Genomic DNA, 118,512 nt, shown 5'->3' with positions numbered 1-118,512 from the left:
AAGTTACAAAATACGCTAGAACAAAACTACTTTAGTTCTCGATAAAACAGGGGTGATCAAGTCTCCCGGGATCAAGTCTACCCACCTTCCCTACCATTTCCAAACACCAAAACACCTATTTCACTTCACTGAAAAATCTTTATATTGAATATATTTGTCGCATTACATAAATTTTTGCATTGGCGACCCAAATATATACAATTTGTACCACACATAAATTCAATAACTGCATATTAGAGACCACACATACATTTTATTTGATTATAGATTATATTTGTACTTCGCGTGGAGAGTGGTTATGTGTGCATAATTAGAATCATGAATTAAATTAATGGATTTTTGCCAATAAAATGTGTGGAATTTTTGTAGTGTTGTAATCCAAATCCTCACTACTATTATAAAACAACTTTTTTGCTGGCGATCCACAGATGAAGAAACACATGAATGCGGGCGTCCCATCACGCAAAAATGTGAGCCTTCCGATCAATAATAACAACATCTTCTTGCGACGGCACGGCAAATGCTGGGTAAAGCGTACCATGGGTCATTCGCGTACCTGAAGGAATAAAATAGACCCCATCTCGCGGTCCTTAGCCTCTACCAGCAACTCCTATCCCTACCTCCCCACGGTGCTGGCGGATACGAGCAATCTAGGGAATATCGGTAACCAACCTCGGTGGGGTATGGTCGTATGCTGACAGGGAAGGGGTTGCCCTTCCGGAGGTGCAAATCTTATTGAGCGTCTGTTCTCCATGTCAGGATCGGCTCACAACAGCGTCTGTTCTCCATGTTAGGGCAGCTGATCATCGTCCGAGTGCCAGCGAGGGACTCTATGAAACTGTGCACATGGTCCACCGGAAATAAGGAGGAATGGTCCTCCGGAAATTTTGGGGTAGTGTCTCTTGCAAGCCAGCCAAAAAACTCACACAACGAACAATCAACAGAGAGTACGGACCGGAATCATCGGCGAAGACCACTGCGACGAAAAGGGACTAGCAATTGAAACTCGGTTCGTGGAACTACAAATCTCTCAACTTCATCGGGAGACACGCATACTCGCCGATGTGCTCAAGGACCGTAGATTCGGCATCGTAGCGCTACAGGAGATTTGTGGAAGGATCAGCACAATGGTTCGAGAGCAGCCAAAACCTCAAAATCGAAATTCGTGTTTCGTCGGAATTATATTTTTCTCATGTTATAGAATATCTACGTGATTCAAATTTAAAATTTGAAGTAGTTTTGTTGAGTTTTGATTTTGTTACTTCATTTTAATTCAACATGAATGCTGATTTTCGAATGAAAACGCTGTTTGACAACGCGTTTAGATCAGTATCGCACGCTTCAATTACATCGTTAACCCCAATATTATTTCAACTGCATTGTCAGGGTCTTAAATAATATGTCTATGTCAAATATAGGTGACAGAACTCAACTTAAGTTAACTTTAAATACAAAATTAATTAAAAACTCACATTTTTCAGATTGAAGTTCTCCAAAAGTATAGGCGCCGATGAGTGCCCGCAATGGTTCTATGATCATTACAAAGCTTAAAGCAATAGCTTCTATTAATGACTATTTTGTTTTGCGAAAAGTTGCGATAAGTTTTTTTTAACGGTTTAGTTCGAAATGTACATAGTATTTTTGGTCTTTTTCTAACTAAACCTTACAAATGCGCATTTTTGTTCACAAAACCTTAAAATGCCTATTTTTAATTATTTGATTGAAGTTGAAACGTTTGATATAATTATATAACATTTAAAACATGCGTAATGAAAGCGATAATTCAATGACGGAATCATTTGTATACTTTTATTTGAATATTTTTATTGCTGTAAATGAAATTATTGAGTAGTTTTCTTCTCAAACGCTAGATGATACAACAAACAAAATTTCTACTTCCAAAACTTTCTCCTCGACATCCGCGAATCTACGAATTTTAGATTTATTTCAAATGAATTTTATTGTCTGGATTTTGTTTATGTCTAATAATCCGGATTACGTAATCATGCTGAAAACTTTTCTAAAGCAGAAAATGAAATGAAAATTTTAGTATTTTTAGCAAGTTGGCATTGTTCACTTTGCCATTAAAGTGATTCTACATATCAAGAGTTTCAAGTTTAAATGTTTTGCTGTAACACACTCTTCTTGGCAGCAATAGAGAATGTTTACACTGAGCATAAGAGAATGTTGGTACTGAGAATTGAACTGAAAAGCTGAACTGTCTCATATTTGTGAATTAATCTGCTAGTGCTCATAATTATAGAAAAGACAGATACCTACCTTGAAATGAGCAAAAAAGGAAGCCTGCTTCGAATCAAGATTATAAAGAATACAAATGTAAGTATACAGTTGCAATAAAAGTTGTTCGTTTGTCGTTCAAATTAATTGATTCAATTCAAATCAACATTTTGTCAAAAATATTCCATAATTGAGGATGTTCCGAATAAAATTATTTGTGTCTTAGCACACATAAAATTTTTGTTTTGTCTTGTCTTAGCACAGTATATAACAAATAAGTCTTTTGATAAGAAAATTATTAATAGCTTTTTTGAATACCTTCACTTGTCATAAAACGAGTTAGTTTGCTTGTATTATCCCATTTAATTCCACCACTTGAGCAAGTTAGAGACACTGAAGACGGCCTTACTGTTAAAGTCGAAATACGGTTCTGTAAAGTAACAATCAAGTGGTGGAATTAAAAGAAATAGTACTAACTAGTTTTTAGCAAGTGAGATAGTCTTGTTGCGAAACGATCTGTTTTCAAAAGGCGAATTTAGTAGTAAATGAAAGTATTTACTACCCCAGGAATGCCAAAAACACGGCTATATATTGCCAAAGTAGAGTCTAATACCCATCTTTAAGTCTGTGATAAAGACCATCAAAAACCACAATACAAACATAAAACCTATTTTTAGGGACATTTTGAGGTTTTGGCCAACCTTTGTTCTGGAGCGAACCACTGTGCAATGGTGCGAACGTTTAAAGGTAATCATACCATCTACCGAGCTGCGGCACACACACGAGCTGGGAACAGCTTTCATAGTGATGGGCGACATGAAAGGCGCGTGATCGGGTGGTCGATCAACGAGAGAATGTGCAGGTTGAGGATCAAAGGCCGGTTCTTCAACTTCAGCATAATCAACGTCCATAGCCACACTCCGGAAGCACTGATGATAATAATGACGCATTCTACGCGCAGCTGGAACGAGAGTACGATAGTTGCCCAAGCCACGACGTCAAAATCATCATAGGAGATTTGAACGCTCAGGTTGGCCAAGACATTAAGTTCAGCTCACCGGCTGACGAACGAAAACGGCCTACGACTAATTGATTTCGCTCCGATATGGCCATTTGCAGCACCTACTTCCAACACAGCCTTCCGTATCGGTACACCTGAAGATCACCACTGCAGACAGAATCACAAATCGACCACGTTCTGATTGATGGACGGCACTTCTCCGACATTATCGACGTCAGGACATATCGGGCGCTAACATCGACTCTGAGGCAGCGTTGCGAAGAGGGTGAGCTCGATGGGGCCCTCTGAGGACCGCTGGAATACAGTTAAAGAGCCATTACGACGCAGCGGAGAACAACGTCGGGTATATGGGACGAAGTCGACGGAACGATTGGTTCGACAAAGAGTGCAGCAAGGTACCCGGCAGAGCGTGGAACATTATAGACGGAAGCGGATACAGCAGATCCGCCTTTTTCAGGAGAAGATACGCCGCCTGGAAGAAGCGGAGTGCGAGGAGATGGAACAGCTGTGCTGTTCTCAAGAAACACGCAAGTTCTACCAGAAGCTCAACGCATCCGCAAAGGCTTGTCCGAGCCGAAATGTGCCGGGATAAGGATGGGAGCATCTTGACGGACGAACTGTGGTGATCGAAAGGTGGAAGCAGCACTACGAGGAATATTTGAATGGCGCTGAGAGTACAGGCAGTGAAAGTCAAGGCAGCGGAGGAGATGACGGTCAGTTCAGCGGACGATGGAAGCCAACCAGCCCCCACCTTGAGGGAAGTTAAGGATGCCATCCAACAGCTAAACACCAATAAAGCAGCTGGTAAGGATGGTATCGGAGCTGAGCTCATCAAGATGGGCCCGGAAAAGCTAACCACTTGCCTGCACAAATTGATAGTCAGAATCTGGGAAACTGAACAGCTACGAGGAGTGGAAGGAAGGGTTATATGCCCCATCTACAAGAAAGGCGACAAGCTGGAGGTGAGAATTCCGAGCGATCACCATCCTAATGACGCCTACAAAGTGATATCCCAGATCATCTTCCGTCGTCTGTCACCATTAGTGAATGAGATCGTGGGAAGTTATCAAGCCGGCTTCGTTGACGGCCGCTCGACAACGGCCTACGGACCTACAACGGAGTAAAGATCTACTGTACGGCAAATCCTTCAAAAATGCCGAAGCAGTGTTACGATAGACGTGGATACCTTCGAGGTGGTCGAGGAATTCGTCTACCTCGGATCCTTGCTAACGGCTGTAACAATGAGTCGTGAATACGAAGGCCATTATCTGTGGAAGTCGGACTACGGGCCCAAAGAAACTGCGGTCAAAAAGATTCGCCACCTCACCAAATGTGTCGTACAAGAGCTATAAGACCGGTTGTCTTCTACGGACATGAAACATGGACAATGCTCGAGGAGGACTGCAAGCACTCGAGTATTCGAGAGAGCTGTTTAGGACCATCTTTGCGGTGTTCAAGAAGACGGTGTGTGGCGGCGAAGAATGAACCAGAGCTCGCCCGCCCGGCGAACCCAGTATCCAGAAGGTAGCTAAAGCCGGAAGGGTAGATGGGCAGGGCATGCAAGAATGCCGGACAGACCCTGCAAAGATTGTTCGCTTCCGATCCGGCAGGTACGAACGCGTGGGCGCAGCGCGAGATGGGCAGACCAGGTGCAGAACGACTTGGCGAGCGTGGGGCGTATGCGGCCTCGAATCGTGTATTGTGGCGTCAAATTGTTGATTCAGTGGGATCTGTTTAGATGTAGACTAAATAAATGAATGAATCTTCTTGCGAGCGGCCCACCAACGCAGAGGAAGAATCTATTGAATGCGGGCGTCCCACCACTATGAATTGTAATCATTCCGATGCACAATAACGCCATTCTTCTTGTGGGTGTCCTGTAGGCGACCCACCAACGCAGAGGAAGAATCTCTTGAATGTGGGCGTCCCACCATGTAGAATTATGACCATTCCTATCCAAAATAACTCCATCCATTTTGCGGGCGTCCCGCCAATGCAGAGGAAAAATCTATTGAGTGCGAGCGTCCCACCACGTAGATTTGTGATCATTCCGATTCACAATATCACCATTCTTCTTGCAGGCTGTTACATAGAAACCCTTTTTTTCAGACATTATGGAGCGTAACAGCCAAAATTTATTCCTTCTGATTTTTCGTCTACACATAAAGCTATACATGGTGTTCAATAAGTTCGAATACAAATGTTTGATCATTGTGTTTGTAAGCCCAATATACATATTCTGTATTAGTATTGGTGTCAGCGTTAGCGTATATATGCTATCGGATGTGTGTAGTGTTGGCATTCTGTCACTTGTTGTTTGTTTATTACGCGTTGAAAATGGATTGGGCATCATAAATAGCCATTTTTGAAGGTCAAAATCATTGCGGCGCACTTTAAAACTAAGGTTTTGGGGACGATTGATGCCCCAGTGGCCCGGTGATAATACGTTACAATAGGACGATAACCCTTTATACACGGAAAATGCGATTTAAGCCTTTGGGGACAATTTCATCGACTTTTTGGACAAAACTTTGCGACCTCCCAGCTTCCCGGATTTGAACCCTCTTAACTTACTTGTTTGGTCCTTTATTATATTAAAGCTGTACGAATACAAGGTCAGTAACTTGGACCAGTTCAAAAAGTAATTATCAAAATCTGGAACGAAATGCCATCCAGACGTGCGTGCCGCTTGCGATGGGTTTTAGAAACGTTTGAAGCTCGTGAAGAAGTATAAAATAGAGGTCATTCAAAAGAAATGTTACAAACATTCCTTATAAACTATACTTCCAATGAAATGCAACCGGGAAAGAAATAATTTAATCTTAATTTTAAACATTTTTGAAAGTGTATTCGAACTTATTGAACACCCTGTATATGTGGACAAATAATCAGAAGGAATCAATTTTGGCTGTTACGCCCTTTTCAAATGTTGGTCTAGAATTAATGCTATACGGTCACCGAGTTAAAAAAAACATGAGGCTCCAAGCGGTAATGTTTCCTTGATCCGTTATGTTAACCAAATCTTTTTATCATCTATCTTTTTCTTTTGGCTATCTTTTCTTTGAAGCAGAAACGGATAGGTCGATTTGCAAGATTTTATTCATAAATCGATTCATCTTGAAATAAATCGTGTTTGAATATACAGTTTGCAAATTTCATGAGAAAAGTTGAAGAACTGTCAATATACAATATCAGGACGAGTTGTGAAGGAACCCAATGCGATTGCACAAAAAATAATCTAGAGTGCGGCATAACAATCAACTCGGTAATCGACATTATGTTCGCAAAACGTAAATTCAACCCCGAGCAAGTACATTCTGCTAGTATCAGAGTAATAAAGATATTTATTACTAGAAAAGATTGTCGCTACTGTTCCTTTGTTCTGCTGTCCGAAACATGTGGTACCTACCCGTCAAATCGTATGGATTTTCCTTCTTTGACATTTAGCTCCCTATCCTCGCCAGCAAAAGATGTTCCGGACAGCGACGACAGCGACAATCTTTATCTAGTAACTAAAATATCTTTTGTAAAAATATCACTCTTTGGGCACAACAATTTAAAAAAAAAATCTATTCTAAGACAATGCACCCAACGGAAGGCCAAAATAGTTGAAAATAATGACTTTTCACGAAAATAGGTTACTTTAGTGATTTGACCTCGAAAAACCGGGCTTGGTAGTTATATCAACAGTTATATGGCTACAGCTTCTGCCCCATACGCAAGAGGTCGTGGTTTTAATCACAGGCTCGTTCAATTCCTTCTGCTTTGAATATTTCTCAGTATTTCTCATGTTCTAGCAATCGGTGGAACTGGAAATGGACTTTTCATACCGTTTACATTTCTATCCTATATGTACTATGGCTATTATAAGCACAGAATGGAAATGAATTAAAAGCTCGTTCCCTACGTGGTTCTGCAAATACGCACCAATGCGGCTTTGTGGCTGTCTTCTGTTCGTGAAGAGAAAACGAAATTAAAACATATCAATCCATAAGCACATTTGTTGTAGGAGTGCTTAGTGCTTGTCCCAAGGAAATATCTGTTCTGGTTATAATGGAGTAGCAACTTGGCGGCAATCAAGTTCAAGCTCAAGCTTTAGCAACTCGAAAAATCAGGGTTGTATACAAGACACAACCGCTCGACGTAAACTACGTAAAACCAAATATAGTTAGTACACTGAACCAATTATTCCGCTCTATATATGTAGAAGATAAGGAACTATCCCACCGACACAACTACCCAGCTTTAGCAGCATACCCTACTCTGTGAGGGAGTAGGAGGACCCCACTGACTGTCTGAGATGGGCCACCAAAAGACATTTTAGTTACTAGATAAAGATTATCACTGTATTGCTGTCTGGAACATCTTTTGCTGGCGAGGATAGGGATCTAAATGTCAATGAAGGAAAAATACATACGATTTGACAGTTAGGTACCACACATTTTCAGACAGCAGAACAAAGGGAACGAAGCGACAATCTTTATCTGCTAACTAAAATATGTTTTGGGCCACCCCATTCATACAGCTCAGTTCAACAATTGGGTTGTTGAGCAGAGAAAAATATAAGGTTTTTATTGTTTAACATAAAGAGCATGCTTTTCTGATCACCAATATATTTTATTTTGTTTGTGAACCTTTTATACATATTTTTGTATAGCAAACAATAAGCCATTTTAATCGATAGAATGACACTAAATTCATAGAATGACAGTTGGCCCATGCAGCATAAGAACAAATTTTAGTCCCATATAAATTTAAATGCAAATTAAAAATAGTCTGGGCTCCAAAAATTTTGAAAAATTGGGGTTAGGCTCAGTTTTTATGCAGATCTGAATATGTAAAACATGTATACACTAAACAACCCAATTGATAATAACCTAAAAGTAGGCAATTACCAAGGATTGAACGCGTTGCATAGGGGATGTATGATGTATGAAATAACTGAAATTTTCAATAGTTTAGCGACGATACTCAAAAGTTTCAATAGTACTGGCAATGGTGGAGAATTTTGAATCGATTGATATATAAATTTTTAGAATCCATTGAAAAATAAAGGCTCTATAAACGTTCAAATCTTACATGATTTCGTGACGGTCCCCAATTTTGAAATTTTTATTTTACACCCTGTCCCATCCGAGTCTTCCCTTAGACGTAGTTTACAAAAGAGACTTTAGCGACGAACCCGAAAAAGTGACAAGTCTCTAAAATGCGCGCTTCCACCAACAACGGAGCCAGATAGTGCACCAAGACGATGTTCTTACAAGTGGAGCTCCATAAATAACAATGATTGGAAAGGCCAGTGCCGCTCACGTCCTGAAAGTTGCGGTGCAAATGCTCGACGCATACTTTGCCTTACTAATGTCGAAAGCGTACGAAAGCCAGAAGTTTTGTCACATGATGCCGGATTAGAGCGAGCGACACTTTCATTACCTACTAGGCAAACCTACCCGATTTCACTCGGCTTTTATTTTCGATCTGTCAATCATTTAATTGTTTGCAGCGTCGCACTCTAGATCGATTTCAGTTCGAGCCCAATGTCTTTCTTCAGGACTGATGAAACCGCTGGATTTTGACAATTTTCCCACTTTTCCCGTCAAATTAATCATTCTTAGAATGTACAAACACAGCTGATCCCAAGACGAATCGATTAGTGAGGAATAATGCATCAAAGGAAAAGCAAATTTCTTTTTTTATTCGTAGAGATTCAACGAAGATATAAGTCTGCTGCGATTCTGGGTGATCATGACAACATGCTTGTAGACCAGGTGATTGATACCAAAAATACAACGTTAAAGTAAATTCTTGGAGAAAGTTTGAACGTTCGATCAGGCATTCGAACATTATTGCACATGTTTAACGTTTTACGTTTATTTGTAAAATAATCAAGAAATTCCCGGTGTACTCAGTTCTGCTACAGGTTGTAGGTTTTGAAAATAGTAAGAAAATCTAACATCCGCTGGTTGTGCAGTCTTCGATCAGTGGACTGTTGGACAAAGTTGTAGAAAAATATGGAGTTTCAAGTCCAGCATACACCAATTTTCATAACTGATACGAGCTTTTAACTAATGAGTCAAGTTACTCAAATTTTCCTCCGATGCTGCCTAGAGCAGATTGCGAATCGAACCCGACCTTCTTCTGCACCGTTTGCTTTATAATCGCATATGCTATAGTCGGTCCCAATTTGTAGAGTGCCTGTGTAAGTTGAAACTATTTTCCATGCATATAGTAATCTGGGCCAGACAAATAAAGCTGGGGAAGAGCACGTAACTAATTAGAAGTAGTCCACTTGTACGTTATTCAATCAAGGACCCCTACGAGAGCTCACTTTGGTGGTAAAGTGTGGCATCAGTTTGTTTTTGAATATTTGTTCCGAACCAACGATCTGCAAGCTGCTCGATCTGGAATAAAAGTGTGATTCAATGCTTGAATTTGATCACTCAACGAAGCGGCTAATGGTAAATGCACTGACACGCTGTGGCGAAATTCTGCGGAAGCCGTAAAGGAAAAACGAAACCACGAAATGGGCTAGTGTTTTAGTTGCTCATTGTGGGTAAGGTCTTTCCGGCATCTGGTTATGCGTATGGCATGTAGATAAAACAGCGACCGGTGTTGCACATCTAGTTATTGTGGAACTGGTAGTGGGAGTTTAATGGAAGCGTAATCCACCGGGTTCGTCGTTTGAACTTTAGTTGATGTCTTCTACTGGGAATGCGTTTGTCAAGGGTCATTAGGTTTACGTTGTATATATGAGATGGTACCTTCCCAACCATAAAAGTGTCGAATGGATTCAGACATTCGAATGGGATTGTATGTATTAATTTTGTTAGATGCGTAAAGTCAAAGGTTTATGTAAAACGTTAACATTATGAAATAGCTGCGTCGGTGACGAACGGTTGGTAACAAATTTGAGCGTGCCGTTAATTTATGTCAACAACGTCGTCCTCAACTGTAAGTGGAGATACGGCTAAACTCTCTCAGCTCCTATTCAACCTGATAATTATAGAAGACCTGTTTACAAATAAAACAACTTATCATGTAAATCATTAGCACTGGTGCCCTTGCATTTGTGGCATTTCCAGAGGTATTTTTCACTGGATATACTACTGCTATTTGCATACTTGTCCCGTGTGGGCCCTCGAACTGATTGTTCTTATATCATTTTCAATAGATGCCTCTGCTAGGCTTGCCAGATAATATCCTTTGAGGGACAAGTCCTCATTTTTTAACTCCCATACGAAATTCTCATACAAATCTTCATTTTAGTTTTTTTACGATTTACTCGACTTTACTCGTAATTTTTGCATGAGGAAATATCGTATAAACCCGTCGGAAACTATAACGAATATTTCTGCTGAAGGAATGATGAAAATCCATCCAGCCGTTTTCGTGTTATGCGGATACGAACACAGACCATTTCATTTTTATTATATAGAAGAAGATAGAAGAAGATAGATAGATAGATTACAAAAACAGCAACCAAAAAGGTAAAACATACTTATTTATATAAACAGTGTTATTGTTCCGTTAAACGCTACCATGAATCGAATCCATAGAATAGTTCGTGAACCCCCATAAAGAATTATTTTAAGTTCCATATTAAGCTGATATTTAGCAGTTATTTCGAGAATATGTTTCGGTAAAAATGATCAAGAAAAACATTATCATTCCTGATATTTTTCAATGAACGTAGGTATGACAAATTATCCATAATTCCTTGAGAAATCTTCTCTATATACATAAAATGAATTTATGTCTGTTTGACCCTTATAAACTCGGATACTACCCAGTGCCTTTCTCTGCTTTCAGATTCTTCTGAGGCAGCCAAGTTGGCTGCGACGAGACGGACGCAAATGAGAAAACAGAACTGCAATAAAATCCTATCTGGACTAAATGCTGATGTCATATTAGAAATTTCAGAGACAGTACTCACGATAGTAAAACTTTCCGCACGCGATGGCATATGAGCAAGTCAAACCACCTCTTCTTTGCCAGTGGAGATATATCTGCTTCCACACTGGATATTCTTCCCTCCCCTTCATATACGAGCTTGGCAGAAGGAAGGTCGTGCGATATATGCTATCAGCAAATATTGCCTTCCGCTCGCTTCTTCAAAATCACCCCCTATAAAAAACATTCTTCTTGCCTGCCATGTATCCTAACGGAACTATCACACCCCATACTTTCAGCCTTTAATGCTATCATGAACATACAGTACGTCCGTTGAATTTGGAAGATGATATTAGTATTTCCATATCATTGCATTTCAGTTATCTGTCTTTGTTTCACTTAGGGCTTAGTGTGTATCAGCAGTGAAAATGTCGCGTAACTGATTCATCCGAGTATGTGACAAGCGTGGAACCGAAGCGACAATCTCTATCTAGTAAATAAAATATCTTTTATCTAAACATATTACACTGAATCAACAATTTGACGCCACAATACATGGTTCGAGGCCGCATCTCTCCAGCCTTTTGAAATGCGCATTTCACGCCTGCCAAGTCGTTTTGGTAATTTGGTCTGTTCACCTCGCTCGCTGGTGCCCCACGCCGTTTCTTGTACCTGCTGGATCGGAAGCGAACATAATCTTTGCAGGGTTTCTCGTCTGGCATTCCCGGTAACATGCCCCGCCCATCATACCCTTCCGGCTTTAGCCATCTTCTGGATACTGGCTTCTCCGTCGCCGGGCGAGTTTGTAGTTCATTCTTTGCCGCCACACACCGTCTTCTTGAATACCGCCAAAGATGGGTCTCTAAATACCCGTCTCTCGAACACTCTGAGTGTTTGCAGGTCCTTCTCGAGCATTGTCCATGTTTCATGTCCGTAGAGAGGACCACCATTCTTATTTGCCCTAGTTACATGATACAGTTTGTAGAGGTGGCGAATCTTTTTGACCGCAGTTTCTTCCAAATTAGTAGGTCCGACTTTCACAGATGATGTGCCTTCGTATTTCACGATCAACATTGTTATCAGCCGTTAGCAAGGATCCAAGGTAGACGAATTCCTCGACACCTCGAAGGTATATAGTAATTGTATCGATGAATGGATCATAGATTGTCCAGTCAAGTCGCTAAAGGAACGGCGCACCAAATCTGAGCTATGGAGAGTTCAATGGTTGAGGAGATCTTTCGGGTTGATTTTTTTCTCTAGCTAGAATATTTTAGTTACATTACGCTAGATTTATGCACTTCTTCAACTAATAAACGCAATAAACTTTCGTGAAAAATCACTTTGATTCGGGTTTTTATCAGTCACTTAAGCAATCAGGCTGAGCAATAGTTTTTTTTCTTTTGCCCAATAAAATAGTTTTCTCTTTCAGCTTAACCATCATTTTTACATTAGTTGAACAATGAACGGACAATAAATCTCACAATTATTTTAGCACTCACATTAAATTCACAAATTGGTATTAGTATAATAGACACGATTAACCAATACTTGTTGGAACAATATTGTAGTAGATAAGATAAATATATAATGTTAAGATTTAGCAAGGAGTTTGAATTTTCATTTTGTTGAGAAATAGAAGTGTTCAAATTCAATTTTAGAGTGTGCATTATATTCCAATCGATTAGATTTTCGAGGTTTTTACGATTATGTGCATTGAGACAAAATATCAATTTTAATGAGTAAATTTATGTCTGCGTGGCCATTGGTTGAATGATGTTTGATGATGAGATTTTAATTCAATAAACGCTTGAAAACGAGAGAGGAGATATCTGAGCGTTTGAAAAGGAAGGAATCGAGATGCTGGCCTGATATCTATTTTCTTTATGAATGAACGTGGATTGATGAAATGAAGGTTATTCCGTGGTGATTGGTTACCATAAACATAGGGAGCACTCTGCTGCCAAATTACGATTTTCTTTATTTTAAGCAATATACTGCTTCCACCGCAGCTTTATACAAACAATTTCTAAGTGAACAATGCAATTAGTGAACCTTTTATGAGCTCCACCAGCAGATCTAAGATTAGGAAAATTTGACGAACATAAAATTCATTAAATTCGAGAATTTTGATGGCCTAAATAAGAGATTATGCACAATTATTGTTGTTTTTGACTACTTGGCGTAATAACCAAAAGTAAGCATGCCGTCTGGTGGCATAGCTTTGGTTAGAGCTTTAACATATGAAGATTTACAACGATAAATGTGCTCAACCACAGCCAATTAGGCTAAGGGTTATACCCTATATTATTATTATGATTGCTCTCAATTCATGACTGTGGTAACACATTCAAAACACTAAGTTTGAAATGCCTTAAGCAATAATCTTTCAAAATATTAAGGGTATTTACAGTTCTTGACAATCATTTTTAAAACTATTCTTTTTATAATAAATATAGTTTCCAACGTTAAAAGCACAACATTTGCTATTTCAAAAAGTCTTACTACAAACCCATTTGAAATCAGCAATCAACAACACAAGGTGTCCAAACCTTTAGCGTTAACACTTTTCAAAGCCTTTAAACGTCTATGCTATCCAATCTGTTAAATTCAGTAGTTGAACTTGCCGTCTGCATAAATCCCGTTTTCCATTCATTATCTGACGCATTCAGAGCGAAAGGGGTACATGTTTCGCTTCACAGTGCTTATCTTGTGACCATCAACATTGGAACAAGACACTGTCCATTAGGTTGGGACATGATGAGATTTCAATCCGTGTTAATATTTCAATTGTTGATGACGATCACATTTCATAGTAAGTAAACCCGACAGTAATTTTACAATGATACATTTATCATGTCTATATTTCGATTAAAGACGAAACGGCTCCATGCGAATCCTGGATATTATCCCATCTCACTGTTCAGATCTTGATCCAGTTTGCTGTGATACAGGCTAGCGTAGTATGGATAAAATGACCACAACAAACCGTAAATAGACGCGAGTGAAAACGGCTAGTGAAATGTGAGGCAATTCTAAATGTCTTCGCTCGATTCAAAGCTGCTAGAGCCGTAGACGATTGCGAATCACGATAAAACTATAATAAATCCTGACCGTCCGTCAAAAAGTGCTCTTTTGTCAGCAGTCTGCAACCAGTCCACATGATCTGCACAAGCGAAAAAAGGGTAACGTGAATGTAATATAAGCCTACCGAAATACGGAATTGCACCATTTGATGGCGATCGTCAATCTCAGCGCAGCGATTCAAAATCAATGGACCACCACGCACTGGCAGAAAACACGCGATCGAGTCAAGATCTGATGAGCTGTGACGAACAATTTGCGACTGTCAAATTGGAAAGCTAGGCACGTTAGAGATGCAACTTCATTTACACAACATTGTATAGTTTGTATCAAGATTCGGAGATCTTTGACACATCTTTTATCTTGGTTTATTGGCACTACATTACTGAGAAACTTAAATATTGCATAAAAATGATTTGTCACTTTCAAAGTCATTAACATAGAGTAGCTATCGATTGAGTACTGAACCACAGGAAAAAATTTCGGCTTCGCAGTCTCCGTCGTTTCGATGATATATTACATCTTCTTCCAGGATTTAGCTTCCAATTTCTAAATCTCTGCAGATGTGATATACATCGAAACTTCCGGTTACGGAAAATATGTAATTGTTTAATTTGTTTATAGCAGTTAAAACTTTCTCCTGTGAAAATAATATAAATTAGAAAGCCAGGAGCTGGGCTTCATTTTCTTTTGATCTTTTAGTCTAACAACCGCGCCTATACTCCAAGCTTTCAGCAACACTAAGCTTCGACGGAGAGAAAGAGACATTTGTTAAAACGCCTTAAACCTCCGCAAATAAGTTACTGTAAAGTGAGTATAAGCACTGCAATAAGCAAACGGATGAGTAAAAGATACTTTTCGACAGCCTATGCATAGTATGTTAGCTTACGCTGCGATCATTTTCTTCCAAGTCGAGTCAAGTATAGATAATTGGGAAGACGACCTTACTGTTGAGGTCGAAATATTTATCTGTTTCCGTCAAGGTACAACCAAGTGGTGGAATTAAATGGGATGGTACAAACTCATCTCATGACAAGGGAATCTTATATCGTGTAGCTAGTATTACAGAGAATGAAATGTTTACGAAAGGTTTCTAGTTGCCCGACAACACCTATTTGAACAATAATTTGAATCCCACCCATCGTTAGCTTGTTTTATATCCGCACGATACGAAAATTGTTGTTCCACGATATTACTAGAAAATGATTCATGATTTCAGAGACAGGACGTTTACACAACACCCAGTGGACAAGTGGAGAATTGTCCACTTTTCGAAATGTTTTCCCCTTGTGCTGCGTGGAATCTAACCCATCCAATCCGCAAATACGCCCAGATGAACGACACCGCAAACTGCAAAGGCATGACTAACCGAAGTATATATTAAAAAGATTGTTCACACAATTCATACAAAGTATTTTGCATATAAATGCTTGCATTTTACCATCTACGCAAGGCAAGCTCACAATAGGAGCAAATGTATCAACTATAGAAATAGGAAATATTTAGTTATTTTCTCCCGCTTGTGCTACCAAGGCAGCGACTTCTATAGATTACCCTCTTCTTTTAATCAAACATCCTCTTCTAGTGAAGCTTCATGAGATGCAGAAGACTCCTCATCTCTTGTAGCAACGAGTGTAGAACCAATTTTCTTGGTCGGCATCGTTATTGGTCTTATATTACGATAATTCAAAACATGTACAGTGAGAAAAGTTTTCTAATCCTGTAAGAAGGCATTTTAATTAAGAAATAGTGCATTTTTGTTGTTTCAATATCACGACGAAGTTACTACGAAGTGTACAGTCAATCAAGAAGCTAAGTTAAGCTTCCAGCTATTCAATTGAATATACAATGTAGATATATATTGACAATGGTATTTATGTACTCTTCGTAGCTAATCTAGAAATACATCATTTGATGTTTGTGACATCATAATCACCATATGATTGAAACATTTATAGGCCATACAATTTTTTGTTATCATTTTAGATATAAGCCTAAGCCAACTCCATTAGATAATAATAATAATAATCCAATTCGGTTACCAAACAAAGCTTTACAATCTACCGTTGTTGGGGGTATAATTAATTGACCGTTTCTCGCTACATTCCACTAATAAGTGTCGTTTCGAAAACATTATATCTTGCACAAACATCGAGAAACGCGGTGGAACCAGCTGTACCGGATTGCACTATTGTATATCACGATTCAAAAGTCAACGACTGCACGCGCGATGCAATCGGCAATGCGATGGTGCTGCGCTGATCCAGTCTCCGACGGAACGCCAAGAGTCAACTCCAATTCCAAAAGAAAGTGGTCAACTCTAGTTTTCGCTTTTATTCCGGTGCGTAAAAAGTGGTGTAGTTTGAAAAATTCCTTCCTTCCCTGGTTTTTAAGATTAACTTATAACCGGCGTGATTTTCGCAGCAGCACATGTTATATGTAGCAGGTATCATTAGTTAAGGGAAGCAGTCAACAGTGAGATACTTCATGTCTAATGATGTGTTTACGGGATATTTTGCTTTTGACCAGTGAAAATACGATTGATCTTGATAAACAATATCAGCATTTAGATCTGCTCCTACCAGTGGTGGAGACTCGTTTTGCATTTTTGCTTTACTCGTAAACCATGTGAACGTAAAGGCTACAGCATCACTCCAAAATAGATCTTTTAATAGAAAGCCGGAGACTGTGTTATATACCATTTACCAATAGACTCAGATCTCCGATGATGTAAACAAATGTGAACTGATGGAAGGAATAGGATAAAACTCCCTAAAGTAAGCGCTTTGATCATTCTCATGCTCTTGGATGTAGGACTTACCACTTTCATTGTACTGGGTATAATGTTATAAATACCTCGGACTCGAGAATGCTAAGAAAGAAAGGAAGAATAAGACAGATTTCTGCAGCTTCTTGAATGTAAGGCTTCTGAGTCTCTTGAAAGGAGGCTTCTGAGTTTCTTGAAAGTGAGGCTTCTGAGCTTCTCTTGAAAGGGAGGCTTCTTGTTTCTTGAAAGGAGGCTTCTGAGTTTCTTGCAGTGAGGCTTTTGAGCCTTTTGAAAGGAGGCTCTGTTTTCTTTGAAAGGAGGCTTCTGAGCCTCTTTAGTGAGGCTTCTGAGCCTCTTGAAAGGAGGCTTCTGAGCCTCTTGAAAGGAGGCTTCTGAGCCTTTTGAAAGGAGGCTTCTGAGTCTCCCTTTGAAAGGATGCTTGAGCCTCTTGCAGAAAGGAGGGTTCTGATTTCTTGAAAGGATGCTTCTGAGCTCTCTTGAAAGGAGGCTTCTGAGCTTCTTGAAAGGAGGCTTCTGAGCTTCTTGAAAGGGAGGCTTCTGAACCTCTCTGAAAGGAGGCTTCTGAGCCTCTTTAAAGGAGGCTTCCGGAGCTTCTTGAAAGGAGGCTCTTATACTATTTAAAGGAGTCTTCTGAGCCTCTTGAAAGGAGCCTTCTGGGCTTCTTGAAAGCAGGCTCTGAGCCTCTTTTGAGTGAGGGCTTCCGAGCCTCTTGAAAGGAGGTTTGGAGCCTCTTGAAAGGAGGCTGCTCTGAGCCTTCTTAGTGATATGGAAAAGGTGCTACCAATGGCGGAGCGAATATCTCTCCAGCTATCTTCAGTAGAGCATACTGCGCTCTAGCTGTTACCTTCCAGCGGGGAGTGCGTTACTTCCAGCTGTTGCGCGTATTTTTGGGCCAGTCTACCGTCTTGTAGCCTCCCAACGTTAAGTCATATGCGTCCGACTCCCCGACGCGTGTTGTACACCGTCGAGAGTTTTGAGCACAGGCACACTGCAACGAGGTAGTAGCCGGATTCCACAGTCGCACTGCAGTAAGTGCGAACGTTCGCGGGATGTCGGATAAGAATTTACCGTCGATTAGAATGTGATCAATTTACCTTCCGTTTCTTTGTTAGGTGATTTCATGCGGCCTGGTGGATATTTCTTTGTGGAAAGAAGGTATGGACTACCATTCCGCGGGAGGCTGCGAAGTTTATACATCGCTGGCTGCTGTCATTCGATACGCAGTGTAGACTATCCGGTCCTGATGACCGGTTCATAGCATTTCTCCATTCCTACCTTGTGCGTCTGCGTCACCGATGACGATTTTGACGTCCAGCAGTGCGCATCCATCGTGGGCGTCCGTTCGAAATAAAAGTAGAACGCCTCTTTCTTGTCGTCGGGTCTCCTTTCGTGTGCAGTGCACTGCTGATGTTAAGCAGAAGTTGAAGAAACGGCCTCTAACCTTCAGCTTGCGCCAACCTTGCGCTGCTTGACTGCCACCCAATCACACGATGGCGCTTTACCCAGCACTATGAAGCCGGTTCCCAGCTCGTTGGTGGTGCCAATAGCTTTGGTATTGGCAGCCGCTTCAATGCTCCAGTTTCCAATAATTTTCTTTCCTGTCCAGCAACCCCCTGCAGCGCCACGACGTCGAAGTTGTGTGGGGATGTAATTTATCGTAGATCGTCCACGCAAACTCAAGTAAACCTAGCGATTTGGTAGTTCCATGTTCCAAGCTTCCAATCGTGATCCTTTAGTCTGTCGCCTAGGTCTTCGCTGATTACACGGAGCCGCATTATCTCCTCATATTGCGCCTGTAATTATTATTTTCCAGGGCGACTTATTGGGCCTGCGCAAACCTCCTGTCCCGCAGGTGGTGGCGTGCCCAAAGCGTTGTTTAGCGTCCCACTCTGGGTCATCAGGACTTGGGCCTCATAAGGTTAGTTTATTTCGGAACAGCATCGAAAAAAATCTTCGCGCTTCCTGCGTTTTACCCATTTCCGAAGGTTTGTATCAGCAATATTAAAAGCGATGAAACTCTTTCTGATTGCATGCTGATGCACTTTCTTTTTACTATTCAGACTACATGAGGTGGCTTCCGCGATACAGGTCTTCTCCGTTTACTCGGTCCACGTCATGTTGATCGCCAACCACGCAGTTCATGCCGAGAGAGTCTCAAAGTCATCTTTCACCTGATCGATCCACCTTTGCTCGCTGCGCACCTCGTTTTTTTGTACCCTTCGGATCGTTAGTCGAGAACCATTTTTCACCGGATTGGCTGTTCGATATTCTGCTTACGTTCCCGGCCCACAGCAGTCGTCCGATTTTCGTAGTGAACGATGAATGGTTCTCCCACCATATTCTGTGATGCAGCACTCTTCTTTCTGAAAATTAGTCAATTAGTGATGCCCACAAGTACACAAAGACCATCACCTTTGTTGCAATCCTCTTCAGCATCGAACGGGACCCGAGAATGCCCGAGAAACTTGAACCATGCACACATCACCCATTCATCCTCATGTCGCCTTGATCAATCAAAATAGTCATCTGGAAATCCATGTTCTGATTATGTAGAGATGATAAATTTTAACGATCGTGAATTGGTCGGGGTTCAGCCAAACCGCACCAAGCGGCTTTTCGACTGACTTATGATATTTTGTTCGTTCAAGGACACAACCCAGCAGTTTTCCCTATGGTCACCCCAGTGTTAAGCATACATTTGGTGTAGGACAACCCCAGTTATGGGAAGTTGAGGGATATTCGATGTGATTTATGATCAATTGACTCATAAACGAAAGCCTAAGCAGAAAAATTGGATACTTTTCGATGGCGTTTGGTGTGATTTCAATGAACCTCGACCAATTTGATACATTTTCATATAGAACTATGGCCTCCTAGATCCGAAAGTAAGATTTTTTATGTGTTAAGGTTGGCGAAGTATCTAAAGAATCATTCATTGATTAAGGTTTAAAAACAGATTCAATGTAGACACACATACATATTTAGTTTTGATTTTCTCGTAATGCAATGCACTCAATGTAATCCCTTGCGATATTGATATTGTGTCTTTGCGGGGGTGAACGGGGAAGACACAATCACCGCTAGGCGGATGATTAAGGATTTTTAACTTACTGATTCTGGAACGACTGTACGTTTTAGTTATATTTATTGAATGGCTCCTTAGAATTAAAATTTCACAAACGAGTTTTGTTTTTTTATTTACCCGACGTTTCGACACGGAAATTGTGTATTTGTCCAGGAGAAAATATTTCTGTTTTTTGGTTAGTCTAACATATGGTCTAAGTTAGATTAAAATATATGGCGACGAAAAATGAAATATTTTCCCTTGAAAAAGATATAATTGAAGTTTAAAACGTCGATTAATTTGAAAAATCGTGAAATTTGGTGACTGAGTAGCCATTAAAAAAAAAAAAAATATTTTTCAACTGCTTGCGAAATTATTGTTTCGTAAATGAAACACCGAATAAACTTTCAGCTTCTGTTTTTTTAAAGAATTTTTGCGATAAATTGCAATTTTAGCAAGTACATAACATAAATGTCAAGGGAATATAAAGCACTAAAAATTTAATGAATTTTCGATGGTTCATAAGAAAATCGAGAATTTTGGTGAACAATGAACAAAACAATAATTTTGAGCATGAAAGTCACTTAAACATAGTCAAAACCTATAGAAAATGAATCGCATTGCTCACAAGACTTGTAAAGCACACAAAAAGCTTTCGTTTAGAGGTTGTTGCGATTATTTTCGACGTTTATATATCTTGTTAGAATTTTTTGAAACTAGAAAACCTCTCAAAAACACGAAATTAGCCAAGTTTCAGTTTAGAAAGTTTATTTAAATCAACTGAAAATTTCATAGTAGGCTTTTTCCTGCATATGAATTCCGATTCTGGGCTGACTGGTTGAATTACTTATGCTTTTTGAAAACATATAGAGGTCTATAATACAGTTATCTTCCGGTTGAGTTGACGACGGGATGCGGATTGCGTTTTCTATTTTGATCTGGGAAGTGGTTGCAATTCCAAGATAGCATAGAGGTCAGCTGGTCGGAGGTGAATGATACATCTGTAGCGGTGAATGATCCAGATGTCGCATGATAGCAGGTGGATGCGCCGTTATTCAAGGCCACAAGGTTATATTATTTACATCCCATTCAAACAAGAAATGTCCTCATAGATTAGATTTTGGACTTCCCCATGCTTCAAGAGCAGCATTAAAATCTCTACGGAAAAGATTTTGAATGTATGTCTGCAACACATTACTGTTTTAAGCATATTCGTAACTAGAATCTCGGTCTAGGGGGCTATGGCTGACGGCCCCATTGGTGGGACATGTATTTTTTCTTAGTAGATAAGTAAGTACTGTACTAATGGGTAGCAAAAAATGCATGCTAAGTTTATCTGCCTATTCGTCCTAGAACTAGCATTGTACTTTCTCATTTTCTAATGTGAGATGTCACGCGATGCTTATATTATCTGCCCCCTTCCAATATCTACAGAAATGCGAAGGATGAATGGTATGCCGCAAAATCTCCAAAAATATTTGTTCCAAGTGACAGTTAATGGCGTGATGCACATTTTATTTTCTTTATTTTTGTGTTTATTGTCACTTTCAACTCGGTGGAATCAGAGGCGTATGATTAATTTATCGATCAGCTATCTATTATTCGCATGATCTATTAAAATAATACTTAGAAATTTTTTAATTACATAAACCAGTAAGAACCCATTGATTCTTCCATTTGGTCGCCTGAAATAGAAAAAAGGCGTTTCGGTTTCTCTGTCGTTATGACGATCACCTTTCAGTATTCGCCCAGAACCAACATTGGCTAATTTCGGTAAAATGAAACTTTAATCTAATGATGCTGGTGATTGCTCCCAAACACTGTGTAAGGTAACACCAAAAGTTGAAATGCAGAATGTGAGTTGAAACGGGAAAGTTTCAAAATTTTGATCAGCAATTGACTGAATGCCCCACAGTTTTTTTAAATTACTCCCTTAAACGCGCACTCTTTCTGATTGCCATTCCCTAAAGATTGCAGCCGTTACAAAAGTAATCCTCGGCCATTATTTATTTTTCGCTCTTTTGCAAAATTTGAACCTAACTTTTGACGTATCAATGAAACAAAAAAAAGGTCTTAAAATGATGTTTGAAAGTGTTTTTTGCACTAAATTTCTTCATTGTCGGTAATCATTGAATGTTGAATAAATGCAATGATTAAGAAAACTCGATGGAAGATACGTTTTAATTTTTGCATTTTGGTAGTTTGATATTGTTCTGCATTTTAAACTCATCGGGGCAAATAAAAATGCGTGATGCAGGGGTGAGCTTGAAACTAAATGATCCGTAAAACGTCACCCTTGCAATTAAAATTTCTAGACCAACATGGTCTGTAAAATATATTCCAGGAAAACAAAAATTATTAGAAAGGTTATCCAAAACTCTGAAGAAATTAATTTTATTAATTTCTGCCCTATTTCGTCGTGGAATGTCCTCTCATAATCTCAACTGAAAGAATAAAATAAAAAGCTGCTTTGGTTAAGCTACATGGTCTAGTTTTGAGATTCTTAATTCTATTTTGCCTGCCACTTCTTGAGCATCAGCATTTCAAAACATGGAAATTACAGAGCATGTAAATATTTTCTGTTAACCTTAATTTTCTTACTTCCCCAGCATACCTTTCTCCAATCGAGTATATCTATGGAAAGACATGCTGGTTAAGTAATGTCGAATGGTAGAAGGAAGCCACAGCTGATTTAATTCAAGCGTACAATTCTAAGAAAAGAGTATGGGAGTGCATCAAAATATGGAATGTGACTTTTATATGAGTAAATATCAAGATGAGATAGAAGTGGGATTTGATTTTCAAATTTCTAGATGTGCCTACCTATTTTATCAGGGTTTTAGGAGACAATTTTGAAACTAATTTCTGAAAGATAATCAAAATCGTCAAAAAATATAAGTTATGGAACTATTATGCGAATTTTATTGCAGTCACCTTTACACCCTCAAAAAGTGCATCTTGAGTCACACTTCGTACATATATTTTTGTTTTTGATTAAGTACAGAAGTTAGTTTGGCGTTTGTATACAGTATAGAAAGTTTTAACGAATCTGGATATGCGGGCAAAGTTGAAACGGAGCATATATGTAATTTTAGTAGGCAAAATATTTAGGAAAAAGTTTGGTAAGGTATGTTTATTTTTATGTATAATCTTTTGGCCCGAACTAGCAAACACCGCAAACGGACTCTAAAATTTATCAAATGGTGATTTTACAGCACTTCTAAGTTCAATCTCTTTCTAAAAACTGCTCTAATTTTCAGTTCTGGTAAAAATTTTATATAATCTAATATTTTTGCATTGTCTATAAATGGAATTCGATGGCAGAGTGTATTTCTGAAAATTTTCAAGCATTTACATGTTTTTATTATTTAATGCATAATGTTTTCGAATTCAGCTTGACATTTTTTTGAAACTCTTTAGAAGGGGAATAAATTCCATGATATTTCGTCATCTTTATTTAATAAAAATGAGTTGAGATTTTCTTCCTGATAATTTAGCTCATTGAACGGAAGGAATTGATTTACAAAAAATCCCCAAATGATCTGTTTGGGATCCATAGTGTTTCGGCATAGAAAAAGTTGGTGAATTAAACGGGGAAATATATAAAATCATTATAATGCTGAAGCTGCTTAAGGTCAGTTGTTGAGGAAATAAAACAAACGCATGAAAGTTTGTTCTTTAGAATGGGTAATACAAAAAAGGTGAGTTCTATAGAATATGATATTTTGATCACAAATACAATTCAGGCAAAGCTTTCGGGTATTTTTCAAGAAGCTATCAATATTAGTATTCATGCACTTCCAATATGTATGGAAATCCTGAGAAAAAAAAATCGAAAATGTTTTTGGGATACTTAAGTACCGATGAACTGAAAAATTTGGAATCGTAAAGCATTTTTTATGAGTCACAAAAAAATATTATATTCCAGAATAACATTGGTTTTATGTTGTTTCTCACGTTAGGAAGCCTAGATACCTAGATTTTGAAAACTATGGTTTTCTGAATAGGTGAGAGAGTTCTCTACAAAAATCATAGAGGCTGTTAGACTTGCGAATCAACCAAAATGATCTGAATGGTGTTGCAAGACGAATGTTATCTAATACAAAGTGGTTTCTTAAGCTAAAATAGCTTTCGTTATCCAAAAATATAACATTCTCAATTCGAACTCTTTAGGCAGTAGCGCAAAAGAGTTCACTGATGATTTTTATAAGGATATATGATATTAAATTTTGATTTATCTCGGTATGTATTTCAGAAAATCGTCAAAAATTTAAATGGAACAAGATTTGTGGATCTTGAGAGGATTGTAAAAATATTTCTTTTATTCAATCTCCGTTGTGAATGTTACGAATGCTTTCTAGTCATTGTAACAAAGATTCTTTAGTCTCATAATTCTGAAAATGTGTTTGAAAATGTAGAGCAAATTTTGAGATCCAGAATTAAAGTATTAAATGGAAGGCTCACGAGTTCGTATACCTGGGTAACGCTGGGTAGATACCCTCTTCGTGAGGTGTGTTACAGGGTAAGTTCTATATGGTCACATTGCCACAGCTACAGGTACATCCTGACCCAAATGAATACCTTTCCTATATCCAACTCCTGTGGTACTTTCTATTCTCTTCCTAGTGCGACGGTATAGATGATAAGCGTAACAGGAATAAGTTATTCTAATGCTTTGGTTATTGGCTTGGTCATAGATTGGAAATTATGACTACACCCACCTTGATTTCTGATAGCAATCTGGACAGAGATTTCAAAGGAAACATGAGTATCACTAGTTTCCAGTCCACGAAATAATTTATAGTAATTTATTTATTTTCCATATTTCATTATACTTATTTTTCATATTTCACTCTATTTATTTTTCATATTTTTACATTTTAATTTTTTATGTTTCCATATTTTATAATTTTATATTTTACATTGTATATTTTTTTAGTTACGTATTTTATACCTTCCAAATCTTAAACTTTTATGTATATTATTTTCTGTATAAAATTTTTTAAATTATTATGTATTAATATTAACATATTTTCAAATTTCATCAAAAATAACATAACACGTTCTTATTCGATATTAAATGTTTAAATATTTAAAATTTTTTATATTTTGTATTTTTGAATTGTCATATTTTTATAATTTTATGTTATTACACTTTCAAATTATAATATTTTTATGTATTCTATATTCTTATATTTTTCCTATTTTTATACTTTTATATGCTCACATTATGATGCTTTTATATTTTTCTATTTTCATGCTTCAAATTTATTATTCTTGTATATGATCATATTTTTATACTTTTTGTATTTTTAAATTTCAAATTCCATATTTTAATCTTTTTTATTTTCATATATTTCATATAATTTGTATTTTCATATATAATTCTCTGCATATTTACATATTTCTATATTTTCATATCTTCATTCATATCTTCAATTTCATGTTTTCATATTTTTATATTTTCATATAGCAATTTTTATTCTCTTATTTTCCATTTTTTTTTTTGTTTCTTATTTTCATATTTTTCATATTTTTTTATGCTTTTAAATATTTTTATTATTGTATTACGTACCTTCATATTTTCATGATTTAACATTTTCATAGTACACTACAAAACATCCCAAGAATGAAAGCTTCAGAACCTGCCATGCAAATTTTATGCAGACGACGTCCTGGCACATGACCTGCTATCTGATACTCATAACATTCTAAATAATAATAAAATTCTTTACAATTTCCAGCTTTTTCTACAAGAGATGTACATCCCGAGTTAACCTCGGCTCCTAATTGATGTTATATTCTACAAATATATATAAAATTTGATATAATTTCTTATTATTATGTTATTCATTTCACTAAACATATTTATATACAACTACCAAAATAAGAATTTGAAAAGAACGCGGTGTGTATGGTACGAGTATGTCCACGCATCCTTCAACCCCTGTAGATTTCGTGATATGTATCATGTTGAAGTGACTACTTGAACACGATACATCTCGAAGAATCATCTCTGCAACAAACACAACGCAGTGGGCCTGGCCGCTTTGAAGTTTATGTCATACCACTGGTATGCTGTGAGCCTCAATATTGATGAGAAAAGTTATTGAGCGTCATCTAACTCAACGATTTTCAAAGATGCTTTCTTTGTACTGGCTGCGTTTGTGTTCGATTAGATTAGATTAGATTAGATAAATGGAAGGCTCACGAGTTCCAGGGATTTAGAAAGGAATGCTAAGATGACTTTAAGATACATGAGATTCTCAGTGAACTTCTCTGAAGTTTTATTTTTATTCTTATGATTATTCACAATGAGACCCGAAAAGACTCTGAATCTATATTTCACTTGAAATAATTCAAAAAGTTCTCAAAAGGAATTAGTTCTGTTCTTCCTTAATCAACCGCTTTATTTATATCTGTTCAGATATAAGTTCCCCGACTGTAAGGTCGAAACAGGGATATTTTTATGCGGCAAAATTATATTAAGTAGCTAAAACAAAAAGCTTCTTAAGAATTTGACAATCGTTTCTTGAGTTATCATTGACTGGATTTGTGTACAGGTGCTCATTTTGATGTAGCTCTAAAATGCTGCAGTCTTTTTTGAAGCGGATCGAAGCTAGTCTAATAAAACAGGAATGTTTATATCTTCAAACAATTATGTTCCTGAGCTTGGTACAATCAGATGAACTTCATAATGTATACAAATAAGATAAAAGTTTGAGCGTGACAAGCCATAAAAATCCAAAAAGACATATTAAGCGTAAATGTCTATATTGGACCTTTAAAGAAAATGCCGCCTGCACCCCCACCCCCTCTTATTTACGCCAGTGGTTTTAAGTCCTACGTCTACTGTACCATCTACTACCATCGCTAGATTTTTGATATAGAATAGAAGTCTTTTTTTAACACCTGGCGAGATCCTGCCAGTTGTGCAATGCTGGAATGTCTTATACGATATTAATTTGAATTATTTTTAAACCACTCCTATAATGCTCTCGCTGTCTTATCATTGTCTACTTTCCTCTAGACTATATATCATGAAAAACGTATCGAAACCGGTAGAGAAACCAAAGCGGCGAAGGGGCAAATATGGATCAATAGATGGGTATTTATTGGCAGTATCAATAAAACCACCGACGCGCAAAGCGGAGAAAGTGTCTCAAGCTATTTCTCCCTTGCGGTTATTTCTCCATCCCATGGGCAACATAAGCCGGTTCGGGATCAATATACGTATAGTAGGGGAGTATAATCTGAGATGCACATAGATGCAAAAATCTTGTTTGTGTGGGGCGCGATTTTTGAAACTTATTAATTATATTAGAAAATCCGGCATTTTTTTTTGAAAATATATAAAACATCTCCCGTATTATATTAGAACTTACGTGCTACCTTCTTTTACTAAGACGACCTTAGTTAAGCATCAAGCAAGATTAAAAATGCTTTCGTATAATGATCCCATGCACCCCTAATGGCGAGTAAAAGTTGTAAAAACGGCTTCATGTTGAACACTGGACACGAGTTTAGGATAACGAAGTTGATCTGGCGCAAGCCAGGCTCTTGCACTGCCGCTCAACCAACCGCGTCGTGATTTGTGTTGCTACTTCGCAGACTGGACGCAAGCGGACAGGTCTTTGACCACGGACCGATTGGGCATGGGCAAGGTTGCAATATGACAGGTTTCGATTTCGTTGGCCACGATTCGTCCCGACGATGTTAATTTCAAGGTGAAACTGACAGTTGCGTTTAACTTATTTCGGTCCATTTGCTTTCGTGAGGCTGGCATTTAAGATATGACTGCAGCAAGACATTGTAGGCAATCATGAAGTAAATTGATGTTTTGCTGTGGGGGTGTTTTTGATGGACAGCCCTTTGATCATTCGATGGTTCGTGTTATAGGACGGTATTTTGTAGGGCCTTAATCAGGAAGTCAAAATAACTAAAACGGGCAACCGTACCCTTAGTGAAGGCGGTGTGTTTTAATACGACTTTCTATGATTTCACACTTAACTTAAAGGTGGTTTGGTGCATTGTGCTATAACACGAAGGATTTGTCGCAAAAATGTAAGCATATGAAGGCAGCCGAATGAAAAACAGCTGTGCTCTACGTTGTTAATTTAATTAGGCGTAAATCTCTGAAACTGTTGTAACTGAAAATTCTGATTTATTTTGTTTGACCAACGATCTTATCAGAATTGATTTGAAAATCGAATACATTTTTTTTTTCGATATGGAATACGTGATGCATAACGACAAAAGTAATAAAATCATTCATAACACCCAACAATAATTTCTATATCCTAGAACATCAGTCCAGAAACGATGTTCCGTTTACATATTTTGAGCCCAAATTTGAGTGAGTGGAGCCCACGACGCGCCTGACTTCAGAGGTGTCAGCCACCATTATTCGTTCCCATTGGAAGGATAGGCGATGCCATGCCTGTAGGGTAGATGAAGTCAATAAACATTTGAAAGCCCCACAGAAAAGAACTTTTAGTTATCATTAAAAAAATAAATGATTTTAGCTTAGAAATTTTGGCGTTTGTTTAGATACAAAGAACATTTCCTCCTGGGGAAAGTCTGTGAAATTAATAACGTGAAAAAAATACTTACACTTATATTGTGCAGAAGAGTGTGACAATTTTAGTAAAATATATTGACATATCATCATTTTTGAGTGACGCACATTTCCAAGCATCGTTAATCTTAGATCTCCAATATTTTAAAATGGATATTTGGACCCCATAACGACTGATATGTTTGACTATTGACAAATACTACGAAAACACACACAGATAAAAATATGTTGTGATTTTAAATGTATTTTCATGCACATATTTGGAGCATGCAAATAAAAGTAACATTCAATCGATCTCACTATTCTTGCAAATCAAAATAAATTTGAACTGTGCTTGCTTGTTAAACTCAGTCAAATTTAATTGAACATCGAATGTTAATTCGTTTGATGGAATAAGCTGCAATTTTACACGTCGTTGAATTTTCAATACTATTTGCTGTGCATTTATTGCATCAAATCATCGCCGAATCAGCGCTTATCGACCATATTTGTCTTCAGTGGGTAGAAATGTTGACAATATTCCCATTACTATTTTTTAATTTTCAACGTTTCAACAAGTTGTTAGGGGGGACTAAAGAAGAACACACACTGAAACTTTCAGCAGCGAACAACCTGTGCATATGTATTAAGAATGCGAGAAGAATAGTCTCAAGCTCCGTTTATCATTTTTTTTTATTGAAAATTTCTTAGTTGATCACAAAGCAACTAAAAATTAAACGGGCCACATACTTAATGATAATACTATAACAGTAAGTAGTGATCCCAATATAATAAACACAGTCTACTTTTAATTCAAGGCTGCACTTAGTCCCACCGGTATTGATGTAACCCAACAGCATCACACGAAAACTACGAACATGAATCATGTATTCAAATCAATTTAAATTCCACAAGCAGATTGTATGTCACCAATGCCCGACGAAAGTAGAAACAAATTGTGTAACATCCATCTCGTATCGCGATTAGCTACCCGTACCAGAGAAAAAAAGATGACTGCTGGATAACCTTCCATTGCGGAGCGCACCGTCACGTCACTGCACCATCATTATCGATCGTTGTTATTTGGCGAAGCTCTACGCGTTATTTCATCACCGGCGACCGAACCTCAATCGGCTATGACTAATCACTGTTTTCTAATATCAGTCAGGCAGCCGCGGGGTTGAGCAGCTAACAACATATCTCATTGAGCTTTGCAGAGTAACCAGGCCTGCTGCACAGCTGCAAAAGAAATCGGCTATAAAATTGAAATTTCGTCTACCGTTGGATGGGGCGATAGCGAACTACGATTGTTGAGAAATTGTACTGCAAAAAAAGCATGTTTGACGACTTGAAGCTAATTTCTTATCGTCTACTTATGTCGCTTCTTTTTAATCCTAAAACAAAAATCTCGACCCTCCGAAGGTTTGTCAAACCTTCGGGGTGGGGTTGTTTAATTTTTGTTACGATTTGTTACGCAAAATATAGGGGGAGTGGGTCTTTCGAGATATTATTACGCTTAACAAATTAATTGCACAGAGAAAAAATATTTAAAAATTTAAAGAAATTGTATCGTGTTTCAAATTTTACCAAAAACCGGTTTTTTTTCAGAAAACTGTATTTTTCACGCGTTACGCATAGGAGTGGGGGTAGTTCTTTAAATTGTTACAGATTGTTTTATTATCAATCCTAATTTCATCCTTGAATTTTTTTAACAAATTGGCCCTTAGCCCTGTTTGTTTTTTCGTTTATTATCAATATAACCTCAAGTGACGGTGCTAGTGACGCGTGTACCAACGTTGAACGCGCGCGCAACTGAAAAGCGAAACTGTAATTAATTTCGTGGTTTAATTAACTTCCACCAGCCAGCTCGTGTACAGGTGACTTAGAGCTAGAGCAAACCATTAATCAACCCGATGATGCCACGACCACGCTGAGATGTTTTGTGCGCCAGCGTCACTGATGAAGAGGATGGGAAACTGCGAAAATTTGAAGAGAGTTTCATAATTTTCGATAAACAGAGCCGAGGTGAAATTTTGAAGAAGGCCATTTCTTCTACAGGTTTTGATTTGCTGTCAAGGTGTAGTCATCAACAGCATGGCGTAGCAGTAGGAAAGAGAGTCAAATAGAGACACTGTTGGTGGATGATGGTGCTAGCTGCAGAAAGGCAGCAATATAGTCAAATTGACTTTGAAGATCTTTGCTGATAGAAAGCGATTATTGTAAATGTAAACTTATATAAAATAGTAACTGATGCTAGGCATTTTTTCAATGTTTTTGTGGAGAAATAATGCCAATCAATAGCGATTTTGGTTTGCAAACAATGTATCATTATTACATGGCAAGTTACCCATGTTATGTCATGAGTCATAGATTTTTTTTGCAAAATTTGTGTTGCAATTTATCACAGAATTTGCACAAAGCTATTTAACTTGCTATGTTAAGTAAGGATGGTTTATGGTTGTGTTGATATCCATCGATCTCTTCTCCATGGTTGGTCAGATTTTCCCATCTTAGCTATTCCGGTTGACCTATATAAGAATACGGAAACAAGCATTATTTGAATTCAGACAAAACAGTTATCGATTCATTCAAATATGCCAAGAGCTTTGTTCAAAATATAATTGGAAAAAAATGTTGAAATTGTGGCGTGAAACCAAAATTGTTAAAATAATTATTTAGAGTTATTAGTGGAATGTCAAGTACGAAACAATGAACAACAAGTTATCAGAGACAACATTGTTATCAGAGTAGCTTTCCCGACCAGTTAGTCGTAACAAATTTGTAGGGGAAACGACGGCTTTGGTAGGTTTTGTTCTATTATTGTCTGGGGGGTTTTCTATAACCAATTATGCTCAAACTTGGCCTAAACATTATTTGCATATCAAAGAATATTGTGGCCGTATTTCATAAAATTTGGTCAACAAAACCTCCCTCCCTTATCACAATTGTATTAAGGTACACTGGGGGAAGTGGAAAAGGAAACATCGATAGTTCATGTTCAAATTATAGTAAAAGCAATTTAAATGATCTAAATGCATTCAATCATTATGGGCTCGCAAAAACAGTCCATTTTGCACCAACTGTGCGGCAATTCATACCATTTTAGTCGCTTCAAATTTATAAAAATATATTTGTAATTTAGAAGTTATATTTCCACTTACCCTAGTGGAATTGGGTAAGTGGAAAACCCAAGTTATCTTGACCTTCAATTGTGATGAGTAGTGATATATGATTAAAATCAAGACGGTAATTGCTCTGAGTATCTTTTGTTGAATAATTTCATTTGATTAAAGGAATAGGTCTCCAAGGAATTCTTGTAATAACGAAGGGATGGCTGGTTGTGCCTTCTCGAACACTAAGTGTACGTGAAATCTGTATGTTCGCCCCAAAGATGAACTTTTTTGATGGAGAATGAGACGAACAGTATTATAAACTTATCGACTCAGTTTAACGAATTGAGATGATGTCGGTGTGTGTGTTTGTATGTGTGTGCACAATACACTTACAAAATTATCACCTATTTTCATCACCTATTTTCACGAAACATGTGAAAGGCATCAATACCGATAGGTGGATTAATCAGGCGTTTTCTTATGTATATTAGTCCAATCACCATGGAAATCACACTGATAACAAAGAAGGAACATATTAAGATTCATAGCTATCGAAAAAAAAACATGAAAGGAAGAAATAGATTGCGTGATCAGAACATTATCTACTTCCCCCACAGTGTTCAATACCAGGGGTAAGTGTAAAATCTTTAAATTATTTGCTTTAATGGTTCAAACCACTACAAATTTAATGTGATTAGTTTAATTGTATTATAATAATGGTCACCTGTGGTGCAGAATTACCGGAAAAAGGAACAATTTATGCAAGTAATAATTGGTTTTATGAATGTAAAAATGAACTTCTCGCGAAACCTAAAATGACAGCTCCAGCGTAAACTGTGTTAGTGAAAGTATAACAAAGATTTTAATATAGTATTAGTGTGAACATTAAACTATATTTTTGCACAATGTTCTGGTGTGGTAAAAACTGTAAAGTCTATACAATTGAATTTTTTCCAGTCGATTTTTACACTTACCCCCTTTTTCCACTTCCCCCAGTGTACCTTAATATGTGTTACAAATAACAATATATTCAATAATTCTGTTATAAATTCTTTGTTACAGATGAAAAAAAAAATTCCATGATTGTCATTACATGATTACAACACAATGTGTTATATTCAATACGAATAGCATATTTGCTGGGAATCAATTGACTTCTCTGTCATGGGACCGAATGGAATCTGTATATTTATGTTAAAGAGCGATTCAAATAAGACGTACACTATTTTTTTTTTAGATTTGTAGACCCCCTTACACCCTCTGTCACGCTTTTTTGTGTACCTAGTAATGCACTGTCACACAATCTAAGACCCTCTCCCCTCCATAAAACCTATGACGTCATTTTTAAATGACTCCTCAACTAAAAACATACAAAGTAACGTTTTTGTTAAAACTTTTGGAAATTTCGTTACAGTTTTTGTTGTTTACACCCAACCAGAGAGTGTTAGATTTTAATGCAATCTTGCAAGAATTCCATGCACAGTTTGCCATATTTGTGAAAAGATGCACTGCACAGATTGCATTAAATTAATAGACGAATCCAAGTAAAAATAAGAAGAAGACAACCGACGGTGTTAACTTTGATAGATCCTATACCACAGCATATGAATATAATTTTAAGATACTTATAATAAATTTTAGACAGAATGTAATTAAAATCTGATTGATGTACGATACGGAAAAAAAGTTCAGAACTATGTGATAGATACACTGTTAGAAAATATAGAAAATAAATAATTACTACTTCCAGAGTTTGAGTTGTCGGGGGTGGAGTCAAGGTTCGCCGAACATGTTTGAGCATTTGTAGTGAAGTTGCACAAACCCCCATATATTTTTTGATGGTTGGTGCTCGAGTTGGTGCTTCGGTCGTTCGTGTGTGACATTGTTGGTCGAATAAATTGATTGTTCGTGTCGCTGTTGATAAAACTTGATGAATGTTTGAATAAACGGGAGGTGGAGTCAATGTTGGTCGAACTGCTTGACCGTGTGTACGTTCCATTATGTGCAGTTTATACTCAATTAGTATAACCTACGTATCCTCTCTGAACAAATTTTTAATCTTAAATAGATTACTTTTCAAAGCTAGCTTAGTATAAACTTTGCAAATATGAGAAATGATTTGTTTGTATGTATGACAGTTTTGATCTATTTCTGAGTGTATATCAATCACATTTTAATTACATTTTGTCTAGAACTTGTAAGCTTTTTGAAATAACCATCCTCCTATGCTGGGTTGTAGGATCAGTCAAAGATAATACCGTCGGTTGTATTTTTATTATTTTTACTTGGATTCGTCTATATTGCAAGGATCGCAAGCCCTTAACACGGCCACGAGAAAATAGAAACCGGGTTATGTGTTTTTACACTTCCAACTAGAAATGAATCAATGTATACTTGCCAACTATAGCTTGGTTACAAAAAAAAACCCTGATTGATCCACCTAGCGCTGTTTGTGGATTTCTCGTACATTAGATACATATACTAAATAAATTAGTGAGAATTTCTTAGCGTGTTCTTTTTTTTGTATATACATCGTATTTTGGCCATCACTTTTTATCCCAAAGTCCGATCTGGCCAATTTTCAATAGGAAAACAATGGGATAGGATTCCCCGTCGAAAGCAACAAATCGGATCAAGATATGTGCCTAAAAGATTAGTGAGTTTTATTTTGCGCACATAGATACACACACGCACACACATACACAGAGACAGACATCATCTCAATTCGTCGAGCTAAGTCGATTGGTATATAACACTATGGGTCTCCGGACCTTCTATCACAAAGTCGTCTTGGAAGTGAATATATAGCCTTTTTTATAGAGGTATGAAGGCAAATCTGCATACAGACACCTGAAATTATCACTCAGGGAGTGGGGTTGGAGCGGAAGGCAGAAGGCCAGCCCGCCGGACCCACTAAACCCACCCAAGCAACAGAAGGTTACTTGAGTTATCCTCTCTACTAATACCCTGGTTCTCCCAGGAACTGCCTCCCAGTATTACTTCTGGGGAATAGGCAGTACTTAATGTGCTCGCTCATTCACGCTCACACAGGCACTCGTCCCGTATGGAGCTTACTCGGGTGCTCTCTCTCTAACACACCTTGACACTTATCGACTGCTGCTCGGCGCGCCAGATTCTCTGCAAGCTGCAAGCTATCTGAGTGATTGCAGTCGATACTGCGTTCCACTTCTCCACCGCTTGGTTCATCCTCTGGATAAGGGTATCCGGGGTTGTGTCCCGACAGCAAACGTCTAGCATAACTTTTCCTTCGACGTCGAAACGAGGACATATGTACAAACGGGGCTCTCCGCGTGCCCAAACCTGTGGAAGTACTGCCGGAAGCAGCCATGTCCTGACAGGAATTGTGTCAGATGGAAGTGAACTTCCCCATGGGGTCTCTCCACCCAGCTCGATATGTTAGGTATAAGCCGGTGGGTCCACCTACCTTTAGAAGAGTTATCCCACTCACGCTGCCATCTCGCAACCGAAGTCACCCTGATGCGTTCGTGGGCACCTCTGGTGCCACGTAGCTCGAAACACTCCTCGTCTTCCCGAATGATCAGTACGACTTTCATAATGCTCGCAATCACATAGACTGCATCGTGTGATATCGTGCGGTAGTAACTGGTTACCCCCAGAGCTCTCGCCCAAGACAGACCGCCGTAGCCAAAAATAGATAAGGCAACGCCTGCCGGTAGCCTACGTCTACTGGCACACACCTTGGAACTGTTGGACATCATCCTCGATAATGTCGCAACAGCAGTCGAAGCCCTCTTGCACGCATAGTCGACATGGCTGGCGAAGGCCAATTTGTAGTCTTTTACGACCCCAAGGAGCTTCAAACTCCGCTTTGATGCAATCGCGATTTCACCCACGTGAATCACTGCATGTTGGACCAACTTGCGGTTGTTGACGATCACCTCCGTCTTATGTTGAGCGAGTTGCAGGCCTCTAGCGCTCATCCAATCCTCCACCGTGCTGATCGCATGTGCTGCGGTCAGTTCTATCTCGAGAATTGACTCCCCGTAGACCTCCAAGGTTACGTCATCTGCGAAACCGACGATCTTAACACCAGGAGGAAACTTCAGCTTCAGAGCCCCGTCATACATAAGGTTCCATAGTACCGGGCCCAGTATTGAACCTGGCGGAACTCCTGCGGTAATAGGTACGCTTCTCTGACCGGCATCGATCTCGTATAATAGCACACGGTTATGGAAATTGTTTTCCAAAGTCCGGTACAGGCCCACCGACAGGCTAAGCGCGATGGCATCCCAGCTTGCGCTGTTGAATGCGTTCTTCACATCAAGTGTTACTAACGCACAGTCTCGAATGCCTCGTCTTTTCTGTTGGATCGCTATCTCGGCGGTCTTTACCGCCGATTTAATAGCATCCAACGTGGACTTATCCTTGCAAAAACCGAACTGATTGCGTACCCTCTGAGTAAAGGGGTCAGCCTGTTGAGGATGATCCTCTCTAGCAACATGTCCGTCGTGTCTATAAGACAGATTGGTCTATGCTTCCGGCTTCCGGCAACAACACCAATTTCTACCTTTTCCATCTTTTGGGGAATTTACACTCATCAAGGCATCTCTGCATAGCTAGCAAGAACATGTTCGGGTTCGCTATGATTGCTGCCTAGAGAGCGCTGTTCGGAACTCCATCGTTACCAGGGATTTGGCCACCGCGAGTAACTCTTCGTTCGTCCCCGGAGCCACCATTTCGTCCGCACCCATATTGCCTTGTAATGCAGGAGGCCAGGGACCTGTGGCTCGGGACGGGAAGAGTACCTCGATAATCCTCACCAACCTATCCAGGGACCGTTCTGGGGTGAAGAGCTCCCTTTGGTCTTGGTCATTACTATCCTGTAGGCGTCACCCCACGGATTCACGTTGGCTCTTTCGCATATGTTGTCGAAACACGCTTTCTTACGGCTCTTGATGACACTTCACGGCGGTCCGCTCTTTCATCCTCGGTGCGGGCACGTTGCATCCTTCGTCTAGCCTTGAGGCTGGTTGATCGAAAGGCCTGGGACTCCACTAGTATACCGGCCGTCTGCCATTTTCTCGGCAGGGCTTTCCTCGGCATGGTGGCGTCACACGCGCGTGATTGGACAGCTACCAACACATCCCCGCTTAGACCTTCAGTGTTGGCTTCCAGTCCCAGGGCCGTGGTGACAACTTCGCTGTCGAAGTGATTGGTTCTCCACCCCAAACCTGACAGGGATCCCCGGACCTCGGATGTTGCACGCCATAGTTGATCTTAAAGCGAATTGCTAGATGATCACTATGAGTGTAACCCTCGTCCACCCTCCAGTCCAAGTATGGTGCCAGACCAGGGCTGATGAACGCTACGTCAATCCATGACTCGACTTCGTTCCTTCTGAAAGTGCTAGCGGAACTATCATTGACTAGCACTGCGTCGAGCTTCACTAGCGCCTCTAGTAACGCTTGACCCCTTCGATTGGTGCAGCGGCTGCCCACTCCACTGCCCAAGCGTTAAAATCTCCTGCTATGATGACCAGTTTACGACCCACTAGGTCAGACGATAGCCTATCGGTCATCTGATTGAACTGTTCTAATGGCCACCTTGGTGGGGCATAGCAGCTATAATAGAACACACCACACCCTCAGCAGAGGAATGTACTACCTCTTGGATCGGGTACCGTCCCGTCGTGCAAATAGCCGCCATCCTAGACCCGTCCGCCACCCAATTGCCGTTATCGACAGGGACGTTGTACGGGTCGGACGGGAAGGCGACACAGCAGCTGCCACAGCAGCTGCTCGGCAGTTGCACAGTGGTAAAGATTCAGCTGTGTTACTTGCACGGCTTATTCTTATTTTTCTCTCCGATGGGACACGAAGACCCACCCATAACGTGGCTACAGGCTTGCTTTTTGCTGGCGCAAATGAGGCACTTTGGTGCCTTATCACATTCCTGCGACGTGTGTCATTCTTCACCTCAACGACTACACAGGTTGCTGCGGTCTGGGCCCTACCAGTTGTAGGACTTATGTCCCAACTCTAAGCATCGACAGCACCTGTCTACTGAAGGCGGCTGGGGTTTGCTTACTGGGAATACTGACCAGCCGATCTTCAACTTTCCTTGCTCCATTACCTTTTTGGCAACCGCAACCGGTGTCAGGGCGAAATCAATCGCCTCTTCGGCCATAGTCACTCCTCCAAGGAATGAGAAGGCATCGGTTTGGGCACCTTTATCGGCCTTCTTTCTTCCCACCACGCCTGATAAATGCATCCTGTTCTTGTCTTGCGACTCGAACAGCCTGGCGAAGCATTCGAAGTTTCTGTTTCAGTTCCTTACTGATGTTCTGCCTTGCGTTCGCGAACTCGATGATATCATCGAGTTGCTCGGCGACCACCCGCATCCAGGGTAGTAGCCCGCCGAGCGTGCTGATAGGGCTGTACCCTGTAGAGATGAATAAAGATATGGAGACAAAGAGAGATAGAAAGAAAGAGAGAAAGAGATGAAAAAATATAGAGTTCAAGAGTTCAAATTCACTAATTAGAAATATGAAAACATTTTTGTACTCTAAAACAAGTAACGATGTCTCTCCCCTTTTTCAGGTACTTATCTTTTACAGATTTACTCGCGTTATTCAATCTGACTATTGGATCAAAAGTTGTGGCTATTGCACTAATTGCATAACGTGAATAATAGCAACATTTGGTTTTGCACTTACATATACTCATCCGAAATGCTAGGAACAAATTGCGCAGGAGGAGGTGTTTGAAATGAATACCATTAAATGTAAATGATGGATCTATCAACCGAACAGTGCTATTTAAGACTTTCACTATATGCTATTCACCTTTTATCAAACGAGAAAGGCACAAACACCGCTGCTGGTGGATTGATCCATTTTACTTCACTTTAGTTTCTCCAATAAAAACCAGTAACAGGCTTCAATTTTACGTCATACTATTAGCTAATCGACCATGAACATGGGGATATATGCTCATGATTATTCACGGTAAAACACCTCGAGTTACATATCTTGCAACTTTTCTATTGCCTCATACAATAGTGGTCAACTGATTTGCATAACAAAACTACAAACTCATTCTTGATAATAGTGTGGATACTATTCGATCGTTTAGTCAAGCGTCAGCCGAATTCAGGGGAGGATGGTGTAAAATAAAGTCCTACTACTCTGATGTATTTTTTTTTAATTGTGCATAAACAAATATGAAATAATTCTTACTTCATCTGTCATCTGTCTGTTCCGTTTTTCATCTCACTAAACATATATTCATCGCGAAACAAAAAAAATACTGCATCTATTTCGTTGCTTCTTTTTGGCAACCTGCGAGTCCTACTGCTGAAAAAAATCACAAAAATAAGAAACAAAAAAAAATCATTGGTTTGTTTTTGTGGGATGAATATCGTAACCCTATACAGTATATAATTTTTACTATAAACAAAATTAAGAACAAGAAAAGGCGAACATTTGCGGCAATCCTGAAATCATTTTCGCATGATTTTAAACAATCAGCGACAAACGAAGTAATGACTGCAAATTTAAAAGGAATTACCTAATTACATTTCATTCTTTAACAGGAGGTAAGTCAACAATTTAGGGGCCCTCCTTAGCCGTGTGGTAAGACGTGCGGCTACAAAGCAAGACCATACTGAGGGTAGCTGGGTTCGATTCCCGGTGCCGGTCTAGGCAATTTTCGGATTGGAAATTGTCTCGACTTCCCTGGGCACAAAAGTATCATCGTGCTAGCCTCATGATATACGAATGCAAAAATGGTAACCTGGCTTAGAAACCTCGCAGTTAATAACTGTGGAAGTGCTTGATGAGAACTAAGCTGCGAGGCGGCTCTGTCCCAGTGTGGGGATGTAATGCCAATAAGAAGATGAAGAAATCACCAATTTATGATCTCAAATTTGAGTAAAGATCTTCTCTCATAAGTAATAATCCCAGTGCCAAATAGAATAAATCTTAGGACAAACTGTCTGGCTGTATTATCACTCATCGTAATATTTGTATACTAAATGATTAAATTTATCACGCAGAAAAATAGAGGTTCCATCTGTTCTTCTTGCCAAACATGTTGAACAAAAATTGTCAAAACGTATCCCCGCTAGCAAAAGATGATTCGATATTCGACAAGTGATGACAGTGACAATCTTTCTCTGTAATTTATAACCGCTTTTCATAGGAAAATACGTATTCCAAGCAACCCTAAACTTTGAATAATTCTTTTGCCCAAAAATGTTGTTCAAAAGATTTCACGAGTGGTTTTACATGTTTAGGTATTTCTCTCCATATGCATGATTTTGACCAAACTCCCCCAGTCATAGAGATAGGAGAGGTTCGCGTGATCACCAACGCGGATGTGAGGCGAAAATATGGTGGAGAACCAATGGCAATCATAATGATTAGTCCTATTCACCCAATTCAATTTTTGCGATGATCTAAACAAGATGATTTTTATGTTGAGCCAGGTGCAAGTAAAAAGTTTCAACGTTTGTGGTTTTGTAACTTTCGCTTTCAAATGGATTATGAATGATGGTGCAGAGCACTGGATGGTGTGATTTCGATTGCATGCATAATCAATTAGATATTGTTAAGGGTGTCATTAGAAGACTAGTTACATAATAGCATACAAGAAGAGGAGTTTGTTTTTGTGTAATTTTTGGAAATTTGCATAAAATTTGCCGATTGAGTAAAATGGTGCACCACATTTTCTCAGGTAATAATCCAAATTTTGTCGCGAGATAGAATGTGTCTAAAGCATTTGTTAGTCTTTACACGAAAAAATGTGGCCAAAATATGTCTATTAAAAACATCAATAATAAAATACTTTTTTGTCTTTATTCAATGCAATTTCGTTGATCGTTTCCTCAATGTTTTTTTGGGCTACAAAAAAATCCTAATTATTGACATTACTCTGAGAAATTGACTAACGTGAAGAGGAAGACTAACACTGATCTTGTGCAGAAGATTATGACAATTTTAGTTCAAATATTGAAGGATTTTGACTATCATTTCTGGGTGGCGCATATAACCCAGCATCGATAATTTTAGATGGAAATATACAATTTTAGAATAACCGTTTTCTTGCTGCTGGTTTTCTTATGAAAATTTTTGGTCCATATGGTGACTGTTATGTTGGATTATTGATAAATATCTTCTTTTTCTTATTGGTATTACATCCCCCACTGAGACATTTCCGCATCGCAGCTTAGCTACGGTGAGCACTGTCACAGTTGTTAACTGTGAGATTTCTAAGCCGAGTTACCATTTTTACATTCATATATCATGAGGCTAACACGAGATTATACATTTATGCCCAGGGTAGTCGAGAAAATTTCCAACATGGAAATTGCCTAGACCGGACCGGACAGGGAATCGAACCCAGCCAACTTCAGCATGGTCTTGCTTTGCAGCCGCACAGCTTTGAAAGGCCCCATTGATAAATATAGTATGTAAATTTTTTTCGATAATATCATTGTATAATAAAGAGGTTTGCTTAGGGGGCACATATGTTGCCCATATTTCTTTTACAATTGGTGAATAGAATGCTGGAAGCAGTCTTTAATAAACTAGTGACGAACTTAATTTCAAAATTAAAAAAATCACTAAAATAAAGAATAAAAAAGCCTTTAATAAACCAAAAATTAAACACCTATCCAATAAACACTACATGTTATGTTAAATGTTAAAATGTTAAATGTTAAAACTTTCAATAATTCAAGGGAGGGCACGACACCCCCTGCCCTCACTAGCTACGCTCTAGTTCGTAACATCACAAATTTCCAATTTGTAAACTTCAAGACAAAATTTTCAAAACGACTTATCTGCTTTTGTAAACAAAAATTCAAACGTCGATTTGACGAATCTGATAGCACTCCCACGCAAACCAACACTATGGTAAAGGTGAGGTGAAGGTTTCGGCTACCTGTTGATGGCGTTGGTTTGCGCCGAAGTGCTATCAGATTCGTCAAATCGACGTTTGAATCTTTGTTTACAAAAGCAGATAAGTCGTTTTGAAAGTTTTGGCTTGACTTGCAGAAATCAATTTCTTCTTCTTCTTCTTCTTCTTCTTCTTCTTCTTCTTCTTCTTCTATGGCTCTACGTTCCAACTAGAACTTGGCCTGCTTTTTCAACTTAGTATTCTATTTGCATTTCGTCTTTTATTAATCGGAAGCTTTTCTATGTCTATCATTGCATGAGTATGTATCTTGACAATCCAACGCCATTGCTCGCAAGGCTAACTGGAGACCCTATACAGAAATAAACATAAGAGCCAATATGTACTACGAAAAACCAAAGAAGTGAACATATGCACCAATTTCATTGCAATTCATCGGAGGTCTGTGATAGTCAATCCATCAACGCGCGCGCGGCATCATTATCATTCATCGTTAACTCAACCATGACTGGAGGCTGGCTATTATTATCAACAAGCCGCGATACCGACCAACCGAAGGGGGGTAAGTGATAAGTGATGCTCTTTTTTTGCTGAAATGAAAGTGATGACCCAATTCTGTTGGATCTGCTGGTGACACTTTGCGAATACCAAAGTGCTGAGACCACTGCCACTGCTGTAGCAACCGCTCAGTTTATCGACAAGTGGCTTATTTGCATATTTGTTTTGTTGTTTTACTCACAGTCGCCGGAGATAAGTATGTACATACATAAAAGTTCGTATCATGCTAGGCGGCGTATGTGGAAACCCTTGATAATGATACCACATGGAAGATCCGCATCGACGACTATCAATTTATTTGCCGATTCGAAGGGTGCCTCCCATGAATGAAACATTCCACTAGTTCCAGATACATATTTGATGACGGAAAATTTCCCGCTCGTCATTCACGAGTAGATTTTTGATATCCATTCTTCAGCAGTACGATTGTCAACTAACAATTTATTTTTACGCCATCCTTAACTAAGCCAGTATTTAGTTTCCACGCATCCACTATTTTCAGTTTAATTAACATTGAACAGCATTTGTGCATAGATTGCCAAGCCGGAATGTTGAAGCAATCCAACTTTTCCTAGTTAAAGTCCGATCCGCCTACATGGCTACTTTTCCACTGAGGCTTCGGATAGCGGTCAGTGACTTTTGCAAAGACTGACCAAAGCATAACCGACTTCTTGCGAAACGAAGGTGATCGTTCGGGTGCTTAGTCTACTAAAACAGTTGCTACAGATAGATGTTTGGTGAAATGGAAAGTGCACGTATATTATAGCTATGCAACCGGCTGCAGTTTGGAAGAGGCTGGTTAATGCAGGATGATAAATATGTATTTCGTATGGCTTTGGTGAAATTATTTATTTATATCAAAATAATGCTTACCTATTTGACGACCTGGGGTATATTTTAACAAATTTTGTTAAAAGATTAGAACATTCTGAACTTTTCGGCCATGTGGGATCGTCGCTGGTGAACTGTCCTTGAATACATTAAAGTCATTTACATGTTTTCACACCACACCGATTTTTTTACATAAGGTATCCCGGGGCAAGTGGGACCTAAAAAACGCTAGTTCAGCAAAATTGTTAACGCATACATAGAAAACAGAGTATTTCAGAACATTAACAACGAATACATCATTATATGCTATTTTTTACAAGGGGTAATGAATTATGCACTCACCCAGCACAAGTAGTTGCCAAGCTACCACATGGCAGTGTACTGGAGTGTGGGACTCTCACCCACTAAACCCTCCTTAGGCTCCAACCCTAATTTCCCCCGGAACAGCTAGGCTGTACTTAATGCACACATTCACACCATTTGAAACTTACTTGGATGCGCATTCTAACATTCCACTATTATGCCTCGAGGAGTCAATAGCGGTAACTGACTGGGCCAACAGATACTACGCTAAGACACTCCTGCACAAACTTCAGCCATGCCACGGGGTGACCATAGCGGTTACCCGCTACGACACTCCTTCCTCAGCACAGGCCGATCACTCACTCTTCTGCTGAAGCAGAACACGTGCTGCCGGGTCTGGGTCATTTGGCATAAAGTCATTTGGCATAACGCCATTTGGCATAAGGTCATTTGGCATAAAGGCCATTTGGCATAATGGTCATTTGGCATAACAGACATTTAGCATAATTTTGAACTACAAAAAAAAAAAAAAAGAGTGGGTCATTTGGCATAACGGACTTTTGGCATAATTTCGAACTGTAAAAGTGAAAGGGATATTTTATGTATTGTTTAGCGTAGATAAAGTAGATCGAGGCTGTTTTCTGATAAATTTAGATTGATGGTAGACATTTTCCGGGATAACGAAATAACAAAACGGCAGAATTACTTCCGAGAGAGGGATCACATCCATCAATGACTTATTCCTGCCACATGCCTACTTTTAAAGTAGGGATTACACCCACCATTGCTTCAATCCGAGCATGCGCCGTAAGGCCGGATCAAATCCACCATTGCCTTAATGCGGGTAAGCGCCTAACTTTAAAAACTCATGCAACACACTTGTCGTAGACGAGTTACTAAAACCAATCAAGTCACATATGAGTTGTTGCAACCAAATCAATCTGAATTGTGCTTTTCGGGGAAGAGATCACATCTACCATTGATTTATTCCCGACAAGCGCCTACTTATAAAGAAGGAGTCACATCTACCATTGCCATAATCCGAGCAGGACCTACTTTTAAAGAAGGGATTACATCTACCATTGCTTCAATCCGGACAAGCGCCAATTTTTGAAGAACAAATCAAATCCTCCATTGCCATAATCCGTGCAAGCGCCTACTTTTAAAGAAGGGATCGCATTCACCATTGCCTCAATCCGGGCAAGCGCCTTTTTTTAAAGAAGGAATCACATCCACCATTGCCTCAATCCGGGCAAGCGCCTTCTTTTAAAGAAGGAATCACATCCCCCATTGTCATAATCCGGCCAAGCGCCTACTTTTAAAGAAGGAATCACATCCTCCATTGCCATAGTCCATGCAAGCGCCTACTTTTAAAGAAGGGATCGCATCCACCATGGCCTAAATCCGGGCATGCGCCTACTTTTAAAGAAGGGATCACTTCCACCATTGCCTCAATCCGGGCAAGCGCCTTCTTTTAAAGAAGGAATCACATCCACCATTGTCATAATCCGGGGAAGTGCCTACTTTTAAAGAAGGGATCACATCCTCCATTGCCATAGGCCATGCAAGCGCCTACTTTTAAAGAAGGGATCGCATCCACCATGGCCTTAATCCGGGCATGCGCTTACTTTTAAAGAAGGGATCACTTCCACCATTTCCTCAATCCGGGCAAACGCCTTCTTTTAAAGAATGAATCAAATCCAACATTGTCATAATCCGGGCAAGCGCATACTTTTATAAAAGGGATCACATCCTCCATTGCCATAATCCATGCAAGCGCCTACTTTTAAAGAAGGGATCGCATCCACCATGGCCTTTATCCGGGCATGCGCCTACTTTTAAAGAAGGGATCACTTCCACCATTGCCTCAATCCGGGCAAACGTCTTCTTTTAAAGAAGGCATCACATCCACAATTGTCATAATCCGGGCAACCGCCTACTTTTAAAGAAGGGATCACATCAACCATTGCCATAATCTATGCAAGCGCCTACCTTTAAAGAAGGGGTCGCATCCACCATGACCTTAATCCGGGCAAGCGCTTACTTTTAAAGAAGAGATCATATCCTCCATTGCCATGATCCGGGCAAGCACCTACTTTAAAGAAGGAATCACATCCACCATTATAATAATCCGGCCAAGCGCCTAATTTTAAAGAAGGGATCACATCATCCATTGCCATAATCCATGCAAGCGCCTACATTTAAAGAAGGGATCGGATCCACCATGACCTTAATCCGGGCAAGCGCCTAGTTTTAAAGAAGAGATCATATCCTCCATTGCCATAATCCGGGCAAGCACCTACTTTTAAAGAAGGGATCACATCCTTCATTGCCATAATTCGGCAACACGCCTTCTCTTAAAGAGGGGATTATATCCACCACTGCTCTAATCCGGGCATGCGCCTACTTTTGCATTGCATTGTAAATGCATTCTTTCCACGAGAGGACAATGTCTTTTTAATATTGTTATCGACGGGTGTTATATTTACTATTCCGGGGTGTTTCCCGCACCACTTAGTCACCATTTAGCGAACGCAAAGAAAAATTATGCCAAATGTCCGTTATGTCAAAAGACCCTCACTTTTGACGTTGGTTACAATTATGCCAAATGTCCGTTATGCCAAATGACCGTTATGCCAAATGACCGTTATGCCAAATGGCCTTTATGCCAAATGACCTTATGCCAAATAGCGTTATGCCAAATGACTTTATGCCAAACGGCCCGCTCCCCGTGCTGCCCTACCGAAGTAGAGGTACTCCTCATGCACCACATGTGCCTCATCTGTGGGTGTGTGGATTCAACCCACTACCACCCTGCCGCTGAAGCAGCTTCTCCAAATGTCACTTGCCTCAAGTGAGTCTTATTTGGGTGCTTACTCTGAAACTCCACTGATATGTCTCGATGTGTCTATAGCGGTATGTAGAGACCAATCAACGATACTACGCTACGACACTCCTTCGGCATGCACACTCAAATTCCTGCCGTGCTTCGAGGTGACAATAGTGGTCACGCACTATGGCACCCCTGCCTCAACATAAGCAGATCACTCGCTCTCTGCTGAAGCAGAACACGCACTACCCAACCGAAGTTGGGACACTCCCCATGCCAATTGGCACTCTCTGAGCTCATGTGCGCTTTGAGTGGCACATGATCGCTTTGATAGGGCCTGCTCACGGACACATGTAGCTTTTTGTAGAGGTTTAAGAGAGCCCATTGCCAAACCCCACTACGTCCTAAGCAGGCCCCCTAGCTCGCTGAGGCCGTGGGGTACCCACTAGGTCTGATGACACTAGGTCGATCAACTCTTCGGGTGGATTGTTTCATTAGCCACCTTGGTGGGGCATAACAGCAGCAGTATTCTTTCCTTTCTTATTGACATTACATCCTCCACTTGGATACTGTCGTCTCGCAGCTTAGTGTTCTTTCTGAAATGTCACAGTTATTAACGGCGAGGTTTCTAAGCCATACCATTTTTCTAAGTTACCATTTTTGCATTCGTATATCATGAGGCTAGCACGATGATACTTCTATGCCCAGGGAAGTCGAGAAAATTTCCAACCCGAAAATTTCCTAGACTAGACCGGGAATCGAACCCAGCTATCCTCAGCGTGGTCTTGCTTTATAACTGCAGTATTACACTCTATTTATTTTCGCTCCGCTCTTGTGCTCAGAACCTCCTGGATCGGGTATCTTCCCGTCATACAAATCTGGATGCTTGCGCAGCCAAGTTCCTGTTATCCGCGGGGATGTGGTACGGGTCTGCAAGGATAGCCACATGCGTGTTCGCTTCTGCTACCGACTGCCACATCAACTGGAGGTTGAGCTGCGTCACTTGCACGGCTTCGTCGTATAACCAGTCAACGGGCACGCAGGCCTACACGATGGTGCTTTATCGCACGTATGCGCTTTATGCCCATTTTCGCCGCCCACTGAAGTCTGCCGTATTTTATACGATTCACAATATTTTCTTTGTATACTTGATACAGCTCATGATTCATGCGTCTGCGCCACACACCATTTTCTAGTTTCCCTCCGAGTATTGTACGCAGCACTTTTCGCTCGAAAACCCCGAAAGCTCTCCGGTCGGCCTCTTTTAACGTCCATGCTTCATGTCCATAAAGGGCCACTGGTAGAATCAGAGTTTTGTATGAGCGAATTTCGTTTCCGTCTGCATGTTGCGGGACGTAAGCTGGTTACGTAATCCGTAAAAGGTCATATTCGTAACTGCACCAACACCACTAGGTCTTCATCTATCTCTACCTGTCACCATAAACTTTGTCTTGGTAGAGTTAATGGTTGAGCCAATCCTCGCCGTCTCCCTCTGCAGTGGGACAAAAGCCTCCACTACTGCTCTGCGATCGATTCCAATAAGGTCGATGTCGTCCGCAAAGCCCAGGCGCATATGCGACCGTGTGATGATAATGCCGTTCCTCTGCACGCCAGATCTCCTAATAGCGTCTTCGAGTGCAATGTTGAACAACAAATTCGAAAGTGCATCACCCTGCTTCAATCCGTCTAAGGTCACAAACGAGATTGGCACTTTGTCTGCAATCCGAATACTTGATTTCGAGTCATCCAGCGTTGCACGTATCAGTTTAATCAGCTTATTTCTCTTCACTGAATCGTACGCAGCAGATGGTGAGTCTGAAAGTTGTACTCCTGGAATTTATCAAGGATCATCTGCGGGCTAAACATCTGATCTGTCGTTGATCGGCCCTCACGAAAACCTGCCTGGTATTCGCCGACGAAGGTCTCAAGCGGTCTCAGTCTGTTAAACAGGACACGTGACAGGATTTTGTACGCCGAGTGTAAGAGTGATCCCTCTGTAAATGGCACACTCGACTCCTAGCATTCGACTTCTAGCAACATTTTTCTCGTCCGTCACTCGCTGGCACTCCTCGTCAAGCCAACCATTTCATTGGCGTCGCTGTGCAGTGCCTAACACTTCCTGCGCTGTTGTAGTCGCAGCTTCGTGGATATTTTCCCACAATCTGTTGACGTCGCCAGATCCGGTGGCATCTCCTATCCGCTCGTTCAGCTTTTGGTGATACTGTTCAGCAACTCCTTCAACTGACAAGCGTTGGATATTGAAACGCATCGTTCTGTTGTTTCGTGAATTCGTGACGCTGGAAAGTCGCGCCCGAATTTTTGCAACTACAAGATAGTGATCCGAGTCGATGTTCGGACCTCTGAAGGACCTTACATCTATAACATCCGAGAAATATCGTCCGCACGTGGTCTATCTGTTAGCAAGTGTCTCAACACGGAAACAAATGCATACCCACAATCATGAATAAAAAATCATGAAATCATGAATCATGCCAGTTCATGAAATCATGATTACCGTCGTGCGGGGCTTCTTTTGACTTCAGGGGCTACTTTGGATTTTGAATTTTCTGAAAAAATTAAGGCAAAAAAAAAACCAAATTTGAAACAGAAAGTTAGCATTCAACTATCAACAAGACACCCAAATGGTAATAATGGCGGTTTGATAGTAATTTACGTTACAATTCTTGTTTCAAAATGTCCAAAGTAGCCCCCGATTTGTCAAAAGAAGCCCCGCACGACGGTATAATTCATGATTTCAGGAACATTACTCATGGTACTACGCAATCTTCAACAGTCGACAAAATGCATAACCGGTTATACTTCGAACACTCCCTTCCCAAGAAGTGAGAACGGCTGAAAGGTAGCCGGAATCTCACTCGGTGTACTCGAGTTCAAAACCCCTGTTGAACTTTTTTTTTTATTTTTCGATCTCAACAACCAAATCGTAACGCATTGGTTGCGTTACGCGAAAATAAATCATGAAATCATGATTTATATTCATGGTGTATTTTCATAAAATGAAAACCTGTTGGATTCATGAAATCATGAATTATTTTCTCATTTCCGGGAACGGATTTTTACCCGTGCACTCGGATGGTCCCAGGTGTGTTTGCGGATATTCTTACGTGCGAAGTAGGTACTGCTTATTGTCATCCCTCTAGCAGCAGAAAAAGTCGCAGATCGTTATCGTTGGTAGCGGAATGAAGGTTTTCCGTACCAATGACAGGGTGAAAGAAACTTTCTCTTTCGATCTGCGCATTTGCATCCTCGCTGGCAATCTTTACATCGTGTGTTGGGCACTCTCCGTAGGCCTTATCAAGGCTCTCATAGAACTCATCCTTCACGTCATCAGTCTTATCGTTCGTTGGGGCATATATGCTGATCAGGCTATAGTTTAGGAATTTCCCCTTCAATCTTAACACGCAAATGTGATCGCTTATCGGCTGCCACTGGCTAACATGTTTCATCTGCTTCCCGATCACCATGATGCCAACTCCTCGTTCTGCTCTGTCACCGTCGCTATAGTAGATGTGGCACTTGAATGAAGTGTTCGCTATGGGATCCACTGCCCAGAATTCACGTTCTCCAGTGCGGGTTCATTCAAAGCTCTCACGTTCCAAGATCCGACTATCCAATCGTTGTCCTTTATTCGTTGCCGGGTCTGTTACCGTTGAATCAATCCGTTTGCTCTACTTTTGCTTTTACTTTCATATAATAATATACATTAGATAAACATCCCTACTTACTCAGCCCTATGGGAAATCCCTGGTTAGAAACTGCGGGGTTTCTAAGCCAAGTTATCATTTTTGCATATATGTATAACATGAGGCTAATACGATGATATAGTTATGCCCAGGAAAATCGAGAAAATTTCCCCGAAAATTGCCTAGACCGGACCGGGAATCGAACCCTGCCACCCTCAGCATGGAGTTCCTTTGTAGCCGCACATCTTACCGCAGGTTAAGGTTAAATTTGGTTACAATTAAGTTGCTGCATAACGAGTTCGTGGGAAGTTATCAAGCCGGCTTCGTTGACGGCCGCTCGACAACGGACCAGATCTTTACCGTGAATAGGTCCCAACGCATCATCTGTTCGTTGATTTCAAGGCGGCATACGACAGTAGAGACCGCGTAGAGCTATGGAAAATTATGGACGAGAACAGCTTCACTGGGAAGCTTACCAGACTAATCAAAGCAACGGTGGATGGTGTGCAAAACTGTGTGAAGATTTCGGGCGAACACTCCAGTTCGTTCGAATCGCGCCGGGGACTAAGACAAGGTGATGGACTTTCGTGCCTGTTGTTCAACATTGCGCTAGAAGGTGTCATGCGGAGAGCCGGGTGTAACAGCCGGGGTACGATTTTCAACAGATTCAGTCAATTTATTTGTTTCGCGGATGACATGGATATTGTCGGCCGAACATTTGCCAAGGTGGCAGAACTGTACACCCGCCTGAAACGTGAAGCAGCAAAAGTTGGACTGGTGGTGAATGCGTCAAAGGCAAAGTACATGCTTGTGGCCGCCCACAACCGAGCGCGACAGGGTCAGCCTGGGAAGCAGTGTTACGATAGACGGGGATACCTTCGAGGTGGTCGAGGAATTCATCTACCTTGGATCCTTGCTAACGGCTGATAACAATGTTAGTCGTGAAATACGAAGGCGCATCATATGTGGAAGTCGGGCCTACTATGGGCTCCAGAAGAAACTGCGGTCAAAAAAGATTCGCCACCGCACCAAATGTGTCATGTACAAGACGTTAATAAGAGCGGTAGTCCGGTCGACGACGGTGTGTGGCGGCGAAGAATGAACCATGAGCTCGCCCAGCTCTACGGCGAACCCAGTATCCAGAAGGTAGCTAAAGGCGGAAGGGTACGATGGGCAGGGCATGTTGCAAGAATGCCGGACAGCAACCCTGCAAAGATGATGTTCGCTTCCGATCCGGCAGGGACGAGACGACGTGGAGCGCAGCGAGCGAGTTGGGCAGACCAGGTGCAAAACGACTTGGCGAGCGTTTGGCGTATTCGAGGATGGAGAGATGCAGCTAGTGTGGGGGGCCCCACACCAATCACGCACGCTAGCTTAATTCTAGGTGTTATAATTCAATTCAATTTGCTGATTAGGACTGTTGTGTGAAAACATGTTTTGAGAAAAGTGAAAATTGAGTAATAAGTGCTAAATATCAACGTCCATGAAAATTGAAACAGAAAGTAATGACGTTGTTTTTATGGAAATACAAATGAAATGTAAAACGAAAAATTTCTATTACCAGTATTGCCTGTTAACCTGTTATCAAAATGCGCCGCACACTCATGCGACTACGTTCGCATTTAAACAAATAGCCTAGCCATGGACTACAAGGAATGAAAGAGCATGGGACAGCGGTTGACAACAGAAATAATTTGAAAAACGGAAGAAAACAAATGAAAATAGAAAAGAAAAAGAAAACGTGAAATGAAGCTCAAAATGGAGATGTAAAATAAATCAAACCTAACGCATTCAAAATTATCAACTTAATATATGCCCTTACTTTTTCGGAAAGCTCTTAATTTCCATGTTAACGCCTTTGCGCATCTTTGGCAGAGTTGTTTCCTTCATTACTCACTTAATAATAATCACCATCCGGCGGCATACCCATTGTAATCACTAGGTAATATCTACATCATTAACAACGTTCACACGAACTCGCAAGCCGGGTGAGTGCAGACGCACGTTATTTGGAAACTAAAAAGCCAGTAGATATAATGCTGACTTATAAATGCGGGCTGTGAATGCTTGTGTCGAGTGGTGCGTCGTCTGTTTCATGCCAACGGTGGTATTTATTTTTATAAAAAATCGTTCAATTATTTTCATTGCGCTTTTTCCTTCGCGAAATGCATTTCTCGATTAAACTTACAGTAAGACTAAAGCAAAATCGGTGGATTCACTAGTGTAAGCCTTCCTTTCTTCGGTGTTTTTTTGTATTTTACTATCTTTGTTCGTTGTAATATTGAAAAATTCGAAAGCTTATGAACAAAACATATTTTTGCTTTGTGGATTCAGTTCCTTTGAAAAGTTTTACGAAGTTTTTTTTTGCTTTGGAATGAATTTCGATAATGGCACACAAGTATTCTTTAATATTATATGCAAGGGGGATATCCAACAAAATGATTAGTAAAAATATGGTTATTATTATTTGGAGAAAGTGTTTTTCATATGTATAGAAAAACAGAGCCCTTGAATTTAGGCCAAGCATGTTTAGCCGCGGTTTATGATATGTAGAGTATTCATCATGATCGTAGGGGAAGGGAGTGCAATATGCCCAAGTAAAGCGAATACTGCATTATTTTCTTAGCTGTGACGATTTTTATAGGTAGGGTATTCATGTAACAGTCAATCAATATAGCTAGCTGATGCCATCTTAAAATTGTATATTGTATAATTTGATAATATTCACACTAAAAAAACTGTGATATTTCGTCACCGGAAAACTCAGCAGTCTTATGGTTACGTAAATTTGATTATGCACACGACAATCGCTATTTTTAATTTCGACAATTTTTTTCGCATCTCAACCTTTTTGTCCAACTCGACTGCAAACTCGGATATCGAACCTTGTCAACGCTCAGTCCAAAGCTGCTAGTCGTCACCGTCTCAATACTGTATCACTCATCATAACCTAAACCTTCTTCTTATGGGTCATGTACGGTGGTTCAAAGTGCCGACTGGAAAGATCTTCAAGCTGAGCGATGTCCAGCTATCGCCTTAACCTGTTGCCAGCTTAGATTTCGGTCGACTCCTTTTATTTGTTTTATTGAGCCTTCGCTGCCATGAGGCTTTAGGTCTGCCTCTGCTGCGATGTCCCACTGGGTTCCAGTCTAATGTTTGTTTACAGATTTCGCTCTTCCGTTCCCTAATTTTTGTTGCTATCAGCCTTTGGTGACAACGACAATGGAGTTCGTAGTTTGAGAACTTTATACCGCAGGCATCTGTTGATGAGCACCTGTACTGCCGCTAACCGCAAGTCGAGCACATCTGTATATGGAGGCCCATATACAGATGTGCTCGACTTGCGGTTAGCGGCAGTGTAGACGTTAAGTGTTCTCCACTGATACACACCATGTTTCGCTAGCGTATAACAGCACAGATTTCACGACAGACACAGAGTTGAAAATTCGTATTTCTTTCCGTTCACTTATCTGCCTGTTTTTCCAGATATTTCTTAAACTCGCAAAGGCAGTACTTGCTTTCTTGATTCGTGCGCCTATGTCGTTCTTGGTACCGCCGTCTGACGCCATTTGGCTGTACCAAGATATTGGAAGCTTTCAGAATTCTCCGCTTATTGCCCGGCTACTGTGAAACTGGAAGGGGTCACTTTGTTTACCTCCAACGATTTGGTTTTGTTGACGTTGATGACTAAACTTGCCGAATAGGAGCGCTCGGCAAGGTCGTTTAGCTTACTCTGCACATCAGAGCACCGCTGAGTGAGGAGTGCAACGTCATCAGCCAATTCCTCCTGCCGACGAGTCCACGCAATGCGCATGCGTATTTCGCCGATGAGGAGGTGATGATCAGACGCGATATTGGCATTACGTTTATTCCGTACAAGAAGGCTCCATTTCCATTTTCGGCTGATGCAAATGTAATCGATTTGATTTTCTGTAAAGCCGTGACGGGAGACCCACGTGACCTTGTGAACTGGTCGATGAGGGAAGCGCGATCCCCCGATCACCATGTCGTTATTACCACAGCATTCTGCGAACAGCTCTTCGCTTTCGCTTATTTCTCCGAGACCATAGCGTCTCATAATGCGCTCATGATTCGAGTTGTCGGATCCGATCTTCGCACTGAAATCGCCCATACCGATCTTGATATCACCCTTCGGAATTCTATCTACGACGGTATTGAGTTGGCTGTAGAAGTACTCTTTGTCTTGCAGATCAGGATCATCGGTTGGCGCATAACATTGGATTATAGTAACCTAAGCATCACACTTGTCGTAAATTAGTTACTGAAACCTGTGTACGACTAAATCAAGTTATATACGAGTTGCTGTAATCAAATCGTTCTGAGTTGTGCTACTCGGGAAGATTACGGACCCGTGTTCTTAATCTGGCAACGATTATCCTTTCAATTATAGATTCCCACTTCATAAGCGCAAAGTGTGCCTAGGCACTTAGTATGAAGTCAACTCCACGATGCCGGAAGCGTTATTTATTTTATCAGACTAAGGCTGGAGTGGCCTGTGCTGCACATAAAAGTCTTCTCCATTCAGCTCGGTCCATGGCTGCACTTCGCCAACCACGCAGTCTGCGGAGGGTCCGCAAATCGTCCTCCACCTGATCGATCCACCTTGCCCGCTGTGCACCTCGCCTTCTTGTTCCCGTCGGATCGTTGTCGAGAACCATTTTCACCGGATTACTGTCCGACATTCTGGCTACGTGCCCGGCCCACCGCAGTCTTCCGATTTTCGCGCTGTGAACGATGGATGGTTCTCCCAACAGCTGAGGCAACTCGTGGTTCATTCGCCTCCTCCACGGACCGTCCGCCATCTGCACCCCACCATAGATGGTACGCAACACTTTCCTTTCGAAAACTCCAAGTGCGCGTTGATCCTCCACGAGCATCGTCCAGGTCTCGTGTCCGTAGAGAACTACCGGTCTTATAAGCGTTTTGTAGATAGTCAGTTATGGTAACCCGACTAGAAGGTCATATCAAAATTATATCATCCTATCCCAACTAGAAGGTCATATCAAAATTATATCAACATATGTTATTATGTTATACTAAATTTTTAAAACAAAATTTGTTAGAAACATGGTGCAGGATGTTGTTAAAATATCTAAATTTCTATCAAAAATTACACTACTTGAAACAAAAAACTATCAAATTTTGTTACAGTTTTATCACAAAAATAACATATTTTGTTAGGAATTTATAACAGAATCAGATACAAAATATATTGTTTACTGATCAGTTGGAATTTTTTAAAGGTCGTTATAGGTCTCCAGATTGTGATCAACAATCAGACATAGGGGGAAAGACGGCTTTGGCAGGTTTTGTTCTATTATTGTCAGGGGGGGTTTTGTCGACCAAATTTTATGAAATTTGGCCACAATATTCTTTGATATGCAAAGAATGTTTAGGCCAAATTTGAGCATAGTCAGTCATAAAAAAACCCCTGCCAATAATAGAACAAAACCTGCCAAAGCCGTCATTCCCCCTATTTGTTTTTGTCTGAACAAGAATATTTTTCAAGAACATGAAACTATCAACATTACAAATTAGGCAACCTTTTCAAATTATATCAGCGTCGTGATATCTATGGCTGGAAACTTTGCTACATCTATTTTAATTGCCTACTGTTGGGCAATTCGGTGTTAAGCATTTTTAAAATCATATTATGATAAAATCCTGTTACAACATTTGGAAGATAATGGCTACCAAGAACAAAATTGTATCAAAATAAGTTATAAATATCACAATATGTTAATATTGTGTTCAGTTTCTGTTCTGCTCTTCTAGTCGGGATGTTATTATGTTATTCTAAATTTTTATAACAAAATTTGTTAAAAACGTGGTGCAGGATGTTGTTAAAATATCTAAATTTCTATCAAAAATTACACTACTGGAAACAAAAAACTATCAAATTTTGTTACAATTTAATCATAAAAATAACATATTTTGTTAGAAATTTATAACAGAATCAGATACAAAATATATTGTTTCTGTGCAGTTGGAATTTTTACAGGTCGTGATAGGGCTACAGATTGCGATCAACAACCATTTTTTTTTTTATTTTTGTCTGAACAAGAATATTTGTCGAGAACATGAAATTAATAACATTACAAATAAGGTAACCTTCTCAAATTATATCTGAGTTGTGATATCTATGGCTGGGAGACTTTGCTACATCTATTTTAATTGCCTACTATTGGGCAATTCGGTGTTAAGCATTTTTCAAATCATATTATGATATAATCCTGTTACAACATTTGAAAGATAATGGCTACTGAGAACTAAATTGTATCAAAATAAGTTATAAATATCACAATATGTTAAAATAGTGTTAAATTTTTGTTATGCTCTTCTAGTCGGGAATGGCGGTATGGTAATGAACCTAGGAGCACGCGCGCAGGACATGCGACTTCCGGCTCCGAATCTCCAGGAAATCCAGGAGGAGATCGGCCGGCTGAAAAACAACAAAGCCCCTGGAGTTGACCAACTACCAGGAGAGCTGTTTAAACACGGTACGGCGGAGAACTCTATTCGATCGGAGCGTCTTACGGAGTCCAAAGTACGTACGATTTCCAGCCACTATGCGCCTCCGAATTTCTCTGCTGGTATCGTTATCGGCGGTCACCAGTGAGCCCAAGTACACGAATTCTTCAACCACCTCGATTTCGTCACCACCGATAGAAACTCGTGGTGGGTGGCTTACATTGACCTCTCTTGAGCCTCTTCCTATCATGTACTTCGTCTTCGACGTGTTGATGACTAGTCCAATCCGTTTAGCTTCGCTTTTCAGTCTAATGTAGGCTTCCTCCATCCTCTCAAAGTTACGTGCCATGATATCAATGTCGTCGGCGAAACCAAATAACTGGACGGACTTCGTGAAAATCGTACCACTCGTGTCAATCCCTGCCCTTCGTATTACTCCCTCCAAAGCGATGTTGAATAGCAAGATCTTAAATTAACCTATAAAACATCGAGAAATTCAACTTTTTATTGTTTCAGCTATTTTTAAGATCTTTTTTTAATATTTAGGAAATTTTCTGTTGAAGGATTTGTTTATTATCGAATTTTAAAAACCTACATTACACAACATTTTAATTAGCCACAAAAGAAAACGTATTTGCTGCCATAGCCGGTCTCTATCGATTGTACCATATGCGGCTTTGAAATCGATAGATGATGTGTGGGGGCATTGTATTCGCGGTATTTTTGCTATATTTCGCTTCCGGCGAACACCTGGCCGTGGAACCCCACGAAATCTATTGCAATTGGTACTAGTCGACGACGTAAACTTTGGGAGAATATGTTGTAGTCGGCGTTCAGCAATGAACATTGCATTTATTACGCCGTATATGTTACAATCTAGCTTTTTGTGGATGGGACACACGACACCTCCCAAGTAACCATTAGCACTACGCCAAACCACCATATAGAGCCACTATACGGTTATTTAAAACCTTGTAAGCATTAAAGTAGCACTATATGGCCGATTTGGTAGAATATAGTGCTTATTGGTTACTTGGGCTTCCATCCACTCCTGCGGCACACATTCTCCAGAACATTCCAAGTGCCTCGAAATGTGCTTATTTGTTTATTTGTTTATTCGTTTACAACATCAACAGGCTCTGTGTGGCCCCAACGATGGTCTTAAAATTTAAAGTACATTTTGAAATCACAATCAATTCAAATAAGTCACAGTAGTAAAATTGCTATCTAGGTGTGTTAAAAAAAGACAAAAACCACCGACGTAACATATTACACGATAAATGGAAGTCAAACAATGTTGTAACTCTGTTGAATACGCGTTGCAAGCCACCGATTTCCCCATGTAGTCCGTAATTCGTCCTTTGCTGTGGTGGTCTAAGCATTCCGCTATTGCGCAGTGTCCTTCGTCGAACATTCAAATCTATCTGCTCCTGAATACCTACGCAGTCGATTCGTCCCTGTAGTATATCGGCGATCGTCATCGCCCGGGTGGTATTTCTCCTAGCACGAAGAAGTTCCAGATCGATCAACTGGCATCGGCTCTCGTAGCTCGGTAGGCAAAACGGATCCCTCCATGGCAAAACGGAAGTGCAAATCGCACTTCGATACGTTCGGCGCCATTGTTGTACGCTGGGCTCCAAACTGCAGAGCAGTACTCTAGGGTAGAACGCACAAGAGAACAGTAGATGGCTTTCAAGCAATAAATGTCGGAAAAATTCTTGGCAATCCTAAATATTAGTCCCAATGTCCTAGAAGCTTTATCGACAGCGTACGAGATGTGCTGCTTAAATGTTAGCTCTGAGTCCAGGACTACACCAAGGTCCTTGATGTGATTCGTGCGTTCGAGTGTCGTGTCAAGTAGGTTGTAGTCGAAAATTATCGGTTGTTTCTTTCGAGTGAACGTTATGACGGAGCACTTGGCTGGGTTTACGACCATACGGTTTAGAGAACACCAGCTGACAAAATGAGTGACCTACCGTTGTAAATGAAGACAGTCAGTAGTTGAACTAATTTGTAGAAACATTTTCAAATCGTCAGCGTACGACAGTCGAGGGCTTTCTATGACTAGATGGACGTCATTGAAGTAGAGCAGGAATATTAGTGGCCCAAGATGGCTTCCTTGTGGTATTCCAGATGTTGCTCGAAAACTATTCGATTCACAGTCATCTAAAGTCACCATCAGTTGTCGGCCAGTCAAGTATGCGCGGAACCAGCACAATAAATCACTACCGATGCCGTACCTGTCGAGTTTGGCAACAGCGATAGCATGGTTCAATTTGTCAAATGCGGTAGACAGATCGGTGTAGATAACATCGGTTTACATCCTTCTGAGCATGCTGTTGGTGATGTACGTAGTAAGGCATAGTAAATTGCTAGTGGTAGAACGCCCGGCGGTAAAACCGTGTTGGTCGGGGCTGAGATGTTGCTTGCAGTGCGAATGTAGTGGTTCCATGACAACAAAGTTCAAACAGCTTAGAAACGGCGCTTAATGCGCGTGATTCCTCGGTAATTGTCTACGTTGCGTTTGCTACCTTTCTTGTGCACCGGGAACATGTGAGCGATTTTCCAGCAAGATGGAAATATTCCACTAGACAGTGACAAATGAAAAATACAATGAAGAGGGTCAAGCAAACAAGAAATTTGTTTTTTTTTTGAGGAAAGCAGACGGAATACCGTCTGGTCCTGGATTATAGGACGACTTGAATTTTGTTGCGGCCCTAGATATAGCGTTAACGTCGACATCTAACACGCCTAATGTTTGGTTGCTTAATGGAACGTTGCTAGCTGCGAGTCTAACTTGGTCAGCACTAATACGCTCATCACTGAAGACACTGGAAAATTTTTCATCGAATAGCCCACAGAGCTCCGATGTGGTAGACGCTGTTTCACCATTGTACTGCATTGAAGATGGCAGACCAGATTCTGGTTTGTTGATGTAACTCCAAAAAGATTTCGGCCGCTGCTTGAACTTACGCTCAATACTGTGCTGGTAACGCAAAAAGATCTTACGACTGACACGCTGGTATTCATGGTTGAGCCTCACGTACTGATCTCGCAGTGGTAGTGTCCGATACTTGGTAAATTGCCTCAGAGCAGCTCTCTTAACTGTCTTCAGTTTTCGTAATCCGCTTGTCTGCCAGGGAGGTTGTTCTGAAATCTCTTTGGAACGTGCCTATCGATAACGTACATCATGACATGTGAGAAGGCTAGAGCAGCTTCATCCACATCATGCGTATTGAGAACGTTTCCCCAATCGATACTCTATGATACATTTGTAATACTTAAGTGGTCGGCTTCTTATGATTCTTATGATCGTATGACACGGGCGCAGTACGTTCGATGAAGTCGTGAAGCAACAAATAGCTGATAAGTAGTGGAGGGTGATGAACAACATTTTTGACCAGTGCGCAGACCAGATGAGCGGTGCATTGTCATGTCTGCTTACAAAGCATAGGTCCAAAGTGCGACGGTTTTCATTCACAATGCCGTTATTTTGGCTAAGAGTGGCACAGCGCTAGTTATCCAAAAGGCTGACAGTGCCAGCATGCAGGATCGAATGTTCTGGATCAGGGTAAAGGAAACCGCCGTCAGTCGGAGTGGCCGTTTCTAAGACGGCGGAAACTGACTGGCAGTTAGTATCGATGAGGTTTATGTCACGGACCTGATCAGGAGGGATATACAACGAGCACAGGAACAGTCTTCGGTCACCCATCTCGATTGATACCAAGACTTGTTCGAGACTCCTCCAAGAATCGCTTTCAACTGGTTTTGCTTTGATTCCGGAACGCATGGCAATCAAGACACCGCCACCAGTAGACTTCCTGCTGTTGTGTTGATTCCGATCGCAACGAAATACAGTCACTCTCAAAATTGAGCGTACAGCAAGGATTAGATGAATATATTCGAAAATTCCAAAGGAAATTTAATTGTTGACTCGGTTGTTTTCGGTTGTTTCAATATTCATCCCTTCCTTCAATGTATGCGCACATAAAATGGTTGAAATTTTTTCTCTAAAGTTCATTTATTTGAAAATTATCTCAAAATACGCCTATTAGATGTGACAAAATTGAGCGTACAGCGAATGTTTTTCTATAAAATTTCTTATTATAAAAGCGATTAATGTCATTTAATGTTATTTTTTCATGATTATATTTATAATAATAAATATCCGCTACTTAAACATTCAATGTTTTTGAATTAAACCATATTTTGGTCAAAATGGCGAACAATTAAGATGTGTAAACAATGCTACAATTCAATGCTGCTGGGCAAAATAGATGCTTTAAGATATGGATTTCACCGGCATCGTGTCTTATATATGAGCATGAGCATGAGCATGATTGACCGCCCACGGTTGCTACTCCGTTATTGCCAGGTCAGCTGTAGTTACACAGAGAACCAACAGATGGTGTTTGGGACTAACATCATCATCAATGTGTAAGAACTGGTGACCCAAAATTAAACAATACCAGCGCCGGCCGTGTCCGAATGCAGGTCAATTAGGGATTAGGAAGGAAAATGTTGATGTGATACTCGCTTTGATGGAAGCCGACGAGTCATCTGCACTTCCACGAGAAATCACTGGGATTTTGGATATATGGGAAGGGAGTGTAGCAGGGTTCGTTTTGGTAAACGGTATGCCGAGTGTAGCGTGTAATTTGATCAAGGTTAAAAAAAACACCATCGAACGAACGCGCGCTAACCAATTGATTTACCGACCGCACAAAGCAGAACAAAATTTCCCAATGATCGCGCGATCGTTCTGCGTGATAAAGGAAATACGTTCACACATGCACACGCCAAGTAATTAGGTCAATCGCACAACGCAGAACAAAACATTTCGATGATCGCGCGATCGTTCTGCGATTAGAGAAAACACGATCAGACGCACAGTAAACTTTTACTTTCTCACAATTCCACGTCGTTCTGCTTTCTTGAAACACATTTGGTCACGCACTAATTAATTTATTTTTCAAAACACAGAGTAAAACAAAATAACACGGATATCGAAATTGTTCTGCGCTCTAAACACTCGTTCGATCCCACACTCACAAAATTCAAGAATAGGCATAATAGACACAATAGCACTTGATGAAACTTAAGCACGTTAAAAATCTCATGGCTGTCAATTAGGGTGGCTCAAATTAGTATGGGAAAAACTTTGTTCAATTTTTTTGATGGGCCGCCCTCTTATCCGGTGCTATTTGATGCCCTGATGCTCTGGACAAAATTTCAGTCAAATCGGTCAACGTTTGGGCAGTGCTAAACTCGATGGTAGTTTATATATAAAAATGTATGCAGAAACATCCAAAAACAGTAAATTGGAGATGGACTACACAACTTATGATGAAGAGTTATGATACTCATTCAGACCTTGGAGAATTTAATACAGAATGTTATGCAGAAAACCGCGAGAAGATTCGAGTTTGCCCGGCTAAGTTATTAGCATTTCTCTGCAGTGGGGTTTGAGCAAATTTCGTTTCTTTTACCTTTGAAAAGAAATAAATTCACCCCTACAACACTCTAGTAAAATGCCAATATCTTTGCCTAATAAACTCTAATCTTCTCGCGGTTTTCAGCATAACATTCTGTATTTTATTTTACAAGAACTGAATGAGTATCATGGTTCTTGATCGTAAATTGTGCCGTCCAACTGCAAATCACTGTTTTTGGATGTTTCTGCATACATTTTTCCATATAAACTTCCAACGAGTTTAGCACTGCCCAAACGTTGACCGATTTGGCTGAAATTTTGTCCAGAGTATCAGGGCATCAAATAGAACCGAATAAGAGGGCGGCCCATCAAAAAATTTGAAAAAGTGTTTTTTGAGCCACCCTACTGTCAATGGCTTCACACGTTTAACCAATATTAGGTATTTTTTCGATTATCACTTAAGACATGTTGACATAACGATACAATTTGATACGCACAATTATTTATCAACATTGTCCGGAAAATACAGGGAATGGGACAATATAATTTGTATGTTATAGCCACAGACAAACAGACATAACACATGGAATATTTCCCGATAAAATTCATCGTCGCGCGAACACTAACGACATCTGTTATTTACGTCGACTTAGGCAAATCACGAACCAGGTGGCGGTAGTGAGCAAACGTCAAACTCGAGCAAAACCGATTGGTGCGCCGCGGTCGGTCAATTGGCCAACTAATGATTATTTGAATTGACCGATAAATCAGTGAACGATGGAAGAATCTCGAGTGTTATGTCTGCTTGTCTGTGTTATAGCATTGAATTGAATAAGGGTAATGGAATATTTAAGGCAATTTTTGTATTAAACCCACTGTTCAATAGGGTACAAGCAGTCGAATCCGACAGATTTGGCTACCAGAGGCGCCACGTATGTCAGTAGCGACATCTGTTGATAACTGTTGGCACTAACTGAAGTTGTACATAGATGGCGTTAGAAACGAATATGTATTGTGCTTTGCTAAAAAAAAATACGATGTTTCGACGCATTATATTTTTTAGCTAAACATATTTTTAAACCATCCTAAAATGAAAGGATAGCTTACATAAATATGAATTAAGTTTCCTATAGGAACAATATGCTTAAAACCAAGGATAAACTATAAAAAAATCCTACAAAATATTAAGTAATGCGCATTCGCAACTGCGCTATCAATTAATACTACTACCGCAATATTGTTCGAACGCTGTCAAAAACATTGTATGTCATAAACAAAGTGCAGATGAGAAAATAATAAAGAGGTTTAAAGTGTTTTTTTAATGAAAAATATTAATAATAAAACAAGTTTTGAAAACTATGCCGACTATTTGCTGCGTGTTTGGATGTGCTTCGAGATTCTCAAAGGAGAATCCTATATCCTTCCACAGATTTCCAAAGGAAGCAAAGTTTTTATCCAAATGGATAATTTTACTAAAAATTGGAGCAAAATTGAAGTGGTCGTCGGCAAAAGTATGCCAGCTACATTTCTCTTCGCTACAGTACGACAATATCGGTAAGTATTATGAATATCTAGACACTGGTGGTATTCGTACTATGGCAAAAGAATCTTGAAATTAGTGCTATATCTAATATTGTCTAAGTTTTAATTATGTATTATTTTATCTTACTCAGAGACACGACGATTGAAGTGGAAGGCAGTTCCAGATCGTAACCATCCCAAACGCCCTTCTAAGCACTTCCACATCTCCAACTTACCAGTGGTAAGATACAAAGATTTTGGAGCTCAGATAAATTATATTGTCAATCTAACCCATATTTTTAATTTCCAGAAACGAAAGCTTAAACCACTGGTATTAACAGAATATATTTATGATCCCCTTACGAAAGTGTCGCTATCAGCTGGAAGACACGCTACAAAACGACAATGCGATCGCTGTTCCTGCATTGGAGGCGCAACATCATCATAAGAATAACTCGTTGATTGTTGATAATTCTGTTGTGGTCGGCGATAGAATTTATTCATCGAAGAGTTCGAAGGACCAGCATATGGTAGAAGGCATAGGAATGCAAATTAATTGTCAAGCAATTGTGTACTTGACGTATTTTGATGACCTTGGTCGAGAAGAGGAAATAGAGTTGGCATCGATTGATGAAGAATGGTAAGCATATATGGAACGCCAGTTCCATAGAACGATGAGCGATTCACTCAGGATTATTTCAGAAAAATGTATATTTTTACGTTTTTAATGACGCTTTACGTGCTGGAACCCCACTTTTAACTAAATTTTTGATATGATTAATCTTAGGAAATTTGCATAGAAACCATTTTCTGAACACCTACTCTGCCGTTATATGCATAACTGTCCCATGTGTATAGGGAATCCCAGCAAACATGGGACAAATATGCGTATAACGGCAGTACCAATCACACCAGAAACACGGCTTGTGATATTTCAAATGTTCAATAAGGTAAAAAAGTTTATAGGGATGTGCTTCAAAGCTATTTGATCCATCTGGTAATATTCCGAAATATCAATGGAATGCTAGTTCCCACGTAGAAACAATAATTTTTCTATAGGCTTGCGACAACTTAAACTTCATGATTTAGCATAACATATTTATATATAAACTTCTATACAGACCATCTGGTCCATCGTTTCTAAAACCTAGTATCACAGACAAACAGACATTACACTTGAGAAAATTGCATCGTCGGTACATCGATTTACCGGGCAATTTTAATAATCATTAGTTGGCTAATCAAGCGCTCGTGGCACTAGAATCGATTTTACTCGAGTTTGACGTTTGCTCAGTACGGCCATATGGTTCGTTGTTTTCCTAAGTAGTATCAATGTGAAATTTTGTGACAAGGGTCATTTTCTATTGAGTTTCGTTTCCAGTACTACTGGTGTCCAGATTTTGGTTGGTTTCGGAATTATTATTATATTGGGTCGAATAATTGAAGTTTGTCGCAATGCTGTTGCTTTGTAAGGCGTGTTTGAAAATCACACTAAAGCTGAAACTATCAGTTTTCAACGTAGAGTTGTAGCTTTATTTTTCGATCACTTTTTGAAACTGATTTGCAACTGCTTTGTTGATCTGACTTGAAAATGAAAGTTTCAAATTTATTTAATATAGTGTTTGTGTGTCGCAGATGACAGACAAACTCACTGTTGTTCATATCTTGGTTTGTTTTGTTTTTGCTTTTTGAAAAAAATTAAAAGCCAAGTTTTATTTAATTTAGTTAACAATATTCACTCGAAATTCCTTCAATAATTAATCAGAAAAAATAGAAGTTTCTTCAATAATTTCTTCACATTTTTTTCTTCAGAAAGTCAATTAGAAAACCCAACAAAAATTTTGTTTGGAAATTCTTTCAGAAATTATTCCAAAATTACTTCCAGGGATTTCTTTGCGATTTTTTTTCAAGAAACCCTCTAATTTCGGAATTATTGAAATTATCGGAATTTTTGGTAAAGTAAAGTATTCCTAGAATATTCCTGAAGGATATTTTGGAGGGAATCCTGGAGGAACTTCCAGAGGCATTCTTCCAAAACTTCTTCTGAAAGTTCCTCCAAGAATTCCGTTGTTCCAGAATATCCTCCGGAAGTTCCTCCAGGAATTTCTCCGGAAGTTCATCCAGGAAATCCTCCAAGTTCCTCCAGGAATTCCTCCGGATGTTCCTCCCGGAATTCCTCTGCAAGTTCCACCAATTATTCCTCTGGAAGTTCCACCAATTATTCCTCCGGAATTCTTTCCAGGAATTTCTCCGGAAGTTCCTCCAAAAATTCCGCTGAAAGTTCTTCCAAGAAATCCGTTGTTCCAGAATACCTTCCGGAAGTTCTTCCAGGAATTCCTCCAGAAAATCCTCCAGGAATTCCTCTGGAAGTTCATCCAGGAAATCCTCCAAGCTCCTCCAGGAATTCCTCCAGAAGTTCCTCCCAGAATTCCTCCGGAAGTTCCACCAATTATTCCTCCGGAAGTCTTTTCAAGAATTTCTCCGGAAGTTCCTCCAAAAATTCCGCTGAAAGTTCTTCCAAGAATTCCATTGTTCCAGAATACCCTCCGGAAGTTCCTCCGGAAGTTCATCCAGGAATTCCTCCAAATTCCTCCGGAATTTCCTCCAAGAATTCCTCCGAAAGCTCCACCAATTATTCCTCCGGAAGTCTTTCCAGGAATTTCTCCGGAAATTCCTCCAAAAATTCCGCTGAAAGTTCTTCCAAGAATTCCATTGTTCCAGAATACCGTCCGGAAGTTCATCCAGGAAATCCTCCAAGTTCCTCCAGGAATTCCTCCGGAAGTTCCTCCAAGAATTCCACCGGAAGTTCCTCTAAAACTTCCACTGATAGTTCCTACAAGAATTCTGTTTTTCCAGAATACCCTTCGGAAGTTCCTCCAGGAATTCCTCCGGAAGTTCATCCGGGAAATCCTCCAAGTTCCTCCAGAAATTCCTCCTGAAGTACCTCCCGGAATTCCTCTGGAAGTTCCACCAATTATTCCTGCGGAAGTCTTTCCAGGAATTTCTCCGGAAGTTCCTCCAAAAATCCCGCTGAAAGTTCTTCAAAGAATTCCATTGCTCCAGAATACCCTCAGGAAAATCCTCAAGAATTCCTCCGGAATACCCTCCGGAAGTTCTTCCAGTAAATCCTCCGGAAGTTCCTCCAGGAAATCCTCCAAGTTCCTCCAGGAATTCCTCCGGAAGTTCCACCAATTATTCCTCCAAAAGTCTTTCCAGGAATTCCTCCGGAAGTTCCTTCAAAAATTCCGCTGAAAGTTATTCCAAGAATTCCATTGTTCCAGAATACCCTCCGGAAGTTCCTGAAGGAACTCCTGGAGGAACCTCCAGAGGAATTCCTGGAGGAACCTCCGGAGGAATTCCTGGAGGAACCTCCGGAGGAATTCCTGGAGGAACCTCCGGAGGAATTCCTGGAGGAACCTCCGGAGGAATTCCTGGAGGAACCTCCGGAGGAACTCCTGGAGGAACCTCCGGAGGAACTCCTGGAGGAACCTCCGAAGGAATTTCTGGAGGAATCTCCGGAGGAATTCCTGGAGGAACCTCAGGAGGAATTCTTGGAGGAACTTCTGGAGGAATTCTTGGAGGAACTTCCGGAGGAATTCTTGGAGGAACTTCCGGAGGAATTCTTGGAGGAACTTCCGGAGGAATTCTTGGAGGAACTTCCGGAGGAATTCCTGGAGGAACTTCCGGAGGAACTTCTGGAGGAACTTCCGGAGGAATTCCTGGAGGAACTTCCGGAGGAATTCCTGGAGGAACTTCCGGAGGAATTCCTGGAGGAACTTCCGGAGGAATTCCTGGAGGAACTTCCGGAGGAATTCCTGGAGGAACTTCCGGAGGAATTCCTGGAGGAACTTCCGGAGAAATTCCTGGAGGAACTTCCAGAGGAATTCCTGGAGGAACTTCCGGAGGAATTCCTGGAGGAACTTCCTGAGGAATTCCTGGAGGAACTTTCGGAGGAATTCCTGGAGGAACTTCTGGTGGAACTTCCAGAGGAATTCCTGGAGGAACTTCCAGAGGAATTTCTGGAGGAACTTCCGGAAGGATTTCTGGAGGAACTTCTGGAGGAATTCCTGGAGGAACTTCCGGAGGAATTCCTGGAGGAACTTCTGGTGGAACTTCTGGAGGAATTCCTGGAGGAACTTCCGGAGGAATTTCTGGAGGAACTTCCGGAGGAATTTCTGGAGGAACTTCCGGAGGAATTTCTGGAGGAACTTCCGGAGGAATTTCTGGAGGAACTTCCGGAGGAATTTCTGGAGGAACTTCCGGAGGAATTCCTGGAGGAACTTCCGGAGGAATTCCTGGAGGAACTTCCGGAGGAATTCCTGGAGGAACTTCCGGAGGAATTCCTGGAGGAACTTCCAGAGGAATTCCTGGAGGAACTCCCGGAGGAATTCCTGGAGGAACTTCCGGAGGAATTCCTGGAGGAACTTCCGGAGGAATTCCTGGAGGAACTTCCGGAGGAATTCCTGGAGGAACTTCCGGAGGAATTCCTGGAGGAACTTCCGGAGGAATTCCTGGAGGAACTTCCGGAGGAATTCCTGGAGGAACTTCCGGAGGAATTCCTGGAGGAACTTCCGGAGGAATTCCTGGAGGAACTTCCGGAGGAATTCCTGGAGGAACTTCCGGAGGAATTCCTGGAGGAACTTCCGGAGGAATTCCTGGAGGAACTTCCGGAGGAATTCCTGGAGGAACTTTCGGAGGAATTCCTGGAGGAACTTCCGGAGGAATTCCTGGAGGAACTTCTGGTGGAACTTCTGGTGGAATTCCTGTAGGAACTTCCGGAAGGATTTCTGGTGGAACTTCTGGAGGAATTCCTGGAGGAACTTCCGGAAGAATTCCTGGAGGAACTTCCGGAGGAACTCCTGGAGGAACTTCTGGAGGAACTCCTGGAGGAACTTCCGGAGGAATTCCTGGAGGAACTTCTGGTGGAACTTCCAGAGGAATTCCTGGAGGAACTTCCGGAAGGATTTCTGGTGGAACTTCTGGTGGAACTTCTGGAGGAATTCCTGGAGGAACTTCCGGAAGAATTCCTGGAGGAACTTCCGGAGGAATTCCTGGAGGAACTTCTGGTGGAACTTCTGGAGGAATTCCTGGAGGAACTTCCAGAGGAATTCCTGGAGGAACTTCCAGAGGAATTCCTGGAGGAACTTCCAGAGGAATTCCTGGAGGAACTTCCGGAAGGATTTCTGGAGGAACTTCTGGTGGAACTTCTGGAGGAATTCCTGGAGGAACTTCCGGAGGAATTCCTGGAGGAACTTCCGGAGGAATTCCTGGAGGAACTTCCGGAGGAATTCCTGGAGGAACTTCCGGAGGAATTCCTGGAGGAACTTCCGGAGGAATTCCTGTAGGAACTTCCGGAGGAGTTCCTGGAGGAATTTCCGGAGGAATTCCTGGAGGAACTTCTGGTGGAACTTCTGGAGGAATTCCTGGAGGAAATTCCAGAGGAATTCCTGGAGGAAATTCCAGAGGAATTCCTGGAGGAACTTCCGAAGGAATTTCTGGAGGAACTTCCTGAGGAATTCCTGGAGAATGTTTTGACGGAATCTCTGGATGAACTTTCAGCGAAATGACTAGAGGAGGAGGAACGTGAGGATCCGGGAATTGCAAATAAGTTCTCTTGGGCTTCGCAGACTCACCAGAAGTTTATTCTTGAGAAATCATGAAAAGAAAACTTTTGCAAAACACGTTTTGTTTTATGAACGGGAAAGTGCTCTCATACAGAGATACCATAGAGGTTCAGCCGAGGTTCAGAACCGATCAAAAAGCGGACATTTATCCGTTTACTGCAGGTTACCCCAGTACTCCATCATTAATATTTTTGGACTAATGGAAGCAATTATTTATGTAAGACCTCTAACAACCATGAAGGTTTTTATTTTTTAATCAGGGGATCAGATACATAGGTGTTAAGCATTTCAGATTTTTACAATTTATATTCTATGTTATTTTTAATATAAAACACACTTTTTATAGGATTGACACAATGATCGAAGAATCGCCGGAAATCAACGAGAATCTATTGCGCCTAAGAGGAATTTTGGCAGTTGATGGCCTCACTGAGAAAAAATTGACATATTTATGTGGCAGTTCGATGTGATTTACAATTTGTGTATTTTTCGCCAAACGGACTGGCCATACTATAGCATCCCGCTAAAGGAACAATTGCTATTGACCCTAATAAAATACCGGCACAATTGGGAATACACAATGATTGCCATATTCTTCAAAATAAGGGAAGGAACCGCGAAAGATATATTCATTTCCTGGACCAAGCTGCTACACAATCGCCTAGAATCTATTGATTTTGGAATCTTGGGTCACGTAAGGATGGAGAATATGTTGCAATTTTGGACTGTACAGAAATAGGAATTGAAAAACCAACAGCACCAGATCTCCAACAAGCAACTTTTTCCAAATATAAAAATACAAATACTTTCAAAGCACTTGTTGCGATTGACGAACAAGGAGTCGTACTTTTTGTAAGCGATATCTATGGTGGCTGTGTTTCGGATAACCGAATTGTTGAAACCTCTGGAATACTAGATCTACTGTCGGCAGGGGACTATATTCTGGCAGACAGAGGTTTTGAACAAACTGATGCGCTCTCAGCAAAAGGAATAATTTTGAACAAGCCACCCCGAAAGCAAGGATCTCAACTGACAGAGCAAGATGTTGCTAAAACTCGTGTCATTGCCTCACGTCGCATAGATGTTGAAAGAGTGATTGGATATGCCAAAACATATAGAATTCTTAAACAAAAAGTGAAAAATTCCCTTTTTCCCGTCATGGATATGATAATTAAAATTCTATTCAAGCTGACCAATATAAGACGTCCGATTTGTAAAATAAATAATGACAAAGATAAATCGTGTTTGGAAGAACATTTGACAGTTTAAAAAAACAATTTTTCGGTAAAAATTACATTACATTACTTTTTGTGCGAATAAACAAATACAATATAAACAAGTACAATAAAAACCAATCTCATTTCATTTACAGCCTGCTAGTTTCAATTATACATCCACTTTTACGTCTTATCTAACATAAAATCTCATCTTCGGATTCGTGCTCTGACCCAGGATCACTTTGTGCAGCTGGTTGTCCTCTATTTTGATGAAAAGCGTAGGAATGTTCTTCATAGTAGTTGTCCATGCATACCACATTCCGACGGCGATGGACAGCCATGTGCAATCCAGCGTTCAACGTTGATTTTAAAAAATAATCGGTAATATCTTTAGACGAAACATCGTTCAATTTGAATTTGTTTTTGTATCGATCTGGATATAACTCTTTGATTGGTTTATAAGAAGATGATTTATCCGCATTTTTCGGTGGACGATGCCATTTTTGCAAGACATCTGTGCAAGTAACACTTTGTAAAATCGTTCCTGAGAAAAATAATAATTAATATATACAATATTTGATTCTCTCAAAAGAGTTTTGGAGTAATTTACGTGCTCAAATTATATGTTTGTCAAATGTAATGAAGAAAGCCGAATTACATGGCTCACCTATTCAATCGATTCGACTCGGATTACCGAATAATTACTTTATGACCATATTGAGCAGGAAAAATAAAAATTGAAATGTCCTAATAATTTCCCTAAAATGTCTTCCTTAAGTTTAAATTTAAAGGTTCTACATGAATAACTATGAGGTAACCACCATGCTTTTGAGTTGTAATAGCTCTAAATATCATACAAATTTTGAAATGTCCAGCCCAGCCCAGTGTGATGCATTACGCTCTAGCACCGCCAATCTGTTGAATTACAAACCAAACGGGCCTTTATAAGCATTATTACCTGAATAACTTTGTGAAAGAAACTCCTTAATCTCACAGATTCTTAGAAATCTGAACCTGAACAGTCATTCCTTATGTACATTAACTTGGAATATATATAGCATTTTGGTCTAACTTCATCTCCTTTGACGGTATTAAAAAAAGCAAACTTTTATAATCAAACCACATATAATCGCATTTCTCGCGCCGTTCTGATTGAAATAACCGAACAATACGTAACCGATCGATTCAATTATTAAATAATTACGGAATTACGGAAATTACGGAATTCACAATTGAGGGGGTCAAACGCAAAGGGGTGTAAGTGACAAAAAGTTGGTTTTGAGAAAAATGGGTGCCAATTTTTTCAATATTTTTCGCTTCATACAAATTGTATGAAACACTCACCGGCATCGTGTCTTATATATGATAGACTAGCTTTATGTACCCGGCCTTGCTCGGAGTTGCCAGTTTGGTTCGCAGTTTTTTTTTCACAATCGGAAAATAATAAAACCAATTGATTAACAGGGTAATTGTGTTTACTTGTTGATACTTCATCATTTGATTAAAAGAAGGCTTTTGGAAATATTGACTGATTTTGAAGAAGGGGGTTTGAATAGCCTTATTCCGGGCAAACGTCTATTTTTAAAGAAGGAAAACATCCACCGATGACTTATTCCGGGCAAACGCATATTTTTAAAGAAGGGATCACACCAGGAGGGTGAAACGCCTGTCATCCGCGGTACAGTGGCACTCTACCCAACATCGTTTTTGGTACTTCTGTTTTTGGTACCCAGTTTCTGGGTGGTATACCCGAATTCAGCTGCTCGTTTTGGGTGATTGGTTCGTTCGCAGTTAGTGCTAATTGTCGGCATATAACTTCTCCTGGTGAAAACTTGCAATTGATTGAGGTATATCGAGGCTTTTGTGTTTGCATGACTTTTTTATGTCGAAAAGAAGCCCGTGAATACTTCCGAAGCTTTGTTTTATTATGAAATCAACGAAATTAAAACAAACACATTGTACGCCATATTGAACGAATGGTGGGTAGGCGTATTAGCCTTCTCTTCAGTCCCCTGGATCACACCCACCATTGCCACATTCCGGGAAAATGCCTTCTTTTAAAGGAGAAATCACCTCCACCATCCAGAAGGAAACACATTATTCATTGCTTTTCACTGGGCAAACTATGATTCCGATGAAGGGTAACAATTATCATTGCTTTATACCCAGCAAATGCATGCTTTCTATAAAAGATTTTTCTGATGCTGTTCAGTATTATCCCAAATTCACTTCATGTCGAATGACCTTAGGCCAAATAGTTGCTAATGTTGCTAAAACTCGTGTCATTGCCTCACGTCGCATAGATGTTGAAAGAGTGATTGGGTATGCCAAAACATATAGAATTCTTAAACAAAAAGTGAAAAATTCCCTTTTTCCCGTCATGGATATGATAATAAAAAATTCTATTCAAGCTGACCAATATAAGACGTCCGATTTGTAAAATAAATAATGACAAAGATAAATCGTGTTTGGAAGAACATTTGACAGTTTAAAAAAACAATTTTTCGGTAAAAATTACATTACATTACTTTTTGTGCGAATAAACAAATACAATATAAACAAGTACAATAAAAACCAATCTCATTTCATTTACAGCCTGCTAGTTTCAATTATACATCCACTTTTACGTCTTATCTAACATAAAATCTCATCTTCGGATTCGTGCTCTGACCCAGGATCACTTTGTGCAGCTGGTTGTCCTCTATTTTGATGAAAAGCGTAGGAATGTTCTTCATAGTAGTTGTCCATGCATACCACATTCCGACGGCGATGGACAGCCATGTGCAATCCAGCGTTCAACGTTGATTTTAAAAAATAATCGGTAATATCTTTAGACGAAACATCGTTCAATTTGAATTTGTTTTTGTATCGATCTGGATATAACTCTTTGATTGGTTTATAAGAAGATGATTTATCCGCATTTTTCGGTGGACGATGCCATTTTGCAAAACATCTGTGCAAGTAACACTTTGTAAAATCGTTCCTGAGAAAAATAATAATTAATATATACAATATTTGATTCTCTCAAAAGAGTTTTGGAGTAATTTACGTGCTCAAATTATATGTTTGTCAAATGTAATGAAGAAAGCCGAATTACATGGCTCACCTATTCAATCGATTCGACTCGGATTACCGAATAATTACTTTATGACCATATTGAGCAGGAAAAATAAAAATTGAAATGTCCTAATAATTTCCCTAAAATATCTTCCTTAAGTTTAAATTTAAAGGTTCTACATGAATAACTATGAGGTAACCACCATGCTTTTGAGTTGTAATAGCTCTAAATATCATACAAATTTTGAAATGTCCAGCCCAGCCCAGTGTGATGCATTACGCTCTAGCACCGCCAATCTGTTGAATTACAAACCAAACGGGCCTTTATAAGCATTATTACCTGAATAACTTTGTGAAAGAAACTCCTTAATCTCACAGATTCTTAGAAATCTGAACCTGAACAGTAGACCTGTTCACCATTTTCAAAAGTATTCCAGATTCAAAGTGCCACCCCTCTATTTCAATGAGTATCTTAAATGGAGTCTCCTGACCAATTTTCAGCCAAATCCATGAAGATTTGGAGGTGCATCAAACGAGATTTGTGATTTTTTAGACTTTTTCGTAGAAATGTCGTCTTAATGCATCAATTTAACTCCACATAATAAAAGGATTAATCGTTGATAGCTTCTTTAGACTATTATCTACCACTTTGTCATTGATACTAGGATGTTTAGATGGCTTATTCTATGACTTTTTATTAGATTTAGCTGAAAAAAATGCCTGAAAACCAGAAAAATAATTTTAGGTGCTTCTGGGGGTAGTATAAATTTTCAATATGTGCCCAATTCAATTTTTCCTTTCATTTCCTTCGAGTGTTGCGGAAGTTTCGTCCATACATCACTTTATTCTGAAAAATAAGCTTCGCCATGTAATAATGCAGTTTTCATGAAATACTCAACATTTGAATAGGGTAGTCAAGCAAGACCATTCCCCCCATGCTAAAACAAAGTTGACCATGATTTATGAGCAATGTCATCCAGTATTTTCGACCCGCTGATATGGATCTAGAGTTGGTAGTGTGGTTGGCTATGTGGTAGTGTCAGGGCCTGCAGATCAAGAGGTCCACGGTTCGAGGCGCCTAGCAGTTGAAAATATTTTATTTATCAAGCCATGTGTCTAATTCCATTTTGGCGATAATCTGTCGCGGTCGGAAACATACTTTAAATTGAACGTGATAAAAAAATCTTATAAAGTTAAAAAAAACATCTTGATTTACTAGTTATCCTCTCCTTAGTTATTGTACCACACTCATGGCACAAACAAAACCTGATCGATCCCTCCCATTAACAAACCATTACTTCACAATTGATGACTGCAACTAGGAGAAGGGTATAGAATCAATCACATTCAAATGTAGTTAACGACCCCAAAAGGTCATTGAAAACATGGCATTTCCATAAGACTTGACAAGAAAAAATCTTTATCTACTCGGCGCCTCGAACCGTGAACCTGTTGATCTGCAGGCCCTGACACTACCGCATAGCCCACTCTAGATCCATACCAAAGGGTCGAAAATACTGGATGACATTGCTCATAAATCATGGTCAACTTTGTTTTAGCATGGGGGGAATGGTCTTGCTTGACTACCCTATTCAAATGTTGAGTATTTCATGAAAACTGCATTATTACACGGCGAAGTTTATTTTTCAGAATAAAGTGATGTATGGACGAAACTTCCGCAACACTCGAAGGAAATGAAAGGAAAAATTGAATTGGGCACATATTGAAAATTTATACTACCCCCAGAAGCACCTAAAATTATTTTTCTGGTTTTCAGGCATTTTTTCAGCTAAATCTAATAAAAGTCATAGAATAAGCCATCTAAACATCCTAGTATCAATGACAAAGTGGTAGATAATAGTCTAAAGAAGCTATCAACGATTAATCCTTTTATTATGTGGAGTTAAATTGATGCATTGAGACGACATTTCTACGAAAAAGTCTAAAAAATCACAAATCTCGTTTGATACACCTCCAAATCTTCATGGATTTGGCTGAAAATTGGTCAGGGGACTCGATTTAAGATTCTCATTGAAATAGAGGGATGGCACTTTGAATCTGGAATACTTTTGAAAATGGTGAACAGGTCTACTGAACAGTCATTCCTTATGTACTAGTGTCACCAAGCTGATATTTTCTAAACTGATCTAGCCGTTATCATATGTCTTACCCCCCGAAGACGACAATTTTCTAATTCCTACATATTGCCACTTCGGAGATATCTGACTTAACTTTTTAAAGAATTTCAAATTTAATTAGCTCTCATCATAAATGTATAGATTATCCCATCAACTTTGTTGAATACAAACACTTTTCATGTATGGATTTTTTGAGGTTCATACCTGATAATATCATATACGCTAGCTCCACAAACGATTGAATTTCAAACTAAATTGGCAATTTTAACTGTTTTGACTACACACATAAGTGAGGAGAAAGAGACATCTTTCTAAATTCAATAGATCTCGAAATATTTTTAGCCTTTTCAGTTATCGCATATACGCTAATACCGTAAAATGGATATATGCCTAACCATTCTAATTTTTCCTGCCTAGGACTGAACACCTCTCAAATAAAGACAATAAAACTATTCTAATTCTTATCTGGAATGCATCGATGTCCTAAACAACTTTACAATGTACGCGTACTTGTGTCACAAAAGCTGCGACGCGTGTTGAAATAAAAATTAACTTTACTTAAGAAAGTTTAGCTCATAGTATGGTTTTAGTCAAATCGCATTGAATCGGTTAATTCCTTGTACAGTATACTGTTTTGCTTACCATTCTTTGAAAAGTCTTGTAAAGCATTAAGAAGTGCACCGATATGTTTGCATGCAGCTGAATTTCCCTTTCCAGCAGGGCATTCACAAGTAGCTTTCGTTATATTGAATCCATTATGTTACTTGATATAATCGGTTTTTATGCATGGCAGCAGAGCAATAACATCTTATTTGATATATTTCATCGTTGACCTGAAATGTTTTGAAATAATAGCCAATATAAAAAGGCACGAGAGCATCTGTGTTCGTATCTGGGTTCATTTCCCTCCACCTTATCTAGCAGAACGAACCAAAACATTGGATGGCATTTTGGAATACATTCAAAAGTGTTCATATATAATTTTAAAAAGTGTTCATATTTGTATGAAGCCAAAATACGAGAAAAACAAATGGGTTGAAAATATTTGAAAATAACTGTTTTCTTTATGATTCTTATGACTACCTCTATAAATGCTTCACTGAAACATGAACATTAATATTAAAATTCAATACGCCCTTATAATTATGAGCAACCTATCACCACCACTCAGTTCATTGCTGTAAGCCACAACATTGTGTAACTCATGATTAGCTCTTTGTATGAATAAGATATGCTTGGACAGCATTCCCTATATCCAGTTTTTTTAATACTAAAAACACACTTGTTGTACCATGCCTATAAACCCTAGTACATAATTGTGCCATGGCATTCCAGATGACATACTAATAGTACTGTTTGTACCTTGACATAAATACCAGTAGTATTTCTTTAGGTGGTATTACTGGTATTACATAATTGCATTGCTACTAGGTAAAGATACTAACCATATACTAGAGATTAAATAGTTCAATTGAAAAGAGACAAATTAAAACATGAAAACGGGAATAAGTGCTGCCCAAATAAATCGTCTTCTTATACTGCTAGTATACGAATATTTGTCCCATGTTTACTGGGGTTCCCATGTACATGAGACAGTTATGCTTATAACAGCAGTATAATTTTTCATGAAAATCTGCCTAATACTTATAACTTAATCAAACTAAACCTATGAAAAGTTAAAAATTAGAAAGCCTTTTTTGCACAAATGCACACCTTCGCGTAGCAAACATTCCTTAAGAATCCGGCTTGTTGCAGCAGCTTCCCATTGCGATATCCTTGACGGGCAGATCGTTGTTGAAAATATGAAAAAATTTCCACGACACTAAGCCATCCCAACGATTGCTGGAGAACTTCATCGCACGCGAAAAACGCCAAGTCTTCGATAAATCCAGAGTCGTCTAGCGGCTTCACTGCTTCTACGGGTTCAATAATCGATGAATTCAAGTTATACGTGTCATACCACTGCAATCTGAAATGAAATAAGATTCGTCTTGGCTATGGCCTAACATTTAGAATGCAGACACTTACCTTTGCTTCAACTGCTCCTTATTCCCCGACAATGGAACGCCCTTTTCTCCTGCAAGCTGTCGGAGTGCTTGTATGGTTCCACTTGAAGTAGTTTCTTTTGGTATTTGGCATTTGGGCTGGGCCTCCTTTTTACTTTAGTCGAAACTTTCGAGTTTTTATTAGATTTTCGTTTGCCGCTTTCCACATTCTGTACAAAATGCTGTGTGCCATCTCGGTTTTCCTTTCCTTGAAAGCCATCTCCATGAAACTAAAGCATTGTTGTATTTTGAAGCAAAACTCACCTGTGTATTTTCTGGCACTGGAATTGGTTTTGATGGCTTGGCTTCACATGCAGGAAGCAATTTCTGGTTAGAACGAAGCACTGTTTTTTCGAGAGCCAGTTCATTCTCTCGGACTGGAAAATTTTGCAAGAATGATAATAATCACAAACAAAAACAAAACATGTAACTGTCAATTTTTTTCCCACTACTCCTGGATTGACAAAATTTTTTTCTGACTGTGGCTCATGGAAATTTGAAAGTATACTCAGGAACATTTGTAAGAATCAAGATTAATTTAAATTTTTAGGTGGAGTTGTATGGAATGAAAACAATGCATTTCGCATCCTATTTGGGTTAATTTTTTTTTACTATTATGCCATGGATGTATATGAAATATTACTGAAGAATGATGTCAGATTGTATGGAGGATTTTTTTCTTTACTTCTTTTTGAGTGGCGCCATCTATTGCAAAACATAGCTTTGCCAGCAGACTATTTACCTATCTTAATATTTTAAAACCAGAAATCAACTACTGAACAGATTTAAATAGCAGTCTCTTTGAAATCTCAGGGCAAGGATTTTTTTTCTTCTTTTCGCGAACTTTTTTTTGGGAACATATAGCCGAACACTACATTTCACTCAGACCCAATGTCCCAATGATATCTGTCTGAGATTTTAGCATTAACTTTGAAGCATTTTGGCCTAACTTCATCTCCTTTGACGGTATTAAAAAAAGCAAACTTTTATAATCAAACCACATATAATCGCATTTCTCGCGCCAATCTGTTTGAAATAACCGAACAATACGTCACCGATCGATTCAATTATTAAATAATTACGGAATTACGGAAATTACGGAATTCACAATTGAGGGGGTCAAACGCAAAGGGGTGTAAGTGACAAAAAGTTGGTTTGAGAAAAATGGGTGCCAATTTTTTCAATATTTTTCGCTTCATATAAAATGTATGGAACACTCACCGGCATCGTGTCTTATATATGATAGACTAGCTTTATGTACCCGGCCTTGCTCGGAGTTGCCAGTTTGGTTCGCAGTTTTTTTTTCACTATCGAAAAATAATAAAACCAATTGATTAACAGGGTAATTGTGTTTACTTGTTGATACTTCATCATTTGATTAAAAGAAGGCTTTTGGAAATATTGACTGATTTTGAAGAAGGGGGTTTGAATAGCCTTATTCCGGGCAAACGTCTATTTCTAAAGAAGGGAAAACATCCACCGATGTCTTATTCCGGGCAAACGCATATTTTTAAAGAAGGGATCACACCAGGAGGGTGAAACGCCTGTCATCCGCGGTACAGTGGCACTCTACCCAACATCGTTTTTGGTACTTCTGTTTTTGGTACCCAGTTTCTGGGTGGTATACCCGAATTCAGCTGCTCGTTTTGGGTGATTGGTTCGTTCGCAGTTAGTGCTAATTGTCGGCATATAACTTCTCCTGGTGAAAACTTGCAATTGATTGAGGTATATCGAGGCTTTTGTGTTTGCATGACTTTTTTATGTCGAAAAGAAGCCCGTGAATACTTCCGAAGCTTTGTTTTATTATGAAATCAACGAAATTAAAACAAACACATTGTACGCCATATTGAACGAATGGTGGGTAGGCGTATTAGCCTTCTCTTCAGTCCCCTGGATCACACCCACCATTGCCTTATTCCGGGAAAATGCCTACTTTTAAAGGAGAAATCACATCCACCATCCAGAAGGAAACACATTATTCATTGCTTTTCACTGGGCAAACTATGATTCCGATGAAGGGTAACAATTATCATTGCTTTATACCCAGCAAATGCATGCTTTCTATAAAAGATTTTTCTGATGCTGTTCAGTATTATCCCAAATTCACTTCATGTCGAATGACCTTAGGCCAAATAGTGTTATGTTAATGGCCTGCTTCATTCAGGGATATGTCATTTTCAGGGAAATGTTATTGTCGAGGATTTGCTATTTTTGAGGAATTGTTTTCGGAGCATTGTACAATGTCAAAAAACCTCGGATGAACTAAATAAGAAGGTATCCTACACACTAATTTTATTTCGCTGGAAATCAGCAAAATTTTGCTGGTTTTTTGTGTGCTGTAAATCCAGCAATAAATCCAGCAAAATAATTTGCTGCTCAACCAGCAAACACAATTTTCGAAAAGTGACAGTAGATTTGCTGGAAAGATTCAGCAAACCGGTTCTCATTTTGCTGGTTAGCCAGTAACTGGTAGATCCTAAAAGATTTGCTGTATTTTCAGCATTTTGAATATTTTGGAAATTTTCCGGTACAAAATGGGATTTCTTTCATCAGTTTAAAAATAATTTGAAAACAAATTCAAGTTTATAAAACCAACAGCTTTATTTTTGCAAGGTAAAAACAACAAAACAACGGATTTATGAAAAGCTGGTTGAAAATTTTGACGTCTTTCTGAAAAAGAAAAATACGTACGATATTACGAAAGAAAGATATTCAAAAAAAGGCCTAAATGAGCATGGATTATTTCTTTACTTACGAGACAAATATTTTCAGTATATATTAATAATTATTAATAACACTTATTGCTTCAAAAAACCTTTGGCACCAATAATCACATGTCGCGACGAGATGAAGAAATGACTTGAGATTCTGAGCATAAGTTATGATATGACGTTTTATTTGACAAGCCAAAGATTTTGCTGGTTTTCAGCAAAATTTTGTACTGATTTACAGTATTTCGTTAGGTTAATTGTCAGATTCCAACAAAACTGTCAGACGGAATGCTGGTAATCAGCAAACATAAGTTTGCCAACTTGCGTTCAGTAAAGCATAATGCTGTTTTACAGCAAAATGGGATTAGAAATGCTGGATATCAGCAAAACATTGTATTGCTGGATACTGTTCAGTAAATCGTTTTGCTGGATCATGAAGAAAAAAATTGGTGTGTAAACTGTTCGTTTAATAAATATATTCTCTCTCGTTCAGCTATGACAGTCCTACCCAGTCTGATATAGTCTTTCACAGACAGAGAATATGGGTTCCAAATTTGGTGAACATCGGAAATGGGTTCAGAAGTTATGCTGAATAGATCGCCAAGTAAACAATACTTCTCTTTCACAACCTACCCATTTTAAACGGACCTACCAATATCCACTAAAATCGTTTCCTTAGGACAGACAATATTTGATACAAATTTGGCTCAAATCGGTCATGGGGCTCAAGACTTACATTGAGTTGATCGATAGCTAAACAATACCCCTCCCCACATACCATCTTTTATTTTCTAAGAGCATGCTTAACCTCCCTATAGTCGTCTCCTTAAGATAAAGAATGTGTGTTTCAAATTTGGTTGATATTGGCTGATGGGTTTAGAAGTTACACTGAGTTGATCGATAACTTAGCAATTGCCCTCCCTCCTTACCCTCCCCCTTTTCCAAAAAGCATCCCTAACCCCCCTATCGTCGTCTCCTTAAGATAAAGAATGAGTGTTCCAAATTTGGTTGAGATTGGCCAAAGGGTTCAGAAGGTACACTGTGTTGATGGATGACTAAGCAATACCCCTCCCCCTTTTCCGAACAGCATCCATAACCCCCCTATCGTCGTCTCCTTAAGATAAAGAATGTGTGTCCCAAATTTGGTTGAGATCGGCCAAGGGGTTCAGAAGGTACACTGAGTTGATGGATGACTAAGCAATACCCCTCCCCCACATCCTCCCCTTTACCGAACAGCATCCATAAGCCCCATATCGTCGTCTCCTTAAGATAAAGAATGTTTGTCCCAAATTTGGTTGAGATCGGCCAAGGGGTTCAGAAGATACACTGAGTTGATGTTTGACTAAGCAATACCCCTCCCCTCCAACCTTCCCACTTTTCAGAACAGCATCCATAACCCTCCTATCGTCGTCTCCTTAAAATAAAAAATGTGTGTTCCAAATTCGGTTGAGATCGGCCAAGGGGTTCAGAAGGTACACTGAGTTGATGAATGACTAAGCAATACCCCTTCCCCCACACCCTCCCCCTTTTCCGAACACCATCCATAACCCCCCTATCGTCGTCTCCTTAAGATAAAGAATGGGTGTTCCAACTTTGGTTGAGATCGGCCAAGGGGTTCAGAAGGTACACTGAGTTGATGGATGAATAAGCCATACCCCTCCCCCCACACCCTCCCCCTTTTCCGATCAGCATCCATAACCCCCTATCGTCGTCTCCTTAAGATGAAGAATGTGTGTTCCAAATTTGGTTGAAATCGGTCAATGGGTTCAGAAGTTATGCTGGAACATACATACAAACATACATACAAACATACAAACATTGAGTTTTATATATATATAAGATATAAGATAGATAATCGAAATCGAGCGAGACATATGATAAATTTAGGAAAAATCAGTCGGTAAATGATGAAAACAGATGTAAACATACAGAGAAAACGACAAATGTTGGGAATGGCATAATTCAAATTAAGTATAACTTTGTTTAGAAGTCAATGTATAGGTAGCTTATGAGCTCAGGACACTCATTAATAATAAGCAAGGAATGTAAAATAACAACATTGCCAATGACAACGACATTATCCTCTCTTGTAAATGTTGGGACAAACTCAACTCGCAATAAGCGTTTGTCCCAAACTGCAACAGAATAGGACAATTATTGCCTGCCACGCATTTTGAGAAGTAGTCGGTTTCCGATGATGTTTTTGGTTAAATTAGTATCAGTTATCATAGATTAGACATAAACTTAACCATCTGTTGACATGATTTGCGTTTTACTTCTAAAATAAACAAGTTATCACAGTTTGAAAAGTTCACAACAATTAGGGGAAACTGGGGTAATATGCACCCCCGGGGCAAAACGACCCTTTGGCATTTTTGAGAACATTTTCGGCAGTTTTTCGATAGTATTTACTACAGAGCATGTAGTTCGGATCTCGAACTACCAACTCAGTAGTAAACATTCTTGAAAATATTCCTGGAACACCGCTAAAAAAGCCAAAAGGTCGTTTTGCCCCGGGGGTGCATATTACCCCAGTTTACCCTACCTCTCCATGTTTGTTGCAAATAAAATGGAACGCAACAATGTCTTTATCCTCTGCAGATGGGGACAAAGAGTTATCGCTATTCTCTTTTGTCGCTTGTTTTTTGCATTTTTCAGCGACAATTGGCCCTGACGAAAGCGAGAAAACAAAATGGGGGCCGGCTGATGCTTTTTTATTTCACCCAGCAAGGGATATAGGACGTCAATTTTAAAATGCTTATTAAAGCGTTAAAACACATTTTTGCCTAAAATTGTTCACTTTTTTGGGTTAGAAATTTAATTTACTTTTATATAGGAAACACGAAAGTTGAATTATTTCGATTAAAAAAACATGTGTAGATAAGGAGCCTAACATGTAGTTTTTCAAAATTCTAACCGTACGTATTTAAAAGTTTTCAGCATATCACTGTTAATAACATTTTAAAAGCATTTTAAAATATACTTCCTATACTTCACCATGTTGAAAAACAGTGATTTCACGCACACGTCCGTCGCCGCTAGATGGCAACAGCGCGGCTGCGTCAAAGCGAATTACATTCCTTGATAATAAGATTAATAAAAGAGCAGCACACGGATACATTATAAGATGTTATTTTATATTTGAAGACTCAGTAACCGTAGGGACAAATTTGGTTGAATCATTTAAATTTACCAAGATATCATTAAATAAGCTGCCGAACTCTTAAAAAAGTTAATTTTTACTCGCCACATGGAAACATCCAATTGTATCCCTTATGGTAACAGATCGTGGAGTTTAATCCAAAATTAATTAAGAAATTACGATTTTAAGCTATATTTTAAATATTCAATCAGAAGTGCTCTACGGGGTTGAAAAACTGATTTTATGTTCGGTACCTTAACATACACCTTGTACTTTTAGAATTCGACTGTGAATGATTGGATTCAATTAAACTACTCTTAATGATAGACCTGAGACAATAATCGAGCTTTAAAACAAATTTAAAGTAAAGACATACTAAATTTGAAATATGTCATTCCTAACATTTGTCGTTTTCCCTGTATGTTTACATCTGTTTTCATCATTTACCGACTGATTTTTTCCAAAATAAACGTATGTCTTGCTCGATTTCGATTTTCTATCATATATAAGATACGATGCCGGTGAAACATACAAATTAAAGCATCTATTTTGCCCAGCAGCATTGAATTGTTAAATAGCAATGCTCTTACCTCTCACTTGTTCGCCATTTTGACCAAAACATGGTTTAATTTCTAAACATTGAATGTTTAAGTAGCGGATGTTTATTATTATAAATATAATCATGAAAAAACAATATTAAAATACATTAATCGTGTTTATAATAAGAAATTTAATAGAAAAACATTTGCTGTACGCTCAATTTTGTCACATCTAATAGGCGTATTTTGAAATTATTTTCAAATAAATGAACTTTAGAGAAAAAATTTCAACCATTTTATGTACGCATACATTAAAGGAAGGGATGAATATTGAAATGCATTGAAAACAACCGAGCCAACAATTAAATTTCCTTTGGAATTTTCGAATATATTCATCTAATCCTTGTGTACGCTCAATTTTGAGAGTGACTGCCCAAGTAGCAAAATTAATTTTATGATGCACCTGAAGCACTCTTCTAGACTTGTGTCTTAAAACCACATTTAAAGCCAATTGTCCTACAAGCTTGCTCCAAGACAGCCATAAAACCACTATAAGACGAAAGAGGCCCACTCTTGAGAAGGTGTTCAAGACCATTTTTCAAGGTTCGCTTAAAACTTGTTAGTTTTATCAAAGTGAGCTTATGATGGCATGAAAGATCAGCATAAAACCCTGTTAGGATTACTAAGGAATTTGACAGCATGTGTTTTCGTTATCTAGATCCGCTGATGTTTATACTTGTTTATATTGAATTTTGTCTGAACCGAATCGAACAGTATCTCATAATGATGAAAATTATTATGGATCCGTTGAAAAATTTAAACTTAATTGCATTGTGATCGTGTAATTCCACATGCCACAACCACTTTGTCGATGCTTTTCCGAATAAATGTAATAAATATTGAATGCGCCTTATTTATATTGCAAGATATAGTATTATTTTGAAAAACTATTTTTATTTAAAAAAATGTACATACCCAAAAAAAAATTTTTACTCTACTTTTTATTTCGCAGATATAAAAATATTTGTTTTATGCCCCAATCTATTAAATGACTCATGCATGTAAAATGAAAACAAATAGTTTTCAGCAAGGTTTTCAGCGTTCATATAGAAATGGCTTCCATCAAGAAATTTGACGCAGACGATAATCCGCCATGATTTCAATAGTTTTGTCGAAAACCATCATAAGATTGGATTAAATCCACTTTATCTCATACAAAACCTGTTAGGTTTATGCAGGAGCATGATAAATTGAACTAGATTTATCGCAATCTTGACGAAGCTTAGTTTGTCTTGAATAAAACTAACTAGTACTGGTCAAAACTAAGAAGTTTTATTGAAGAGCGTTATATGTTTGGTGCTTTCATTATAACATGTTGTTTATATATCCATTGAAAACAAGTCGTTCCCTTGGGAAGAGTTCGCCGTTAAATATTTACTAAACTGAATATCTGCACAAAATGCAGAATTAAATTAAAACTCAATAGGGTTACTGCTCCTCGGGTTCATAATATCTATCTATCTATATCAATAACAATCAAGAACAAAGAATTGGAGCGCAAAATGTTTTGATTTCCATGTTTGTGATGGTTTTCAGTAGTGGGCACGCATGATTGCAATAAAAAAAAACGACACATATTGAGCCGAAATCATTCATTTTGCGAATATTGTTTTATAATAACATGCAATTCAACTGAAAAGGAAATTCATATAGCTTATTTGTTTACCTGTTAGTTAAACATCTATAGGGTTATTTTTAGTCAAAAAGTAAATAGTTAATACTTCTTCATTAAAAATAAACCAGCTTCGAAATACGAGTAGAGTTGATAGTTCGATAATGATTTTTGGTCGCTGTTAAAGATTTCAAAAATCTTTCTTATAAATACTTAACTTGCCAGTATTTGTTGCGTAGCTCAACCGTCCGTTGAAAACTGGAGAAATTCGCCTGTGTATTGTACCCAGTTGGTTATGATTACGAATGCCCAAAAAATCGAGAAAATGTATTTTGAGGAAAATTGATCGATCATATGATAAATGGGAGGATATGAAATCTGCCTGGTACTGGAAGATCAAGACAGCTGGTGGTAAATTTGATCCGATAGAAAGAAAACTGCAGCTGATGATCCGATAGAAAGAAAACTCCGATAGAAAAAAACAGATGCTTGCGCAAATGGAGTTTCCACATATGGGATAAATTTACATTATTTTTGCCTTTGATCCACTTGTTTTTAATTTATACACTTGTTTGCGTCCAATTTGACATTATGTTTTGTTTGTTTTGATATGTTCTTCAACAAGAGCACTTTCTCCCAATCAAAACCACATAGTTTTAAGGAAGTTTTATAAGGGCATTTTCAAGATCGTTCTTTCTTAATGAAGAGTACCATAAAACTTTCTCAAAACTTTTTGGTTTCAATTGGGATAGAGTGCTGCTGCATAATTTATGAAAATAAACAACTTAAGATGGACCTGGAGCATATCATGAAACTATTATAAGAGAATTTAGCTTTGAGGTAACTTGGACTAGATGAAAACTATGATAAAACTCTACATTTTATGCGAATCCTTGATCCGAATCCAGGTCCACTGCAATAAAACTTGAATAAATCCAAATAGAATTCAAAATGTTACTTGGGTGTACTTCGTAATCGTGACCAAACATTTGGCTGGAAAACGTTCTGGAGTCGAGTCATGTTTCTGTTATTACTATAACGTCAAAGCAGGAACTGGAAATAGCGAGGCGGTGGTCGTCGATGCTGGTGTTCAGACTACATACGTTTTGATAGTAGGTTGCTTTCTCATCGCGATGCAGTTGTATACTGGAATTTGAGAAACTCTTAGCCGGGACGACTGCTGGTCGATGGCAGGAGTGGCTCAACTGCGATGAGTGGGATAGGGGCTTCCTCACTGCTTGTGTCGAATGTGCGTCCCGGTGCAGGACAGATAAACAGCCGAGGCTTGACGTTGATGTCGAGGAATGGTAAGTGGTGCTTGCAGGTGCTGCGTGCGCATAGATTTACTGCAAATCGGAGAGTTTTCAGACGAAGCTGATGGTTGATAATACTTGCCAAAAATTAGTTTCCGGAAGACCCCGTCTCCCAGCTCATATGCAGGGCCGGGACGGCTGCTGGTCGCTGGTAGGAGACGACTGCGATGAGTGGAATAGGGGCTTCCTCACGACCGGTGTTAAGTGTGCGTCCCGGTGGAGAACTGAATGAATAATACGTTGCGTTTGGCTTGGTGCGATTCGATAGCTTGGGTTAGATCTCGATGACAAACTAGCAGAGCTTTAGAATGGATCGTTGATGCTAAGGACGAAAAACGGATCAGAGAGCGGATTGTTCCGTGATGTTGCGTACTTGCCTGTAGGAGTTCGGAAGACCTCATCTCCCAACTCAGACGCAGGACCGGGACGGCTGTTGGTCGCTAGCAGGAGGGGCTGGACTGCGTTGAGAGGGATTGAGGCTTCCTCAGAGCTAGCGGCAAGATTGCGTCCCGATGTTCGGCTTGTAATTTTCAAGTGCTGTTGACTAGACAAACTGCTGAAAGGGGAAGACGATTGAGAGAACGGATCGCTCTGTGATGCCGTATACTTGCCTGTGCAAGCAAGGTGGAAGCCCCCTTTCCCACCACCAATCTCAGGACCCAGACGGCTATGATGAACGAAGGCAGTAGAGAGCGGGACTGGATTGGGGCAATCAGGGGCTTCCAACAAGCTTTCTACGGCGCGTCTGGGTGTTGCGGAAGCTTTAGGATGAGTGATTTGCCATCGTATGAAAGAATGTTGTGCGGTTTTGCAGTGGCTTGCGATCAACACGTGCTCTATGGGTCTTGTTCTGTAAACCATTTGATACTTTGCCAGATGGGTCCAAAGACAGGATCACCGTCTTCGAACAGAAGTCGCATAGACTGAATACCCAACACCTAGTATTAGACAAAGAACGGGATACTTCTCATCTCTCACTTTCCACATCTTGCTATCACTTTTCAAGTCTCATTCCTGATTTACCACTCTTTATTATTACCTTCTCTTAGCTCAATTTTATTTTTTCATTTCTCAACACACCTTCTCACTTCTTATATATCATTTCTCTTTTCACATCTTTTCATTCTCACTTGTTACTATTTTTTACTTATCACTTATTAGTTTGTTTTTTTCAAATATATAAGGGAAGATCCATTAACTACGTAACGCAAAAATGATCATTTTCAATATGTCAAATTTGTCAAAGTTGAAAAGCAGGCCAAGTTCCATTTGGAATGTAGATCCATTGAAGAAGAAGAAGAAGAGGAGGAAGAAGAAGAAGAAGAGAAAGTCATTAGTTTTCTAAACTAAATTCAGCGTAGAAGATGTAGTGGTGCAATAACTATCATCTGACTGGCGTACTTTAAACCGATTCCTTCCTGTGAAATGAAATTAAAAATATTGTCGGCGTAGCACCAACTTAGAATTCGGAAGTCCGAACTTCCGAACCGAACTTTCTTCCGAAGTTTTATCTGTCAAACTAATGGATGAGTTGTTTAGGGGAATACATCTTTAGGGGAATCCAGCGCACTACTTCCGAAGTTGGGAAAGTTGCCTGTATCTGGAGAAAAATCCAACTTCGGTATAAAAAGCGGTAGAAATTTATTCCGGATACACAATATACAAGAGAATAAAAACGAAACCTGATGATAAGGCTGGGTGCATCTAAATCAACAGCTATAAACATCATTTGAATCGCGTGCATGGCTTTCATATATTCCTAAAGGTGTGGAGATATGACTAATAATTATCTATCCAGTGAATGTCGCTAGTTCCCATAGTTAAGTATTTACGACATCATTAACGCCTATTTCATTAACCGCAAAAGGTGCGACAAGTTGAAATTTCCTCGGCTTTTTTCCCCTCATATACCTACACAGGCACTCGTTTTCCATTACATCAAGCCACACAAGTTCAACGGCTAAACTCTCTTTCCTCGCCGAGATGTAGGTAAATAGAAAACGACGAACAGGTTCAATACACTCTCGATTTCACCGCGCTCAAATTTAGAACGGGCAGAACTACCCTCAAGGTCGTTTCCATTCGTCCATAAAATTCTAAGATCCACCGTTCAACGAACGTGAGGTCATAGGCACCTGATCTCAATCTTCGAAAAAATTAGGCGCATAGGCGCGTCACAGATTTGAGAAACGATCCAAAAAGCGTGTCAAATTGTGTCTAACTTATATGAAAAAATACCCGCTGAGGTGCTAAATCCATTTAATTTATACATAGGTAACATTATCTGTGTGTATGACCCCAGAAAAGTACCAAGCAAGAAAAGCAATTACAACATGCATAATCCTATTTTAATATCGATGGTTTCCAAGGGGAACAAAAGAATAACGTAGCGGAAAACACTTCATCTATGTAAATTAAAGAGTTTGGGATTTGATGATGAAGAAGCAAAAGTAAAGCAAATTGGTGATCACTTTCCATTTCGGTTTTTGTTCTTGAGCCTACTCAGAGTTGAATGGAGAACGAGATTTGGTAGAAAGGTGTTAGAAGGCCAACTAATTAGCCAACAGCAGAGACTCCCAAACCATTTCTCAATGAGAGGTGAGTCGATACACTTGAGATTTCATAGTGGAGATGTCTTTATCGTCATATTTAGGATCATATAAGTCATATAAATATTGTGTTGAGTGGGTTAGGAAAAGTGCGCATTTTTCATGGTATTCTTAAAACATTGAATAATAGGTACAAAAAAATTACCAGTACCATAGTTAACAGTGCACTATGGTCCAGGATTCAATTTTATGCGGAAAAATGAATTTTACGCCACAACTATATTTTTTAGAAAAAAACTGTTCTACAAAATTGTTCGATATAGTAAGGCCATTATTATGATGCTACCAAAAAAATAGAGTGACCCATCATATTAAACAAATTAGAAAATATTTTTTTTATTTCTCGGAATATTGACATGTTATGTTCTACAAAGTTGTAGCGCAGATTATTCCAATCAATTTTGTTAAAAAAAACTTTTTCTGTAGCTCTTAAGTTGGCTGATTTAGAGCAATTTTACCTAATTGGATTAGGGTGTACCTAAAAAAAACAGTATTTTTATCTACTTTTTTTGTTTTAAATTTCTCAAAATGTTCTCTCATGAATGTCATCTTCTGAAGACTTTTGGGGCTTTTCAAAACGCGTGTTTTGCTGTAAGAATATCGTCTGTATCTTCTTCCGTTGTCGAGTTATATTAATTTATTTGAAAAAACATGATTTTAGTAAAATTGATAAAACTTGAGATAAAAAAATAACATATCCCCAATTTTTTGACATAATAAAGAATATTAATTTCTCTTGCCGTGTAAATATATTTTTTTGGTCTGCCCTAACCGGAGATATCAACTTATGAAAAAAATGTAATTTTGACAGAAAAACGATTATAACTTTTGATCGGAAAAAGATATTGAGAATATTTACCCATCAAAAGTTGCATTTTTTTGAGCTCTAAAAGTCACCTGAAGAAGACTTTTTTGAGAAATGTAAAACAAAAAAAGTAGATCAAAAATACTGTTTTTTTGAGGTACACCCTAATCTAATTAGGTAAAATTGCTCTAAATCAGCCAACTTAAGAGCTACAGAAAATGTTTTTAGCAATATTGATTGGAATAAGCTGCGCTACAACTTTGCAGAACATAACATGTCAATATTCCGAGAAATAAAAAAAATATTTTATATTTTTTTTTATATGATGGGCCACCCTATTTTTTGGTAGAACCATAATGATGGCCTTACTATTTCGAACAATTTTGTAGAACAACAGTTTTTTCTAAAAAATATAGTTTTGGCGTAAAATGCATCTTTCCGCGTAAATCTGTATCCTGGACCACAGTGCAGTGGTACCATTAATAAACTTTTTTTTCAAGTTGTATTTTTACATCCAGTCAATGACAATCGTATAAAATGCTAGTTAATTGTATGCATCAAACACATTCGGTCCTATAGTAAAAAAAATCTGGTGTATAATTCTTGGATGTTAGGACGATATTGACGTCATTGTAATCTTGCACAGCCAAGTGTAAGCTACTTGTTATTACAGTGACGATCAAGTAGCACCTACTTTCGTCGAAAACAAGTGAAGTCAGATGTTTGCCGTACTAGCTGAAACGAGACGATGTAGTATACTATGTTATAAACTATTGGCTCATTTTGATTTATATTATATTCATTCGTAGATAATATAGTACTGCTGACGAAGTTTAAAATTTCCCAGAAGCCGATAGCAGTTTAGCACACAGTATTGATTGTTATCGGAATCGCGGTCCGAAATTTGGGAACCCATGACTAGTAAAACTATTCCGAATAGATTCAGATTGACTTTGCATCAATAACTTATCCACATGCCCACGGAAGTCCATTATCTATCATCAAGCTGGTGTTATCTCATGGAAAAGTTGATGGAACAAGTCGTAAACATCATCATCACTCGGACTAATGGTTCTGGTGATATTGTAGAAACGCAACCTCGTCACTCGTGACCACATTGCCTTATTTATTCGGACGTGTACTCCGATAGCCGCTGCCGAGATCTATAGTCAAATGAATGATGAGGAGCTGCTTTCTTTGACCATGTTTGGTTTCCCCGCGCAGAGATTTAAACACTAGACCGAAGCGCGAACCCATCAGCGATGAAAACAACTTTCTCCTTCGCGATGGCCAACCACAATCCGCTCTTCGGTAGAATTTGTCCAGAAAGCCAAAGAGGCGGATGGCGGGGGATATGTAGGGTGTAATGACAGTAAATGTTTAGCTTCTATTGAATGGGCACCCGGATCGTTTGTAGATGCCATTCCATTAGGTCTATTGGAGAATGTGAGTAAAGAGGCATTCCCTTGAAAAAGCTTTATTGACACCTGACTGAGCCGTGATGTGGTGTAGGATAATCCAACACATTATAGAGTGTCTGTGCGAGCCCATTTGGGGATATCGACTAGTCATCGCCGGTAGTTGGGTGCCACTAACTAGCCTTTGATATGCAGCGGCTTGTTGCGCATGCGCCTCGAACGTCTCTTAATATTAATGATTGTTGGATGCAAAACTGGAAATCTTGAAATAACCCGTGCTAGAAATGGTTACTATTTTTTGGTACTTTTTATTAGCTTTTTGGAGTCTTAATTCCAGGGTCACAACAAGGTTTTTTACTACTGTCTTACTATACTACATACTTGTCTCTAGCTTTAAACAGTTTCTAAACGTGGGTACTTGTCTTCTACCGTGTATAAGGGATTAATAGACAAGTGTAGGGGAGACTGGGCTGGTTGGCTGAATTTTGCTTTCGGAATGCCTGTACTAATTCTGGTTAGACTTTTACAAAAACGGTTTTCGCTGTCATAAATATATAAATCTTGAGCACACTTGTATTTTTTTCCATCGATTGAAAATAATTAAGGAAAAAGTTATCAACAGATGCGGCGGGAATAGTCGGCCAACCAACCACGGGGCTGGGTTAGATTGGCTAAGTTGTTAAAATAAGTGAAAATGTTAGTTAGAATATAGTACTAGAACGCTACACGTAAAAAAATAACCTCATATGTTATGGCAAAAAACCATTCGAAAATACTTATACTCCGCATTATGCCAACTTATTGAATGATCCCATATCAAAAAGTTAATAACATTCATAAGTTAATGAAAAGTATAGCTGCCAGGTCAAATTAACCTAAATGTTAGTCACGCGAACAGGAATGACATTAGCAATCTTATACTTTTGAATTAACTGGTTAATTTGCAAAAAATCATAAAACGACCACGAAACATGTTTCTCACGGATGTTCGAGCAAGAACACAATTCTTTGCGTTTATGTCAAGTCAAATTTATCCATTGTATTCGAAGTAACCACAAATACTCGCGACCACGATTTTTACTCCCAAACAAAATACTGCCTTGCTTTTTGTCTCTGATTTGCCCGTACTCGCGAACAAAGCAAGCCCCAGAAAAATGCAAGCAGTAGGTTCGCGCGAGTGTGGCATTTTTGGTAGGCCCATTTACACTCTTTTCTTACTCGTGAAGCGAGTATTTCCACCACTGGTAAGCAGAACGATCGGCCAATCATCAAAGTTTTGTTCTGCTTTGTGCGGGTGAGTAAATGAATCAGAAAGTAAAAATTTGTATTGCGTCCGGTCGTGTTTTCTCCAGTAAGCAGAATGATCGGCTGGTAGACGTGCTCGGTGGTCTAGTGGCTACCGCTTCTGCCTTATAAGCAGGAGGTCGTGGGTTCAATTCCAGGCTCGTCCCTTTCCTACTTTGTATTTCTATCATAGTTCTTTCTGTGTTTCACGTTCTACCAACACGATTCCTACTGTTATAACCTTCCACACTAACAATTCCAAAACCTCCCGTGGCACCTATGAGAGGTCGTAGAGTTCTCTGCATCTTTCTTAAGTAGGTGTCCAACTAACCATCCTTCCCCTTCCCCAGCATTCGCAAGGACGTGGCCAGGACAGATCTGGACTATTGGAGAGTGCATTGCTTCCATCTAAGAGATAGTGATTAGTCCCAAATCAATATCTGTGGTAACGGATGAAAGTGACGCTACTCTCATACAATAATCAAGGCTTGTACCACCTACGAATTTGTGCGAATTGCTCAATGCTAATGCTAAGCAGAATGATCGGCCGGTCATCGAAATTTTGATCTGCTTACTGCGGTAGAATGCATGGTCTTGCTTTGTAGCACGGCACGGCTAAGAAGGGCCCCTCCTACCCGTTCCTTAATTGACCTGTATTCGAACACGGCACGGCAAATGCTGGGTAAAGCGTACCATTGGTACTTCGCGTACCTGAAGGAATAAAATAGACCCCATCTCGTGGTCCTTAGCCTCTTACCCAGCAGCTCCTATCCCTACCTCCCCGTGGTGCTGGCCGGGATACGAGCATCCTTAGGGAAGATCGGGTAGCCAGCCCCGGTGGGAACTATGGTCGTATGCTGACAGTAAAGTGGGGGTGGGGGGGTTTGCTCCTCTCCGGAGGTGCTAATCTTACTGAGCGTCTGTTCTCCATGTCAGGATCGGCTCACAACAGCGTCTGTTCTCCATGTTTGGGGCGGCTGATCATCGTCCGAGTGCCAGCGAGGGACTCTAAGTGAAACTGTGCACCATGGTCCACCGGGAATAAGGAGAAATGGTCCTCCGGAAATTTAGGGGGTTTGGTGTCAGGCCCTGCAAGCCAGCCTTTAAAAAACCATAAGCAACGAACAATCAACAAGAGAGTACGGACCGGAACCATCGGCGAAGACCACTGTGACGAAAAGGGACTAGCGATTGGAAACTCGGTTCGTGGAACTGCAAATCTCTCAACTTCATCGGGATCACACGCATACTCGCCGATGTGCTCAAGGACCTTGGATTCTACATCGTAGCGCTGCAGGAGGTTTGTTGGAAGGGATCAATGGTGCGAACGTTTAGAGGTAATTATACCATCTACCAGAGCTGCGGCAACACACACGAGCTGGGAACAGCTTTCATAGTGATGGGCGATATGCAAAGGCGCGTGATCGGGTGGTGGGGAAATATGCAGGTTGAGGATCAAAGGCCGGTTCTTCAATTTCAGCATAATCAACGTCCATAGCCCACACTCCGCAAGCACTGATGATGATAAGAACGCATTCTACGCGCAGATGGAACGTGAGTACGACAGCTACCCACGCCACGACGTCAAAATCATCATAGGAGATTTGATCGCTCAGCTTGGTCAAGAGGAGGAGTTTAAACCGATTATTGGGAAGTTCAGCGCCCACCGGCTGACGAACGAAAACGGCCTACGACTAATTGATTTCGCCGCCTCCAAGAATATGGCCGTTCGCATCACCTACTTCCAACACAGCCTCCCGTATCGGTACACCTGGAGATCACCACTGCAGACAGAATTACAAATCGACCACGTTCTGATCGATGGACGGCGCTTCTCCGACATTATCGACATCAAGACATATCGTGGCGCTAATATCGACTCTGACCACTATCTGGTGATGGTTAAACTGCGCCCAAAACTATCTGTCATCAACAATGTTCGGTACCGACGACCGCCGCGGTACGACCTACAGCGACTGAAGCAACCTGAAGTCGGCACTGCATACGCGCAGTATCTCGAGGCACCGTTGCCGGAAGAGGGTGAGCTCGATGAAGCCCCTCTTGAGGACTGCTGGAATACAGTCAAAGCAGTCATAAACGACGCAGCGGAGAACAACGTCGGGTATATGGGACGAAGTCGACGGAACGATTGGTTCGACGAAGAGTGCAGACAGATTCTGGAGGAGAAGGACGCAGCGCTGGCGGTCGCGCTGCAGCAAGGTACCCGGCAGAACGTGGAACGTTATAGACGGAAGCGAAGACAGCAGACCCGCCTTTTTCAGGAGAAGAAACGCCGCCTGGAAGAAGCGGAGTGCGAGGAGATGGAACAGCTGTGCCGTTCTCAAGAAACACGCAAGTTCTATCAGAAGCTCAACGCATCCCGAAAAGGCTTCGTGCCGCGAGCCGAAATGTGCAGGGATAAGGATGGGAGCATCTTGACGGACGAACGTGTGGTGATCGAAAGGTGGAAGCAGCACTACGAGGAACATTTGAATGGCGCTGAGAGTACGGGCAGTGAAAGTCAAGGCAGCGGAGGAGATGACTACGTCAGTTCAGCGGACGATGGAAGCCAACCAGCCCCCACCTTGAGGGAAGTTAAGGATGCCATCCAACAGCTAAAGACCAATAAAGCAGCTGGTAAGGATGGTATCTGAGCTGAGCCCGGAAAAGCTAGCCACTTGCCTGCACAAATTGATAGTCAGAATCTGGGAAACTGAACAGCTACCGGAGGAGTGGAAGGAAGGGGTTATATGCCCCACCTACAAGAAAGGCGACAAGCTGGAGTGTGAGAACTTTCGAGCGATCACCATCCTTAATGGCGCCTACAAAGTGATATCTCAGATCATCTTCCGTCGTCTGTCACCATTAGTGAATGAGTTCGTGGAAAGTTATCAAGCCGGCTTCGTTGACGGCCGCTCGACAACGGACCAGATCTTTACTGTACGACAAATCCTTCAAAAATGCCGTGAATACCAGGTCCCAACGCACCATCTGTTCGTTGATTTCAAGGCGGCATACGACAGTATAGACCGCGTAGAGCTATGGAAAATTATGGATGAGAACAGCTTCCCTGGGAAGCTTACCAGACTGATCAAAGCAACGGTGGATGGTGTGCAAAACTGTGTGAAGATTTCGGGCGAGTACTCCAGTTCGTTCGCATCGCGCCGGGGACTAACCCGACTAGAAGATCATATCAAAATTATAACAACATATGTTATTATGTTATACTAAATTTTTATAACAAAATATGTTAGAAACATGGTGCAGGATGTTGTTAAAATATCTAAATTTCTATCAAAAATTACACTACTGGAAACAAAAAACTATCAAATTTTGTTACAATTTTATCATAAAAATAACATATTTTGTTATAAATTTATAACAGGATCAGATACAAAATATATTGTGCACTGTGCAGTTGGAATTTTTTACAGGTCGTGATAGGTCTCCAGATTGTGATCAACAATCAGAAATTTTTGTTTTTATATGTACAAGAATATTTTTCGAGAACATGAAACTAACAACATTGCAATAAAGGCAATCTTTTCAAATTATATCAGCATTGTGATATCTATGGCTGGAGGACTTTACTACATCTATTTTAATTGCCTACTGTTGGGCAATTCGGTGTTAAGCATTTTTTTAAATCATATTATGATAAAATCCTGTTACAACATTTGAAAGATAATGCTGCTAAGAACAAAATTGTATCAAAATAAGTTATAAATATCACAATATGTTAAAATTGTGTTCAGTTTCTGTTATGCTCTTCTAGTCGGGATACCTTCGAGGTGGTCGAGGAATTCGTCTACCTCGGATCCTTGCTAACGGTTGATAACAATGTTAGTCGTGAAATACGAAGGCGCATCATCTGTGGAAGTCGGGCCTATGGGCTCCAGATTCGCCACCGCACCAAATGCGTCATGTACAAGACGTTAATGAGACCGGTTGTCCTCTACGGACATGAAACATGGACAATGCTCGAGGAGGACTTGCAAGCTCTCGGAGTATTCGAGAGACGGGTGCTTAGGACCATCTTTGGCGGTGTGCAAGAAGACGGTGTGTGGCGGCGAAGAATTAACCATGAGGTCGCCCAACTCTACGGCGAACCCAGTATCCAGAAGGTAGCTAAAGCCGGAAGGATACGATGGGCAGGAAATGTTTCAAGAATGCCGGACAGCAACCCTGCCAAGATGGTGTTCGCTTCCGATCCGGCAGGTACGAGACGGCGTGGAGCGCAGCGAGCGAGATGGGCAGACCAGGTGCAGAACGACTTGGCGAGCGTGGGGCGTATTCGAGGATGGAGAGATGCAGCCTCGAACCGTGTATTGTGGCGTCAAATTGTTGATTCAGTGTTATCTGTATAGATGTAGACTAAATAAATGAATGAATCGAACACGGCCGGCGCTGGTATTGCTTATTTTTAGGTCACCAGATCTTACACATTGAAGACGATGTTAGTCCCAAACTTCATCTGTTGATTCTCTGTGTAATTACATCTGACCTGCCAATAACGGAGTAGCAACCGTGGGTGGTCAATCATGCTCATGCTCATTATTTGGTACACTCAGGGGATTTATTGGAGGCCAGATTGCATATTTTGCCCAAAGCCCCTACGGCAATTGGTTAAATAATATTCAGCTGCTGATCCATGATGAAAATGTTGATTTGCTTGGATAGGTCATTAGCTTTAATGTGCGCACGGAGCTTATTGAGATCATCACAGACTTTTGAAACCAGATTAATAGCTTCACAGTCCCGAGATGATCGCGATGGAATATTCGAGATTTTATGTAATGGATTCTTCATATTTAGGTCAACTCCACGACCCGTGGATCTTGTGTCCTTGTTCACTGTTTCAGCTGATTTAATCATGAATGCAATAATTTTGTTTTGCACAGCGTTCCATGTCGTCGTAGTTACTGTATCGCGAGAAGTCCATTTGCTACTTGTGCTTTGCAGGAGATCAAAAGATTCATCGGGCGATGATATATTTTCATGATCACGATTAGCACAGTCGAGATCAACTCTGGATGAAACTGGAGCAGTACTTGTTTTTTGATCGATCTCAACAGATTCAACAACCGTAGGTGAGCCTGTATTAACAATCATAGACTTGTATCTGCCAAAGAAATGTCCATAATAAGTTCGTAAATAGTACAATGATAATTGATGTAGGGGAAAATACCTATTCTTGGCAGTTTAAGACATTCGCCAAATTGAATGATAAAAATAATGAATAATTACACTAAAACACAGGTACAGTTTAACTGGTATACATTTGTATGCTCTTTCTTTTATGATTGGTATTACTAACTATAGCAGCTTTTACCACAAACTCAGTAAATTTAATATAAAGTAACAGGTCAACGTTTCTTCTATTGGCATAGCAATTTCTATTATCAGCAATGAGTTTGCTCCTTTAGCAACTAGACATGGAAGTAGAAAACTGGTAATGTATTGGTGCCAAATGGTGGTTGTTTATATCCTCCAGTAGTAAAATTCATTCATATTAATCGGCCGCACGCTTATCTCGCTTAACTCAATTTTGGAACAAACTTTATTATTTATCAAAACTGGCTTAAAACAAAACATGAATTTTTAGCCTTGGCATCAATTTTATGTCATGTAGACAGATAGGCAAAAGCATTTAAACACATTGTAAAACAAATTTAACCCTTATGCGGCCAAGAAAAAACAGACGTGAATGGCAGATAGGGTACTAGTGTATTCAGATATTGACATTTTCATAATTTTTACCATTTTCTAACCTATTTGAATAATGTTGGCCATTTTGGAGAAGGGAACTTATATGCTTTTTGTCCGCTGCCAAAATTTACATCTTTTGTCTTTTGTAATGCCTTAGAGTCGTAAGCAAAAGTCAGTCCAGTTTCAAATATACAACTTGCTCTTTACGGTCCTTACGTGATATGTTTGTTTCATCAAAAAAAAATCATGATGGTTGTGTACAAGACACGACCGCTCGACGTAAACTACGTAAAACCAAATCTATACACATAAGAATTAATTTTTGTCTGTCTGCCCTTATAGATTAGGAAACGGCATGAACATTTGTATGTAGAGGTTTTTGGGAACGATAAAGATTCTTATGATGGTATTAGACCCCTCCTCTTCTGGAGGGGGGACTCCCATACAAATAAAGTACAAATTTCTGCTTTAATCGAAAATTAATCTAAAAAATAGAATCTAAATTTGCAAATTTCGAATACTTCTTTTAAATAATGTAAAAAATATATAATTAATCAATTTTAGGTGAAACGAAGCTCGTCGGTTCTGGTAGTATAGTATATTAACAATATATTCCACCTCGTAAGTCTTCATATGTTGAATAATGGGCAGCACTGTCCTATCCAGCCGCTGGAGCCATCCCATTCTTACACTACGTTTCACAGTTGAATAATAGATAATACCCTAAAAGTAGGCAATTATTTATGGTTGAAATGCGCTATGTAGGAACGGGAATGGTTATGATTTTTTTGATGAGCTTGGAAAGTATTGAAGTTGCAAAAGGAAAACGGTCCTGTCAGTCACATAAGGGTTAAAATAAGGTGTTACTATCACTTTTGATATAATGCATGGTCTGCGTAAAAAATATGAAGCATTTGTATTTTAACACTTTTTTTTAAATAAATGCCATCGCCGGATATTTTGTTCGTATTTTTACTAAAATCAACTCACATAGAATTGTGCGTGGTATCTCCTTAGCGTGTGTTTGATATGCTCACAAACACATTCTCTCGTTCTATTCCGAAGTGTGCTGCTGTCAAAGAAAACGAACAGTCCCGATTTTATTTAGTGAAACATAGAGCAAATATTGCTTGAATTTGCTCTTTGTGGTGATAATCAAGTGGTGATAAAGTGTAAAAAGTAGTTTACGTACTTAATGTGTCGTGTCATACGCAATTAAGAGGAGAAACAGGCGATCCAAAAAAGTAAGTAACAGTTTGCTTTTCGTGCGCTGCTTTCTTTGGCAATGCAATAATGGCAAGGATTTCGTAGTTGCAAATTTGTTTCGGTGATTAACACATCAAATCTTGCTACTTTTACACAAACAACTTATTCAAATGAAAGCTTAGACTTGAAATTGTGTGATTGAATCAAAATTATGTTCATAAATAGTGTATGTTTGCTGGAAAACGCAAATATTTTTGAGGGTGCCAACAACTGTCGCACCCTGCCAATGCCGTATTCTACCCTAGTTGTAGTAGTCTTTTCTGTAGTCTTTTCAAAAATTTCAATATGAAGGAATCATCTATGGAAAAAATGCTAGAACAAAAGTTATTTGGCATAGCTAAAATTAGTGGAAAACAAAAAAATGTTTTTGATTGTAAATCAATAGTTGCTTGATTGTTTTCTGCTATGTACCCTAAAATGGGTAAATTTAATTCAGCGTAAATGCGCTGTCAAAAAGTGTAACGTCAGTAAAACGTTAAATACAACGAATAAACTCCGTAGAGCTCTTCTTCCAGTTCGAGCTATCAAAGTAATAACAACTGTTTCCTGATTATTACCTGACTCCGATATTCTGAAAAGACACCGACGATTCCATTCCGATTTGTTCCACCTGATCATCCTTTTAATACGTAAAAGTGGCGACGAGGATTATTTTTTGCAAAGGACCTTTCAGTGCAGTGTTGAAATTACACTCGCTTGCGGTTTTCGCTGGATTTTGGATACTGTGGACAACTTTTCGGCAACGCTGTTGATTCGATACCGACTGGATTCGTTGCGGTTCAAAATACCAAACGCTTTTCAACCTTGGCAATTCGCTTTGACGCAGCCGCGCTGTTGCCATCTAGCGGCGACGGACGTGTGCGTGAAATCACTGTTTTTCAACATGGTGAAGTATAGGAAGTGTATTTTAAAATGCTTTTAAAATCTTATTAACAATGATATGTTGAAAACTTTAAAATACATAGGGTTAGAATTTTGAAAACCTACATGTTAGGCTCCTTATCTACACATGTTTTTTTAATCAAAATAATTCAACTTTCGTGTTACCTATATAAAAGTAAATTAAATTTCTAACCCAAAAAAATGAACAATTTTTGGCTAAAATGTGTTTTAACGCTTTAATAAGCATTTTAAAATTGACGTCCTATATCCCTTGCTGGGTGAAATAAAAAAGCATCAGCCGGCCCCCATTTTGTTTTCTCGCTTTCGTCAAGGCCAATACTAGCAAAGGACGCTCGCTGGGTCTACGCTTAGTATACGCTGGTTCGCTGGTGCAGAAGGCAAGAAAGGACAATTTTACGACGCTGTGTCGAATTACGAAGTACGACTTTCGCTGATACCCATTCCGACGCTCGCAGGGTATATGCTGATGCGGAAGGCATAGATCTAAACAATTTTAAGACGCTAAGCCGAAATACGACGACGTTCGTTGGATTTGTCGCACCGGGCTCCAGAGGATTCAATACGGGTACCATTCCGACGGTGGTGAGTGGAAGCGAAAACGGTCTGGAAGAATAGGGTGAGTCATTTAATTTATATTCTTTCCATTGTTTTGGGTTAACAGTGCCAATTGCTTTCTTTTGTTTTTTTTATTATTTATTTTTGCCCTTTGATTTTTTTTTAACAAAAGAAAAAAAAGAATTTAAGAAAAAAAATATAATTATGAAAAAATTGTATATAAGCTGTAAAACTTTAAGGGGGGAGAGCTGTTATGTACCCTAAAATGGGTAAATTCAATTCAGCGTAAATGCGCTGTCAAAAAGTGTAAAGTCAGCAAAACGTTAAATACAAATCCGACGTTTCGGACACATGTATTGTGACTTTTTCAAGGAGTTAACTATGATCCGTTTTATTGTCATATTAGCCCTCAGCATAGGACCTATTTGTCACCACAATTTGTTTGCCCTGTCTTGTGTGAGGTAGGGCGGAAAATTTGAATTGACCCGGCTCGCAGAAACTTTTTGGTGCACTTTTCTCACAGAGAACAGACATTGATGCCCATATATGTTTTCTTGAAAAACGTGTGTAAAACTTTGAACGAAAATACGTTAGAACAGTCCCGCCATCTTTTGCCGACTGCCCAAGTTACGTTGAATCATGGTTGCCAGTTAGTTTTTATTTTCAATACAACACAACGTTTGGCAACATTGCTGTCAAAATTTAAAACAAAGCAATGACGATGTGAAACGTTTTTATTTCTTCCAGCGAAAATGTATACGCAGGTGTTTCATAATCACTATAGCATATCAAATGACCAAAATAAAAGTCTGGTTAGGAATTTTATGCTTAAAGTTGAGGGGGTCGTACACTAATTACGTAAGTACTTATGGAGAGAGGGGGGGTCTGCCATTTTCTTACGCTCCATATAAATAAAAAATGATTTGTATGGGAAAAATGTTACACGGGGGGAGGGGGGTTCGAAAAACTCAAAAAAATGCTTACGTAATTAGTTTACGGCCCCTAGGCATAAAATGACATAACATGACATACCTCTTCCCTTCTCCCATAGACATGTCCGTAAAAGCCTTTAATTTATATCTAGATTAATTCAGATTAATTGAATAAAATATTCATCTGTTTCTTATTTTTACTTAAATATAAATAATTATAATAAAATAATGCGATGTAACACCTGTAAAACAATTGAATATTGGAAGATTATTAACTTCGAAACATCTAATGTTATGTACAAAGTGCACATATAATTCTTGGCCACATAAGTTCCGCCCGCGTCCATAGTCATTACGACAAAGTCAAGCATCCAGCAACACAACGTAAACAAAGTCAGTTAGCAGAAATCAGCAAGCTCAGCCAACCGTTGTGCTCTCTTTTTGTAAAAATAAAATTGTTTTCCTGAGCTAAAATTTAAAACTAGTGAGAAAGCTGAAAGAATACAGGAAATGGTCATCCGTCTAGGGATCAACGAGTTGTTGATACACCATATCAACAGATTGCAACATTTCTGCCACTGGAAGGTAAGTCACAAACATATTCAGTGCGTTGTGTTAAGTTCTGACGTTCCGAGAGTAATGTTGTGTTTTTCCTCTTGCTTTTCAGCGAATGGGTATATTGGAATCATCATCCTTCCGGTTGCTTGTAACTCCTTGCAGTTCGATGTGGGTCCTACTGAGAGTATCGGTTGGGAGGATGCGTTAAACCGGTTAAACTGCATTCGTGCTTCTGCACGAAGCTGAAATCGTAGCTGTAGTAGCTCAAGGATATTGGGATGAAGAAAAATGCGATATTGAGCGGTAATCTGATCGTTGTAACGGCCCCATTTGAATTAAAGAACATAAAGACATAGTTACGTTAGAATTGCCTGAAGAAACAAGTTTAAAAATGTGCCATAAGAAAAAGTTATTATATTGAATAATTGGACTTTACAATCTTCTATTTATTATACACATAAAAATGAATTTCTGTCTGTCTGAACTTTATAGACTCGGAAACTAGTGAACCGATCGACGTGAAAATTTGTATGGGAAAATCCATAAAGTACGTCACGCAAAAATCGGCGATTTTCAACCCCCCCTCCCCCGTTCGTCACACTTTTTGTATTAAACCTCTAAAATTTTTGTATGAGTCGTCACGCTGCTCGGAACCCCCCTCCCCCCTATGAGCGTGACGTACTTTGTGGATGCCCCCTATGCAGAGGTTTTTGGGATCGGGGAATGTTCAAATGAAACACCAACTTATTCGTAACACGAAAATTATTCAAGCAAATGGAAGGGAAGATATGTTTCTGTGGTGATTCAAACCCCCTCCCTCTTCTGGAAAGGGGGATCCCATACAAATGAAACAGAAATTCCTGCATAACTCGAGAAATAATCAAATAATAAATTATTTTAGGCGAAACAAAGTTTGTCGGGTCTGCTAGTTGAGAAATAAAAACAAATTATTTTACTACAAATACGTATAGATTGAATTTAACTTTATTTTAGTTTGAAAATAGAACGTGTTTTTCAATCTTGTGGCAGATTCATTCGCAATGCCTTTCTATTCCGTTTTCCACGCCGTTTGTTGTTGTCTGCGATTTTCTGTTGAACGCGCACATCCCGTAGGAATCCTTGAATTAGTGTATTGAAAATAATGTCAACCAATTTGTTAAAGCATGGTTGGCATACTGCATGTTCAAAAGCTTCATAAACCAGATATGCCTTTAGGCGAGTTTTTACATTTTTCCGGTTCTGGTAGAGAAAAGATTCAAACTTTTACTTGAAGCTGACGAATGCTAGCAATCCAATAGCATACAAAGTGCTGTTAGGAATTGTTATATTCCTCAAAAAGCATGCAGTTTCCAATTTAATGAAAGAATACTCCTCCCTTTGAAGACATTCATCATCCTTTTCAGCGGTTAATTTTTGCTTACATTTTTATGTGGTAACTTGCTTACGGCCGCTCCAATGATATACACCAATTTGTTCATTTCTTTTCTTAGCGCTACGGATGGAGATTTTAGTCTAAAGGCTCATGTTCATAGCCTGGTGACGCGGATGAATTTGGTTGCAGATCATTTAGATCATCTTCTTTGAGCAGCGGCTTAACCATATCACTTTGGCAATTAATACCCTCACCGAAGCCTTGCTCAGTAGCTGCGATCATTGCATATTTGAGTGCACTTCCAAATTGAAATGCATTTGGTGCTTGATTAAAGCCACATCGTCTTCTTATCTCCGAAAAAAAGTTTTCTAGGAAATCCTGACAAAGAGCATTGGTGCAAAGATAGGAATACAAGTAGTCTTTTCTTAGAATGTTCCACAACCATCGTAATGCTTTTATATTACTTATCCATCCTTTCAAATAGGGTGGTCGACGTTGGGTTGATTTTAAACATTTCGATTCCTTTTTCGCCTGAAATTTAAATAACAGTTTTAATAAGAATAGGTTTAACTTTGTATGTTTCAAGCATAATAGGACTCAAAACGAGTTCAGTCTTGTGGGCCGGCCTCACTATATATCATTCATATTTTTTTTAAATGTCGTAGATAGTGAATAGATGATTTTTAGCCAGATTACCTTGCCAATTGCGAAGCAGGCTTTCGTAGTGAAGTACATGCTGTTCAAAGTGGGCTCCACTTTTTTCAGAAAATCAAAATGATTTGAACTCGCCGTTATTGGAGCTCTGTATGGCTGAAATTGGATAAAGTGTTTTTAGATAGTCAATACATCAAAAAGCGATTTACTTGCCTTTCCAATCGAATCGGAGTATTTATCCTTCGAATTGAAAACGTCGAACAGCTTGTCGTGCATATCGAGAAATTTTGCCGTATCAAGAGCTGCATCTGGAAGTTCACACGTGTCTACATAATGACGAATTCCTATTGCAGAAGATTCACTGAGAGTGCGAGCAGATAAAGCCACATTCATTGCCGCGAATGGTGGAAGATCAATACATTTTTTCTGCAGCTTTGGAACGATTCTCAAAGGTGATGATACGTCAATGTCGTAAAGTTTTCTTATGTAATAATGCGAAGCAATATGATTCCCAAATACGGCATTGTGCTTGAATATAGCGTTTCTGGTGTTTTTCATCAGGTGAGGTGAGTCGTACATAATAAGGATTTCATTTCCGTCAATCGTCACTCTAGGTGGATCTGTTGAAGTTTGATTTTCGTGCACCATTTTCATATTAGTGCTGCATTGGTCCATCGTTATAAGCAACGGAATTAATCCACATTTCACCACAGCGCGACTCGACGCTTTCAACAGCTGAAGTAGCCGGTTACTCCCTAGGCTATTGTGAGCCAAGTAATATCCAACGGGCTATACGAAAGCAACACGTGTAAAAGAAAGAAAATAATAAGTTCAGTAGTACTTCATCTTACCTGTTTAAATTTCGAATACATCCCAGTAGCCATGACAACAACTGCCTCTGTCGCAAGAATGCGATGATCGTTCCTTTCAATACGCCTTCTGATACCATCATCCGGGAAACCATGGAAAATATCTGCCTTCGCGCTGTATGACAGGTCTTTTTTAATAGACATTCCATCACAAGTTAGGGTCACAATTTTATTCTTTTTTTGTTTCATTTCACTAACTTTTTTCTTAACAGCTGTGAGCAGTGTTGTATTTATTCCTGGCTGCAGACGTACGTGCTTGTTGTATTTATATACTGAACTCTTGTGGGGCAGAATCACATGCTTTGAATTCCGTACGTACCTGTACGTGCGAGGACCACTTAAGTACGCCCCAGCAGCAAACTTCATGGTAACAGCATTGTACCTCCGTCCTTTAGGTTTACGTGTTAAATTTTTTATGAAGTCTAGGATTACGGGATTGCGCCTCGCTCTTGCTCCAAGAAGTTCGTTCTCGCTTTTCAAGTGTTTTGCCGTTTTTAATGCTTGCCGAAGGTCGCTTATTTTGGTTTTTGCTCTTATAGAGCTATTGAGTCGCCGTTGTCCTGCCTGGTTTGAAACGAACAATTTCCGTTTCACAGATCTCAGCTCCTCTTTCATCGATTGGATAACGTTGTTTTGCACTTTCACTTTCGTTTTATACCACTCAACATCACTTACAGCGGACGAATTTTGTAGGCTTCTTAACAATTTGTCATCATATGACGAATCGGCCGGGCTTTTACTGTTGTTTTGACTGCTGTGAGGTCCACGTTCTAAACACCCACTCGATTCACCAAAAGGTATCGGCATCGATAGTGGAGCCGTTCGAGAAGAACTTTGATGTTCTACTTCCACTCGCACGTCTTCATACGAAGTATACGATGGAGAGGGCGAATCGTTATGGAGACGACTATTGCAGACTTCCGGTATTTCTGATCGTGCTTCAGCATATGAATGTTCCAAAGCTGAAGTTGAAATACATTGCGACAACTGATCAGTGACGAGCATTGATGGGTCACTGTACACGCCAAGGAGATTGTTTGCATTTAATTCAAACGATGAATTACAATCATGTGTGTGGAATCTAGAGGTTTCAGCGCGGCTTGAATCGATATACCTGTACATATCCGGATCCGGATTTTTGTGTGGGACCGCTTTATGCTTGTCGTCCACCTGTACCAAACTGTTGGAATCGACATTGACGTGGGCCTTTGTACATTGCTGCCATTCTAAAAAATCCAAGTCCCCTTCGATGAACTCTATTGCTTCATTTGAAACTAACCTTAATGTACAATTTGAACTTAGACAAGAATGTATGATTAGTTTTTGGCAACATTACCCTTTTTCTTTCCTGGAAGGTTCTTTGAAAGCATTGACAGGAAAGTGACCGGAGCAAATTCGTTTGTTCCTGAATGCTTGCGGTCCTGCTGCAGCAAACAGTTGTGTTGCTTCCGAAGAACAACATTTTCCCACCCAAGCATTACACCTGCGTTATAAAACTTTCTATAAGAAACATTCGTATATTCAATTATAAAGAAAAACTTACATTTCTGTGTCATCTGGGAACTGATAAAAGGAAATGCCGTATCCTTGTTGATTGCTGCACCAATAAAACTCACATTTGCGACCCATTTTTTGATTATAATGTAGCCGGTATCAGAAGCGGAACCAGGTGCCAGAAGCACAAATAATAAACACAAATTTGGGAGGTTATGTGCTAGGTTGTTTTATTGACAAACATTGACATGACAGTTATCGTACAACTGCAGCGCCGCCTACCAGGAGCATAACGACATACATTTAAATTGTCGGTTTAAAGTTTTACACAGGTGTCAGAGCAAAGATGAACGTCTGTTCTCTGTGCTTTTCTATTTGACGCCACTCTTGAGAAATCCCCGTAGCCATCCATCTGAGGGAAGTCCTGTTTTAATGCTTTTCCTTCTCGCGCTGCCAATTCCTTTGCAGCTCTTCTAATTTCACGGGCTGTTTTTGGGGTTCCGGATGAAGCACACAGAATTATCCAATCAGCAAGCATCTTCTTATGAGTTTAATTCAGGATTGTTTCGTTGCCATATATCTTGGTAAATTGGTTCCGAATTTCGAAGCTCAATGTGGATTTTGAGATGTTGTATTCCTTGTGTACCTTATATGCGGATGTCAAGCCATTGCGAACCTACTCCGACGCGCTTCGAAGTCGACCGCACGAACATTTTCTTTCAGGAAAATTTCATAAAGCTTTTTTAGAATCAAAATTAAGATAGGGGAGCTGTTCCGATGTCCATCTCACTGAACATATATTCATCTCATCGCGAAACTTATATTCAATATTTATTGATTCACATTAGATGGTGTTAGTAACAATATGCTGATACCAGCATTTTTGTACAAACAATTATTTTAAAAGGACTGGATTTTAACGATTTTCGAATGGTTTAAACTATGGTTCGTTTTTAATTGGTTTAAAGCATGATTGAAAAGAATTTAAGTGTGTGTATTAAAAGAAAAATGTACACACACTTAAATCACTTTACAGATTTCGGTGAAATTTCTCAGAAACCTGCGATTTATTTTAGTTGTGCATACTGCATGCTTTTTTCATATAAACTAAATTGTACTTTTCACATTCCCATCTCCAGAATAGAAATGTATTCATGAATACATACTAGGTTGAAAATATTATTTTTTAGAATCAACGAAAACAAATTTACAGTGTTTTGAAAAACTGTAATGTAGTAAATGTAATGTAATGGTTCGATGGGATTCGAACCCATGACCCTCAGTACGCTAGACTGGTGCTTTTAACAAACGACCTCCGAGTTCAGTTAACTTGAAAAAAAAATAATACGATCGTAATAAAATTGATTAATAGAGTGTTGCAGCAATCATAAATATCTAACTATCCCGGCACACTCAGCTAGTACTTTACTAAATATTGATAATAACAACACAGACAAACAGACATAACACATTGAACATTCACTCATCAAATTCATCGTCGTACACAGACTAACGACATCTGTTACTTTCACTTAGTCGGGCAAATCACGAACCAGATGGCGTTAGTGAGCAAACATCAAACTCGAGTAAATGCGAGACGCACGCCACTTGTGACCGATTGGCCAACTAATGATTATTTAAAATTACCGGTAAATCAGTGAACGAAGAGAATTTCATGAGTTGTATGTCTGTTTGTCTGTGATAACAACATAGTCGACGAGATACAGCACTCAATGAATTGAAACCTTGGTGTACTGAACGAAAATCTCTGTTAAACGATCCGGCCCACCAGCATTCGCAGTAAGACCTACCTAGCGAGACCATAGGGGTAGAGCTCTACAAGCGGCAATGTGGTTCGGCGTGGTGAAAGTTTCACCATCTCGCTTCAGTTGGGTGCGCTCGCTCTGCCGCCTCGGCTCTGACAACAACGCAACGATTGATACATGTGTAGCACTGTCAGCCAACATGGACCCGGGCATGTGTTCTGGAGTGTTAGAGCACAACACGACGAAGGTGAAGTGACGTTGAGCACGTGATCGATGCTTGTTTTGCATATTCAGGAGTTGATTTGAATTGAATCAAGGGATATATCTTCCCCGGTTCAATGCGGGGGAGTGACTAGCCATAGATAAAAGAGAGTGAACGAACGTGAAAGAAAGCGAACATGCCATGACCAAATCCGGATTTGAAAATCAATTATTTCTGCATTTTTGCAGATATGGGTTTGGCACAGTGCCTACAGCAAAATCTCTTGGATAAATCTTTCTAACGCTGCTGAGTGAGACCTCAAATAGCCTGCGCAGTGAAGGCGGGATATTAGCATTCCTGAAGAGGTGAATTTGATTCCCGGAACGATAGAGGGGATCTCTCGGTTTGGTAATTTTCTCGACTTCGCTAGGAAAATTAATGCATTTGGTTGACATTGAAATCTCTCTTCATTTTTTTCTGTTAAAGTTTTTCCATTACATACAGTCATATCTCGATATAACGTAACGCAATTTTTATTTTCGTTACGTTATATCGAAACACTTATTTTTTCAATTTTTTTATCTTTCTGAGCGGTTCCATATCATTTCAGCAACGAGTAATTTTCATATTTTTTTTATTTGAATGAAACCTTGCATACAAGTCTTTGGGGAAGAAAAACGCCGTTTTGCATACTTGGTTCGCCATTTTGAATCTAGCGTTACTTATGAGAAGGGCCTATGAAAGATGCACATGATATCTTCAAAAAATTGTATCTCGAAAACGATTTGTTCGATCGGTTTGGTGTCTTCGTCGAAGTTTTATACAATTATTGGTGCTATATGGAGAAAATATGCACGGTAAAAAAAAAGTTTGGTTTTTGTGTTTTGAACTAAAATATAGATTTTCCCCTAAAAGTTACATGTTAATAATTTTTTAATCATCCTTATGTTATAGCTAACTGAAAATGCTATCTAGTGCACAGTTGGTTGTTCTGAAGAAAAATAGGCTACAATGAAAAAAAAATTTAAATAACGATTTTCAAAAAAGCTATTAAGAAAAGTCAAAAAAGTTTGTCACCCTAATTTTATGAAAGTACATCAAATTTGCAAGCAAAAAGTACTTAGGTTACTTTTTTTAAGATGCACCGTTTAAAAGTTTTTACTGATTTAATCTTGATTTTTTTGATCAAGAGCTCACCTCACCCAAAACGAAGAACAAACCGTAGCCGGCGGCTCAATGATGCCATCTGTTCAGACCATACCTGATGTACCTGATTCGCAAAGCTATGAAAGTTTGGTCACGACACCATTCGCGTCAACGCTAAGCACAATTCAATCAAATGAAGACTTCACGATGCCTGTAGACGTTGAAATATTCAACCGAGGAATAGCAGCTATTCGTGTTTCGCCTATAGATTTAGGTAAGGTTAAAAATGTTCACTATCCTGAAAAAAAAGTGCGCTGAAATCATTGAAGGTGTACGAAGAAATCTTTTTAGACGCTAAAACAGAAAAAGCGAACGAGTTCGATGATGTCATAGAAAATATGAAAATTAAATTTTTAAATTTAGCCACAAGGCAAGAAAAACTATCAATTTTATCATTGCTAACAAAATCATGGTCAGTGCAAAAAATTGTAGACGAATTTAAAACCAGTAGAAATATGGCATCAGATGCAAGAAAGGAAAGAGATAATGTATTAGATTCATCTCAAGGTTCAAGCTCTGGAAAAGCTTTGAGTAATGAAACAAAAGAACTGGTTTTGATTTTTTTATAGGACGATGATATAAGCCGTGCAATGCCAGGCCAAAGAGATTTTGTTAGCGTAAAGACATGAAGAAAGAGATTAGCTGTTCAGAAAAGATTGTTAATGATGACATTGAGAGAAGCTTTTAATCGCTTTAATGAAATGTACGTCAATGTAAAAATAGGGTTTTCATCATTTGCAAGCCTCCGCCCAAGGCAATGTAAACTAATGACTATCACAGGAAGACATAATGTTTGCGTTTGCACTACGCATGAAAATGTCAATTTAATTCTACATAGCTTAAAAAAATACAATGCCTTGAATGATCTAAAAACAATAACGAATAGATTACTTTGCGAAAATAAGACAACTCATTGCCATCTACGAAGATGTAAAAACTGCCCAGATACCTCAGTTTTAGAAGACAGTTTATTGAAACAACTGGAAGAAAACTTTGTTGAAAAGCTTTCATTCGAACAATGGGTTACCACTGACAGATGTGATTTAGAAACTATTGTAAAGCAAACCGATGAGTATGTTTCATTTTTCAGCTCAAAATTAGAAATTTTGATTCCGCATGATTTTGTAAAAACCGAACAATCCAATTTTTTGAAAACTACAAAACAAAACTTGCAAGATGGTGAATTTTTAGCTATTTGTGACTTTTCTGAAAATTACAGCTTCGTTTTGCAGGATGAAGTTCAATCACACCATTGGAACGTGCAACAGGCCACAATCCATCCTTTCGTAATATATTATACTGAAAATATGCAAATTAAACATTTTAGCTTCATTATAATTTCTGAAGAACTAAGACATGATTCAGTCGCTGTTAATTTGTTTATTGATCAAAATAAAAACATAAAAAAAAATATTTTTTGTCAGATGGTGCTGCTTCACAGTATAAAAACCGAAAAAACTTTTCTAGCCTTTGTAAATTTAAGTCGAAGTTTGGTATTGACGCTGAATGGCATTTCTTCGCAACATCGCACGGAAAAGGTCAATGCGATGCTATTGGAGGTACGATAAAACGCATGGCTACCAGAGCAAGTTTAGCCAAAGAATGCGAACACCCGATAAAGACTGCAAGAGAGTTGTTTAATTGGGCAAACAAACGAAAAGAAGAAAAAACTTACAAAGTTGTCATTTTGTTATTCTACTACAGAAGAATACGAAAATAGGGTAGAGAACCATTTGGGCAGTACCCCCTATTTCTGTTCACAACGTTTGTTGGTTCAACCAACTAAATAGAAACAGCGTCACGAACTTTTAAACAACTTTATTGCGTGTTAAAGTTTCCTAGGGTAGAAATTCTTCATTAGATTTATTATTCTTGATCACTTGTGTTTCGACTTACGTTTTATGCGCTCATTGGCTATGCGATAGTTTCGCTACGTGAATTCACTGAATCTGCGCGCAAAATATATTTCTGCTGAAACACAATAAATAACTCAACATATTGACCAGCATCATGAAACTTAGTCCACGTGATTTACCTGCTTTTAACGGTTATGCAGTAAACGGTAGAACAAAGAAGAATATGCGTGGCCTGATAACTAGGAATCTAATAGAAGGGATTAACACAATTCAGATCAAATTCATTATAAATCACATTCCAATTTTACCTAATAAATTCAGACGATTTAGTATCTACGGATTCTTATGGAAATTATGCAATAAATTCAAGACAATATCTAACACCGCTTAGCATGGAGTGTACGATAAACAATTCTCCAACGAAGGCTGCCAATGACGTTCGAACTGTCACGTTCCTATCACTTATTGACGGCTGTCACTTCGGCGGTATGTGCAGGGTGCTGATCGACATTATAAGGGTGTTCGCAACACTCCCCCCCAGTAGGCGGTCCTCGGTCCGGCATACTCATCTTTCCTGCGATGTCCAGCACCGCCAGTTTCACTGCAGGTCGCTCATAGGTTCCGGAAATGGTCTGAACCGTCGCTGATCTTACTTGACCATCCTTCGAAGTCCGGGTAGCTATCACTTTTCCCTTCGGCCAACAATTCCTCGGAAGGTTGGAATCAACGATTACGACAATATTCCCAACGACAATTGGTTTCACAGGGTTGAACCACTTTGTGCGCCTTTGTAAATTCAGGGGCGTATTGTTCCACCCAACGCTTCCAGAAGTAGTTTGCGAGGATATCTAATGTTTACCAAGAGTGTCACGTTGCTCTAGCACTGTTGCTGCAAGGAACAAGAGGTTTTGAACCATTTGGGGATCCCACCAAAATTGATTTGGTGTTAAGGCTGGCGAAGATTCGTCGTCAACAGGAACGTGTGTTAGAGGTCTGCTGTTAACGACATTTTCTATTTTTATCATTAGGTTTCTCAGGACTTCATCAGTAGGCGAGTGACTCAATTTTATTACAGCCAAATTTCGTTTGATGGTCTGAATCAAACGTTCCCAGGTGCCTCCCATATGCGGGGAGACAGGAGGGTTGAATCTCCATGACGTAGTAGGTGTCGTGAACTCAGTTGCTAGTTTATGGTTATCGATCAGTGCTTGAGCTTCCTTGAGCTCTTTTGAAGCCCCTACAAAATTTGTACCTCGATCGCTAATTATTTGTATCGGAGTTCCACGTCTAGCAAAACAGTTGTTAAGGGCCATTATGCACGAATCGGTTGAAAGAGAATGGGCTATTTCAATATGGATTGCCCTAGTTGTCAAGCACGTCACCAATACTCCCCATCGTTTTTCCGGGCGTCGTCTAACTGTGACTTGATAAGGTCCGAAGTAGTCGACTCCCACGTATGAAAATGGACGGACGTAAGCCGCCAATCGCTCCTTTGGTAAGTTGGCCATCATCGGTGGTTTGGGCTTAGCTCGGTAGTTTTTACAATACTGGCAGTACCTGCGAGTTTTGTTACACTCTACGCGCACCTTTGGTATGTAAAACCTTTTACGTGCTTCGTTGACGAATGTCTCGTTACCTTGGTGGTGATATTTTTCATGAATATCTTTCAGCACTAGCCTAGTGAGGGAATGGCTACGGGGCAGGACTATCGGAAATGGAGTGTTTTCCCCAATATAATCGCACACATCTATACGGCTATGTATACGCATCAAGCCGGTGACGTCAAGAAAAGGACTAAGTTTGTACAACGGGCTTGTCTTGGGTAGAATTGGCTTACCTGGCGATATATCCTGCTTCGATAGCGTCCTCATTTCATCTCCATAACACTCAAATTGAGCCCGTTTGTAGAGGTAATTCTCCGCCTCTCGTAGTTCTCCGCTAGTTAATGGCCCTCGCAAAATTTGTTCAAAGTTCCTTTTGCGTTTTATATTGGTGACGAATCTCAAAACGTAGGCAGCTACACGCTGCAAGTGAATCCAGCTGGAATAGTTTTCAGGTTGTAAAGTATCTCTGGATTCTTCGACATAGTGTAACAGTAGGCGTGGGCGAAGTTCTTCCACCGTTTTCTGATTGAAAGATGCTATTGGCCATTCTTCTTCCTGTTTCGATAGGAAAGATAGCCCAGAAAGCCACCGGGAGTCGGCATAGAAACAAGAAGTACCGTTCCACTTTGTACCTTCATTAGCCACGTTAGATTTTCCTGCAAGCCATCGCCACTCCGATGCATCTGTTATTTCAAGAATTTCGCTAACGCGGAATGCAACGAACTGCGAATATTTGCGGTGATCTGATGTCGTGCATCCGTCCAAAAATATCTCCGCCTAATCTTCACTGAATGTCCTTGCTCAATGTTTTTTGCTAGCCGGGCACCAATTACTGCTGCCTGGCGTTCGAGACGACGAATTGATACGAATTTGATGGGTGCAACCCGACTCTTTGACCCCACTAACGAACATGAAATGTTATCTTCTTCAATGAATCGAAAATACGAAACTGCTGCGTATCCGAGTTCACTCGCGTCCACGAACGTATGGAGCTCCACGAGCCGTTCTATACCTCCCGATGGTGAAAGATGATAACATCGTGGTATTCTAACAGATTCTGCTACGGGAAGAAGCTGCAGCCAGATTTTCCACTTTTCCAGTTGCTTCGTGCCAATCTCGTCGTCCCACGAAATACCATCTCTCCAGATCTCTTGGAAAAGCAGTTTCAGAAGTATCATATAGTTAGACAACATTCCAAGGGGATCGTAGACGGACATCAGCACGCGTAAGACGTCACGTTTCGTGGGGTGTTTGTTGCCCGAAAGTAGCTGCTTATTCCGGTCGGTCGACAACTTGTAGCGAAATTCGTCTGTTCTTGTGTCCCACCACATACCTAGGACCTTCTCTAAAACTGCATCCTTATCTCCATCCAGCCTTTTCTCCGTTGCTTCCGTTTCGCCTAGTGCTTGTGTAAGGATTGTTGAATTAGAAATCCAGTTTCTCATTGTGAAGCCTCCCTGTTGGTGTATGTAACGGACGTCCTTCGCTAGTTTTACAGCATCTTCCACGGTGTCGACGCTTGCCAACATATCGTCGACGTAGTGACCTTTGTTTATCACTTCCACAGCTTCCGGGAACACTGATTGAAATCTTGCGGCGTTCTCTTTTACGACAAACTGAGCACAGCTTGGTGAACACTTGGCTCCGAATGTCATCACCGTAACAACGTATTCACTGGTTTCATCTTCTTGATCGCTCCACAGAATACGCTGGCATTGCTGATCAACGTTATTCATTCGGATGCGGAGAAACATTTCGGCAATATCTCCAGACACAGCTACACGTTTTTCACGGAATCGATATAATACGGAAGGCAATGGTGTTAATTGATCCGGTCCCTTCATTAGTACACTGTTGAGCGAGGTTCCTCCGACGGTCGCTGCAGCATCCCAAACGATTCTCACTTTATTGGGTTTATTTGGGTTATAAACAGGGAACATGGGCAAATACCACACACGGCGTTCAGATTCCTGTTGCTCTTCTTTAGATAGCTTACGAACATATCCTTTCCGCAAATAATTGTTCATCGTTGCCTTCAACGTAGAAGCCAATTCAGGATCTCGCTGCATTCTTTTTAACAGGCATCGATGACGTCGCACTGCCATGGGTCTGCTATCGGGAAGCTGGATGTCATCAAATTTCCATAGCAAACCAGTGCAGTATCTTCCGTTCTCGAATTTTGTCACCGCACGCATCATCTTTGAAGCACGTTCATCTTCAGTTGACATGGGCAAGCTATCTAGTTTCGAGATACCAAGGCTTTCCAACGCAAAATAGTTTTTAACGGCAGAGTTAAGTTCATCGTCGTCCGTTGCGTGATGACACATATGAAAGCTATGTGGAACATTTGTCGCGGTTTGTAGATCATTGGTAATACATGTTCCAAACACCATCCATCCCAATCGTGTTTTCGCTGCCATCGGTTCGTGTTCTTCGCCCTCTTGGCTCTCCACAGGATGTGCTACTCGAGCATTGTTCATCCCAATAAGGATTCGTGGTCGAACATTAGAGTACGAATCAACAGGTAGTCCTTTTAGATGATCATAATTTTTCGAAATTTCTGCGAACGGCAAGGACTGACATGGCAGTTTTAGTTCCTTGACTGTAAAAACATCTGTAAGACGGTATGCGGTTGTTTCACTGCGTGTTCCAGAGATGTCTAAAGCAACTATTGTAGCTGAATCTTCATAGCGGCAAGCATCACCAGTCCATCGAAGACACAATGGATAGTCTCGCCCTTTCAATTGCAGCTTTGATGCAAGGCTATCCTCCAGCAATGTTACGGAAGAACCAAGGTCAAGGAACGCGTAGGTACGAACTTTTATTCCGCGGTTGTGTAATATAACTGGAATATACTGAAACAGTACGGATTTACTGTCAGCTTGGTGAGTATTGCAAGTATGAACAACGTCACTTTGGGTAATTGGACTATCAGTAATGTTTTGCCGGTTGCCAGTCGCACTTACAGCAAACCCTCGATGATCCCTGGCATCATTGTGCAATAGTTTGTGATGCTTGAAAGCGCATCCGTTTTTACCACAACTTCTGTTCAGTTTGCACGGTCCTTGATGCCTGGCCAGACAACAGCGGCATAGTTTGTGTTCACGTAGCGAATTCCATCGCGAAGCATGATCTAGCGTTAGAAACTGCTTGCACACTTCAACGCTATCGCAGCATCCTTGGCAAATTATGCACACGTCGGTATGGTTACTGTACTAGCCGCTTCGGCGAGGGTGTATAACCATGTACTGAATTCCGTTAGGGTTACGCGGAATAATCCTTGACGATAGGTAGCCCAATTCAGTCGAATCATAGGTGGTAGACGATCTACGAGACTTTGGAGGAGTGAAATATTGCAGAGATGTTCATCCAGGTTGCAGTTGTGGACGGTGGCTACCATGTTCCTGACGGCTATAGCAAAGTCAATTAGCGTCCCCAGTCTATCTGGCTTGGGCGCCGGTAGTAACTGAATTTTTTGAATAAGGGAGTGGACTATAATTTCTGGCCTCCCGAATAGCATTTTGAGAGTTGCTATAACGCTGTCGAGATTTCCAGGGTGGAGCAGCTGACAACGTACAGCCTCGAGGGCTTTCCCTCTCAAGCATTTTTGTAACCGCATCATATTTTCCTCCGGGGTGTATCCACAGATTCGTGTCGTGCTTTCGAAGGTACCATAAAACAATGGCCAATGCTCTGGGTCACCATTGTACTCTGGAAGCTCTTTCGACACGGCTTGTCGAGCGGCTATTTGGCTCCTATTCAGTATTGCTGTCTCGTTACCGATTCCCGTCGCTTGAAGCGGATTTGTTTGCGGAAATTCCATGCTAGGACGATTTGGAATGGGATGGCAGGCCATAGACTGGCCTCGATTGTGGATTGAGCACCGGTGAGGAATGGTATTGCGGATTTGGTAGAACCGGAGCAGGTGGTAGGCCAATAGCTGTCATTCGTGGTTAATGAGCCGAAAATGAATGACACTGTGCGGCTGAGTTTGTCGCTCCACCAGGGTGTGACACCGATGGCATGGAATTGACTTTTGAACTCGGTATTTGGTCAACTAGCAACTGGTAGCGCTGCAGAAGATGCTTCATCTCAAGTGCTTGCTCTTCTTCTAGAAACCGGAGCCTTAACTCTGATGGCAGCTGCGAGACAAGATTCTGGCGGGTTAATGATGTGGAGGAGACGGGTGTGGAGTGCGATTCTTGTCCGGAAGGAGCTGATGTAGAGGTTGCCGGAATGGTTGATGGTGCGGTTGTCATTAGCGGGTCGACGACCGGGATTGAAACAAAGCTCGTATATGTACGCATTGCGTCGTAAGCACTGATCGATGACGATGGTTGCAATGCTTGGTTCGAGAATAGGCCACTATTAGAAACAGGTGGTACATTTGTTCTTCCCTGTGCGGTTTGCACTACAGACGATGGTATGGGTAGCGCTGGTGAGACATCGGATGCGGTTGTTACGGGAGCAGAGATTCTGGCATCATGGCATCTCTGACAGCTCCAGTCGTAATCAGCGATGGCATCGGTTACGCCCGCACAAGCAAAGTGGTACCACCTTTGGCACTCATCGCAACTGACCATCTGGCTTGTATCAGGTTGTCTACACAGCAAACAGCTTTGTTCTATGCTATGTTCATCGTGGCCTTCTGGTGAATGCGACATTGTGCAA

General features: G+C 39.8%; 3 protein-coding genes and 1 long non-coding RNA gene across 4 annotated transcripts; 2 read left to right on the top strand and 2 right to left on the bottom strand.

Moving 5' to 3' along the window:
* The first annotated feature begins 46,356 nt into the window (after positions 1 to 46,356).
* LOC134221694 (uncharacterized) lies at positions 46,357 to 70,296 on the top strand. Its single transcript, XM_062700881.1, is given in 8 exon segments — positions 46,357 to 46,428; positions 47,013 to 47,239; positions 63,230 to 63,354; positions 63,474 to 63,562; positions 63,690 to 63,961; positions 69,292 to 69,361; positions 69,406 to 69,616; positions 69,619 to 70,296. Coding segments are annotated over 8 exon segments (1,662 nt in total). The 3' UTR covers positions 70,215 to 70,296.
* Positions 70,297 to 76,505: 6,209 nt separating this feature from the next.
* On the bottom strand, positions 76,506 to 78,629 carry LOC134221693 (uncharacterized). The gene is made up of 4 exons (XM_062700880.1): positions 78,624 to 78,629; positions 77,667 to 77,779; positions 77,386 to 77,517; positions 76,506 to 77,326 (listed from the first exon to the last, which is right to left on the bottom strand). Exons 1-4 carry the CDS (start codon positions 78,627 to 78,629, stop codon positions 77,041 to 77,043), a joined length of 537 nt encoding a protein of 178 aa, XP_062556864.1. The 3' UTR covers positions 76,506 to 77,040.
* A 24,111-nt stretch (positions 78,630 to 102,740) lies between these two features.
* LOC134227383 (uncharacterized) lies at positions 102,741 to 103,256 on the top strand. Its single transcript, XR_009983667.1, has 2 exons — positions 102,741 to 102,845; positions 102,928 to 103,256. It is a non-coding gene; the product is annotated as an uncharacterized LOC134227383 (long non-coding RNA).
* A 9,829-nt stretch (positions 103,257 to 113,085) lies between these two features.
* On the bottom strand, positions 113,086 to 117,664 carry LOC134221692 (uncharacterized). Its single transcript, XM_062700879.1, has 3 exons — positions 117,091 to 117,664; positions 114,566 to 117,019; positions 113,086 to 114,524 (listed from the first exon to the last, which is right to left on the bottom strand). Exons 1-3 carry the CDS (start codon positions 117,662 to 117,664, stop codon positions 113,086 to 113,088), a joined length of 4,467 nt encoding a protein of 1,488 aa, XP_062556863.1.
* Between the last annotated feature and the right edge of the window lie 848 nt (positions 117,665 to 118,512).

The sequence above is a fragment of the Armigeres subalbatus genome, chromosome 3 (genome assembly GCF_024139115.2).
Source record: "Armigeres subalbatus isolate Guangzhou_Male chromosome 3, GZ_Asu_2, whole genome shotgun sequence".
Classification (NCBI taxonomy): Eukaryota; Metazoa; Arthropoda; class Insecta; order Diptera; family Culicidae; genus Armigeres; species Armigeres subalbatus.
Note: the sequence above shows the minus strand (reverse complement) of the source record. Positions and strands in the feature narration are given on the sequence as shown.

Excerpts from the sequence above, each read along its gene's own strand:
- LOC134221693 (XM_062700880.1), bottom strand. Across the intron at positions 77,518-77,666 it reads CAGTGCCAGAAAATACACAG|TAAAAAGGAGGCCCAGCCCA; the intron begins GTGAGTTTTGCT and ends TTTCGACTAAAG. Across the intron at positions 77,327-77,385 it reads AAGGAGCAGTTGAAGCAAAG|ATTGCAGTGGTATGACACGT; the intron begins GTAAGTGTCTGC and ends ATTTCATTTCAG.
- LOC134221692 (XM_062700879.1), bottom strand. The coding sequence starts at position 117,664 with ATGGAATTTCCGCAAACAAATCCGCTTCAAGCGACGGGAATCGGTAAC. Across the intron at positions 117,020-117,090 it reads CGTAACCCTAACGGAATTCA|GATGCTGCGATAGCGTTGAA; the intron begins GTACATGGTTAT and ends TAATTTGCCAAG. Across the intron at positions 114,525-114,565 it reads GATCACCGCAAATATTCGCA|ATGCATCGGAGTGGCGATGG; the intron begins GTTCGTTGCATT and ends TTGAAATAACAG.